The sequence below is a fragment of the Canis lupus genome, chromosome 36 (genome assembly GCF_003254725.2).
Source record: "Canis lupus dingo isolate Sandy chromosome 36, ASM325472v2, whole genome shotgun sequence".
NCBI lineage: Eukaryota > Metazoa > Chordata > Mammalia > Carnivora > Canidae > Canis > Canis lupus.
The window spans coordinates 11,758,960-11,903,138 of NC_064278.1; the positions used below are offsets into that span (position 1 = coordinate 11,758,960).

General features: G+C 35.4%; 1 long non-coding RNA gene and 2 pseudogenes across 1 annotated transcript; 2 read left to right on the forward strand and 1 right to left on the reverse strand.

Annotated features, from left to right (window-relative positions):
* The first annotated feature begins 9,317 nt into the window (after positions 1-9,317).
* On the forward strand, positions 9,318-59,872 carry LOC125754452 (uncharacterized). The gene is made up of 4 exons (XR_007408709.1): positions 9,318-9,457; positions 23,700-23,770; positions 46,513-46,585; positions 57,700-59,872. It is a non-coding gene; the product is annotated as an uncharacterized LOC125754452 (long non-coding RNA).
* LOC112668277 (tetraspanin-6-like) lies at positions 25,971-26,989 on the reverse strand (annotated as a pseudogene).
* Positions 37,841-38,621, forward strand: LOC112668276 (MICOS complex subunit MIC26-like; annotated as a pseudogene).
* Positions 59,873-144,179: the final 84,307 nt, after the last annotated feature.

A 144,179-nucleotide genomic window follows, 5' to 3' on the forward strand; every position in this document is an offset into this window, starting at 1 on the left:
ATAGCTTCAAAGATGAAAGAAAAGGTCATGCACCCAAGAATCCAGGAGGCCTCCAGATGCTGGAAAAGACATGGAAACAGATTTTTCTCTAGTCTCCAAAAAGAATGCAGTCCTCTGACACCTTGATTTTAGGACTTCTGACCTCCATACACTAAGATAGTGAATTTGTGTTGTTTTAAGCCACTATGTTTGTGATATTTGTTACAATAACAATAGGAATTTAATACCTCCATGGTATGACTATAACGTTGTGTTTTTAAGATTGGCAAAGGAACAAAGAACTAGTATTGTTTCACCTTACAGCGTTAATTATTTTACTATTGCTGAGGACAGAGAAAAAAAGCAATTTTTGGAATATTCCAAAGAAATACAGTCTTGTTTTGTTTTGAGAATGCTTTACGTGGCTTCAATACATCTTAGCTTTTCAAAATTAGATTACCCGTGGAGGAGGAAAAGATTGATAATGGGAGAAGGGTGAAGGGCAAAAAGGCAATGTAAATGTAAATACCTGTAGACATTGATTTAGATATGTGCTTAATTTATGAAGTACCAAATATTTTATGCTGTTGTTTTGATTAGAGGAAAAAAAAAAAACACAATAGCTCCTGAGAGTTAATGATATAAATCCAAGCATGTAACAGTTTGATATACAAATTTCACTACCTAAAAGGCATTCTGGAATTATATTGTTCAAACTTTTCTAGCAAATTAGAAGCAATGTTTACATTTTCTCTCTGTTAATTACTTCCTTTTAATCCATACTCTAAACTACAATTCACATATCAAATTGTATACTTTCTACCAGAATACACTCTTCTATTAATTTACTCATAATCTAAAATTTAATTTCACTTCTGTATCTAATTAATAGATATTTATCTTTTTTTATTTGTTGTACATCTAATCTAATGTGGGGAACAAAATCAAAAGAAAAAAAGTTAAATTTCTTTAGAACCTACAGCCCATTGACACGGCCTTGAAACAGGCCGACTGATCTTCCTTTACGAACTCAACTGTTCCCATGTTAATACTTTGCTAAGGGTGGGGTGCATAGGTAGCTCAGTGGGGTAAGCATTAGCTCAGATTATGACCTTGGAGTCCTGGGGTGAAGACTCATTTCCAGCTCCCGGCTGGGTGGGAGTCTACTTCTCAGTCTGTCTCTGCCCTTCCCCTCCTTCGTGCTTTCTATCTCCTGTGCTTTCTACAAGCTAGCTCTCTCTCAAAAATAAATAAAATCTTAAAAAAGAAAAATACCTTGGTAAGGGCAAAAGGCAACCTTGGTTTAACATTAGTCTGATCTCCAGGATCCTGTGAGTCTCTTTTAACATATAAAAATTCCTTTGGAAACTTCCTTTATCTCTACCCCGCCAAGATACGTGTTAGCAATCATCCTCCAAGTATATGACCCACTGATATACATCTGTAGGGTCTCATAAATTAGGTCTTCCTAGACAGTAGTAAATGACCTTTTCCTAACAACAGCTTGCTTCCAAATTCCTCAGACTTACAGTATCCCTAACTCACTCCCAACTTGAAAGTATATAATCAGCCACTCCTTACAACCCCGGTGCAGCTCTTTCTGTCCACAGATCTTGTCCCCAGGCTTTAAAAAAAAACCCACCCTTTTGGTACCAAAGACACCCTAAGAATTCTTTCTTGATCGTTTGCTCTGAACCCCAACATTTTTACATCATAATCTATCTACTGGTTAGAACTTTTCCAAGGATGATTAAATATATATTTAAATAATAGTGGAAAGGATTCATGTCTTGGTTTAATTTAATTTAATTTATTTTTGGTACAATTTTATATTCAAATACAAGGTTTTTTTTCCCTTAAAAAACCCTTTCTTTATATGTTATTACTGAACCTATGTAGATCAACCAGGAATAATTCCAAACTATCTTCTGACTGTGCTTGTTAAATGCTGTGTGATTAACAAGTTTTAATCCTCAAACTTAAGAAAAAAATCCTTTTATGTGACAGACATTCCTCTCACCTCTCTTACAATTACCCAGGGAGAATTCTCACATCCCAAAGTTTTGCTTTCCTAGTAGCTGCAGAGTGCAAGCTGACAGGCTGTGATCTCACTAAATGATGCCAAGAGAATCTGTATTTCTGCCTGATTGCGTGAAAGTAAAGTTCTGATGACTGTCCCAAGCCACAGACTTCAGCAAGATTTCTAGAATCTAGAATCTAAAAGGAGCTACTTAAAATGTTGTAAACAAATAAGGTTTTTCCTCAGTAATTTATTGGCCTGGCTCACTATTTTTCAGTTAAAGAATGTATCTTTGTGCCTGAATTACATTCTTCTTACAGAAAGACAAACATTTGAATTCCATGAATACAGAAGAATTGGTAACTACTCTTTCCTTAAAGTCCTTAACCATCACATCATAGTTGAACTTCATCATACCAAACAGTTCACTTAAGTGGTGACTACCATTGACCCTTCTAATTCATTCCAGTCTTCTGCAATTTCATCTTGTCTCATTAGATTCAGTTCCAGCCCATTTCATGATCAGACTGTAATTTGTTAGTCTTCCATTAACTTCATGATAGGCAACTGTTAAATAAATTCTCTTAAAGAGTTGTCAAATGGAGGGGAATTCAACAGTTTTTAGAGTTACTCTGCCTTTGGGTATACTCTAGGCAGATAATAACATTCCAGAAACAATGTGGACTCTAAAGCAACCTCAGGCATTTATTATAATTTCTATGGTTCCCATAGTCATGAGGTTTGAGTGAGCCTAATTATTCACTCTTCCCATCCTAGGGAACTTAATCAATTAAAGTCAGACAAGGACCCAGTAAGTACTAAAACAGGCTCAGAATTTTTCCTAGTAAAGCTGGATTGAAGAATTTGGCAGGGTATTTCTATTTTATTTTGAGCCTAGAAATTTATTTTGAACCTCAAGTCTTTGATCTGTCCATCACATTGCAGGTAGACAAGCTGAACCTAAAAGAAGCTCTGCTTCTTCAGCTTATTCCATGGAATTTATAGAAGCAAGCACTTGCTGTGCTTGGACACAACTCACTCCAAAAGGACAAGAGAGAGTGGATCCATGCTGCCTAATTTATAAGCCTTTGATCCTAACCTGATGATTGTGTGACTCAGGGAATGGCTAATTAATTGGAATGCTCAGTTCTTCCACCATTAGGGAGAACTCAATGCTAGAACAAGGTCAGAAGGGAGGTTGGGATGAAGTATTGCTTCTTGGGAAATGGAGTGGAAGTGCCTACAGAAATATATGGACATGTACATAGCAATAGCTTCCTGAACCCAGGAAAGACACCTTCATGTGCTGGGTATATGGCACCATGATTCCAAGTATTGCTGTGGAGCTGTTTAGAACTTGGACTCAGCAGACATGACTTTAAATCTCAAACTGCCACCTTTCACTTAGAGCACTGGGCAGATATCTTAAGTGGCAAAACCTCAGTTTCTCCATCTGTAAAAGGACAGTGATACCAATATCTACTTCATAGGGTTGATGTGGATATTTAAGTGAGAAATTACACTTCATTAAAAAAATGAAACACTGTATAACATGCTTAATCTGTAGAAAAACCCCACCAAAGTGAGAGTTATAATAGTAATTGTAATCATTATTATTTTATTATTGTCTTTATTATCATTCTCAAATGGATATGCTTTTCTATTTTTTTCAAAGATTTTATTTACTTATTTGAGAGAGAGAAAGAGAGAGCATGCACAAGAAGATGGAGGGGCAGAGGGAGAGGGAAACAGACTGACTCCTGAGCAGGGAGCCCGACACAGGGCTCTATCCCAAGACCTTGTGATCATGACCTGACCCGAAGGCAGCCACTTACCTGACTAAAGGCAGCTACTTACCTGACTGAGCCACCTAGGTGTCCCTATTTTTTGTTTTGAAGTGAACTTGCTTATATAGTCATATATAGATCAGTAGTGCCTAATCACTCTCACCAACGTAGGGTCAGCAAACACAGTCCATAGACCAAATTCATCCCCAAATCTCCTTACAAATAAATTTGTATTGGAGCACAGCCATATTTATTCATCCAAATGTTTTTTTAAGGCTGGTTTTGAGCAACAATGGCAAAGTTAAGTAGTTGGGATAGATACCAGACATAATCCAGCTCACAAAACCTAAAGTATTTACTTCTGGGCCCTACAGAGAAAAAACTGGGCAATTACTCCTAACTTCTGTGCAGGAATATGTGAAATATTAAATGGGCCCAAGTTGGATGGCCAGAAGCTCTTATGGCAATTCAAAATGAGATGGAGTATTGATACACTTTGAAAAAGGTATTGATTAACAATGTTAAATTGCCTCTGATTTGGGTTTATGGGGCAGACTTTGAAAACTCTGCTGGGATGACTGAAATAATGCTGCATTTGGCTTCTTTGACCAGACACAAATAGGCATATTTTTATTTTATATTACTGTTTCTAAATAAAACATTTTTAAGCAAATTGATTCCTTATATCCTAATTCTCTTTTCTCATTTGAGATTGTTATTCTTTTTCTAATAGCTCAGATAAATACTAATACCTTTATTTTTCATCTTTGTTCATGAATAATGGAGTATTTTGAGGGTAAAATTTTTCCCAATCTTGCTTTTTCTAGATCCCATAGGTTTTTTTATAAACCTTTTCATTGTTTTTTAGTTTATAATTTTATTTTTTTGTTCCCTTTGTTGAGAAGAGTTGGGTATGCCTCTTAATTCCTAAAAACTAGGAAACACTTTAAATTATTTTTCTACTTTTATTTTATTATGAGAATATGATCCATAAACACATTACTTTTTGGATTTAAGATATTCGTTTTAGCCAAATGCATGATTAACTTTTAGAAATGTTCTATAGGTACACAATAAAGATTATTCTCTATTTAGTGAATTTAAACTCTCTCCTCTCCCAAATATAGCCAGAGTTATGTAATCAAATATATTTATTTTATTATACATAGCCTCTGCATTTAATTTTTCTCTGTTACCTAGATCCAGTTTTATTTTTTTTGAATGTATTCATAGAGACACAGAGAGAGAGAGAGAGAGAGAGAGAGAAAGAGAGAGAGGCAGAGACACAGGCAGAGGGAGAAACAGGCTCCACACAACAAGCCTGATGTGGGACTCGATCCAGGGTCTCCAGGATCACACCCCGGGCTTCAGGGGGCGCTAAACCGCTGCGCCACCGGGGCTACCCTAGATCCAGTTTTAAAATGGTTATATTAAAACATACTTGCACTAAAAGGGAAGAAAAGCACAAAATGACTTTATTCATGCATATGCAAAATTGTCCTTATGTGTCTTGTGAACTTGTTATTTCCAGGTGTTACTGCCACCCTGAATTCCATCACCATCTCACTGTTACTTTCAGCAAATCAAGGTTTCTATCATCTTAAACCGTCTTATTTTTAAAGTTGATATATGAAAGAGCATTTGTACTGATTGGCCCTGTAAATTTCTGGCAAATTCCTTAGATCTAAGAATTTTTCTCGTGCGTGGCTGTTTTTCAGTACAGCAACTAAGAAACTCAAAGCAACATGCCTTTGACTGTAGCTGCTTTGAGTTAGTGCCCAGCCTTGTACTAGCCACCTAATCCATCAGGCAAGATGGATTGATTAGTTTTCATTTCCAAGATCTGATCTTACCACAGGACACTAGGTGGAGCTAAAATCTCACTTAATGCTTCTCATAAGGCACACTGGTTTCTCCCAAATCAACTCTGATTCAGGTTGTTTTTTTACTGTGCCATTTTCATGATGCTCACATATACACCACAATCAACAGTAGTATCTTTGCACTTTACACTGGTGAGAATGACTAAAATTAAAAAGACAGGAAACAACAAATGTTGGCGAGGATGTGGAGAAGGGGGAACCCTCTTGTGCTGTTGGTGGGACTGCAAGCTGGTGCAGCCAATTTGGAAAACGGTGTGGAGATTCCTCAAGAAGCTAAAAATAGAGCTACCCTATGAAGCCAGAAATTGCATTACTGGGTATTTACCCCAAAGATACAGATAGGACAAATGACAGGACGCCTGCACCCCAATGATCAGAGCAGCAATGTCCACGATCGCCAAACTGTGGAAGGAGCCACGATGTCCTTCAACAGATGACTGGATAAAGATGTGGTCTATATATAGATGGAATATTCCTCAGCCATCAGAAAGGATGAATACCTACCATTTACATCGATGTGGACAGAAGTGGAAGGTATTGTGCTGAGTCAAATAAGTCAATCGGAGAAAGACAATGATCATATGGTTTCACTCATATGTGGAATGTAAGAAATACTGAAAGGGACCATAAGAGAAAGGAGGGAAACCAAGTGGGGAAAAATTAGAGAGAAAGACAAACTATGAGAGACTCCTAACTCTGGGAAACAACAAAGGGTTGCAGAAGGGTAGGTCGGGGGGGATAGGGTAACTGGGTGATGGTCATTAAGGGGGGCATGTGATGAGATGAGCCCTGGGTGTTATACTATATATGTTGGCAAATTGAATTTAAACAAAATTTTAAGTGGTATTTTTTTTTCACAATTATAATACTTCTCTAAAAAAATGGCAGAGAAAGAAATCCAGGGCATTTTAGTGTGTTGCCTGCATTAGTTTGTTCTATGTAACCAAAAGATAAAAGAAAAAAAAAAAGACTGTGTAACTATAGAGAAAACAATGTTAAAGGAAATGCAAAGGAAGGGCAATTTTCTGAAGTCATGGAAAGCACTAGCTCTATAGTTTGCTTCTCAATGTTTCTCAGAAAAAAAGAATGTAAAACAGAACATTTGTTTTGTTTAGACTGGCTATAAAACCAGGCAAAAGAGATTGGTTACTTCAAAATCTATTGTACAGGGTGGCTCTGGTTGCTCAGTGGTTAGCGCCGCCTTCAGCCCAGGGCATGATCCTGGAGTCCTAGGATCAAGTCCACATCAGGCTCCCTGCATGGAGCCTGCTTCTCCCTCTGCCTGTGTCTCTGCGCTCTCTCTCTCTCTCTCATGAATGAATAAACTCTTTAAAAAAAATCTATTGCACAAAATCAAACATGAAAGAAACAAAACCTTTAAAATTAAAGTACCTAGATATAGAAAGTCCAAGTGTTTTGACAAACACAACAGTTTTATGTTGGTGAAGTCAGCTACTTTTTTCTAAGCTGTTTCTTTAAAGGGATCAATCCAGTTGTTTCTGAGGGAAGAAGTTGGGAGCTACAATTGCAATAGTTGTAAAAGACAGTCTAGTAGGTTCTAATATTTTAATATAGTAACTCATATCTTTTGAATTGAAGTTTTCCTAAATTTAGATGCCCAGTTTAAAATGATTTTTAGAAGTGTAGCCTGACTAATAAATATATTAGTTAAGCAAAATTAGGAAGTAACTGTATACACACTTTAGGTATAATTCTCAAAGACCTAAGGACAAAGTCCTCATTCACCTAGAATATTCGTTCCAGAAATATGAAGGTATCTGTTGGGGTTAGATTAAAATCTCAGGCATATTACTGCTCACTTACCTCTACCTATAGCAACTGGTAGAGTTGAGTGTTCATTTCAGAAATCGTAGAGTTATCACTGTAAAATATGAAATTTTACAAATTTATCTGCAATCCACTTATCCGTTCCATTATTGCTCCTTCCAGGAATCTTGACACTCTCCTTTGGTTGTCTCAGGAGTATTTTCAACATAATTATTTCTCAAAAAAAGGAAATTTTTCTTTGAGCATTGAGTTGTATACATGGTCCTGCCATATTTATCAAATGGCTTTTGAAATATTCGATTTAGATTGATGTATTTGATTTTAGATTGAAGATACCCACATTGGTTTGGGGGAAACTGTTATCTTTAGAAGTCTTTTTGTAAGTTTTTTAAAAAATATTTTATTTTTTTATTCATGAGAGACACACAGAGAGAGGCAGAGACACAGGCAGAGGGAGAAGCAGGCTCCATGCAGGGCGCCCGACGTGGGACTCAATCCCAGGTCTTCAGGGTCACACCCTGGACTGAAGGCGGCGCTAAATGGCTGAGCCACCCAGACTGCCTTTTTGTAAATTATCCTTCTTTAGGACTTAACCTTTTCAGGACTTGCCCAGATTTTCAAGAAACTGAAAACTTCCACTTAGGGAGCTAGAAAGGTCATAACCTCTGATTTTATCTTTGATATCAGATTCAGCTTCATTCTCCTTCCTTCTTCTTCAGTGGAAATGTTATCCAATGCATGACAGATCGGAGATTTTTAAAGCAGCAAATGGATCAAACTGATCTACTTCCTGTAAACCAACAGGCACAGAAATGCAACCTGTTTTAGTATGAATATTAACAGAGCTCTTCGGTAAATCACAGATTCCTTTACTAACACTGACATCCGGCCATGGAAAGCAGTGTAGGAGCCCGATCTCCCACTCAAACCGGGGTTCACATTTGTCGTTTTTTAATGTTATTCTGACATCTGCTGGTTACTGTCTTGCAATGCTCCCAACGCTGAAGCGAACGGCGATGATTTCGGAAGATTTGTTGAAGCTCTTCATGAACGGTCTCTGAGGCAAGTGATAAAATCTTACCCCACCTTTATTTTCGAGAATACATTGACCAACCAAGGCACATTTTTCAAAGTATTTTAGAATTACGTGTGTAGATTTTTCTGACCGAAGGTGAATTCTTTCACTCAGGTGAACCCCGCTTCCAACGTCTTCACCGCCCTTTGCAAGGCTCAAGGGTCGAGCATCCCAGGGCGTACTGCGGTGGGAAACCTTCCGACGGACGGATCACAGACCCAACGAGGAGCACTTCTGCTTCCAGAACACGCCCAGGGACGATGCCTGAACCCAAAGTCCTCCTTCGATGCTCAGTCGATGACGCACGTGGCCGTCTTCAGGAAGGTCCAGGACTTAGAACGTACGTCTCCAGAACCAGAGCGTCCAGCGCACCGTCCTGGGCTGTGACGTCAGCGCCAAACACGAGTCTTCCCGAGCCCGGACGCTCTCGCCTTCCCTGTATTCCGGTCCGCGGAGTTTGCCGCGCCCTCCTGCATCCCCTTTGCCACATCACTTTGGGTGTCGGGGAACTGGTAGCAAACCTAAATGTCATCTTCTAGCGTGAACGAAAACCCCCGTGCGAAAGCAATCTTTTACCCCAGCGACCGTACTTGGCGGAGGGAAAGAACGCCAGGTAAGAAGGCTGAAGCACCTACCTGCAGCGGCGCAGGTGCTCAGACGTCTGCGTCTGCGCCTGCGTCTGCGCATAAAGCAGGTCTCCACGCCCGCCACGTGATTGGCGGGAATAGCACGACCGAGGTTGAGCCCCAGCTCGGCGCAGGCTGGCGCCCTCTGCAGGGGCCGCTGGGAATTGTAGTTCCCGCTTGGGGCTTGGTCTGGGCACCGCGGTGGCTCCTGCGATCTCGAGCCTTCTTCTTTGGGTTCACTGCTCCGCTAGAGGCGAGGAGGCCGCGCAACTTCCAGAAAGAGGAGCTTCTCTGGAAAGGTGAGCTTTTGAGCCGTTTGAGAACGCACAACCAGAGGAAGAGTTACAAAGCACCAGCGCAAAAGAACGGGAGGAGAGCTCCCGCGCGCTCTGCAGGCGCACAGCTCGGCCCCAGGCTCCACGTGTTGACCAGCTTGGAAGCTCCCAGACCGACTTTTAATTCCCTGCAAATTGCGCGCTGCAAAACCCTGTGTATGCCCGAGGACAGGAAGGAGGCTGGAAACAGGGGGGGGGGGGGGGGGGGGAGTTTCAAGCTTATTTGCCTCGCTGCTTAGGTGTAACTGCTGCCAGAGTCTGAGCCCCAGGGAGTATGAATGACCTTTAGATGGAGTTCAAAACTTGCTCATTAGTCTACAAATCTTAAGGGCCAAATGGTTCAGAAATTTGCCAAAATAAGACGTGATTTCTCCCTGAGTAAAACTTCATTTGAAGTTTTCAGGACTAGGAATCTACATTTCAAAATAGAAAAAGAAGCCAGTCGTTTGGTACTTGACCTATTTGTTCTTTGCCTGTTTGGCACAACGCAAAAAGTTAGCATTACTCGCATTTTTTTTTTTTTTTTTTTTTGCAGAGGATCTGTTTTAAGAATATTTTTCCCTATCCTAAGATCAAAAAACATTTTATATCTTCTTTAAAAATTAAAGTTTATTTTTTTTCTTTATTAGATTGGAATGCATTTTTTTTTTTTTTAAGTCTTGTGAAGAAAAGAACTTGCTGGGGGAGAAAGCCATGGAAGGCCTTAGGGACCCCAGGAAGGATAGGATGTATTAAATATCTGCCATGTCTTTCAGGAAGATAGAAGTATTGTTAAATTAAAAAAAAAGAAAAAGAAAAAGAAAAAGAAAGAAAAAATAATAAAGGGTAAGGTAGTGACCAGACCAAAAAAAAAAAAAAAAATTGAAGAATGAATGAATCTAAAAGCATCAAAAGAAATTGGATCTGTCAAGTGCAAGGCAGGAAAGAAAAATGAAAAACAAAAGTTATCATAAATAAAAAATACAAAGAAACTTGGAAAAAATATTTGTATTAATCAGCTCTGGTTGTCAAAACAGAATACCAAAGCCTGGGTGCCTTAAACAATGGAGATTTATTTTTCACATTTCTGGAGGTTGGTAAGTCCAAGATCAAGATTCATTTTTCTGGTAAGGGCTCTCTCTTCCTGGCTTGCAGAAGGGTTTTCAGTGTATTCTCACATTCTCACATGGTGAAGAGGAAGCATACTCTCTGGTGCCTCCTCCTACAAGATTACTAATTCAGTCTTGAGGGTCTCACTTTCATGATCTCATTATCTCCAGGTGCCATCACATTGGGCGGTAGGACTTCAACATATGAATCTGGAGGGACATAATTTAATACCATTCCACTTCTGGCTATACAACATTCATGTTGTTCTCCTATACGAAATATATGCATGCCATTCCAGCAGCCCCTAAAGCCTTAACTCTTTCCAGCATCAGTTCTAAAGTCAGAGTCCAAAGTCTCATAAAAAAATCAGATATGAGTGAGGCTCAAGGTATGATTGATTCATCTGAGACAAAATTTCTTTCTAGCTGTGAACCTGTATGAAGTCATATTTAAGGACAAAGATCGAGCACATTAGCAATGGGATGAGGGGAGTAAGAATAGAGATCATGAAAGAAAGGCAAAAATATAAGAAGAAAGAGGACAGATAATGATATATGATGACACTGTGCTTTTTAATTTAAAAGTGTAATTAAAAATCCTTTCAAACTGAGGTCCAGTAGAAAAACAAAACAATAAAAGGGAAAGAAAGGAAGAAAAAAAAACCCTTATTATTTGATGCTTACTATTAGGAGTTCTGAATATCTTACTTAAGACTTTATTTTAAAAATGAACATATTGAACGTTTTAATTTATTGGGTCTCCTAGGGAGAAGGGAGCCTCCCTTCCTATATATTTCTAAATGTGAAATTCTTTTTCATTACTTATTCATGTACTGTTTATCGTTAATATTATTTATTACTGTACTATTACCATTATATCACTACAATGCATTGATATAGTGGTTCTTGTTTATTTTGCTTGTTCTCCCAAGTGCGCTTTCCAACTGAAGATTCATGTCTTCCAATTGTACTAGAATATTTTCAGCCTTACCTCTTTGGGTATTGTTTCTCCAGTGCTTCCTGAATGTCTTTCTCATGCATTCCTATTAAAGATAAATTAGATCCCCTCATTAAGTCTGTCATTTGACATCTATTTCTGAACTCCTTTTTTTTGTGTGTTTTCACTCTTTATCTTACTAGCTCTTCTATGTTTGCTGTGCATTTCTTTAAGATAAAAAGAAAATAATCCTGTGTTCCTTTTCAACCTAAAGAATCTGTTAAATTCTAAATTTCATTAATTACATGTTAAATACCGGGTATTTGGAACTGGTTGTTTTTCATATTGTGCTACTCTTTCTTTCATGATTACCTTTCTCATATGCCTTTGAGAATCTACAACATACTTATTTTAAGGTCATCTTAGATACATTATTTTGTACCATATCTGAAATGACAATCTCATGAATTTTGATTTTTTAATCAATTGCTATTATCATTTTTTCCTCACTGGTGTTGGAATTTTGGTTTGTAGGCCAGCTTTGATGGCATTTGTCTCCCCTTCATTCCCTTTCTGTGCTCCTATTATATAGTTTTTTGGTGTCTCAATTTGGTCTTTATAATCCTGTTTATATAACCAGATCTTACATTGTCAGCTTAGCACTTATATCTTCTGGGGTTAGTGGGTCAGAATGAGTCATGCTAGCAGGTGGCTTGGTATCTGTCCTTAATGGGAAGATTTTTCTTCCATTGAATTATTGAATTATTCAATTCAAAAATTATTGAATTGAAATTATAAAAATGTAGGTCTTATAATTTTTAATGAATATTTTGGTCACAGAGAGATAAATCTATTTTAAATTAATAAGAAATATCTACTCAATATGTGTAGTAGCTACTTGGAGTGTAGTTTTTATAGCAATGCTGTAAGATTAATTCATTTCTATGAATCATCTTTTTCAGATGCTTGTCATAAGGGTATTTATTTATTCATTCCTGTTTAACATGTTTAGAGAATACTAAGTACATAATTTTTTCAATAAAAAAATACTAACTTTATCTTCATAAAAGGTAATAATGTTGGAATTAAAGACAGCAAAAAGGTATCATTTTGCTTCCTAAAAGGCACAATCAAAATAAATTCCTATATTAGATTAACTGCATTTAGGTTATTTTAGTCTTCTTTTGGTCGTAATTAGCTACCTCTGATTTCATGTCCTTTAGTTTTCTAATTCATTCACTTAATTAATTTGACACAGTAAGTAACGAAAAATATAATTACAGATCTTCTAAGCCATTTTTAGTAGTCTTTAGCTTAGTGTTTTAATCTGCGATTATACTTAAAGAATAATCTAGTTATAAACTAGATACATAGAAACAAAGCTGACCAAGTTTACATGGATTATATATAAAAGGAACACAGATTCAGAGTCAGAGACCTGAATTTATATTCTGGCTTCACCACTTAATGTCTCTGTGACCTTAGGAAAGTTAAAGTTTCAGTTTCATCATCTGTGAAATGCCAGAAATAGCACATAACTCCTAGGTTTGTTGGAGGATAAAATGAGATAATGTAAAATCATCAGCCCAATGCTTATCCCATATCAAGGACTCTCTCAGTGATGATTACGTCAGGTATGTGAGTTCTAGATTATCTGTTTGATTTCTTGGAATCAAAGTATCCAAACAAACTGTCTTTGTATGTACTTTAATAAATAACCGTTTTTGTTGTTGTTGGTGGTGGTGGTGGTGTTTTGTTTTGTTTTGTTTTGTTTTGTTTTGTTTTGTTTTGTTTGGACTACCTGCTATGAGACCTCTATAGGCCTAGTTTGGAAGTGCAAACATTAGCTTGAATTCCATGCTGGTGAAGAAAAAACATTTGTAATTAGAAAACTTTCCTAATTTCTAGTTAAGGGCAGACAGGATTTAGTCATGGGAATAAAAACCAAGAACTATAAGATTATTAGACATTAAGAAAGTTATTATCTGTTTCTTGCTCTCTGTCTCTCTTTCTGGGTTCACATTTTTCTCTTATCTCTACTTCTCCTTGTAGGTTCAGCTTCTTTCATCTTTCTCCTGGCACATCAAATTTCTTTGTTCAAGTTGCTCATGTCAGCCCAGTGACAGCCACATTAGACTCTTTCAAAGCAGAGACTACATCTCTAATCTCTCTAGGTAGCAACTCTGCAGTCCTTGGAGATAAATTCCCATTGACCCTGTTTTGGTTGACTGTCCACCCACTTCAATTGGCTGTGGCAGGTGGCAGGGTAATGGAGTTGGCTGTTTATTCAGAAGAAACTGAGAGCATCCAAGGATCTAAGGAGGTGGTCTGTACAGGTAGGAATAGAGTTAGTTTCTAACTACTAATAATTATTCCAAAGAAGGGGAAATGTATTATTCAGATAAAAGGGACCTTTAAAAAAAGCTCGAGTATAGGCTGATTGAAATAAGATCAACCATGCCATTTTTTACTTCATCTAAGTCTTCCCACATCAAAATATCTTATTATTATGCAGTGACAGAAAGAGAAATATTTATGAATGTTGAAGAAACTGTTTCATGAATCTAACAATTCCTTGGCAGAGTTTTGGTGTCTTAATAGAATGTTATAATTATTCAAAACCTTTGGACACCTTTATAAATGATTTTTTTAAGATTTTATTTATTTATTCACGAGAGAGAAGCAGAGACACAGGCAGAAGGAGAAAAATAGGCTCCTCACAGGGAGCCTGATGTAGGACTTGATCCCCAGGCCCCAGGATCACCCCCTGAGCCAAAGGCAGATGCTCAACCACTGAGTCACACAGGCATCCCTATAAATGATTTTTTTGTGTGAAATTATTTGCTTCAATCATTTTTCTGAAATGAACAAAGACGCAAAACATTTAGCTTCACTCTACTCCAGTAATAACAAATTGTTCCTGGAACCATGACCAAATAGAAACTATTGGTTCGAAAGATGAACAGGTAAGAGTCTGTGTGTATTTTTAAGTTCATGTATATGTTTATACAACAATATTTGAGGAAGGATTTATGGTAGCTCATTCAATATTGCATCAGAAAATATTACTTTACTAGAAAAGTATTTCAAACAGCATGTCCTCCTGAAAATGAATAAAGGACATCACTCTACATTACACACAAAGAATCAATAGTATTATCTGGAATTTAGATCTAGGAAAAAAGAAGTGACATCCAATGACAAAAGGATAGGTCAGACAGAAGTAGAAACATAATTTGGATTCTTAACACCAACTAATTCTGTAGTGAGAATGGTGAAATTTAAAATATGGCAACCAATTCAATGAGGGAAGCTTACCTAAATTAAAAGAAAAAAAAAACATTTCTCAGACTGTGTGCCAATCAGATGAATTCATATATAACTTACAAGCTGAAAATTACTTCTTTTCTTGAACAAAATTACCTCTAGTAAACTTTCAGATCAGCTAATACTGAATGTCTACCATCTATTAGGTTCCATACTAAGTTTTGAGGATAAAGAATTAATAAAAGTTACAAGGCCTTCCTTTAAGGATTTTAAATGAGAATATTAGATGAGGAAGACAGGAATACACATAATTATTAGTTCACTCTTACTTTCAGAATGATGGGAGCATGTATACAGTACCCCCAAAAAAATATATAAAGAAAGTTATGTTGAAACTACCAGCATGTAAACCACAGTGTGATTCACTAATCCTATAAGTTCCAGGCTTATGAAAACTGGAGGAGATTCATCATAAATCCTAATGTTGTCTTGCTGAGGTGAGAAGAATTGACAACAGATTTCTTTTCTTTATAGGATCAAAACTTTAGGCCAAATGCTTGAGGTGTTAAATATTAAAAAACAGAGAGAGTCAATGGTTAAAGGAGGTTTTTTTTTGTTTTATATAGTAGGGCTTTCCCATGCATCTGAAATCAAGCTTGATAGTCTATTACCTACTTTATGCCTTGTGCATGGAACGTGTTCCCTTTCAGCTTGACCCCACTTGGGACTCCTGTTTGTGACAGACCTCAGACAATATTCCTGGCTTTCTTGGGTCTATTTTTCATTCCATTGCCGCAGTTTATTCATGCCTATGATGTTGTATGGTTTTCTTCTTATGACCTTATACTGTAGATACATTTGGAGGCTGTCCCTCATTTGAGTTCTCAAACTTGAGATTGATGATACTCCTTTTATTTTGACCTAAGCTCTCACTAAATTTTTTCCAGTAGGTTCATGTCTGTCTACTTTATTATATATCAGTAGTGACATACAGTTTTTCATGCCTTGATTACCTGGCCCAGATTTTGTTCCTTCCTCCTTGACGCTTCCTATAAATTTTTTTGAGATTATATTAGGCATATATAATAGTTCTCCTGTATTGTTCAAAATCTGATTTATATTTGGTTATTATATCAAGGTTTTATAAGCATTCAGCAAAGGCTATATTTATTTTTACTCTCACTTATCCATAGATCCCATCAAACCCACCCCCTTCATTCTTCTAGTGCCAGTGTGAAACATGTTGGGTAAGTCTGTGATTAGAAGCTTAACTCGGAAAATACTTCCAAGAGTAGTGCAAGTGAGTGGTTTGGTAGAAGATGGAAGCCATAGAGTAGGTTCCTTAGTACCAGTGTCTCCTCTCACTGCAATATTTTGTGCTCAGATATTTGACTTTAACTAATGTCATTAAAAATACAAGTATTATTTAGGAGAATGATTCCTTAAGAATTATTTGACAACTTCAGTTATGATTACATACATTAGTAATACTTTATTGACATTTCCATTGACAGCACATGTAGAACACAGGACAAAGATATGGATAGATGGGAGGCTGTGTTAGAGGGAAGTGAGTGGGAGGATTTTTATGATACCACATATACTAATTACTGAGATTAGGCAATGAGGAGATCTCTGTCCTGAACTTAGATTTGCTTCTGACTATAATTGACAAACCATCGAATCCATGTTTTCTAAATTTTCTTTTAAAGAAATTAGGTTTGATACTTGAAGTGCCTTTGCCACCCTATGCAAATTTTGGCATGGGTATTAGAGCTTCATTCTTTGCTTTAGGTTATTTTTTATTAAAAATAAAAAAATTAAAATATTTTTATTGCTTTAATTATTCCACTGAAATGAGAGCATTTTATAAATTATAAAATGTAAAAGTAAAATATAGAACATCAAATGTTGTAAATACTTTTGGGGTATGTGGGTTACTTGCATTTAAGTATCCTTTTTAATATGGGATATTAGTAAATATAGAGTGCAAAAATACAGAATTGGCAATTGTATACATTAGTGGCATTGAACATCTTGAATTCTTGCATTTCATATTCTATCCATATTCTATTTTTTATTTATTCAACTCTCTCACATTCTGAACTCTCCTGGTTAAAGATTTATAAACCATATATAATAAGGCATAAATATATGATAGAAGTTGAATTTCTTACTCCTCTCAAGAACACATGCATTTCAGCAGGGTCAACGGTTTAAGCAAAATAACTAATATCAATTAAATGTGGAAATTTCAAGAATCAACCCATGATTAGAAGGTTTCCTTTTCTTTATTTTTTTTTTAAACAACAGAACCTTCCAATGCACCAGAAATCAAGCATTGGCAATTAATTATTACATGCTAAAACAACACATTATTTGTTCTTATATTTCAGAAAAATTTATATGTGAATTATCCATAATATAAAATTTGCTTAATATTGTATTTTTCATGTCATAGTTATAAAAACATTTGGAAAAATAGGATAAAACAGAGAATGCATAAAAATTGAAGTAAATTGAATTTGACTTTACCTATGCTGTCTAAACCCAAGACATAATAGACAAATAAAAAAATAAAAAAATTATTTTTACTTTTATGCATTTGTATGCTAAAGAAGGGGAAAAGAAACGTTAAATCTAGAGAGTTTAGGTATATTATACAATGGAGTTTAGAGTGTTGGACTGCTTTGAGGACCGTGTCATGCCTGCAATTTTCAAAAATGGAATAGAAATCTGGGCCTGAGGAAATGTCTTGTGGAAATTAGTGTAAACACTGCCCAGAAAGGCAGAAACTGATGGAGGATAATAGAGCAATGGATACTAACCATTTTTAATTCCTTCATTGTAGATTTATTGGTCTTAGTTTCTACAGATTGAGAGAATTAATTCTATTGTTATTCTGTTAATATTTTTCCTTTTATTTCTAGTATATTATTTATACACAGTATCAGAAGATAACAGTTTGCAAATAGGGTGTTAAAAAGCATAGAGAAAAAAATAAAAATAAAAAGCATAGAGAACTTAATTTGATTTACCTTTGAGATTTAATACCTTGAAAAAAAGAGGCAGAGGAGAGAAATTCAAGAACTTCATTTTACAACAAATTGCATAAGGCTGAAAGCTAAGATGTTAGAATATAAATTAATTGATTAATAAGTAATCTGGTTGTAAACAAACATGATACCTATCTATGTTCCATCTCCATTAACAATAGATAATTTCTGCTTGAGAACTATGCCTACAAATTAAAAATATAGTATAAGCATTGTTCTGTCTTTTCACAAATTTGAATATATGTTGTTCCTACTATTTAATAGGACACTTCACGTATAAAGCCTGAGCTGTGACTCTGGTGGGCAGTTGAATTAAACTTGCATCACCAGACAAAATGACCTTCCTATCCATTCATAACTGTAATGCTCAGTATCGTTACTCACTATATATAGAGTGGACTTCTAAGTTAGCTTTCTATAAGGTTGAATTTAACAACATTTGTGTTGGTTTATATGTGACTTTATATATTTCATTAAAAATGCATAATTTGCCATTATCTCATAGTCAAAATCTTAGGCATAATTCACAAGAGTTAAAACTTAAAATGATGTGTGCAAAGAGCAGTGCAAAATAATTTTAAGTTATTTTTCAGATTTAAGCTAAAGCTTTGATCACACTTTGGTGTTCAGTTGTTATTTTTAAAGCATCACAGGAATTTATTCCATTTGAAAATGAAAGACTTTCTGCTAAAAGTTGAAGCCATTGAAAGTAGCAAAGGCTATCCAGAAAACTGTCCAGAAACTTTACTGGTGGACTGCTACCTTACTTAGGGACTATAAATTTGAAATGATTATAACACAGTGTGAAAACTATTACATTTATAAAACATCAAGCCTGATTCCTTTGTAAAAAGTCTCACTAGTCTGGGATTTTAAATATAAATTATTCAATAGCTAGTTCTTTTTTGTACTTTTAAAGTGGTTATGCACTGTAAATATGGGCTGGTTTCAAAATACAAAATTCACAGGGGACTTCAGCTTCTAACTAAGAGTGGGATAACACACTTTACACTTTCACATGAAAATAAAACAACTTTCCTATATATATTTCAGTTACTGGAAACCAGGTAACAGAGGACAGAGACCTCATCCTAATCCCTCCTGCCTACCTCTAGTTCTGGTTTTATCCTAAATTTTGAAATGGAAAACTAATTCCACAAACACCTATTTCATCTGCCAGTCTTCCGTGGCTGACAGGATCCCTAAGATATATAAAGGGCACAAGAGTAAGGAATTATGGAGAAAATAACATTATTATTTGAAATAATTCAGACTATTAAGATGAAGATGTCAGGCACAGATTTGGGTGCTGTTTGGGGACTCTGAGCTTTAAACAGATCAAATAGTCAAATGGTTGTTTGGTAGATTTTTCTGCTCTTTTTCCCCATTTGATATCTGTTCTAACTTATTCTTTGTTCTAAATCTATCATCTCTTGCTATTCTCCTTGAAAGTGTCATCAGAAAGCAAAATTTACTTATGGTTTGATAGCAGTATTTTATTTTGTTAACTTTGACTGGGATACCCAAGCAGCAAAACAGTAGAGGTGAATGAAATATTTTTAGTATAGTTGGCCAAAGTTGGAATGAACTAGTATAGTTGCCTAAGGGAAACTGTACTTAATAAAGAGCTGTTACAAATTGGAGCTAATAACCATTATTTACAGTTTCATAGATAATAATCAAGGACAAAAAAGAATACAGTTAATGATATTTTCATCTCTTTTATGGAGGTAAAACTCCTAGAAGATTAAATAAATATATGTTACCCAAAAATAGGATTTGACTTTCAAAACCTTGCCCTACGATTCAAAAATTATTTGATCCTAAAAAAGATAGTGAATGTATTTAGTAGGAGAATCAATAACTTGATAAAATTCAATTTGATTGATAACCTGATTAAATTTAATGGGGATAGATAAGATCATATGGTCATTTCCAAATGTTAATACAATTCAAATCAATAGTACATTTTAAAAATAAAATTTATCAAATTTTAAATTTAATTTACCTAAAAATAAAGTTGATTTAAAGATAAATTTAGGGCAGCCCCCGTGGTGCAGCGGTTTAGCGCCGCCTGTAGCCCAGGGCCTGATCCTGGAGACCCTGGATCGACTCCCACGTCAGGCTCTCTGTATGATGCCTGCTTCTCCCTCTGCATGTGTCTCTGCCTCTCTCTCTCTCTCTGTCTCTATGAATAAATAAATTAAAAAAATAAAGATAAATTTATTTAAAAATAAAATTTAGAAAGATAACAAAAGAGTTAGGTGTTTCAAATCCAAACGATTTCACCTAATAGGAAAACTATCTGTGGTTACAAGCAAGGCTTTCTGATGTTATCAGATTTTACATATGAATTTACAAATGTTGTGAAAATCTTACATAACCATAATAAATAAAAGTATCCCATAAGAGTAGAGTTAAAAGCTATATATCTTAAAGAAAATGTTAATGAATGCTTTTAAGGCTATTTTCATAACAGGAACAAGAAAGATTCCTATTTGGAATAAATGATACAAATATTAAGAAGAAGGAGAGAAAGAAAGAGACCACAAAATTACTACTTTTATTTATTGGGTTTTTTTTTTTTTTTTTTTTTTTTGGCTATTTGCTTACATAGTAGGAAATGTGTATAGATTATTAGGGTAATTATGTTGGAGAAAACCGAGAAATATCAGATACTGAAGACAGGAATGTAACATTGCCCTTAGTAATCTCTTAGGTAAAATAGACATTGGACAATATACTAGAAGATTGAATATTCATAGATATTGACATTGTTTTAAAAAGAAAAAGGGAAAAGGAAACAAGATTAAGAGTTCAGTCCTTGGCAGTACCTGTGAATAAGCTATTAAAATTAATTACTTTTAAGTTATGTAAAAGAAAAGTTAATCTCTGGCTTTATTAAGAACATTTCTCTGAAAGATGTATTTCTCTTTTTAAAAATATTTTAATGTGGTTAATATCCCTATAACTGTAAATCAAAACATGGTTTCTTGGTCTCTGCTGCTGTAAACTCACTTTATCAAAATAAAAATGGTTAAGTGCAAGTTTAATATGAGCCAAGATAGTATGACTTAAAAGTTCCATAACGATGTCCAGCAGCTCAATTATAGCGCAGCAAAGAATCAATTAGAGGAACAAAGATAACAAAAGAAAAACTTCATGGATTACAACTTCATTAGAGCCAGGTGCCAGGGGATTTCACTTTTGGTTAGGACATGAAAAGATATGCACAGCCTTCACTCCTGTAGTAACCCAAAGGGAAACCTAGGTAAAATAGAAAACCATACTTTTCCATAAGACTCATGAAGAGCAGTGGATACAAGAAAAGTCTTGATGAACTGATTCCCAGAAAGAGGACCAATTTATATGTGAGTAGTGAGCCCCAGAGCAGTCCTGGGGAAACTGCTGGCTCTGGTTCAGGAAGCAGTAGGAGGAAGTCTGGCAAAAAAAAAAAAAAAATACAAGAAATACACCCCTGGGGTGAGGCCAGGTAAGCTATTGCTTAAAATAGGAGCAAGCAGGAATGATGATAGTCTTGAATACAGTTAAGATGAGAGAACAGTTTGCTTTGTCCAACAATTGTCTCTACTAAAGTCCAACACCACTACCAGTTTTGCTGAGAAAAGTACAAAGAAGGTCGGGCTGAAAAGCAAGAGAACAAAGCAAAACACAACAAATCAATCAATCAGTCTAATGTCAAGCACTTTGATTTTGGAGCCCCCTAGGAGAGAAACAACAAACCAGGACAGAATGTGTTTAAAGAAATGGTAGTTAGACGGTTTCTAAATTTCATAAGAGACATTAATCCACAAATTTAAGATACTCAGCAAATTCCAAACAGGGTAATGCAAGAAAATCACACTAAGGCACATCATAGCAATGCTACTGAAAATCCATGATAAATTCCAAAGGCATCCAGATAAAGAAGTCACATTATGTGCAGAGAAACAAAGTTAAATATGGTGGCTGAGTTCCCATTGTGAACAAAGCATATAGAAAGTATGGAATGATAGCTTTAAAGTTGTTTAGAAGAAACAAAACCAGTCAACAAAACTCATCCAGAAAACAAAACTAAAAAGGCAAATATAAATATAGGTTTATATGCAGTAAAAATAACCTTTTAAAGTAAAGGTTAAATTTTTTTCAGAGAAAGAAAAGCCAATAGAACTTGTGGTGGCCAAAAGTCCTGCTCCCAGGACATCTGGATGACTCAGTTAAGCATCTGCCTTCCACTTAGTTCATGATCCAGGGTCCTGAGATGGAGCCCCCATTCGGGCTCCCTGCTCAGCAGGGAGTCTACTTCTCCTTCTCCCTCTGCACCCTCCACCCCGCTCATGCATATTATCTCTCTCTCTCTCAAATAAATAATCTTAAAAAAAAAGAGAGAAATGCTAAAGGCCAGTCTTCAATCTAAAAAAAAAAAAAAAGAAGTTAGAAAGGTAAATCTACAGTAAGCACTGAAGAGCACTATAAATGGTAAGCACATATAAAATACCTTTTCTTAACTAATTTCTTTAAAATATAAATTGTATCTTTAAAGCACAACAGTAACATTTGTTGTGTGATTTATATCACAAATAGTGATAAATGCATCATTAGGATAGCATAGAAGATAGCAAGAGAGTAACATGGAACGTTACTTTTGTAATAAGCATCTTGCATTATACCTAAACTGAAATATTTTTACATTTTAATTCCAGTATAGTTAATATACAGTGTTATATTAGTTTCAGGTGTACAGTATAGTGATTCAGCAATTCTATATGTTACTCAGTGCTCATCATGATAAGTGTACTTTTAATCCCCATCACCTGTTTCACCCATCCTGCTACTCACCTCCCCTCTGGTAACCACGTTTTCACTCTGTAGTTGGAGGTCTCTCCATACTTTTCTGGCTTGTCTTTTTTTCCTCCATTCTTTTGTTTTGTTTTGTAAATTCCTCATATGAGTGAAATAATAAGGTATTTGTCTTTCTCCACTGACTTATTTCACTTTACATTTTACTCACTGGCTCCATCCATGCTGTTGCAAATGGCAAGATTTCATTCCTTTTTATGGTTGAGTAATATTCCATTGTTTATGTCATTTCTTCCTTAGCCATTCATCTATCAGTAGATACTTCCATAATTCGGCTATTGTAAATAATGCTGCAGTAGTCAAAGGAGTGCATATGTCCTTTCAAATTTGTATTTTCATATTCTTTGGGTAAATAACCAGTAATGGAATTGTTGGATCATATGATAATTCTATTTTTAATTTTTTTGAGGAGCCTCCATACTGTTTTCTGTAGTGGCTGCACCAGTTTGCTTTCCCATCGACACTGCATGAGGATTACTTTTTCTCCACATCCTTGTGAATATTTTTTTTCCTGTGTTTTTTATTTTAGCCATTCTGACAAGTGTGAGGTGATATCTCATTGTGGTTTTGATTTGCATTTCCCTGATGATGAGAATGTTGAACATCTCTTCCTATGTCTGCTGGCCATTTCTATGTCTTCTTGGAGAAATATCTATTCAAGTCTTCTGCCTGTTTTTTAATTGGGTATTTGGGGTCTTTGTGCATTGAGTAGCCTAAGTTCTTTATTTTGGAAACAAACCTTTACAAATATGTCATTTGCAAATATCTTCTCTCATTCAATAGGCTGTTTAAGTTTTGTTCATTGTTTTCTTTGCTATTCAGAAGCTTTTCATTTTGATGTAGTCCCAATAGTTTGTTTTTGTTTCTCTTCCTTCAAATGTTTCTATGCCTGATGTCAGAGAAATTATGGCTTATGCTCTCTTCTTGGATTTTTGTAGTTTCAAGCCTTCCATTTAGGTATTTAATACATTTTGAATTTATTTTTGTGTCTGGTTTAGGAAAGCGGTCCAGTTTTTCTTTTGCATGCTGTCCAGTTTTCCCAACACCACTTTTTAAAGAGACAGCCCAGGTAAGTGTGGGTTTATTTTCAGACTCTTTATTCTGTTTCATAGATCTAAACGTCCGTTTTTGTGCTAGTACTATACTGTTTTGATTACTGCAGCTTTGTGGCATATCTTGAAATCTGGGATTCTGATACCTCCAGTGTTGTTCTTCTTTTTCAATTGGCTATTCAGAGTCCTTTGTAGCTCCAAACAAATTTTAGGATTTTTGTTCTAGTTCTATGAAAAATGTTACTGGTATTTTGATAGGGATTGCATTCAAACTATAGATTGCTTTGGGTAGTACAAACATTTTAAAAATATTTGTTTTTCTAGTCCATGTACATGATATATCTTTCCATTTGTTTTTGTTGTCCTCAATTTCTTTCATCTGTTTTATATTTTCAGGGTACAGGTTTTTCACCTTCTTGATTAAGTTTATTTCTAGTTATTTTATTATTTTTGGTTCAGTTGTAAGTGGGATTTTTTCTTCCTTTCTCTTGCTGCTACTTCATTATTAGTGTATAGAAAAGCAACAGATTTCTGCAAATTGATTTTGTATCCTGTGACATTATGGAATTCATTAATCAGTTCTAGTATATTTTTGGTGCAGTCTTTAGGGTTTTCTCTGAATATCATGTTATCTGCAAATAGTGAATGTTTACTTCTTTCTTACCAATTCGGATGCCCTTTGTGTCTTTTTCTGGCTTAATTGCTATCGCTAGGACTTCCAGTACTTTATTGAATAAAAATGGTGAGAATAGGGATGCCTGGGTGGCTAAGTGGTTGAGTGTCTACCTTCAGCTCAGGGCATGCTCCTGGAGTCCTGGGATGGAGTACCGCATTGGGCTCCCTGCATGGAGCCTGCTTCTCCCTCTGTCTGTGTCTCTGCTTCTCTGTGTGTGTGTGTGTCTTTCATGAATAAATAAATAAAATCTTTTAAAAAATGTTGAAAGTGGACATCATTGTATTGTTCCTGATCTGAGGGGTAAAGTTCTCAGTTTTTCACCATTGTGTATGATGTTAGCTGTGGGTGTTTCACATATGGCCTTTATTATGTTGAGGTATGTACTTTCTAAATCTGCCTTTGCAGATGGTTTTTATCATAAATGGATGTTGTGCTTTGTCAAAGGCTTTTTCTGCATCTATTAAAATAATCAAATGGCTTCAATCCTTTCTCTTGTTGAGATGATGTATCACACTTGCAGATTCATTGATTTGCAAGTATTGAACCAACCTGGCAACCTAGGAATACATCCCCCTTGATTGTGGTGAATGGTTTTTTTACAATGTGTTATTGGATTTGGTGCTAATATTTTGTTGAATATTTTTGCATCTATATACATTAGAGATATTAACCTGTAGTTTTCTTTGTTTCTTTCATTCATTCATTCATTCATTCATTCATTCTTTGTAGTGTCTGGTTTCGGTATCAGGGCGATGTTAGCCTCATCAAATGAATTTGAAAGTTTTCCCTCTTCTATTTTTTAGAATAGTTTGAGAAAAATAGGTATTAATTCTTCTTTAAATGTTTGGTAGAATTCATCTGTGAAGCTGTCTGGTCCTGAACTTTTGTTTTTTATGAGTTTTATTACTGATTCAATTTCATTGCTGGTAATTGGTCTGTTCAAATTTTCTATTTCTTCATGATTCAGTTTTCAGAGGAAGTTTCTAGGTTTCTAGTTTCATGTTTCTAGGAAGTTTTCTATTCCTTCCAGGTTGTCTAATTTGTTGCATGTAATTTTTCATATTCTCTTATAATCCTTTGTGTTTCTGTGGTTTGGTTATTATTTCTCCTCTTTCATTTCTGATTTTATTTATTTGTGTCCTTTCTTTTTTTCTCTTTCTTGATTTTCTTTCTTTTTTTTAAAATGACTCTTGCTAAAGGTCCATCAATATGTTGATCTTTTCAAAGAACCAGTTCAGCTCTGGATTTCAGTGATCTATTTTATTCTTGTTTTGTTTTTTCATTTCTGTGTTTATTTCTGCTCTAATTGTTATTATTTCCTTTCTCTTACTGGTTTTAGATTTTGTTCATTCTTCTTCTAGCTTCTTTAGGTGTAAGTTTAAGTTGTTTATTTGAAGTTTCTCTTTTTGAATTATGCCTGCATTGCTGTAAACTTCCTTCTTAGAAAGTTTTTGCTGAATCTCAAAGATTTTGGACCATTGTGTTTTCATTTTTATCTTTCCATGTATTTTTTGATTTCCTCTTTGATTTCTTTTTTTTTTTTGCTTCATTTATAATTTATTAGCTCTTCCAGTGTTTCACAGTGATACAGGGGTTTCAATGATTAACACCAGTGGGACAAAAGGTGGACCTACACAAATGTCTTGATTCAATCAGACTATTATTGATGGAAATTTTTGGCCTATTGTAAGTAGTATTAGGCAATCTTCCATCCAGGCACTCTCCTAGCTCACAGGGGGGAATGTAAATGTCCTTAAAGCTGAACAATAGTAAGCCCGTGGTTTGATGATTACACTATCTCATACTGGTTATTTGTTATGGTGCGAGAGAGGCAGTAGGCTAGAAAGACTCCAACCAGCTGAAAGCAAGCAACTCCAAAAAAAATTCCCGCAACCACTCCCATTTCTGACTCTATTATGGTCATCACCTTTATAAAACAACCTTCATTGTTTACTTTATCTGCATCTCTCTGTGGAGAACAATTTTCAAGTTTACAGCAACTTTTGGGAAATCCTTTTTCTGAGTAATAGTATCCCTCCAATCTCTATAGTCAGTGACCCCACAACAATGAAACTTATTTTGAATCTAATCTTGTCTACTGCATCGCTTCTATAATCTCCCATAGAGTTATACTGCTTTAAAATTTTCTCATAATTATTCTTAAAGCTATTCCTAATCTCATGCATGAAAACAAATTCTATGATGGCAGCAACCAATTCAACCAAAAAAATGAGAGTCAGAAACATTGCGTAAGTTTTAGCATCCATGCAGAAGCTCGGCAGGTAGCAAAACAGCCAAAGGTGCCCAAAAGAATGATGACAGTGCCAGTGCCAATGAGCATGAAGGGGACATTGGTGGCCTTCTCATTTAAAAGGGAAAAATAATTCTCCAGGCTCACCTTGCCCCAAATGCCAATGGCAAGAAGGATTACGCCAGTGATCCAGAAGATGAAAGTGTAGATCAAGAGGCGCTCTTGAAACAAGTAATGACTGGTTTGGTCTGCAGTCTCTGAGACGGGGACGCCATGAGTAGCCCACGACCCTGCACCAACCGCACCAGGCGCCTCCTCTTTGATTTCTTAATTGGCCTATTCATTGTTTAGTAGCATGTTGTTTAACCTTCGTATATTTGTGATTTTTCCAGTTGTTTGTTTTGTGGTTGATTTCTAGTTTCATAGAATTGTGGTTGGAAAGATGCATGGTATGATTTAAATCGTTTTAATTTGTTGAGAGTTCTTTTGTGGCCTATAGGTGATCTGTCTGGAGAATGTTTCATGTGCACTTGAAAAGAATGTGTATTCTCTTGTTTTAGAATGGAATGTTTTGAAAATACCTATGAAATCCATCTGGTTCAAGTGTCATTCAAAGCCACTATCTCCTTGTTGATTTCCTAAACTCGTGTAATATTAATCCAAGAAAGATTGTGATAAATTATGGATACTATTTTAGTTTTTGGAACAACCACTAAAACATTAAAACAGAGGTATTCATAAAAACAACAGAGGAAGTAAAATGAAATGCCAAAAGGATCATTTTGAAAATAGTTAATCCAAACAGGCAGAAAAAGATATAAAAAGAACAAAGAACAGAGAAGAAAATAGAAAACATATAGTAATAAGTTATTTAATTATATTAAACTTAAATGGATTAAATACTCCAGTGAACAGGTATAAGATGGACAGAATAGTCTGACACAAAATAAAAAAAAAATGAACTATTTGATGTTCACAAGAGCTGCATTTAAATATTTATATTTGCTTTATTTTTTTATTTTGAAATGATTTCTAGCATTTAGAATTTATGAGAATTGTACAAAGAATTCCCAAATATCCTTTATCCATCACTGATTGCCTATTCCTTGCCACATAACAACTCTATGAAGAAATAAATCCTCTTGAAGTATCAAGGTTCAGAGAGGTTAAATAACTTTCTTCAGGCTTCACAGCTAGTAAGCTTATATTGGTGCTGGAATATAAACTTAGGCAGTCTTAAGTCCAGAAGATATGTTCTTAAATATTGTTTTTTATTTCTAGCAATGTATTTAATGCATTTGGTAACTATTGGTGTCAATATTCAAATGTAAGTCAATTGACTTCATAATACCATTTTGCATCTCACTATAAAACAATTAGTTATCCATAAATAGTTAGTTAAAAGTCCAATGTGATGTTTTCTAGAGTTGTAGTCTTCTTACAGGCATTGCTCAGGGTTACAGCTAAATGGCAGTATTTCAGGAATAGTATATAGAAGGGTCCTTCCTTGGGTAAAACATCAAATAAAATGGAAGAAAAGGCCCCTTCAGATTCTAAGAATCTATTATGTGCTATTTTATTGGAATACTCACAATTTCATTTTCCTGATTGCCTCTCCAGCCCCCAAAACATAGTGAATCCTTTAGAGATCATCTTTATTTATCAATAGATTTTTATTGTATTCATAATTGCCCTAGGTGTTAAGGTGCTTTCCAGATATAAAGAAAAATATTCGTAATCTTAAATAGGAGGGGATTCTTATGTCTTACTAAAACTTAAACTTCATTAAAATTTTCAAGCTCCATTAAATGTAGTTAAGCCTCATTAAATAAGGCTTAGTGTCTTTAGCCTTCTTAAACCAAGCTGGGAATAACTAAACTTTTTGAAATCCTTATTATGTTTTTAGGCTCAAAAGACTAGATCAGACTGGTTAAGCATCAAAAGCTAATTAACCTGGGATCATTTAACATCTCTTCTTCATGGTTGATAGAACATTTAAATTGTTAAATCAATTTAAATTCCATTAAATAGTTTTAAATATTGTTAAAATTTGTTAAGCATCATTAATCCAATTAATCATCATAAAGACAGTAAACACAAACTTTTGTTCAATTTTTAAGAAAAATTCTTATTTAGTTGGGACAAAATTCATTAATTTTATGAGTAACTTACATTAATATTTTTGTCTTCCTTTAGAATTATTAAGCTACCCTATTTAGAAACGAAGACACTGAATCTGTGTCTTCACCGAAATAAGCATTTCCTTTACCAACCTGTAAATCCAATGTCCTAGAGATTCATTTAAAATCTACTGCATTGTTTATGATTCATACTTTCTCTATCTCTATCGTTTCTATCTCTAGATGTCTATTCATTACCTAAATGAATAATGAATGAGTGGATAAATATTACCAGATACAGTAATTCCATATATATAATGATTTGTTATTAAAGGGAAGGAAATGAATAGCAAAGGGCACTTTAAGGAACCCACAGTAATTTTTTGGATCACCATTTGCCCTCTGATGGGCCATTAGATTACTTCTTTGTTTTAGAACTGTGTGAATTGGTTTTTGAGAATGTCTCTACACTCTTTGGAAAGTTAAATATTCTTAATGATTTCCTTCTAATTTCCTTTCAGTTAAAGAAACGTACCAGTCATATTAGGGTAATTAGGGTAATGTAAAAGGGAAATGAAATATTTGAAAAATGTTTTTAAAAAGTAACATTTGTTCATTCTTTTAACAAATAGTTTCATTTAAGCATAGGATACTGCTGCTCGTATAACTTTATCATTCATTGATCGGATAATACACAGGTCATGAAGGACAAAAAGGATCGTCTCTCACTTTAGAAAGGGCATTTCAGCATACCTTTTTTTCCTAGATACTACACAGATATGTGGGCTCCTTAACTTTTTCAAGGTTCATCCCATTTCCTTTTGTATGCCTGTGCTTTACTAAGGCAGCTAGAAAGTTTGTCACATCCTGTAGCCAGGTCCAATTAGCATAATGTCATCAATATGATGAACCAACCTGATAGTTGAGGAATAACAGGACAATCAAAATCCCTCTGGACAATGCGATGACCAGGAACAGATGAACTGACATATCTTATGATAAGACAGTCAGAGTGTTCTACTGTTTCTTTCTTTTTTTTTTTTTAAGATTTATTAATTTATTCACGAGAGACATAGAGAGAGAGAGAGGTAGAGACATAGGCAGAGGGAGAAGCAGACTCCCCGAGGGGAGCCGGATTTGGGACTCAATCCCAGGACTGTGGGATTGGGCCCCGAGCTGAAGGCACATGCCCAACCACTGAGCCACCCAGGCATCCCTGTTATACTATTTCTGATCATGCTTATGTCTGTTGATGGGAATCTAAAGAAAGCAAAATCGGTGTGTCAGGATATATTGGTTTTATCCACTGATATCTCTGTTTTCCCATCAGAGTTGTGTTGGTAAAATGATCTGATTAACTTTGCAGTAATATCTGATCATTAATTTTGCAAAGCCTGTTTGGCTTTTGTTTCAGCCAAAAAGTAAATTAATGGGGAGAAGCAGTATGAATCATCACCACTCAGTTTTCTAGGTATTTGAAAATCGCATTGATTTCTGCCCATCTTTTGGGATTGGCTATTGCTTTTCACTTACTGTCTTGGTACAGGTGTGACATAATGGCTTCCATGTGATGCACTTACCATAATGACCCCCAGTTCACAGGAACAAATCTAAGGATTCTTTTAGTTACTAAGTATATGTTCTAGGACCAAAGAAAGAACCACAGCATATGGCCATGACTGCAGTGGGTGTCTCATGAGAATCCCCAGACCACAACTTCATCTTTTAACTGAACTCCAATGCCACTCAGTCTGGCCATGAATCATAGCAGGGTTTTGGGTCCTTGAGAATTAGCTTCAGTTTAGAACCAACATCTAATATTTCTGGAAGGTCTGGATATTTGCTTTTCCCCAGCATGCTCATCTTGAGAATATTTACATTAGCATGTTTCTGCAATTCTTTTGAATAAAGGCTTTTTCCGGAGTAGGTTTTTTAATTTCTCCATCGGGGGTATAGTAGGATAAAAATCTCTTGCTTAGGACCAGAGGCAATGAAAGGTGGTGAGGTTGAGTCTTGATGCAAAAAAGGCATACTTGGGGCAACTGCCTGAAGTGAAAGAGTTTTACAACAGTAATGCTGGTTCTTTCATATAAGGACTGATTACTTCTACAATTAAGGAAGGTTTAGGATAATTTAGGGATTCAAACTTCTTGGTCTTTTTTGTTTTTACCCCAAATGGCCCACTATCCTAGTTTCCAATGTCTTCCACACCATGCCTTAATGTTAATTGAAGAGACCTGATAGAGTGCTACATTTAATTGGTACTGCAACTCTGTAACCAGTCAAGTTCACTGTTACCTGTTTAGGAAGATAAGGAATCTTTTAAAACTTTCATAGAGATTTTCTAATTCCTTTTCTTTTTTCCCATGTTCTGAGCTGAGCATTCAAGAATTTACACTTCTCATTTTCCCTATGTAACATCTAAGGTTTTCAGAAGCAACCGTTCCATGCCACAATCATTGTAATCCCTGTGACATAAGCACTAATGGAACAGCCACTTGATATTCAAATATCAATATAAACACACCAAATATATATATATAGCATTTTCCCTCAATTTATATAATAAGTCAATCTTTCAGAATTGTTTTTATAAAGTAGAAGGATAATTAAGGCCCACAAAAATCTATGCTAAATCATTATGGTTAGATCGCAAAGATCTTTCTCTTATGAGAGCTACCTTTGAGATAAACTCTCCTCACTAATTAGGCCTAAGTCTAAATGTGAACTTCACTTAGTCAGAAGAGCTAAGTCTAAAATACAGGTAATAGGCATCTAGTCAACTTCTTGATATATAATCTGAGGAATTTGTGACATCATGAACATATTAAAATGGATCTCATATAATCATGTGAAGTGGGCATAAAATGACATGTTAATTCATCACTGATCTAATATGGTGATGGTTACCTGAGCCACAAATTCTGTTTTAATTCCAGCATTTGAGGCGTGAATTCTCTGCATTATTCTCAATAACCATCACTAGTTTTGACTCCTTGAGAACTCATTACAAAATTAGAATGTCTGAAGGTTTCTCTTCTGTACATTTTTGTAACAGATTCAGCCAGATTCCCTGTATCTCCTAAATCCTGTTGAGTAATATTAGACATACACATCTTCAGTTACCCTCATTGTGCTAAAAGAATGCAAACTTGTACAATTACCTGATTCTTAATAACAGTGAAACTATATTTGGTTCTATAATGTATAAGAGAATTCCTTGGTGTCCATCTTTCACTCATTTATAGAAACCATCAATCTTTAATTTTAACACACATTTTGCTTTCTATCTCAGAATATGAACAAATTAGCGATCAGGAATAAAATCTAATATAAGAAACATGTTCTAAGTTATTTCATCTAAAAAAGGGTGGGTCTATTTGCATAAATAAAATTATGTATTAAAAAGCTTTTTCTTATACAGAAATGCCTTTTATAACACTCTCTACTGTGCTATATTCTGCTTTGAATTAGTCTCCTCTGGAAGTGGAACTTAGAAAACTTGATTTAACTAACAGCTGAAATGGCCACGATAGCCAAACTGTGGAAGGAGCCTCGGTGTCCAACGAAAGATGAATGGATAAAGAAGATGTGGTTTATGTATACAATGGAATATTACTCAGCTATTAGAAATGACAAATACCCACCATTTGCTTCAACGTGGATGGAACTGGAGGGTATTATGCTGAGTGAAGTAAGTCAGTCGGAGAAGGACAAACATTATATGTTCTCATTCATTTGGGGAATATAAATAATAGTGAAAGGGAAAAGAAGGGAAGGGGGAAGAAATGTGTGGGAAATATCAGAAAGGGAGACAGAACGTAAAGACTGCTAACTCTGGGAAACGAACTAGGGGTGGTAGAAGGGGAGGAGGGCGGGGGGTGGGAGTGAATGGGTGACGGGCACTGGGTGTTATTCTGTATGTTAGTAAATTGAACACCAATAAAAAAAAAAAAAAAATAACTAACAGCTGAGAATGATTTATAATTAGTGTATCAATTATTCATATGTAAATGTTTCCAAGCTACAAGAAATATGTATACAATTTGTCACATAAACAGGGCAATTTCTTCATAAGATAAATATGCTTTGCAAATTATTTTTTCATAAAGCAAAGGTAAAATTAAGATGAACCATTACTGAAATATCAAAAATGTGAATTAGTCAGGCCCAAATTAGCTTTTCCTCTAGCCTTAAAAACAGTCTTTAATAGCTTTACAACCATGTGATATTTAATATCCATATATTTGCATATAATTTACTTTTAAAGATATCTTTAATATGTATATGGCAACACTGCTGGAAATGTAGTGAATGTTAAAAGCAGCAATAAAATGCAACTATTGTTTGAAAAAGTGTCTCTCCCAAGACTACATCAATGACTTCCATATTAAATTTTCTTAGTTTATGCTTCTCAACAATATTTTTTCTACTGCTGTAATGTCACAAACGTAGCAAGCTGACTGCAAATCAAACCATGTTTATTCTACTTCCAGTCACTAGCACTAAAACAAAAATTTTGAAGTCCGAATTTACCTGACAGTTTTGCAGATGATGCATGAGGCAGATTAGCATACTTCCCTTAATTTTCCTTCACTATCATGGCTTTAATATTGAGAGCAGAAACCAAGCATAGCTGCATTCAAACAAAAAGAAGTACAGTTGATAAACAATTTAAATTGCACGTCTCCTGATGTTTGGGGCTAGAGCACATTTAACCATCGGGGAAGAATTGGAACGTTGTGGTGCAAGACCTGGGATTGTTGTGTTGAACTGTGTTTTCCCCCAAAAAAGATATGTTGAAATCCTAACCCCTGATACATGTGAATGTGATTTTATTTGGAAATGGGATGGTTCAGATACAATCAAGTTGAGATAGCATAACATTGAATTAGGCTGGGCCTTAGTCTTGTATGACTAGTGTCCTTATAAGAAGAAGAGAAATGACACAGAAGACACACAGGGGGAATGCCATGGGATGAAGGAAACAGAGTTTAGAATGATAGGTGAATAAGTCAAGGAGCACCAAAAATTGCTCGTAGCACCAGACACTAAAGAAAGTCATTGAACATCTTCCTCAGAGCCTTTATAGTATGGCTCTGCCAACACCGCCTAGCTTCCAGAACTGTGAGAGAATGAATTTCTGTTGTTTTAAGCCATTCAATCTGGGACAATTTGTTATAGCAGCCCTGAAACTAGTAAGACTGAGGTTTTTTTTTTTTTTAATTTTTAAAAATGAAAGAATTTAAAAAATTATTGAAATATAGTTGGCATGCAATATTGTATTAGTTTCAATGTACAACATAGTGATTCAGTTTATACACATAATAAGTGATCACCATGTTACCGTACATCACCATACAAAGTTATTACAGTGTTATTGACTATATTCCCTAAGCTGTTCTTTGCATCCAGCCCCATGGCTTATTTATTTTAAAATTGGAAGTTTTTACTTTTTAATTCCCTTCACTTTCACCCATACTTCCACCACTTCCGTTCTGGTAACCACTGGTTACCACTGGTTCTTGTATTAATGAGTCTGTTTATTTTGTTTGCTTGTCTGCTTTGCTTATTAGAATCCATATATGAGTAATATCATGTGATATTTGTCTTTCTCTGATTTAGTCCAGTTAACACAATAACCTCTAGGTCTATCTGTGTTGTTGCAAGATTTCATTTTTTATGACTAAAAAATATTCCATTGTTTACATACACCACAGCTTCTTTACCTATTCATCTGTTGGTGGACACTTAAGTTCCTCTCATATCTTCACTATTGTAACCAATGATGGAATGAACATAGAGTGAGTATATCTTTTTTGAGCTAGCGTTTTTTTCTTCAGATAAATACCCAGGAGTGAAATCGTTGGATTGTATGTTATTTCTATTTTTAATTTTGAGCAGTGTCCATACTGTTTTCCATAGTGACTGCACCAGTTTACATTTCCACCGACAGTGTGTGAGGGTTCCCTTTCTTCACATCCTCTCCAACACTTGTTATTTCTTTCTTTATTTTGATACTAGTCCTTCTGACAGGTGTGAGATGATATCTCAATTGCAGTTTTGATTTGCATTTCCCTGATGAAGAGTGATGTTGAACATTTTTTCATGTATCTGTTGGCCACCTGTATGTCTTCTTTGCAAAATGCCTATCAGGTCATCTACCCATTTTTAAACCACATTGTGGTGATTTGGTGTTGAGTTGCATGAATTCTTTATTTTGGATATTAACCTCTTATTGGATGTATTACTTGCAAATATGTCCTCCCAGTAAATTATCTTTTAATTTTGTTGGTTTCTTTAGCTGTGCAAATGTTGTTTAGTTTGATGCAGTCTTAGTTTATTTTTGCTTTTGTTGCCTTTGCCTGAGAAGACAGGTCTAAAAAATATTGCTAAAAGAGTTTATTGCCTATGTTTTTTTTCCCCTAGAGTTTTTATAGTTTCAAGTCTTACATTTAGGTCTTTAATCCATTTTGCATTTGTTCTTATGTTGGTGTAAGAAAGTGGTCCAGTTTCATTCTTTTGCATGTAGCTGCACAGTTTTCCTGACATCATTTGTTCAAGAGAATGTCTTGTCCCCTTTGTCATGTATTAATTGACCATATAGGTATGGATGTATTTCTGGGCTCTCAGTTCTCTTCTGTTGAATTATGTGTCTGTTTTTGTCCACTACCATACTGTTTTGATTACTGTAGCTTTGTAGTATATAGTTAACCCTTGAACAACACAAGTTTAAACTGCACAGGTCCACTTATAGGCAGATTACTTTTTCAATAAGTACAGTACTACACGTGTATTTTCTTAATAACATTTTCTTTTCTTTAGCTTATTTTATTGTAGAAATAGAGTATATAATACATATGACATACAAAGTATATGTAATTGACTGTTTATGTTACCAGTAAGGCTTCTAGTCAACAGTTAGTTATCAGTAGTTAAGTTTTCAGGTATCAAAAGTTATACATGGAGCCCTGGATTGGGCCACCCGCTTAGCGGGGAGTCTCCCTTTCCCTTTAACCCTCCCTCCTGCTTGTGTTCTCACTCCCTCTCTCTGTCTCTCTCAAATGAATAAATAAAAAGTCTTTAAAAAATTATACATGGATTTTTCCCATACTAGGAGGGTGGCATCCCTAACCCCCATGTTGTTCAAGAGTGAACTGTAGTTTGAAATCTAAGAATGTGATACCTCCAGTTTACTTCTTTTTCAAGGTTGCTTTTGGTTTTCGGGGTCTTTTGTGGTTCCATACAATGTTTAGGATTATTTATTTTAGTTGTGAAAAATGTCATTGATTTGACTATTTTGACAGGCATTGATTTGAATCTGCAGATTGTTTTGGGTGGTATGGACATTTTAATATTAAATTTTTACAATCTAAGAGCATAGTATATCTTTCTATTTGTTTGTGTTTTCAGTTTCTTTCATTGATGTCTTACAGTTGTCAGAGTACAGGTCTTTTACCTCTTTGGTTACATTTATTCCTAGGCATTTTATTCTTTTTGATGCAGTTGTAAATGGAATTTTCTTAAATTTTCTTACTAATAGTTCATTAGTAGTGAAACTTGAATTTCCATAGAGATACCTCTTTCCATTGAGGCAAAGGAGGCCTTCATTAAAGTAAGTGTTTTAAAAAGAGACATTGAGTTAATATATCAGCAACCATTAACATATCCTCTGGAAAACAGCTTCTTTGAAGAACTGCAGCAAAACCAAATTCCTTTTTTACAAGGATAAGGAAAGTTACAAAGTTTGGAAATCTGTCCAGAAAGGAGTGGTATAGCTGGGGCCTGACTCGTATTCTCTACTTATTTACCAAGGAGAGCAAGAGCCTATTAATCGGAAAGAGAGAGAAAAAAAAAAAAGCATTCGGGGGCAAATGGGGGTGTTGGAAATACCTATATAATTTCACACTGATTTGAGGATGAGGGCAGAAGACATCTAAATACCCTATGATGTTCATATTAAGACCAAGGGATAAAGAAATTCATTTCATGGAATAGAAGGAGAAGTTTTTAGGCATTATAGTGTTCAGTATTTGCTAGTGTTAGAAAAAATGTTGGCCCTGAACATTAATAGAAATAAAGTAGTCTAACAGATTGAATTAAATTATTAGTTAACAGGTGATATAGTGGTACTATATATAGTAGTGGTACTACTATATAGTAGTGGTACTACTATAGGTAGAAGCCACTCTAGAAATGAAACTTTATAATTTGAATAAAACAGAACTCATAACTATCATTTTAATCTGTCTAGTGAAGCAAGTTTTTAGGACATTTATTTGTCTTGTTATCCAAGTGATAAAAAGGCCATGTAATCCATACAAACTATTAAAGCTTTCTAAATACAAATTTACCTGGCTTTGGAATGGAATTCTTTTTTTATGGTTTAACAAAGTAACCATATTATTAAAAATATCAATTTATTCCACAACCATAGAGTTTCAAATATGCCTTAACTCTTATGAAACTTATTTTTCTTGTATATACGGTCTTGGAATTCAAGTACTAAACAGGAGCTAAAGCTCAGTGAAAGACAACACATATACACATAATAGTTGAGACCATTGGAAGTAAATTGAAGTCTGATAAAACCTAGAGATTTATTATATGTAACAGCCAGAAAATTATTTTAAACTTGAAATAGCCAAGAAAGATTATTGGCTTTCTTTCACTGCAGTGCTGGCTTGACTATCTATTGACTAGTCAGTTTTCAACTCTGGGCAAAAGGTTAACTTGTAGATTTTTGTCTGGAAGAGAAGAAAATAATGTCTGTCCAGTAGAACAAATAAAACAAGATTTTTTCTGTGATCATGTTGAATATAAGTAGTTTCATGTCTAACACAGAAATCTTACCCTAACATTTGTTTTATTCCTGTATGTTTTATTCCTGTTTTATTCTTAAAGAATCTATGAGCCAGTCATAATCCTTACTGGTTTCCTTATTAATTAATGATTTAATTTGAATATGATTTGACATGTTCATTTTATATTGTATAAGAATCATGTTTTTCGGTAGTGGGCGGGACCAGGGCTGGGGTGACCCCGCCAGAGCCACCTCTGCCAGCGACATGTTCAAGGTAATTCGGAGGTCTGTGGGGCCAGCCAGCCTGAGTCTGCTCACCTTTAAAGTCTATGCATCACCTAAAAGGGACGCACCTCACAAAACTTCTGTGAAGGTTAATGAGCTTTCACTCTACTCGGTTCCTGAGGGTCAATCTAAATATGTGGAGGAGCCAAGGACCCAGCTTGAAGAAAGCATTTCACATCTCCGACATTATTGCGAGCCATATACAAGTTGGTGTCAGGAGATGTACTCACAAACAAAGCCCAAGATGCAGAGCTTGGTTCAGTGGGGGTTAGACAGCTATGAATATCTCCAAAATGCACCTCCTGGATTTTTTCCAACACTTGGTGTTAATTGGTTTCGCTGGCATTGTTGGACTTCTTTTGGCTAGAGGATCAAAAATAAAGAAGCTGGTGTATCCACCTGGGTTCATGGGACTAGCTACCTCTCTTTATTATCCACAACAAGCCATCGTATTTGTCCAGGTCAGTGGGGAGAAATTGTATGACTGGGGTTTACGAGGATACATAGTCGTAGAAGATTTGTGGAAGGAGAACTTTCAAAAGTTATAGGTAAACATTGGAAACTCCATTTTCTACAGAAAAATGGCAGAGAAGTCAGTACTGAATGTAGTAAATTGGCTTTCTTCTTCAGGAAAAACTATACCAGGCTTCTTTGTTATCTTGGGTGATGCCATACTACCAGTGGACTAATCGGAAATCCTTTCACCTAGAGATAATGTCCAGCATTTGAACTCCTGGTTCTCATGTTGCTATTTATGTACATAATTAAAATTCTGAATTAAAAAAAAAGAATCATGTTTTTCAACTAATGAAAATTGTACTTCGTTTTGGCAATCATTCACTGAGATGCCCAAGTGAACTCATGATAGAGCCAAGTAAGTGGTATTGAAGGGGACATTCACCCCATGGTTATTTAAATTCAGTTATGTTATTTCTTGCTCAAATGGCAATCTTTTTTAACTTCTTTGATTCTTTTTTCTTTCTTCCTAGTGTTATTTTTTTTTCTGGTTCATGCATAATTGAAAATTGATTCCCATTTATGGTGGCAATGATTAGGAATTTGGTTTTGTGGTTTGACCATTTGATGAGATCTCTATTCTATGAATGATGAGCTATCCTCTAGTAAGTGAATCTGACAGAAAATTTGGTTTGCCATTTTTTTTATTTGTTTCTTTATCTGTTTGTGAGCTCAAAACAATTAAAATTTTGTGCCTCTTGGGAAGCACAACAATTCCTTGATTTCTGAACTAATGGGTTTTGTGCTTTCTTTTTACTTTTGATCTATGGCTCAAATTGTAGAACTGAAGCAATAAGTTCTCTTTATATTTATGTTTATGTTTGTGTGTCTACAATTCAGAAAAGTATTTACATCTCTTTGACAAATGTGAAATATTTTTCTATCTCTGACAGATGTAAAAAGGTTGCATTCTTAAATAGATGAAGTTCTGTTTTATTCAGGAATAAGTACTTACATAAATTATATATTTTTAAATTCACAGAAAATAAACTTGTTTTTCAATATTTTAAAAGTTTAAAAGTTCTAATCCTCTCTTCCACAAAAATAATAATCCTCCATACAGATAGCTAGTTCAGAAACATTTAAAGAATCTAAGTCACAAAATCAAAATGAAACTTTAGCAAATCACACTGATTTATACTTTTTTTGGCAACGACACTAGGCCCTTTAAAAAAATTGTTTAAGTATAATTAAAATTACAGTGTTATATTAGTCATCTGTGTATAATATAATAATGCAATAATTCTATACATTTGTCACTGCTCATCCTAATAAGTGCACTCTTAATCACCTTTAACAATTTTACGCATTCTTAACCCATTTGCCTAATGGAAACCACCAGTTTCTCTTCTATACTTAAGAGTCATTTTTTTCTTTGTTCATTTGTTTTGTTTCTTAAATTCCACTTATGAGTGAAATCATATGGTATTTGTCTTTCTCTGACTTACTTATTTTACGTAGTGTTATATACCCTGTAGATGCATGTTGTTGCAAATGGATATTCCATTGTGTATGTATGTGTGTATACATATACATCACATCTTCTTTATTCTGTCATCTATTGATGGACACTTAAGCAGCTTCCATATCTTGGCTATTATAAATAATGCCAGTTAATAGAGGGGTGCGTATATCTTTCTGAATTAGTGTTTTCATTTTCCTTGGTTAAATTTCCAGTAGTAAAATTACTGTATCATGTGGCAATTCTAGTTTTAAAACTAGAATGGAAAACATTTGTGGAAAACAGTACAGATGTAGCTGCACTAATTTCCATTCCCACCAATAAAATATGAGGGTTCCTTTTTCTCTACATCCTTTCCAATGCATGTTTCTTGTGTTTTTGATTTTAGCCATTCTGATAGGTGTGAGATGATATCTCCTTGTGATTTTGATTTGTGTTTCTCTGATGATTAGTGATGTTGAACATTTTTTCATGTGTCTGCTGGGAATCTGTATGTTTTCCTTAGAAAAATGTCCATTCAGGTCCTCTGCCCATTTTTTAATTGGATTATCTGAGTTTCTTGTGTTGAGTTGTAGAAGTATTTATACATGTTAACCCCTGATTGGATCCATCATTTGCAATATATCTTCTCCCATTCAGAAGTTTATCTTTTTGTTTTGATGATGGTTTCCTTTGCTATGTAAGAGCTTTTCATTTAGGGGACACGTATACTGTATTGCTTTGATTACTACAGCTTTGTAATATATCTCAAAGTCTACATGATGTTTAAACTTATGAAACATGTAAATTTGTGTTCATGTAAATTGAATCATAATAATGACGTATGCTTTTATATAACAGAAATTATGCTTGGCATTTCCTAGCTTAAGCACAATGTCCAGATTCTTTGGTAAATCAAAATCTTTATCTAATATTCAGAAGAGTTAGTGTATAATCTTTACATACATAAATAATAGTTACTTACCATTGAATCCTGAAACACGGAGTATTAAAGATAAATTTAAGATTATATACTTTTGCGTCTTGGTTTTATATGCTAAGAGTACAAGGAATATAAGAAATAGTGAAAGGGATTATAAGGGAAAGGAGGGGAACTGAGTGGGAAAAATTAGAGAGAGACTGACCAACCATGAGAGACTCCTAACTCTGCAGAAGGAGAGATGGGTGGGGGGTTGGGGTGACTGGGTGACGGGCACTGAGGAAGGCACTTGATGGGATGAGCACTGGGTGTTATACTATATATTGGGAAATCGAACTTCAATAAAAACAAATGAAAAAAAACCCAAAATATATGCTATGAGTGGCAGTACTATTGAATAATTTTATGAACGTGTTTATCATTTTTGCTACCTTAAGGTGAATAAAAAAGTAAGGCTATAGGAAGTTGTGTTATGTGGAGTTTTAAGCTTTGCTAGTCTGCCAGCATACTTGCATATGACAGTTTTTACTTTTTTGCCTTACAGTGTTTTCTATGAATAGAAGTTATTACTTTGGTGAAAAATCATAGTTAATATGGATGGGTGAAATTATAGTAGGAAAAATAATGAGAAACATCTTTTTTTAAAAAAAAGGGGGTTTACAATTTTTACTGTAAATTATTGTGTTACTTTAATACTGTAAATATCATATTAATGCTTTTTCTCTGTTAAAATGTTAAATTTGTCTTAGAGTCTTAACAAAGGATTGTAAAAAGTCATTCTGTATCTTCTATATAGTGTATCCATTATCAGAGGTTTTGTATATTTTCAACACAATTGTTTTTTGTGTTGACTTTAGCACGTCCTCAGTTGTTAAAGAAAACTTTTTATTTGTGAATGTGCAGTTTCCTTAAAATCATGTTATCCTCTAGGTTTATCCTAAAGTATTTTATTGTCCCTTTGGTTACACAGGGAACAGAATATTGTTTTTCTTTAACCATGATCAGTATTAATCCAATTATAAATCTTTGAATACCCCTGATTTTTTACTTTCAAGTTTCAACCCTAAATTTAGAAAATAAAAAATAAAACTTTCACAATATTTTTCACAACTGAAATTATCTTTGAAATTTTTTTCTTTGAAATTTTCTATAGAGCTCCTGGAAAATAAATAAATTTCTTTTATCTTATAAAAAGGAAGATGTTAGAAAAATGAGATTTGATTGTTATGCTTATATTTCTAGTTAGTTTAAATGATTACTGAATCCAATGAAATAAACATTCTGTGTTTAATATAGGAGAAATGTCAAATAGAAGAATTGTTAAGCCTTTTTTAAGTTTATATAGGTGAAGTACAGTTGACATAAATGATGTATGTATGTATGTATTTATTTATTTAGATTTGCCATTACTTAATTTTTTAGTTTTTACTTAAATTCTAGGTAGTTAACATGACATAGATGTTTCAGATAGTGTGAACTTCATAGGATGTATCCTGAGTTGTCAATAGCCTTGCTGTCTGGACCATATTCATCTCTATAGGAGTAGAGGTTAACTTACAGATTTTCTTTCTACAAAGATACAAATAATTTCTAACTAATTTAAGAGGTAATGTAAAAGATTATGATTTTTTAGATTCTATTGGATGTGAAATAACTTGTATTTTTAAAAAAGATTTTATTTATTTATTCATGAGAGACACACAGAGTGAGAGAGAGGCAGAGACACAGGCAGAGGGAGAAGCAGGCTCCATGCAGGGAGCCCGATGTTGGACTCAGTCCCGGGACTCCTGGATCACACCCTGGGCAGAAGGCAGGCGCTAAACCACTGAGCCACCCAGGGATCCCCCTAAATAACTTGTATTTTATCTAGAAATATTTGTCTAACATTTCTTTTTAAATTTTATATTTCTTTCTCAAATGCTCTTTGAACCAATCATAACTTTTATACTTTCTCTCACTAATGAGTTAAATAAAATTTTTAATATAGTTTATCTTATATTTGTATGATACTCGTGGTCCTTTTTTAAAAAAATTTTTTTTATTTCTTTATGATAGCCACACAGAGAGAGAGAGAGGCAGAGACACAGGCAGAGGGAGAAGCAGGCTCCATGAACCAGGAGCCCGACGTGGGACTCGATCCCAGGTCCCCAGGATTGCGCTCTGGGCCAAAGGCAGGCGCTAAACCGCTGCACCACCCAGGGATCCCTCGTGGTCCTTTTTGTTAACATACATTTTGATTATTGTGGTAAAATAGAGATAACATTTACCATTTTAACCAATCTATAATGTACAATTAAATAATGTTAAATGTATTGAAAATGTTGTATAACCATTGCCAGTATCTAGTTCCAGAACTTTTTCATTACCCCAAATGGAAATATTTTGAAAATCATACCTTAATATAAAAATATTTATTGAGCATTTGTCTTGTTTTATTTTATTTATTTTTATTCTTTTGGCCTGGCTTTATTCTAGGCGCTTGGTTATAGAAGCGAATTAAACAAACCCCTCTACTCCTAACTGTAATGTGGTTTATGTTTTAACAGAGAAAAGGAAAATGCAACAAAAAAATTAAGTAAAATTTGTAGTATTTTAGATAATGATAAATGTGAAAGAGCAATAATACATGGAAAAGGAACACAAAATGACAGTGTGGGAGGTTGCAATGAAAAAGCTTCACTGAGAAAGTGCCATTTGAGGAAATATAGAAAAACAAGGTATGGGGATAAGCCATGTGAATATTGGGGGTGGAGGAAGCATTCTAGGCAAAGGGAATGAGGTATAAAGACCTGGCACATTTGAAGAATGTCAATAGCTTGGTATGAGAGGAATTATTGAGAAGTGTAGTAAGAGAAAATTTCAGAATAGAAACAGGATACTTGATTATAAACATAAATCAATAAGGTTATTTGTTTTTAATTTGAATTAGATGGGAAGCCATTGGGAGGCTTTAAACTGAGAAATGGTATGATGTGACTCATGTTTTGAAATAATTGTCCTGGCAGCTGTGTTGAGAAGGGACCAAGTGAAGCAAGGACAGAACCATAGATCAAATAGAAGAATATTTCAGTAATTTGGATGAGAGATAATGGTGTCACAAGTAGAGTGGTGGATAGAAGGTAGAAGATATTGGTTTCTTCTGGGTACAGTTTTAGGGTACATTTACAGAGGGCTTGCTGGGAGATCACTGTATATTCATATGAGAAATAAAGTATGTGACAATATATCTGTGTTTGAAAGATTGAGAAAATGGAGTGCTATACTGAAATGAAGATTGTAAGAGGAGTGGGTTTGAGGGGAAAAGCAGGAGCTCAGATTGGAAATGTTAAGGTTGAGATGTTTGTTAGGCATCCACCTAAAGTTATCAAGTGGGAATATGAATATATGAGTTGAGAGTTCAGAGAAGCAATTCATGCTGGAGAAAGGTATTTGGTAGCTGTCAAAGTGTGGACACTGTTTAGTTTCATGAAATTTTATTAGGTTTTTAAGACACAGAATATAGATAGGATTAAGAACTAAAGACAGGGGATCCTTGAGTGGCTCAGCAGTTTAGCACCTGCCTTCAGCTCAAGGAGTAATCCTGGAGTCCCGGGATCAAGTCCCACATCAGGCTCCCTGTATGGGGCCTGCTTCTCCCTCTGCCTGTGTCTCTGCCCCCCTCTCTCTCTCTCTCTCGAATAAATAAATAAAATCTTAAAAAAAAAAAAGAACTAAAGACAGAACTCTAGGATGATTAAATATTTAAAAGCTAGGGACATGAAGAGGAACTCCTAAAAAAGGCTTGAAAAACCAGAGAGGAAAGAGCAAAACTAGGCAAATAATGAAAGACTGTAACTTCTATGGAGTCAGAGGCTGAAAAAAGACCAAGATATGGAACCAAATCTCATTGTTGGAAAACAATGCATAATGAGCTTTCAAACAAAAATAACAAAGCAAACAAAAAATCCATTGCCATGAAAGAGTCAGCATACTCATGAGTGGAAAAATCATACCTGAAAAAAAACATTCAGATCACTAAAGTAATTTGAAGAAATTTTAAAACATGCTTGTTTAAAATCTCCAAAGGACATCATTGATGAATATGAAAAAAATTAGGAATTATTTTTTGTTTTATGTTTTGTTTTTATTTTTTAAAAAGATTGTATTTATTTATTTATTCATGAGAGACACAGAGAGAGAGGCAGAGCCTTAGGCAGAGGGAGAAGCAGGCTCCCTGTGGGGAGCCTGGTGTGGAACTGGATCCCAGGACCCTGGGGATCACGACCTGAGCTAAAGGCAGATGTTCAACCACTGGGCCACCCAGGCATCCAAACTAGAAATTATTTTCAGAAATTAACCATTAACTTTAAAAATAGAAAAAAATAACTTTTAACATTAATTGATCATTAGCTTTAAAAATTAATCCTTAAATTCAGTAGTAAATTGGACATAACTGAAGAATAAGTGAATTTGGTAATAAATTAGGTAGATTTCTATAATTCAATCAAAGATAGGGCCTAGAGAGGAGAAACTAGCTATAATAAGCTATAATAGGTATTTAATAAACTTTAAAGAACGAGGTAAAAAAATGATTGCATACCATTGAGAACAACGAAAAATATTTAAAACATTTTAAAGTAAAAATACAGATTTCCTATGCAAAAAAGTATTCAATTATTAGTAACAATCTTAGTAGCAATTTATGTCGTAAGATAATGGAGTATCTTTAAAGTGCTGAAGGAAAATATCTCTGAACCTGAGTTTCTGCATCCAAACTATTTTTAGTTTTTTAGTTATTGCATACACTCAAACACAGGCACACACACACACACACACACACACACACACAAAACAGCTTGTTACTGGGAAGCCTGGGTGGCTCAGTGATTGAGCATCTGCCTTCAGCTCAGGTCATGATTCCGGAGTCCCGGGATCAAGTCCTACGTCGGGCTCCCTGGGAGGAGCCTGCTTCTCCTTCTGCCTGTGTCTCTGCCTCTCTCTCTCTGTGTCTCTCATGAATAAATAAATGAAATATTTTTTAAAAACCCGCTTGTTGCTATCAAGATAGAATAAAATAAGACCTCTCAAAAATGAAACAAAAGTGACAACAAAGTATCCCTTTGTACACAGAATCACCTTTAAGTGAAAAGAAAGCTATGATGGAAATCACTAGGATCTAAAGCATTTCTGTTTATCTAGGCACCCATGCTGTGAATTATTTCTCTTCATTACTAAAAGAAACTAGTCATTCAGAATATTTACAACACAGGTGTTAAGCGGAATCCTGTCTTCCCACTAATCAAGTTAAAACGAGCCTTAAGACAAAGAAATTTTTCTGCATGATTGAAAGTAATTTTTCTATGTTTTCTTGCCATTTAGTGTCCATGAGAAGTACTCTCTGCATTTATAAATGTATACTTTTAAGTTTGTTAATATCGTGAAACACTTAGAAAAGTATGAGTCAGAATGTGTGTCTAGTTTTAAAGATTACATAGGTTCATTAATTAGATTTATTGTAGATATTTCAGATTTAACTGAATTTCAAATTAAAACCAAAATACAAGAATTTAAAATATGTGTATTGAAATTGTTATCAGAATTATCCTTTTCACTTCATATTATGAAGACTCCAATATGATTTCTATTATTTACAGCAATATCTCAGAATTTTTTATTCTCTTGCAGAAGTTTAAAAACAAGCTGAAATGAACATATTTCTGAAGTGTTTGTTCTTTAATCACTCCACAGACTGTCATCGATAACATATTATACCAAGAAGAAAAATAACCCAAGCAGAAGAAGTGGGATTCTATAAAGAAAGGTGAGAAACATATAAAACACATTGAAGAAATTAGAGGTGTCTAAAATAAAATAACAAATACATTCATATTTCACATGGTTTGGGATGGGAAGTGGGAGTTCAAGGAAAGGTTAAAGCTTGTTCAGATCCTTTTCTTCGGGAGCTGATATATTTATTTACTTTAGAATGTTTTACTGGGGATCCCAAGGTGGCTCGGCGGTTTAGCGCCTGCCTTTGGCCCAGGGCGCGATCCTGGAGTCCCAGGATTGAGTCCCACGTCGGGCTCCCGGTGCATGGAGTCTGCTTCTCCCTCTGCCTGTGTCTCTGCCTCTCTCTCTCTCTCTCTCTCTCTATCATGAATAAATAAAAAATAAAAAAAAATCTTTAGAATGTTTTACTAAACTATTAATGTAAGCATGTCTATTCATCGTAATTTGTAGCCATTAAAAGAACAGAAAAAGGACATCTCACTCCTATACCTTTGTGTATTTTTAATAAAAAAGTTTTAGATTCTTATATGCAAAAATTTAGTATATTGTTCATGTATATATGTATATACTATTTATGTGTTATATGTAAAGTATAAAATGTTATTATGAAACATCTACACCAAAATCATGATGGTAGTTGTCTCTGATGGAGGGTACTATCAGAAGGGGATGGGAACATAGCTTAATGAGAATGCTTTCTGAGGTTATGCAGCAGAGCCCTGAGGAAACCTATCATTTCAGAAGCATAGGGTAACTTGCAATGACATAGCTCTTTTCCCATCTGAGTGGTTTGAGGAAAGGAAAGAGGAGAGAGAGACGGGAACAAGAAGTCCTCAGCTTGTGTCTCCTGAATTTTCATGTCCAGGTTTCATTGTTTGTTGAGGTGCAGCATCAAGGAAGGTTAGATAAGTTGAGGGTAGGGTATTCCACTATTTCAGATTGAGCTTTCAGTTCCTGGGTAGAAGTCTCTCTCAAAAGTTGCCTAGCACCAACTTGAAGCATGATTATGAAAAAATGAACTTTTTAAATCTTCTCAGCTGGGCTGAAGCTGACCTTGGTGTTTCTCTTTCTTAAGTGTCTCAATTCCTGTATGGTGTGAACTGTGACTTATGTGCAGTGGAGCTGCCTGTCACAAGTTAAGGTGACTCCAGAGCTGAGGCTGGGGTAGAGAATAAGAATGCTGATGAGAATGTACAGTGAGGCAACCAATTTGAAAAATATTTTGGGTGTTTTTAAAAAACTTAAACACATACCTACACCACCCAACAATGAGATACTGACTTTGTATAACTGAAAAATACAACCACAAAAATATTTGTACTTGAATGTTCATCACAACTTTGTAATAATGGCCAAAGCTGAAAACAATGCAAATGTCCATTAATCAATGAATGGATAAGCAAATTTTATTAAATTTATATTTAACACAGAAACAAATTATTGGTACATTCAACCACTTGAATAAATCCCAAAATAATTGTGAGGAATGAAAGAAACTAGGCCAAAAAAAGTGGATAATATTATTCAGTGTATATAAAATTCTAGAAATTGAAAATAAACCTAGGATGACAGAAAGCAAATAAACGTTTTTCTGGGAAGTGTGTAAGGATATATGATGAGACTTAGATTATGAAAGGGCCAAAAGAAACTTTGAGAATAATAGAAATGTTAATTATTTTGATTGTGGTGATAATTCCTTGGGTTTGTACAAATGTCTGAACTTATCAAATTGTACAGCATATGCACAGTGTAGTATACGCCAATTATATCTCAGTAAAGCTGTTAAAAATATTTAAAATGTGTCAAACCCTCTGCAAAGGGTAACTGAGGTTTGTGTTCCACATGTACTGTTGATATATGGCAGTGTCCTACTATTATAACCTACTGTGAGAAAATATATTCCCTCTGTCCTTTAAAATAGTTCTTTTAGTTGGATGAATGTAGATTCCATCGCAAAATGCATACTATCTATATTTTAAAGACAATGTAGCATGATTATGCTAATGACAAAAACTAAAAAAAGATAAATCAGCTTCGTCATATATTGATGAATGGTGATAACCAATGTTAATGAGTATTTCAAGAAGTGGTTTCCCCCATCCAATGCCCATGATAATAACTTACTAGAAAAAATTATGGCAGTGTTGATCACAATTCTAATTTTTAATTGTTGACTGACATTTGAAATTAGACTCATGAAATAATTATGGATAATCATTGTAATTAAAGTATGATATTAACACAGACTATCTATCCCTGAGTCATAAAATTTAAAAAATATTTCAGTTTTTCATTTTGTTCATATTTATAGTTAAAATTTCCCACCATTAGCATGCATTAATCTTGGGGCAAGGCAATTTCCCTGAGTACCCCAATGAAGATAATAACTCTCCATGTACATCTCACTCATCATCCCCTTGACCCCTTCTTTATTTCTCTTCTTAGTACTTATAGCTTCTGACATCCTTTTTGGTTATTTGTTTCACTATTTGTTTATTCCTGTATCTTTTTAGCGAGAATTCAAGCTGCATGAGTGTGAAATTTTTTCTGCCTTTCTTTTTAGTTGCTCTAGTGAGAATAGTTGCTGGCATGTAACAGACATCCAATAAATATTTCTGAATAAAAGAAAAATAGCAATAAGTGACATTTAAAAATTGATATAATCAGTAGGAAGGCAAACTCTTTTGTATCTGGATTGATTCAAGGCAGAGAATGATTGTAAAATAAATAAAACTGTTTTTTTCTCTTCCAATTTGCATTTCAAAGTACAGAAGTCTCCCTTTTCCATAGTTTTGCTTTCTGCAGTTTCAGTTTCCTATGGTCAAACGAGATCCAGAAGCTGGGAGGTGATCTTCCTCCTAACATACTGTCTGAAGGTCAATGGTAGCCTAATGCTGCATCACAATACTTGCATCATTGTAATTAAATGATTACATCTCATTATGTAGAAATTTTATCTTCTGGCATCATTACAGGAAGAAGAACGGTGAGTAAATTCAAGAGGATATTTTGAGGGAGAGAGACCACATTCACATAACTTTTATTACAGTATATTGTTAATAATTTTTAAATTTCACTATTAGTGTTGTTAATCTTACTGTGCCTAATTTATAAATGAAAATTTATCATAGGTATGTATGTAAAGGAGAAACATAGAATATATATAGGGTCCAGTATTATGCATGGTTTCAGGCTTCCATGGGGGCCTTTAATGTATCCCTGGTGAATAAGGGGGGTGGCTAGGGTACAAAGCAAGCTTCCTCAATACAATTCCCCCCTCCTTCTGGTTACACAGAGGATTACTCTTCTCTTATAGTCAGTTGCTGACTGACAGTCCTCTGCAAGCTTTTGTCCTATCTCCCATTCCTTTTCCTCCTCTTGCTTCATTTGTTTGCTTTCCTTTGCACTTAGGTGAGTCAGGGAAGAGCATCCAGAGTAGCTTTCCTTTGGAGGTTACCCCCAAAGGAAAGAGAGTCATAAGCACCTCCATCACTCAGTCTAATCATCCTCATTTCCTGGGAAGTCTGTAAAATAGTCCTGAAGGAACCCGGGGGAAAAGTTTTGAGAAAAAGTTCATACAAAAATAATTGTCTTTTAAAACCAATTAAGCTGGGCAGCCCTGGTGGCTTAGAGGTTTAGCGCCGCCTTCGGCCCAGGGTGTGATCTGGAGACCTGGAATCGAGTCCCACGTCGGGCTTCTTGCATGGAGCCTGCTTCTCCCTCTGCCTGTGTCTCTGCCTCTCTCTCTCTCTCTCTCTCTCTCTCTCTCTGTCTCTCATGAATAAATAAATAAAATCATTTAAAAAAATAAATAATAAATAAATAAAACCAATTAAGCTTAAGTATGCAACACCTGTTTTTGTTGGACTATGTGAAAAATAAGCCCAGAGGATAAGCCCAGAGGATAAGAAGACACCTAGGACACCCATGGGTTCTGTACTGGGGCTGTACTGGACTAATTTAAGGTAAGTCATCCTAGGAAAGCCAGTGGTTCTGAGCTACACTGAAAACAAGTACTGAAGGAAAACCCACAAGAAGATAATGAAAGCTAAGAAATAATTCAGCAGAACGTCAGGGTACAAGATCAACACACGGATGTCAGTTGTTTCTATATACCAGAATTGGAATGATCTGAAAAGGTTAATTAAGAAAGTAATTCCTCTTCTAAAACCATACAAATGAATAAAATGCATAGGAATAAATAACCAAGGAAATAAAAGACTTGTACCCGGAAAACTATAAAATATTGTTGAGTGAAATTAAAGATGACCTAAATAAATGTCTGTCACTTCACCAGTGTACCTACCTATATAATGCCTTGAAATTAGGTACAAAGATTCCTTCTCACTTTATTTTTCTTTACAAAATTGTTTTTACCTCTTCTAGTGCTCATACCTTATTATATAGATTTTAGAATTACATTCTGTATAATTTTTAGAATAGTCTTGCCAATATTTTCCAAAAAACCTTCCTCAGATTTTGATAGGCATGGCATCAAACCTGCATATCACTTTAAACAGAATTATATATTTACTGTGTTGAATCAATTCATGAACTCAGTATGTGCTCCATTTATTTAGATTTTCTTTGATTTCTTTCATTAGTGGTTTATAGTTTTCAGTCTACAGGTTCTATGTTTTGCTAGATTTACACCAAAGGATTTTTGAGCAGATAAAGAATATCATATATTTAGTTTCAGTATCTGAGTGTTACTGTTAGTATGTGGAAATACAATATATTTTTTTTAACATTTATCTTGCATTCTCTAATGTGCCTGAACTCACTTTTTAGTTTCTGGATTTTTGTGTATATGTGCACTCCTTAGAATCTTCTGCATAAATAATCATGACATCTGCAAATAGGGATGTTTTTATTTCTTTATTTCTGATCTCTGTCTCTCCCACTCCTTTTCCCTCTCCCCCACTTCCCTGTATATAACAATCTTGCCTTATTTCATTGGCTAGAACTAGTACCATGTTGAATAAAAGTCTTAAGAATAAACATCTTTGCACTATTATTAATCTTAAAGAGATAGCATTCAGTTTTTTAACACTAAGAATAATATTCTATGAAAGTTTTTTGTAGATTTTTTTTGTCAGGGGAAGATCCCTTTTATTTCTAGTTTCCTGGGGGTTTATCATTAATTGCTATTGAATTTTATCAAATTATATAAAAATGATGAATTGCATTGAATTATTTTTGAATATTGAACCAGCCTTTCATCCCCAGATTAAACTCCATTTGGCCATAATATATAATTCTTTTCCTGGATGCTTAATTTCATTTGCTAATATTTCATTCAGAATTGTGCATCTGTATTCATTACAGATACTGGTCTGTAGTTTTATCTTTTTAAAAAATGTTATTTATTTATTTGAGAGAGAGAAAAAGAGAATGGGTGAGGGGAGAGGCAGAGGGAGAGAGGTAGGCAGACTCTCGGCTGAGCAGGGAGCCAGCCCGGAGCTCAATCCCAGGACCCTAAGATCATGACCTGAGCTGAAGGTAGACACTTAATTGACAGGCGCCCCTCGTCTGTATTTTTAAATTTTTGTACCGTATTGTCTGGTTTTGCTATTAGGATGATACCAGCATCATAACATTGAGAGGTGCTCTCTTCTCTTGTGTATCCTGGAAGAACCTATGCAGAATTGAGGTCAATTCTTCTTGAAACATTTGGCAAAATTCTCTAGTGAATTCATCTTGACCTGGATATTTCTTTTTTGGCAGTATTTTAAAATTATGAATAGAATTTTCTTAATAGTTATTGGCCTATTGAAATGATTAGTTTCATCTTGGATGCATTCAGTAATAGTTTGTGGTTTTTGAGGAATTGGTCTATTTCTTCTGATTCGTATAATTTATGTAGGTAGAGTTTTTCACAGTATTTCCTTTATTGTGCTTTGTCTGCAGCCTCTGTAAGGATAGCCTCTCTTTCACTGCTAATACTGGTAATTTGTGTCCTTTTTTTTTCTTTGTCGTTCTTGCTAGAGGCTTGTCAGTTTTATTAATCTTTTTAAAGTGACAGCTTTTGGTTCTATTAATTTTCTCTAATGTTTTTCTGTATTCAATGCATTAAAGTTCTTATCTTCATGATTTACTTTCTCCTACTTTATTTGGTTCTTCTTTTTCTGGTTTCTTGAGGTAAGAGCTTAGACTGTCGATTTGATGTGTTCTTTCTTTTCTAATTATAAATGGTGATGTTATAACTTCCCCTGTCAGCTCTGCTTTACTTACATCTTATATATTTGATATGTTGCATTTTTATTTTCATTAAACTCAACATAGTTTTATTTCTCTTGAGATACCCTATTTGATCCATTGATTATTTAAAAGTATATTGTTTAGTTTCCAATGCTTGGATATTTTTACGTTATCTATTATTTGTGTCTAATTTTACCCATTATAATTGGAGGACACACTATGTATGATTGGATTTTCAGAAGATTAACTATGATATTTCTTGGCCTGAATTTCATTGGATTTATCCTTTCTGAGGTTAGCTCAGCCTCTTCAATCTGTAGGTGTAGGTCATTGACAAATTTGAGAAGTTTTTGGTCATGATCTCTTTGAATATTTTTTAAGTTTTACTCTCTCCTCTCCTGGGACTATGATGATAAAGATGTTAGCTCTCCTGCTACAGTCCCACAGATCAGTGAGGCTTTTTTTCATTTATTTTCTTTCTGTAATAAATTTTTTGTAATTACTACTGTTCTGTTTTCAAGTTTACTGTTTCTTTCCTGTGTTCCATTTTCCTTTTTAGCTCATCAGCTGAGCTTTTGTTTTGGTGTTTATATTTTTCAGTCTAAAATTTGATTTCGTTCTTCTTTACATCTTTTATTTCTTTCTTGAGATTTTCTACTTCTTTTCAGAGATTCCTTATTTTTTGTTTCAAATGTATTTGTAACTACTCATTATGGCTATTTTATCATGGCTACTTGAAAATCTTTATCAATTATATCTAACATTCTATAATCTCAGTGTTGGTGGCTGTTGACTATCACTCTTCATTCAATTTGAGGCTTTCCTGCTTCTTGGTTTGACACGTGATTTTTGGTTCAAAATTGGACATTTTGAGTATTATCTTATGAGAAACTATATCTTACCTAAACATTCTGTTTTACCTTGTTTCTTCTGACACTGCTGCAGCAGGAAAATGAAGACACTAACCACTGCCAGGCAGGGGTAAAAGTCCAGCTGGAGGATAAGAGAGGTACCTCCTTACTGCTTGGTGAAATGAGTTTCAGCACCCTACTGGGCCTCTGCTGATCCCATTCTGCCTGGAAGGGGAAGATGTACCTCCTTACTGTTCTACATCTGGCCTCTGATGATATGGCATAGGGGATGGGGGGCTTTATTAATGCTGGGTGGCAAAAGTTCTGTGTCTCTACTAGGCCTCCTTTTATACCTTATCATGGGAAAAGGAGACAATCTCTTTAATGCTGGATGGGGTGGACTCAGGTTCTCTATAAGGTCTTCATTGATATCACAGAAGTTTGGGGGGCTCATTAGTGCCCATTGGGGATCTAAGTCTCAACCTTCTTTGACATGACCCTTGTAATGAGATTGGGGTATATCGTTAACAGTCTGATGAGGGTGGAAATCTAGGCATCTAGCTTGGCTTTTGTTGGCATGACCACAGCTGAATCCTTTTCTATTGTGTTTGCTGAAAAAGTTATTATCTCAAATTTTTCAGTCTTGCTGTATTGCCCCTTTCCTGTTATGTTTGATTTTTTATTTTGTTTTGTTTTTTGGTTGCTCATGTTTTCATTTTTAGGTTTCTGGCTTCTCCAATGCCGTGTCTTGGGTATAAGAGGCAAAAAGAAACCCAAGAATCTTATTATCCTGTCATTACTTAGGTTCCAGGGCCCCTAACCAGTCTACCTTATCCTCACCTTGCAGTGTCTTCCTATGTTTATTTTATATATAATTACAGCGTTTTAGTTGTATATAGAAAGAATAGCAGGCAAAATACTTTCACTCTGCCTTCTTAGAAGCAGAAGTAAAAATGCAATCCTACTTGAATATAACGACTCTATACAATTTAATATTTCCCTGCCTTTATCTTTGCTGTTTTCTCTGCTTGCAGTACCTGCCCAGCCATGGCTCTCTGGCAAAGGGGCAAACTCATTCTTCATGATAGAGCTCAAGAATTTCTATTTTTGTTAAATGTTTCCTAACCTCTGTTTTTCTGACTGCTGTCACTCATGCTATTGCTACACTATATATATCACTATGTGAGCACACTTACCCCGGTTTATTTTAACTTTGTGTTGAAATAGCTGTCTTTCTTCCCTTATAGAAAGGATCATGCCTTGTTTGTAATGTATGTGTAAAAGGCACAGTGTCTGACAACCCTATAGAAATTTGAATGTATTTTAAATAGGTGAATGGATATAGGGATAGAAAGAATATCAGGTTTTTATTTTATTTTTTATTTTTTATTTTTATTTATTTATGATAGCCACAGAGAGAGAGAGAGAGAGAGAGAGAGAGAGAGAGAGGCAGAGACACAGCTGAGGGAGAAGCAGGCTCCACGCACTGGGAGCCTGACGTGGGATTTGATCCCGGGTCTCCAGGATCACGCTCTGGGCCAAAGGCAGGCGCTAAACCGCTGCGCCACCCAGGGATCCCGAATATCAGGTTTTTAACTAGACATAAAGACTGGATATTTCTTTTTTTTTTTTTTTTATAGTTCACAGTATTTTTTTTGTATTGGTGTTCAATTTACCAACATACAGAATAACCCCCAGTGCCCGTCACCCATTCACTCCCACCCCCCGCCCTCCTCCCCTTCTACCACCCCTAGTTCGTTCCCCAGAGTTAGCAGTCTTTACGTTCTGTCTCCCTTTCTGATATTTCCCACACATTTCTTCTCCCTTCCCTTATATTCCCTTTCACTATTATTTATATTCCCCAAATGAATGAGAACATATAATGTTTGTCCTTCTCCGACTGACTTACTTCACTCAGCATAATACCCTCCAGTTCCCTCCACGTTGAAGCAAATGGTGGGTATTTGTCATTTCTAATAGCTGAGTAATATTCCATTGTATACATAAACCACATCTTCTTTATCCACTCATCTTTCGATGGACACCGAGGCTCCTTCCAGTTTGGCTATTGTGGACACTGCTGCTATAAACATCGGGGTGCAGGTGTCCCGGCGTTTCATTGCATCTGTATCTTTGGGGTAAATCCCCAACAGTGCAATTGCTGGGTCGTAGGGCAGGTCTATTTTTAACTCTTTGAGGAACCTCCACACAGTTTTCCAGAGTGGCTGCACCAGTTCACATTCCCACCAACAGTGCAAGAGGGTTCCCTTTTCTCCGCATCCTCTCCAACATTTGTTGTTTCCTGCCTTGTTAATTTTCCCCATTCTCACTGGTGTGAGGTGGTATCTCATTGTGGTTTTGATTTGTATTTCCCTGATGGCAAGTGATGCAGAGCATTTTCTCATGTGCATGTTGGCCATGTCTATGTCTTCCTCTGTGAGATTTCTGTTCATGTCTTTTGCCCATTTCATGATTGGATTGTTTGTTTCTTTGGTGTTGAGTTTAATAAGTTCTTTATAGATCTTGGAAACTAGCCCTTTATCTGATATGTCATTTGCAAATATCTTCTCCCATTCTGTAGGTTGTCTTTTAGTTTTGTTGACTGTATCCTTTGCTGTGCAAAAGCTTCTTATCTTGATGAAGTCCCAATAGTTCATTTTTGCTTTTGTTTCTTTTGCCTTCGTGGATGGATATTTCTTGAGGAATATATAGTTGAAACAATGGAAACAACACCTTAATAAGTATGGAAAGAAGAGACATAAGTAATCAATTTTATTGTATTGTAAATAGGTAACTTCCTGGAGGGTACAAAATGAGAGATACAAAATGAAAAAGGAGATACCTTTTATGTGAAATAAAATGTAATAATTCTGGTTTTCCCACCTCTGTATTAGTGTTATTACAAAATGATCCATTTGCATGGCATATCCTCTTGAAGGTCTTACTATCTCAGTTAAACTGAAAACTTCAGTTGGAAATACTAATAAGAAAAGTTGATGTAACAGGACATTAACTGCCATGTACCTCAATGAATTTTCAGTTGTTTAATAATTTTTTAAAATACATATCTATATTAATCGTATATTGCTCTATTGTGCATCTAGCAGAGTATCAATAGCAATAGTAAAATATTAGACTACTATTAATTTAATTAGCTGTTGGTAAATGGCAATTTATGCTGATTTTAGGGGAAAAGGGAGGTTTGTTAGATAATAAATTTCTTTCAAGTCAGCCTAAATATCATTAATGAAATTAAAACCTCGGGGCTCTGTGTTTTTATGAGTCTCCCAAGTGATACATCCATGTTTACAAACTATTGAGTTAGACCACATTGTTTATGTTAATACATTGAATAGGATAACCCTGAGATCATTCCAATGAACACTTCCTTTAGTAAAGTCTTTAAAAAATTTTTAATAAAAGCTTTATTGAGATAAAATTCACATACCATGCAATTGCTGATTTAAATAAATAATTCAGAGGGCTTTAGTATACTTACAGAGTTGTGCAACTATAAACACAGTCTAAGTTTAAAACATTTTAATGCTGTCTCAGAGAAACCCCATTGGCAATAATTCCCCATTCCATCTCCACCCAGCCCTCGGTACACACAAATCTACTTTCTATCTCTCTCTCTATTTGCTTGTTTGGGACAGTCATATACATGGAATCTTACAATATATAGTCTTTTGTGACTGGCTGCTTCTGCGTGTCATAATGTTTTCAAAATTTATGCATGTTATAGCATGCATCAGTACTTCATTACATATACTGCTGAATAATATCTCATTGTATGGATATACCACATTTTGTCCATCAGTTGCTGGACATTTGGGTTGTTTTACCTTTTTGACTATATGAAAGCTGTATGAACATTCGTGTACAGGTTTTTTTGTGGACAAAGATTTTAGTTTTTCTAAAGAATAAAACCTAGGAGTGAAATGTTGGGTCAATGGGAGGTTTTGAGGAACTGCCAAATCATAGACTAAAAGGCCTGCAGCATTCTACATACTCACCAACAGTGTATTAAGGTTCTAATTTCAGTATATACTGTCAACATTGTTATTGTCTGTTTTTTTTTTTTTAATTACAGGCGTTCTAATGTATAAGAAGACTTCTCTCACTATGGTTTGGATTTGCATTTTCTTGATGGCTAATTACGGAGAGCACAAGCAGACAAGGGGAGGGGCAGAAGCAGAGAGAGAATTCTGAGCTTGGAGCCCAGCGCAGGGCTCTGTCCCAGGACCCAGAGATCATGATCTGAGCTGAAAGCAAGAACTGGCCGTTAACCAACTGTGCTCCTGAGGTACCCATGCCTTGTGAATTTTTTAAACGACATTTAAATATCATAATGTAGTGATACTTGAAATCAGATTCTCCACTTTCCCTAGGGGTTATCGCTTTTTTGACTGTTGAAAGCTGAGTAGTCCATTTGTTTACTGACACTGTTTTCACAGAGATTTTATTCTTTGTATTGTGGTCACTGAAGTCTGTTCTTAGCTTGTTTTCAGCTTGTGTTTTGACAGAGATTTTGTTGAGTACCAACACCTAAAACAAATGAACCCTCTTCTGCATCTTCCCTAGTCTTTGCAGACTGGTCTATGCTAAGGCACTTCATTAATAGCTAGGTAAAAGCTTAGTGTTATCTCAGATATTTCTGAGCATGCATCTTGCACTGGACATGCACATGGCTTTCTGAACTCCCCTGTATTAGTGTGTGATTTTGAATGCCCTAATTTCCCAAAGATACTCTCCCTTGCTTTTTCTCCCTGGCCTCAGGCAGTCTGGGAAGACTATAACCTTTTGCTGCAGATCATATCCATTTTAGGATTTTTTTAAGCAATTATCCCATTTTCCAGGCCTTGGCAAATTTCTAGGTGAAACAGAGACTAGTGCCTTATGTCACTCCTTCAGAGAGTCTGTTCACTGGTTAGAACAGGTGTACACAAAAACTTATGAGTCAGGTCTGCTCACTCCTGCCACAACCAGGGACAAGGATCCCACACTGGAAATAAAAGTCATCTTTCTGACTCTTGCGGAACCAGGGAGGAGGTGGGGCAAGGGCACATTGTTCCTTCATTTCAGAGTTGCTTTGTCTTGATTTAGCATTTTCTTGGCTACTGCAAACCTTTGTTTTCCAGAGTTCTAACAAAGTTGGCTCTAATAAATTCTGCTTTTTTGATCTGTTGGGGGACAGGAGCTTGGAGCTTCTATACCACTGTTTTGCTAACATCATTTCACATTTTAGTTTAGAGTATGAGACCCTGATGATTAAAGATGTTCTTCTAGAAGTTTTTTTCTTTTATGTATTACATTTATGTCTTATGATTCATTTGACTTAAGTTTGGTTTTGGTTTTTGATCCATACTTTTGTATATGGGTTGTTCCTATTGTTCCAGCATCATTTGTTGAAAAACCTGTCCTTTTCTACTGTGTTTCCCCTACCCTTTTGTCAAAAATAAGGTGTTCATATCTATTTACATGCATGTTTCTTTGTTCTGTACATGTATGTTTCTTTATTGTCCCATGTGTCTGTTTTTACATTTATTGTCTGTTACATGTATGTTTCTTTATTGACCCATGTGTCTGTTTTTACATTAATGTCACATAGTCTTGTTTACTATAACTTTATCATACTTGAAAACAAGTAGTTTGGTTAATCAAAATTTCTTCTTTTTTTTTTAATAGACCTTATTTTTTAGAGCAGTTTTAGGTTCACAGCAAAGTTGAGTACAAAGTATAGAGATGTCCCATATGTCCCTCATCCTAATACATGTCTAACCTTCCCACCTTATTAACATCCCCCACAAGGATGGTACATTTATTATAATTGACGAGCCTACATTGACACATCATTATGACCTTGAGTGCATAGTTTACATTAGGATTCATGCTTAGTATTGTAAATTCTATGGGTTTAGACAAATTTATAATGACAAGCATATATACTGTTAGAGAGTCATTTCACTGCCCTAAAAATCCTCTTCTTTTTCAAGGTTCTAGTGTCTAGGGTATTTGCATTTCCACTTTAATTTTAAAATTGGTTTTTAAAAATTTCTACCAAAATACCTTCTGGGATTATCATTAGGATTTTTTAATTTGTAGGTAAATTTGGACAGAATTGATATCTTAATATTGAGTCTTTTCGCTTATAGATATGGCATATCTTAATGTACTTAGTCCTTAACTTCTCTTAGCAATGTTTGGCAGATTTTAGTGTATAGTCTATCAGATTGATTCTGGTGTTTCATACTTCTGATGCTATTATAAGTGGTATTGATTTTATAATTTCAATTTTCAGTTAATTGCTATTATATAAAAATACAAATAACTTGTATGTTTCAATCTTGTATCCTAAAATTTTGCTAAATTCACTTATTAATTCTACTTTCTTATAGATTCCATATGTTTTGCTACAAAAATGGTGAATTCATCTATAAATAAAGGCATTTTTATTTCTTCATTTCAAATCAATCTATTTTTTCTTCCTTCCTTGCTCCCTTGCTTCCTTCCTTCCTTCTTTTGTTTTTTGATCTTATTTCACTAGATGTATATTTTCTTTTAACTAAATGGACAAATTTAACTATATTCCTATGAGAACCAAACATGGATAAGTATCTTTATTGGGGTTCCAAAAGAAAAATAAAATAGGATAAATATAGTACATCTTCTAAGAATATCAAAATTGGTAGGATGAGGGGATTTGAATTGTTATTTTTAAAAACATTTGTAAACTGCATATATAATCAAAATAGGAAAATCTTATTTTTTAAGGTTAATCAATCTTGGGAGCAAGGAATTCTTGTCTTTACTTTCAGAACATTTCCAGATTTGGATTACTCTCCACTCTCCATCATTTCTCACAATTTTCTCCTACTTGTACTATTTCATTAGTCTCCTAACCAGTCTCCTTGTTTCCATTCATCACTATTTATGCTTAGTCTCTACAACAGCATCCAGAGAAATCCTTTCAGAACATCATTAAGACCATGTTATCCTCATTAAAATACTTTAATAGCTGCCCTTTTTAGTTACAGTAAAACCCAGTGGCCTTACGATGGTCATTAAAAGGACATATATAATCTGGTTCCCAGTTATGATTCTGACTATGTCTCCTACCACTGCCTTTTATTTATTACTCTGGTTCAGTTACAATAGCCTTATTTTTTTCTTGAATACAACACTAACACTCTTATTTCAGAGTCTGCATTTGCTATTCCTTCTCTGTGGAATGCTTTTAATTTGGATATTTACATAACTTGATCTATTATATTTATGTTTGTTCAAATACCACTTGAGAGGTTATATGTAACTATCCAGGATGAAACATACCACTCTCTATGTGATTTAACCCTGTCTGCTTGTTTCTTTATTTCTGTTTTCTGCTCTGTACCATTTACTTCTTGTCTTGATTTATTTCAATTCATTTATTTATTGTTTTCCTCCCCGCCACCAGGTTGCAGGTTGTGTGGTAGTAGGGATGGTGTTTTGTTTACTGCTATATCCGGATGCTTAGAATAATGTCTGGCATGGAGAGGCTGTCCAATATGTATTGCTAAATAAGGATTATTTTTGAATGAATAAATTATTTTTACCAATCATACTAGCCTACAGATACTGAAGTGATAAGCTAGCCATTGTGATTTTCTAAGGAATGAGTAGGTCTTTTTGATACTGCATTTATGAACCAGTCAACATAAGAATCAAAATCTAATCTAACATACCAGATTTTCATGCTCCCCAAAGTTACACTAAATTTAATGTTTGGCCTAAAATCATAAGACTGCCCTTAGTTTTAGTCTTTGTCACAGTGAATTATTTAAGTAATTTTTGTGTGAGTTTCTTCATTTCTTCATTTATGCTTTCAACTATAAACATGAATCACTGATCAAAATGAGAATCATGGGGATCCCTGGGTGGCGCAGCGGTTTAGCGCCTGCCTTTGGCCCAGGGCGCGATCCTGGAGACCCGGGATCGAATCCCACATCGGGCTCTCGGTGCATGGAGCCTGCTTCTCCCTCTGCCTATGTCTCTGCCTTTCTCTCTCTCTCTCTGTGTGTGACTATCATAAATAAAAAAAAAAAATGAGAATCATTAAACTGGTGAATATAATCAAGATAATAAACCACAAACCTCCCAGGTATATGAAAAGATTTGGCCTCATCTTGAGACTACTTTGACACAAAAAAGGCAGAATTTTTCTAACTATAAATAATAAATCAGTAAGAGTAATTGTGGAATCTAAGTATATCCAGTATATATAGTAATCTATATATTAGTTTTGTTCTTGTGAAATTACAAACAGGTCTAAATATTTCTGCCTTTTCTTTGATAAAAACCAAAGCAGTAATTTTTTTTAATTTTTATTTATTTATGATAGTCACACAGAGAGAGAGAGGCAGAGACACAGGCAGAGGGAGAAGCAGGCTCCATGCACCAGGAGCCTGACGTGGGATTCGATCCCGGGTCTCCAGGATCACGCCCTGGGCCAAAGGCAGGCGCTAAACTGCTGCGCCACCCAGGGATCCCCCAAAGCAGTAATTTTATGTAAACATTGCATTTGCAACATGAAACATTTCTGAAAGAAAAATCTCAAAAATTCCTTGCAAATGGAAAGAGAAAATTCTTGGTTAGGAGCAATATAATTTAAAATAAAAAGAAACAAGTGAAATTTTGCTTGATTCTTCCTTCAAAATAAGTTTCAAGAATCACCTTCAAAAGTTGAAGTTCTTTAAGAGAAAATTAATGAAACCCTTTTCTGTCATTATAGTTAAATCTCTTCAAAAGCAAAAAATGTTAACACAGCTAATAAAAGTCTCCCCAATTTTCTGTGTTTTTCCACAGTTAATTCTGAAGCTTAGAAGTATTTATATATCAAAACCAGGAGAACACTCCATTATTAAACATTTCAATCTGCTATTAATTAAAATGGACATAATATATACTATTTTTTCTATTCAAAACATTGAATCTAGCTGCTTCTATACTAAGCCAGCCAAAAGTAAACACAAAATGAAATTAAACACAAACAAAAATAGAAAAAAAAGCAAGCATGCTTTTTTCTCTTACTTTGAATTATTTTTATGCACATGTCCTCTTCATTTTTACTAATCTATTATGTCTTTTGTTGGCAAGCAGTGTGTCTTATTTTTATTTATGCATACCATGTCCCTACATATCAACTTCTTTATTTCCCAGGACATAGAAGAGAATTTTGCATTTTAATGTTTCAATAGATAGATACTTTATTTTTAAATCCACAGTCCACAAATAGATTTCTGTGGTGCATGATTTTGATGTATGATGAAGCCAATAAAGGACTGTCTCAGAATGAACAATATATCAATGGTCTCATGACAGCTAGATAGATTAATTCAAATTAATACCAAAATAGACCATGATGTATTAGTTTTCCAGTAGTACTTCATCTTTTCACTTTTCACATAGTAGAAATAGGAATTCCCACTATGCAGTACAGATAACATTTAGAAACCTTTGCATTCTCAAATCTGAATGACTTGTATAAATAAAATCCATGACAACACCTGTAAAACAGAATTATATTACCTTTGTGTGTGTATGTGTAAAGAAAGGACCTATTTGGGAGACATCAACCTAAGTGGCAAAAAGCAATCAGAAATTTTCTTAAGCTGAAGTGGTAAACTTTCTACTTTCAAGTTTTGAGATATAGAAGTTCAAAGTTCAGTTTTCAGGAGAAATTGATTTTTCACATGTTGGCATCAAGAATATACATAGTCTTAATATCTGTCGGTGATTATAGGGAAAGCCACAAGACAAAGGCAAGTTCTAGAATAACTTACAGACCCAGTCTCTGATCTCCCAAATACTTGATAGAAAAAAAATGGAGAAAAATATGTATACGGAAAATCTTGTCATATTTATAACAATTACTTTTAATTAATCATTTAGATGCCTTAAGGAAAAATTAATATAAAGCTGTTTTAAACAGTAAACTGGATATTAATTGCTAGCTAATATAACTAACAGTAAATTCAGTGTCTCTCACTGTTTTTCCCTGTGAACTTTTGGCTCTGCCTCTTTCCATGAGCTGGTTTCAAATCAGTGAGGCTATTCTTAAGATCATGGAATCAGTTCCAGGCTTTGGATCAATATATAACAGTAACAGATAATGGGCAAACAGTTATTTAAATACTTAATTCCAGGGGACCCTGGGTGGCTCAGTGATTGAGAGCCTGCTTTTGGCTGAGGTCATGATTCTCCAGTCCTGGGATTGAGTCCTGCATCAGGCACCCTACAGGGAGCCTACTTCTCCCTCTGCCTATGTCTTTCATGAATAAATAAATAAAATCTTAAAAAATATATATATATATATTAAATAATTAATTCCAGAAGATGAAAGAATGATTGTATCATGGTTTCCAAAAAACTTCTCACATTCCATTGGTCCAAATTGGCTCACATGTCCATTCTTCAAACAATCACTTATAAGGAAGGATAGGGTTACTCTCTGTTCCGTTGGTCCCAAGTTAGCATTTGGAGGTGAGGTAGGCTTCATTTGGTACACAGGGAATATACAGACTGATACCTATACCAAACAAAAAAGGAATGCTTCTAAAAGTGAGATGAAAGGACAGAATGAGTAAAATTTTTGTTTTTGAGTTTTGAGATATAAAACTCAAACACATGATGATAAATGCTATAATCGTGTATATATTATTAATGACTATAAAATACATCATATTATTGATGCAAATAGATTAATATGGTGGGGTTTTTTTGAGAACTGAATCTTAACAGATAAAATTTCAGTTTCTGTATAATATTGAGTTGTTGTGGTAAAATTTTTTGTTCCTCGTACAGAATCAGATTGCTATAAAGGTAATAAATTTCCTGTTTTTTCAAACAAAAAGAAAAGAGGACTAAGACATACTTAATCTAGCCTGTGAGATAATTAACTGAAATACTATTCCTTGTTTTATTTGTTCTTCATGTATAATGAGATTCAACCCAGCCCACCAAAGATTAGATGTATATCCATTTGGGCCCATTTCTAATTCAGCTCCATTTAGCACTGAAGATTAAAGGCCTTAAAGGCCTTTGACCTGCAGATTCTACTTTTCTCAGATCCAAATACATTAATAAATTGGAATCCCATCTTTTCTTAACAAGTGGGTTTTGGATTATTAGATGAATGCTCCATGTAAAGTACATGTTGTATTTGGACTCCCATGCTGTAGTGATTAGAGACGTGTTTAGGCCCCTAAACTCATACTTTCTCACCTCCATTTCAGCCACTATACCCTTTGGCATTTGTTGAAAGAAAACACTGGCCTTCTGGCCACATGTTTCCAGTTAAGAATAAAAAAAAATAAAGGCATATGTGTTGTAATCTTGCCTTCTAGTACTTTCTTTGCCCAGCTAACAATTCCATGCTCTACTATAACAAAGAGAAAAAAAAAAGAAGAAGAAGAAGAAGAAGAAGAAGAAGAAGAAGAAGAAGAAGAAGAAGAAGAAGAGGAGGAGGAGGAGGAAGAAGGGATTGTAATTAGTTGCCCTTTTTTTTTTTTTTTTTTTTTTTTAGTTTTTTTTTAACTGCTTCTTTGATTAATAAAAAAAAGTTTTTCTGGTGCTAATTCTACCAGAGTTTTGGAAGTCAGGTGATCTCAGACTTCCATCTTTCTTGATGCTACTTGCAACACATTTCTTGCTGATATGTTCCTACACTTCACGGATGAGGTGCAGCAGTCATTTTTGAATGTTCAAACATTTGGCACCTATTTTTAGGGCTAAATTCACATTTCCATTATTGCTATTCTAGTTGCATTCTTATTTATAAGAAAAAATTAGACCTGTGAATGCCCACACAACAATGGCAAAGAAAGAGTACTTATGGAGGGAAACTGAGAAGGAGTGCCATGCTTACAGCTGATATATTTTTATTTTTCAGCATCACATTATTAAAGTTAATTACAAATTTCAATTTTTTTTAGAGGACAAGTAAGTTGGGACTATTACTTTTCATACTCTTAGATTCTGGGCATTGTACATATCAAGTGATGCCAGATCTAAAACAGAGTAATTCATATACTCCTAATTCTACTCCTCTCTTTTTTGGTCCAGAACTTAAGTCAAAGAATATCTGTGGTCTAGGTTATAATATTTCAAACAATCCCACATATGTTCAGGGTATTTAAATGTAGGTTCTAGGTCTAACTTATCTAAGTAAGAAACTGGATAAAGTCACATTCAATTCTAAAAATACTAAATATTTTTTGGTTCAAACACAAATGTGATCTTATTAGTATCTTAATGTCATATAGGAGCTTATAGGAGCTTAAATATTACTTTCAATTTGGTGTATTGATTAGGATGTTGCCAGTAGCTATTCAAATAAACCCTAAAATTTAGTAGTTCATCACTCAAGACGTTTTTTACTCATGCTATATCCCAAAACATGTGTTCGGTGGGCAGGCTTCCATGAGGCAATTCAAAGATCCAGGCTCCTTCCACGTTATGTACTTTCATCATGTATGGTTATGGATACTTCCTCTTCCAGCTGGAGAAGAAAAGAATTCATAACATCTTCCTGTTTCAATCACATATTAGCCTAGATGTGAACACAAGTCACCTTTGCTTACATTCTTTGGGTCCCAGGAGACTTCAAAAGGGTGATAAATCAGTTTTCTACAAGAGGGGACATAAACTGTCAGAGGGCCAATAGCTACTGGTCAAAACCAGTGATTATTACTAACCAGAAAGGTTGTCTTAATAATCATTCTAGAGGAAAACTCAAACACACGCTCATCTTGGAGAATATTTCATAACCTCGATGAAGTGAGATTTGGAGCTTTAAGCACTTGGACACTTCAGCTTCTACTCTGAACCGAAACACAAAAACATGCCATGAAACTCTGTTTTACTTGAAAATCTACGTTTTAATGAAAACCCAGACTTCCAGTCATGCTGGCAATGCAAAGTAGTCGAGTGAAATCCACAAATAATGATTATAAAAATTGAAAACAAAAATTTAAACAAACTCAGTGCTTGGAAATAGTGAGACATTAAACAAAGCAAGGAAAAAACAGGAGGGACTGCATTTGAAAGATAATCGTGATAAGAATTACAAGTATGTGACTTTTCTTTTTCATTTGAGAATATTCTCTCTCCTTCCCCTCACTGCTCAGGTCTAGTGGCAGAAAAGCATAGTCTTACTTCCTCAAGGTAAGAGTGTACAAAATTTGAGGTTAATTGAATATCTGAAGTCACAGAGCCACAGATGGGGTAGCTTCTCAGATCTTAATTTAATTTAAACTACGTATGCACAAGAAAGTGTGCCAGTTATACATTTATGGCTTCTCAATTCCAAAATCATGTTTTATTGTCTACTGTACAACAATGGCTGTAGGCCCTATGAATAAATATTTTGTTTTCCAGTTGATGGTACCTTTATTAGTAGAAGGTACTGGACAGGCATTGGAGGAAGGAGGAGCTGTGCTCCCTGGTCCTGGTGTGTTGCTAGTCAGCCTCTTGCACAGCTTCCCAGGCTCACTCTAGCTCCTACAACGTGAGTGGCATCTCTGATACTTTGCTCCTGCAATGTACAGCACTGGAAGGCAGCGTTTACCTTAACATCTCTCTCAGGCAGATACCTTACAGTGAAACACATTCCCTTGAGAAGCTTTCCCTGGCATTCTGGAGGGTGGATTTCTGGCGAGTTCTGCCTACACAGTACCACAGTGACTTCTGTATCACCCACTGTACCAAAGCTAGGCCTCTCCAGCAAGATCTTCATTTCAGCTCTGGGACCTCTGCCTTGGACTTAAGGTGTTAAGATATGATTTCTTGTTGAAGTTTGCCTTTTCCTGCACAAAAACCCTGTAACTTTTTTACACACAGTTATCTGTAGGAAGGAGACAAGGGCTGGACAAATTCACACAAAGCTGCTATGGAGGAGTTTGTAAGTGTGTTTCCAGGAGATCTTTGAAAAGTCACACTGCTATGAGATTTTTGAAAAGAAGACATGTAGGTCAAGCTGCAGACTTTTAGTTAAAATTGAAAATTTTTAGAACAAGCCATCTGAAAGGGGGCAGGGGTTATGTCATAATTTTCCTCTTTTTTAATTATGTTTTATGGGAAGCATCTAAAATGAAATTTTAGAATTTAATACTTTATGAAATGACTTAAAAGAAATGGTGTATTCTCTGTTTCAACTAATAAAATTATGATGATACTTGATTAGTTGTTCAATATGATTAGATCAACTGCCTTTAGTCAAATCCATTAAGAAGTGCTCACTTCATCTTGGACAGGATGAGTCAGTGTCACTGAAGTTCAGCTATTGTTGAGGGTAGGAATGGAATGGAAGTAGGGTACAGCTGGGTATTCTCAAATCCAGTTTTACTTAATAGGTGAGATTCCTATTTTGTGGTGTTTAAGTCTGTAGAGATCCTGAGAAAATTTGCCTGTGCAGCAGAGAAACCCAGAGGGAAGAAGCCTGATTGTTCACACTTACGACTGGTAAGTGTCTTGGGAGTGTTTTCAGGAGGTGGAATAAAATCCATTATATCTTATTTGACTCAAATGTGCCTTTTTTCTTTTTATTTTCATCACAGCCAAGATGTGTAGAAAGCCTTGGGATAGGAGGTTGGCCATTCTGAATGGAATTTGTCTTTTTAACTTAGAGCTATTAAAGTCACCTACTGGAAAACTGTATATATATAAAGAAAGGAATACTGTGTGAGGATCCTTAAACAGTTTTAAGAGCAAACTATAACTACAGTTTTATATTTATTTAACTTTAAAAGTTCTAATTTTTTATTGATTTAGCAATTACCTTGTTTTTTTAAATACTATCTTAAATTCTAAGAGGTTTTGTAATAGTAAGGTAAGTTCTATTTCAAAAGGAAAATGATTTGTATACTGAAATTAAAGAAGTGAATGTGAGGTGGATGATTAGAGCCAAGTTTCCCACTCTTGGAAAGCTAGATTGAGCTGTGCATAACTGGACTAGAGGTAGAGACATGAGTATAAATTCATGTTTAACCTAATATAGATGAATGTATACAGAAATAATTAGAGATACATATGTAAGCATTTCTTAGCCCAGTCTGCTCAGAGGGCCAAGAAACAGTGACAGCAGAATAGTATAGTGAGCATACCACATACCTAGATCATGGTTTCCTTTGACAAAAAGAATCAGGGCTCCTTCGAAAAGTGACCAATTCTAGAGATGAAGTAGGTAAAACACAAGATAAAGCTGGAGCATTTTACAGTACCGGAAATTAAGGAAGTGCCAAAAAATGGGGGCATGTCAAGGGGACTCAGGAGCCAACCTGAAATAGCTCCTACTAGCCAGAGTTGGAAAAACTTGAGCCACAAAATAAATACTATAGTGTCACATTACAGTCCAACATATAAAATAAGTATCTATGGATATATAGTTATAAAACTAAATGATTGGATAAATAAATGAGTGGAGAAGAGACAAATCTTCCTTATAGGATAATTTAAAGAATGTATGTAAGTAAACTCTCCCTATAGGACACAGAGCTTAGTCACCTCCTATGACCCTCCATTTGCACTTAGTGACTTGTTATCAGAGAGTAGACTATGAAAGAGTACCAAAGTAACTTTACTTTACAAAAACATGACATACTCTATCTTGGCCAAGTGTAAGGTCATCAGTGATAAGTCATGTTGATGTATCTTTCATATGATATGATGAGAATGGTATTTCACCTCTGTGATCTTCCCTCCAAACACCAGTATTCCCAGACTAACCACGAAGAAAGCATTTGCCAGATTCACTTGAGGAACTTTATATAAAATTCTTAGCTTCAAAACTGTAGAGGATTTATAAAACAAGGAAAGTCTGAAAAATAGTCACAGATCAGATGAGATGAAGGAGACATGATAACTAAACTTGATCTGGCACAAAGGACAGGATCTTGGAACAGAAAAAGGACAATAAAGTACAGAGTTAATTAATAGTAATGTACCAACATTGGCTTCTTAGTTGTGACAAATGGTAATGTAAGATTTTGATAATAGAGTCAACTGGATGAGGGGCATCTGGGAACTCTCTACATTATTATTACAATTTTTCTATAAAGCTAATACTATCCTAAAAAAGAGCTTCTTTATACATATATTTTTTAAAAAAATTAAATCCGTATGATCTCAATCTGTCATTTTACCTCACAATACAGTAAAAATTACATAATCTGCAAGTAATTCCAAAAACTAAATCCATGATGCCTTAAACAGGCATTTAGTTGACATGGTCAACAATTATAGACAACATGAAGAAGATGAGGGGAAAAAACAAATTATGCATATAATTCTTTTAAAATTAATATTAAATTATTTTTTAAGAGAAAAGTTTTAATTTATAAAATTTATTGTATGGAGCCAAGAGTTTAGAGTCTTTCAATTACCCTGATCAGCAGATGTAGAGGATACAAGGGATACAGCAATATGTTATGAAGTAATATTTTAGAACTTCAAGGGCATTCAACCCCCCACAATTTGATTTGATTTCTATAATATATATGAATCTAATAGTACTTTGAGTACCTTAAGATAAGTTGCACTATTAAATTTGATATTAAAGAGATTGGATTGTTTCCCAATTCCTCAATGTCTTCATTCATGGTAGTCTTTTTATATCCTATATAACTGCCATGATTTAGCTAGGATATCTTCATAGAAGAGCCATTGAACAATTTTTGCAATGTAAGTGTTTTCTGGAAAAAGAACTCTTAAAATAAGTTTATAAGATTTACAATGTTTCTTCTAAACTTTCTGGATAAGAATACATTAGAATGAAAAGAATTTAAAACAGAGCATTCTAAGCCTTTGGAAGGTGGCTGATCTAATTTAAGACCAATTAAACTCATATTTCAAAAAGAACATAGGAAGAACTCTTCTGATGTCAAAGTCATAGGAAAGTTTTTTTCACAAAAGCCTCAATTTCTACCATTAGTGGGTTTGAAAGGCAGATTGTTTAGCCAACATATATTAAAGTCAGAGCTAGGATTAAATGCATCTTCATGCACCATCTATGTGATCTTTTGGCAAATAAGCTTTCTTTCAATCTCTACTTTTTCATATAAAATGAGAAACAAGGGTGCCTGCATGGCACAAACATCTGACTCTTGGTTTCAGCTCAGGTTATAATCTCAGGGTCATAAGATCAAGACCCATGTGGACTCCATGCTCAGTGCAGAGTCTGCTTAAGACTCTCTCTCTTTCTCTCCCTCTGCCCCTATCTGCCCCCACCCCCGGCTCTCTCTCTCTGCACCCCTCTCTGTCAATAAATCTTTAAAAATAAAATAAAATGAAATGGGAAAATAAAAGTAATTGTCATACCAGGCTAATGAATGAATCAAAGGAAATAATGTGTCAGCACAATGCTTAGCACATGATAAACAATTCAGAATATAAAGCCTGTAATTACGAAATGTCCATGATTCCTTTTCCCCAAACTCCAACACTTAGCCTGTTTGTTTTGCATATTAGTAAGTGGTCTTATATGCCGGTACACACCATCATTCATTGCCTATGGAGGAACAGAGGAACAGAGGGACATAAACTGATGAACTTCTCTATGGCTGATGGCAAAGCTGGATCAGTACCATGAGGGTGTTCTCTGAAAAAAGTGTACAGGATGCTGAATCTTTGAACTGTGATATTCAAAGGCATTTCTTAGACTTTTTTTCTCCTTTTAACTCAGAAGGCTAGAGCCATATGGAGTTGTCAAACTTAATTGCCTTCTTTCAAATCTGATAAGGCCCTGGTAAAGTAGTTTCCCTTGAGTCGAGTCTCCTTGACTGGGCCTATTTCAAAATGGCTACTTTGCCTTTTTTCTGTATGAAGCCCTAGACAGGTTTTCTCTCAGCTTCATCATGAGAACTGGGAGTTTCTTGAGGTTAAGCCTGTGAAAGTGTAGGAGCTTTCCGGGAGTGGGCCCCCAGGCATTTTAATGCTCAAGCCAGTCCCTATTCAGCCTCTGAGAATTGGCCAATTACTACCTATGTGTTCTTGCAAGTTATGCTCCAGCTGGCAAACTGACCTCAGCTGTTGTTCTTTATATTCACCTGTCTCTCTGGTGATTAAGGGCAATTTGCCCTGTGACCTCAGTTCCTAGATGGATCTAAGAAGAGCTGTTGGCTTTCAGGTTGTACAGTGGTGACTTCCAAGCTTTTTATGTGTCAGAACTAAAACTGTAAGTCCAGGAATTTTTTATTAGTTATTTTGCTCCACAGCTTTCCTGACAACGCTACCACTATACATTCACAATATGAAAGTAGCTTGTTCTTAGAAATTCTTGAGATTGTTTTCTCTGTGTCTCAAAATAGGTAGATTTGTTTGTTTTTAGTCTCTCTCTCTTGGCCATAACATATTTTCTAGTTCCTTTTGTTTTCATGAGTGTATTTTGTTTTTTACAATCATGATTGTCTTTAGAACTCTCAATTCCAGCAGTTTCAGCTGTTCTGGTCCAAGGCCTTGTCTTTGTCCTCTAAAAGTAATTTAGAGAAGCAAAAACCCTTATTTTTTTTTTTTAAAGATTTTATTTATTTATTCATGATAGTCACAGAGAGAGAGAGAGGCAGAGACACAGGCAGAGGGAGAAGCAGGCTCCATGCACCGGAAGCCCGACGTGAGATTCGATCCTGGGTCTCCAGGATCGCGCCCTGGGCCAAAGGCAGGCGCCAAACCGCTGCGCCACCCAGGGATCCCGCAAAAACCCTTAGGCACAGACTCTGAACTATTCTGGTTTCCTGACCCTGTTTCCTTCTGGCCCCTTAATACTATTGCAAGTTCTGATGGGAATTTAAAAGTTGTTCAGTTATTTTTAATCCAGAACATCCATGTTTTGTTTTGTTTTGAGTATTTTCAGTTTCTTTTTATTCATTGACTTGTTTTGGATATCTAGTCTGAAATGGCTTCGCAACTATATTGTGGAAAGTTCAAATCACAAAATAGCAATCCTTAGATCATGGAATGTTGTCGCTATTATTCATCAGTAGAAGGAGTTATTAGCCCTATATGTGTCAGGCATGTAGGATGCAATGAACAAGATACCATGAGGTAAGTTCCACTTCCCCTCTGGTATTTCTATCCAAAAAAATACGTTGAAAAAAGTGTTCCCTTCTTCCATTCTACATTCTTTAGCTGGCCTCATAATTAAGTTGACATAGATAGATTAATAAAAGAAAAACAAAAATGAGTCTGAAAGAAGTGACCAAAGTAGGAAGATTTTATACCTTTTGAACAAAGAATAAGTTTGTGAAGAGTTGATGAGATGAAGAGGTTTGGGCTTGGGGTTGTAAATTAGTGAAATAACAAGGCTGTTTATATAGCTTTCCTAGCCCTAAGTTTTCTATTTCTAGTGATAAGGATGCCTTCTACCTTCCTGCTGCAGGGAGGGTACCTTGCATATGGAAGATTTATTTCTTGCCTTCAGGGAGGCGAAGGAAGGTCAGAGTGTCCTTGCACTTGCTGCTTCTCAAGTGACTTTAATTTAAAATAATAGGCCAAGATGGCATATTTTGGGGTGGTAAAAGAAAGACAAGTAACTCTCCTCTTCAACAGAAAGAGATAAATTTAAAAACTTATCTTGAAAAGCAAAGGGTTAGAGGTACCTGTGTAGAATGATAAGAGAACACAGTGAAGAAAAAATGCCTAGATATGCTTTAAGGGACAGCTGGGGAGAAACTGGAGGAGGGAAAACATGATGATTATCTAGAAATGTTCTGGATAAAAGAGGACATGCAGGGTTTTCCGGTGGTCAGAAGCAACATAAGCATAGGTAACAGGGGAAGTAAATAAATTTCTGTGTGGCTGGTCTGGTATATTGATGGAAGATGAGGGTAGAAGAGAAATGTATGAATCAGACCACAATAGTTTTTATGTTAAAAGGAGGCTGGAATGTGTTGTGTAGATGAGATAGGAAATGCTGCAGTATTTTAGGCAGAAGAATAGGAACATGGAGAAAAGTGTGCTGTAGAAAAACTGTACCAGGGCCGCCCCGGTGGTGCAGCGGTTTAGCACCACCTGCAGCCCAGGGCGTGATCCTGGAGACCCTGGATCAAGTCCCAGGTCCGGCTCCCTGCATGGAGCCTGCTTCTCCCTCTGCCTGTGTCTCTGCCTCTCTCTCTCTCTCTCTCTCTCTCTCTCTGTGTCTCTATGAATAAATAAAAAATATTTTTTTTAAAAAGAAAGAAAAACCATGCCACTAGATATATAGAGCAGTGGTTCTCAAAAGTCAGCATATGTCTGAACCTCCTGTAGAGTTTGTTAAAACCCAGTCTCTGGGTGTTGCAGGAACTCTCTGCCTTTTGTGTCCATGGTTCTTGGCCAGGCTGCTCCTTCAAAGAATGAAGAGGTAGGCCAAAAAGTGGTGGGCAGCAAAGTTTATTGAGCAATGGTATAGCGCTCCTGGAGGAGGGCCCAAGCGGGTTGCCCTTGGAGTTTCTAAATGTAGAGGTTTTTATGAGCAATTTTGCAGAACTATCTTAAGTAATCAGGGTGTGCTGAGTCACGCCAATCAAGGCTTTGGTCACATATCTGTCTACCTTTTAGATTAATGTCCACATGCCAATGGTCTTTTTTTTGCTGACTGGGAACTTATGTCTTAACTGCCCTTTGCCCCTGATATTGACAAATGCTTTGTGGTTAATTGCCTTATTTTAGGACATTTTGCAGAAGTCATTTTTGCAAAGGCTGCAAAACAGAATACTAGTGTGGTCCTGTCTCAGCTGTAAAACAGGATGCCAGTGCTGTTTTATCTTAGCTGTCCTGACTCCATATTTTCTTATGGGGGCAGGGTCCCCAACTCTCCAACTAATTTCTAACATGGTTACACACCCCCTGTCCTTTCTGTTTCTAAATCTAGGTGGGGCCTGAGGATTTGCATTTTTTTAAATTTTATTTATTTATTCATGAGAGACCAGAGAGAGGCAGAGAGAGAAGCAGGCTCCATGCAGGGAGCCCGATGTGGGACTCGATCCTGGGACTCCGGGATCACGCCCTGAGCTGAAGGCAGATGCTCAACTGCTGAGCCACCCAGGTGTCCCTGGATTTGCAGTTTTAACAAGTTCTCAAGTGATAGCGATCCTGCTCATCTGAGGATGCACTGAAAATCACTGGTATGGAAGTTGAGTGAAATAAATGAAGGACAGGCATGATAACAAGGCCAGTTAGCGAATTGTGAAAGCAATGAAATCCTCCAACCAGGCACAAACAAAATGAAACAAAAGTGGCAACACCAGAATTAGTGACTTAGTATACTTATATTTTAGTAAATAGACAAATTTAAAATCTCTTGCTGTAGTATATATTCTTGATTGATCACTTTGACCCCCTTCTCTCCTTATTCTCCTTTCCCTTTACCCATTCTCTTCTTCCTTCCCTAACGAGTCTATCATGCTGTAAAGTAAAATACCGCGACAGAGATGCAGGTAGGAGTTAAAATATACAAAAATAAATGGAAGAAACCAGGGGAATAGGGTTACTAAATGTCCTCCAATTTTCATGATTTGGTATTATATGGTACAATGTTTACATTCACATGGGGCATCATAATTTTAGGTCCTAAGTCCTTCTAACATCTTAATGTGGCTTTGAATAAATGATTAGAGAAAAGACAAAACAACAAATCAAAGAAATTGAGAGGAGATAAAGCATGCCAGGTCATGGAACATAAACATGAAAAAGGTAAAAACCAAAACGAAAAACTAAAAACAAAAATTTTTAGGTACAATAATTTATCATTAGTTCAGCAAGTACGAATGAGGATGAGGTTAAGGAATTTATGCTGTGTATTCCCTCACTCCTCAGCCCTCCAAATGAGTGGGGGTAGCTTTGCTCCTGTAGTTAGGTTTTGTTTTATTTAATAGAGTTTCAGAGAAGCAAATGTACAAACTGAAAACTTCTTCTATATAAAATCACTTGTACTAGTAATCAAGTGAAAATTGCACATGGTTTTATTTTCAGTTAAAGTGGAAGGTCAAACTAAAGAGGATAAAAATCAGGTATTCCAGAGTCTACCATTCAGGTCAATAAGATATAGGTTTCTGTTGATAAGGTTTGAGGCATTATTGCTCTTAAAAAGGTGGTTTGGTCCTATATATTAGTATGTTTTTTGGATATAAAATATCTATATTTGAGGACACCTGGGTGGGTCAGCAGTTGAGTGTCTGCCTTTGGCTCAGGGCATGATCCCAGAGTCCTGGAATCGAGTTCCATGTCAGATTCCCTGCAGGGAGCCTGCTTCTCCCTCTGCCTCTCTCTCTGCCTCTGTGTGTGTGTGTGTCTCTCATGAATAAATAAATAAAATCTTTAAATAAACAATAAATAAATAAATAAGCTAAAATATCTATATTTGATCCCAGGGGTAGATATACAGTGTCTATTCTTTTTCAGGTATGGACTCATTTGAGTGGCAGTTTCCTGCTTTTACATTGGTGGGTGCGGGTTTCCTTGGTAACTATCATCCTGCACAGCATTGGCACAATGTTATCAAACACTGGGCCCAGTAGAATAGACCAGTTTTTGAGAATGTATCTTTGGTTTGCTGCACCTTCTGGGATGAGGCAAGAAGGTACTTCATCTCTGTGAAATTACCCTTTATAAAAATCTTAATGAGGCATAGCTCTTCCTTGGTTACTCAGCACTCCTTATGGGACTATTGGTGCAATTGCTTTTTAATTTTGAAAATCTTGTCACCCTATCCCAGGTGACCTATGTGCAGCCTTAAACTGTCTGAAACATTCTTAACCTCCCCAACTTTCCACAAAGATTTTTTTTTTCCTCACTGAAGTCTGTAAATTGCTTGATAGCCACTTTCCCATGTAGTTATATTTTGGTGCTTTTTTCCTTTCTATTCCCATAGCACCTTATAGATTTTATCAATAAAAGCATTATAAATTCTTCAAAGGTTAAGAACTGTTGTATACTTACTTCTGTATCTCTGTGAATCTTGAATGCATTTATTCACTTGGATTATTGCCAGCCTCCTTCAGAAGCCCCTAGTTCTCCTTCTTCTTTTTTTTAAAGATTTTATTTACTTATTCATGAGAGACACAGAGAGAGATTGGCAGAGACATAGAGGGAGAAGCAGGCTCCATGCAGGAAGCCTGATGTGGGACTTGATCCAGGAACTCTAGGACCACGCCCTGAGCCATACCCCAACGCTTAACCACTGAGCCACCCAGGCATCCCCCCTATTTCTTCTCTTAATGTGAAACCTCCTTTTATCATCCCACTGAGAGATATGTGCTATATATTCTTAAACGGTCTTAGAATTATCTCATAGAATTCTGATCTGTAAATCATGTATCCAAAATAAAATGGCCACCATGAGAAAGTGATAGAATTTGAGATAACTGCCGACATCGAGTTGGTGAGATAGAAATCACCATTTCTTCTCATTAATACTAAAAATATAGAACTGTTTTTCTTATAAAACATTTCTGTAACAAACTGAACAATAAAGGTTCAATGTTCTTATAATACTTGGCTAAACACAAAATGTTTAGAGAGGCATTTGTTTAAAACCACATTTTATATCAGAACCTGAAATACATCTTTTTACCACTTATTCTATTTTCAAAAATTGCCATTAAAATAACTTTGTTTTTTTTCCTCTTCTCTGCACATTAAGAATCACAAGAAATGATTCAGAGTGTTTTATGCACGGTACAATCTACAGTGTCTTACTGACGCATTAGCCTATTCTAATGTACTCATTATTGGCTTGTTAGTTGAAATGCAAAGTTTCTTAAAGATCTTTGTATCTGTATTGAGGGTCTTAGCCTCTGGACTGCACAGCTTGTCTTCCAGATTTATAATGTAATCTATTTCCAGGTCTTGAATAATGTAAAATGCAGGCAAGTTACTTTAAAAAGAGTCTTGCCTTTTTGCAGCAGCTGCTGTTACTGCTGGCATCATTGTTATTCATGTACAAGGATATAGCTGAAAAGAGCAATTCATGATCAAGCAAGAATAACTGTGAATCAAAAAGGTGTTATGGAGAAATCAGAAAATGTAAAAATAATTCTTCGGAAAATCAGTGAAATCTTTCAACATTTATTCTAAAATGTAAAATAACTGTGCTGCATATTAAAATACTGTTCCCACCCCTCTTGGCATTTTTCTCTTTTCTTGGCTATTACTTGTGATTTTGCTAAAATTAACAGTGAAAATCCTATAGCCTATGAGTTAAATTCTAAGACAACAAGAAATCTACACCTTTCTTCTTGATAGCATAGCAGTGAACTGACATTCCCCCATTAGTGAGATTCTGGATAATGTGGTAAACTACAGACCTACTGCTGTGAAGAACAGATGTTGGCAGATGTTTAACCTTTTGTGAAATCAAGCAGGTTTTACAAATGTTATGTGTCTGCATTAAAATTGTGGGGGTATTTTGCCCAGTTCCTAAGGTTTCTCAATGCTTTTACTGAACAGATTAGTATCAGTTAAATTGATTATAGAAGAAAGTGGCCAACATGAAGAGTGGTTCTCAAGCATCATGTCTATGCAGAAGGCAAAGTAAAAATTACAATTTTTATAACAAATTTAGGTAGGGTGCATCATTAATATATGACATAGAGTCTGTCTCATTTATTTTATAGGGTCACCAGATGTTTTTTAGCTTGTAGTAGATCATTACCAATAACATCCATTTACCGTAAAGTGTTTCAGAGAATTTTACTAATTATGCTATCAGTTGCATCCAGTAAAACCAAGTCATAAGAAAATTAAGATGTACTTCATAAAGAAATCATTTTACTATTTCACAACAGAATGTTTGTGGATTTCAGAAATAAGGTGTGTAAGAAATATATATGTGGCTATTAGTAATAAAAATAAAAGACAAGATTACAGTATTTCAGTAGGTAAATTTGACACATTATGTAGTATACAGTTTATATTCTGGTCCAGTCATCTACAGGTAAAAAGATAGCCAATACTTTAAATGACATTTTATGCAATTCTATCATGTGTTTTGAAATAAGAAATGACATTTTAGGTCTCATTTCACAAAATTCTAAGTGGATACTAGGAGACATTTAAGGGCATTTAATGAAATACTTTCTATGTCTTTGGAAGCACGGAGGTATGGGGAAATTAATAAACATAGTTTCCATTTAAGGTTGAAATTAGTCACTTTTTAATTTATTTTTACTTTATTTTTTTGGGAAAGTCACATGTTATATCTCAGGAGTTTTCATTTATTTTCTATCTATTTCTGAATATGTGGCCATTATTCACATCCTTAACTACTGACAGTTATAGGACTGTATATATGTACCTGTTTATGCAATCTTGTAAGAGTGGTGATCAGGGTTCCACAATTTGAGCATTGTCTATATTCTTGGAGTGCATGCTGTCATTCTCATTTTGCATATGAGATGGCAGAGCTGTGTTTTAACCCAGAGCACAGACCTTGCTATGGATAATAATAATTACAATAAACTGCCTTTTATTGAGCATGGTTTATATTTTGGTTGCTTTATATTCAATTTTCTGATTTTTTTTCAGATGAGGAAACTAAAAAAGTTTAGTGACTTGTTCAAATTCATATAGCCATTTAGTATCTGAGCTGTATATTTGAACCCAGGCACATGACACTCACATCAGTTTAGCTCACTCTACCACACAATCCTGACTCTTCTCATGGTATCTTTATAATGAAACAAGAGTGGTCAGTGATTTGTCCACTGAGATGCCAGTGTATCTAAAGAAGAATTTGAAAGAAAGGAAAATTGGGAGGTAGGCAAACTTTCATTTTGTATTTTGACATTTATATGTCAATATCACACCACTTTTTTTTTTTTTTTTTTTTTTTTTTTTTTTTTCTGTCTCTAGACCTCCTGGGCCTATGTGGGGATTCTGGTGACCCAACTCCTTGACTTCAGGGAACAATCATGGTGCCCTCTCTTGGCAATTCTCATTTAGTACTTCTCTGTTAGCTCTTCAGAGACTTTGCTGTCTTGTTATGCTTTACCTCTTCTATGACAAGAGACACTGGGAATTGCACTTCAATTTCTAAGATGACAGTAATCCTCATATAAGAGCTAATAACTGCTATAGCTTAAGGCCTATATCCTTTTCACAGGCATATATGCATTGTAACGGTAATTTAAAAATGGTATTTAGTGATGGGCTTTGTGAGACTAGCAAGAATTTGAGGGAGAAGTTTGGAGGAAAAGGACACTTGTCAGACACCTCAAAAATTACTAACTTTAGTTTAAATGTTTTTAAGAAAATTGGTGACAAATACATGTAAAATGCAATACTGTTTCCAAAGCAAATGATGGGGAAAAAATCATTAGGATCATAGTATCTTAAAATAACAAATGTAAGGTTAAACTACCCATTTAAATATGTATTTGAAATAACAGTACACCGAAAGATAAAATCAGTAAGAACTTTAACCTGTAGGTATACCTGACATATGAGCCAAGGGAAGATAAGTGATTGGAAATAAATGGAACTATAGTTTAAGAAAATGGCTTTATAGAATAAAAATGAAAATTCCTTTTCTTTTTAAATTAATGTCTTTTAATTGCATAAAGTAGGTCTATTGCTTTGTTTAATAACCTATGGTTAATGAGTCACATCTAATAGGAATAAAATATGGTCCCTATAAACCAAGAGACTAGAATTATGCTATAAACATTGTTTATATCCACCTTGATGAAAAAATTTAAGAGTGTTCTACAAGAAAGTAATTCCCAGTTATAGGTGTTCTATTCAAGAAAAATTAAACCCAAATCCCTAGGCATGGGTCCATACAGTAGTTTTTTTGAGGTCTCCAAAGTTGATTTTCTTACATGATGTCAGAATTGACAAACTCTGGCCTAGGAAAAGTAGGTAATAGGATATGTTAGGACTAAGTGAAAACTAGAACTTACTGTTTGGTAGATATTGCATGTGCTTGCAATATTTCTAAAACCCTTTGTGTTCCTGGACATATGGAAGGGTTATTTGTTAAACTTAAAGCTGACGTTCTTCAGTCAATAAAATGGAAGTTGTGTCATTTAAAATTGATTCTCCATATGCTTTGCCCCTGCTTCTGTGAATCCTGAAGTATTGTGTTAAAAGGTGCCATAAGAATGCTTAGAATTCTGAATTACCTCATGAAGGTTAGTTGTCTTTCCACCTTTGCAAGGTTAGTTGTCTTTCCACTTTGCATGTATTAAACCCCTGAGATTTTGATACTGTTCATTAATTAATGTAACATAACTCAGTCTTCTGACTGACACACACAGCTCCAGGTGCTCATAATTCTCTCCTCCAAACTTTTCATTTACTACCATTAGAATAGAGAGTGCTCTTATTTCCAGGTGCAATCCATCAATTTTCATGATCTAAGTTACATGAGAAAAGGAACTTTTCTTATTTTCTTTGCTTTTTGTTTTGTTCCACCCATATATCCCAAGTTTGGGGGCAGATTGGTATCTCAGTAAACACTTTTTGAATAAATAAATGATTGAATGTGCTTTGTATCTCATTGTCTTCATATTCTCAGAAATTTCTCTTCCATTAGTATTTGAAATTGATGTCTTTGACTCAAGGTATTGTATCATCTCTCCCCTCAATTCATAGCCAAAAGCTTATGTCATGTCCTTAACTTTTCACTGCCTTTAAAACCCACCGAAAACCCACCCCTATCATTTTATTAAACTTTTAGAAAATCTATCAATAATGACCTATCTCTCAGTACCACATACATTTTTGTTCAGTTCTCCTCTCACTTGGTCTTAGTCAGCAGCAGCCAACGTGAATGATCACTCTCTTTTGAGACATTCTTTTTTTTTACTGCCAAAGCATTACCCTAGTTATCCACTTCACCCTCTGGAGACAACTCTCCTTTTCAGGTTTCTCCTCTGCCCATTGACCAAATGTTAGAATTCCTGAAGATTCAGCCCTTTGCTTTCTTCTCTTTCAAGGCTATCTTCTCTCTAGAGGCAATTTACTTAGAGACAATTACTCCAAAAATATTTTTCTAGCTCATATCTCTTTATGGAACTCAATACTTATATATATTCATTCATAAGATATTTACTGAACTTTGATTATCTGACAGACACTGTTATGAGCACTAGAGGCACATGGAATTATAAAACTGGCCACAATGTCTTGTTGTTATGCTGCTTTTGAGTATAAGGGAGAAACTGAAGCTTATTTCAACTGTGAATATTACATTTTATGATGTCATTACTTATAGCTTCTCCACCATTGGAGTATAAAAGCCTCAAAAGCAGAGAGTATATCTGACCTTTTTTTTTTTTTTTTTCAATATATGTTCACTTCCTAATACAGTGCTGGGTAGGAACTCAATGACTATTGAGTGAATGAATGAGTGCATAAATAGTTGATATCCATTTTTTATGTAAGAGAATAATTCTGCTTTGTTTACTTGCCTCTGAATAAATCTATTGTACTCTTTTATATTTGCTATTGAAGTACATAGAACCTAAACTAAGAAACGCAAGGAGTTTCATATCTTGCCTTAGTTCCAACTAGAGTAACATGTTAAAAATATCAGCCAAATCATCTTCAGATATTTTGAAAATCGGATATATAGATAAGCATTCATATTTAAGGTGAAAGTTGTAGAAGTCCCTTAATCTTTTTATTTGAGAATTCCAAATAGCTTTATGAATATTTTTAGTTGTCTTTATTTTTCTAAGTGAAAACTCAGATTTGGAAAAGACTAATAAAGTTCAGGCTGAAATTTATGTGCTTTAACCACAATGCAGCATTCCTTTGATGTATGTAAACTTATTTTCTAAATGTTAGTTCCACACAGATACTAAAGGCCAGATTCTGAATGTAGAAATGTATTTTAGTGGAGGTAGTATTTTCAGATTAAAATGATGTTGCTAATGTTTAAAGGAACTATTGTCCTACTGTGTTCCATTTCTGTGACCACAAAGTCAGTGCCACCACATAGGGCTATGTAGGTTGTGTGCCCCCCTGAGCCATTGCTGGAGAGAGCAAGAGTGGGTTGAAATTAGTTTATGGGATATGTGGAAAAGTGTCTAGTTTCCACATGTCTCTAAATTTTAAGATCTCCTAAAGAATTTTTAGTCTCTGACACTACAATTGACTTAAATATCCCTGAAAGGAATAATAATAATTTAAAAAAAATCCTGCCTAACCCATTGTGTTAGGGCTCCCAAGGATCTAGGAAAGCCGATAACCAGAGTGCTACTGTACACCAGAACACAACCAATGTAGCATAACCTGGTCTAATTAATATCTCTGAATGGATTTTAAGAGTTCAGGAGACTTCTGAACATGAGAGAAGGCTCTCTAGTGCTTGAAAATGGGATTTGACATTTTAGTCACTGTTGCCCATCTATCCTGGGAATTCTTGGCACATAACCTGGGAAATTTTTATATCCCTTGTGGGTTGCATGCATAGAAATTAAAAAACAGACCCATGGCTTTTTAAAGTTTTTTTTTAAATTTAAATTCCATTTAGTTGACATACAATATTAGTTTCAGGTGTACAGTGTAGCAAGTAAGTACTTTCATACATCCTAGGCGCTCATTATAAGTGCACTTCTTAATCCCCATCACCTAGTTGACCCATTCCCCCCACCAACCTCCCTTCTGTAACTATCAGTTCTCTATATAGTTAAGGGTTTCTTCAAAAGCAAAATGAATTATTGGGACTTCATCAAGATTCAAAGCTTCTGCACAGCAAAGGAAGCAGTCAACAAAACTAAAAGCAACATACAGAATGAGAGAAGAGATTTGCAAATGATGTATCAGATAAAGGGCTAGTATCTAAGATCTATAAAGAACTTATCAAACTCAATACCCAAAAAACAAATAATCCAGTCAAGAAATGGGCAGAAGACATGAACAGACATTTCTCCAAAGATGACATACAAATGACCAACAAATACATGAAAAAAAATGTTCCATGTCACTTGGCATCAGGGAATACAAATCAAAACCATGAGATACCACCTGACACTAGTCAGAATGGCTAAAATTAACTAGACAGGAAACAACAAATGTTGGCAAGATTGTGAAGGAAGGGGAACGCTCTTACACTGTTGGTGGGAATGTAAGCTGGTACAGCTATTCTGGAAAACAGTAAGGAGTTTCCTCCAGAAGTTAAAAATAGAGCTACCCTACAACCTGGCAATTGCACTACTATATATTTACCCCAAAGATACAAATATAGTGATCAAAGGGACACCTGCACCCCAATGTTTATAGCAGCAATGCCCACAGTAACCAAATTGTGGAAAGAGCCCAGATGTCCATCAAAAGATGAAAGGATAAAGACACACAAACACAATGGAATATTAGCCATAGAAAGGATGAATACTTACCATTTACATTGAAGTGGATGGAACTGGAGGGTTTATGCTGAGCAAAATAAGTCAATCAGAGAAAGAGTTCTATGGTTTTACTCATATGTAGGATATAAGAAACTGTGCAGAGGATCATAGGGGAAGGGAGGGCAAACAATGGGAAGTCATCAGAGAGGGAGACAAACCATGTGAGTCTCTCTTAACAATAGGAAACAAACCAGCTTGCTGGAGGGGAGGTAGGTGGGGAGTTGGGGTAATTGAGTGCTGGGCATTAAAGAGAGCATGTGATGCGATGCGTACTGGGTGTTAATATGCAACTGATGAATTGTTGAACACTACATCTGAAACTATTGATGTATGTTGGATAGTTGATAAAAAGAGTCTGTTTCTTGGTTTGCTTTTTTTTCCTGCCTTTGCTCATTTGTTTTTTAAATTCCACATGAGGAGCAGCCCCGGTGGCTCGGTGGTTTAGAGCCGCCTTCGGCCCAGGGTGTGATCCCGGAGACCTGGGATCGAGTCCCATGTCTGGCTCCCTGCATGGAGCCTGCTTCTCCCTCTCTGCCTGTGTCTCAGCCTCTCTCTCTCTCTGTGTTTCTATGAATAAATAAATAAAATCTTAAAAAATAAATAAATTCCACATGAGTAAAATCATATGATATTTGGTTTTCTCTGGCTTATTTCACTTACTATACATACTCTCTAGATCCATCCATGTCTTGCAAATGGCAGGATTTCATTTTTTATTAAGTTATATTTCAATGTATGTGTATATGTGTGTGCATATATAACACTTTCTTTATCCATTTGTTCAGTTGATGAACACTTGAGCTATTGCCACAATTTGGCTATCATAGATAATGCTGCTATAAACATCAGGAGGCAGGTATCCTTTTGAGTTAGTATTTTTGTTTTTTGGGGGGGTAAATACCTAGTATTGCAATTGCTGGATGATAGGGTAGTTGTATTTTTAACTTTGGAGGAACCTCTGTACTGTTTGTTTTCCAGAGTAGCTTCACCCAGTTTGCAATCCCACCAACAATGCAAGAAGGTTCCCCTTCCTCCACATCCTTGCCAACACCTGTTGTTTCTTGTGTTATTGATTAGCCATTCTGACAGTTGTGAGGTGATAGCTCATTGTAGCTTTGATTGGCATTTCCCTGATAATATGTGATGTTGAGCATCTTTTCATGTGTCTGTTGGTCATATGTATGTCATTCTTCTTTGGAAAAATGTCTATTCATGTCTTCTGTCCATTTTTTAAATTGAATTACTTACTTTTTAGGTGTTGAGTTTGATAAATTCTTCATATATTTTGGATACTAACCCTTTATCAGATATGTCATTTGCAAATATCTTCTCCCATTCCATAGGTTGCCTCTAATCTTTGTTGTTTTCTTAGCTATGCAGAAGATTATTTTGATGTAGTCCCAATAGTTTATTTTTGTTTTTGTTTCCTTTGCCTCAGGAGACCTATCTAGAAAGAAGTTGCTATAGCAAATTGTCAAAGAGGCTACTGCCTGTGTTCTCTTCTAGGATTTTTATGGTTTCACTTCTCACATTTAAGTCTTTAATTCATTTTGAATTTATTTTTTGTGTATGCTATGAGAAAATGGTCCCATTTCATGCTTTTGCATCTTGTGTCTAGTTTTCCTAACAACATTTGTTGAAGAGATTTTTTCCCAGTGGCTTGCTTTCTTTCCTACTTTGTCACAGATTGACCATATAGTTGTGGGTTCATTTCTGGGTTTTCTTTCCCATTACTCTGTGTTGTCTGTTTCTGTGCCAGTGACATACTGTTTTGATTGCTGCAGCTTTATAATATAACCCAAAGTCTGAAATTGTGATGCCTTCAGCCTTATTTTTTCTTTTTCAGGGTTGTTTTTGACAATTTGGGGTCTTCTGTGGTTCCATACAAATTTTAAGAGTGTTTGTTCTAGTTCTGTGAAAGATACTAGTGGTATTTTGATGAGGGTTGCATTAAATGTGCAGACTGATTTGGGTAGTGTAGATATTTTAACAATATTTGTTTTTCCAATCCATGAGCATGGGATGTCTTTCCATTTTTCTGTGGCATCTTCACTTCTTTCATCAATGTTTTATAGTTTTCAGAGTACAGGTCTTTCACCTCTTTGGTTAGGTTTATTCCTAGGTATGATTTTTGGTGCAATTGTAAATGGGGTTGATTCCTTAATTTCTCTTCCTGCTGTTTCATTACTGGTATATAGAAATACAGTGGATTTCTATACATTGATTTTTGTATCCTGTGATTTTACTGAATTCATGTTAACAGTTCTAGCAGTTTTTTTTTTTTTTAGATTTTATTTATTTACTCGAGAGAGAGAGAGAGAGAGAGAGAGGCAGAGACACACGCAGAGGGAGAAGCAGGCTCTATGCAGGGAGCCCGACGTGGGACTCGATCCTGAGTCTCCAGAATCAGGCCCTGGGCTGAAGGCGGACACTCAACCACTGAGCCCCCTGGCGTCCCTAGTTCTAGCAGTTGGAGAGTCTCTTCATTTTCTGTATAGCATATAGTGTCATCTGCAAATAGTGAAAGTTTGACTTCTTCCTTGCCGATTTGGATGCCTTTTCTTTTTGGACTGATTGCTGTGGTTAGGACTTTCAGGACTATGTTGAATAATGGTGGTGAACCTGGACATTCCTGTCTTGTTCCTGACTGTAGAGGAAAAGCTTTCAGTTTTTCCCCATTTAGGGTGATAATAGCTGTGGGTTTTCCATATATGACCTCTATTATGTTGAGGTATATTCCTTCTGAACCTACTTTGTTGAGGAGTTTTATCATGAATGAATGTTATACTTTGTCAACGGCTTTTTCTGCATCTATTGAAAGGATCATAGGCTTCTTATCCTTTCTTTTATTGATGTATCACATTGCTTGATTTGCAGTACCAAACCACCTCTGCAACCCAGGAATAAATCCCACTTGATTGTGGTAAATGATTTTTTTCCTGTTGGATTCAGTTTTCTAGTGTTTTATTGAGAATTTTTGCATCTATGTTCATCATGGATATTGTCCTATAGTTCTCTTTTTTAGTGGTGTCTTTATCTGGTTTTGGTATCTGGGTAATTTTACAAATTTAATTAAAATATGTCTTGTTTTTGGCTTGCTTTTGTTGATTTTGATGTCTCCTAGATCTGGAGGTCTATTTTCTTTCACGGATTAGGGAAGTTTCCAGCTATTACTTCTTCAAATACATTTTCTGTCCTCTTTCTCTTTTTTCTGAGACTTCTATAACATGAATATTAATCCTTTTTTGTAGTTTATTTAAGTAATCTCTACACCCAGTGTGTGGCTTGAACTTATGACCCTACGATCAAGAGTCTCATGCTCTTCTGACTGAATGAGCCAGGTGCCCCTGAATATTATTACATTTGATGGAATCACTGATTGCTGTAAGCCTATTCTCATTTTGCATAATTCTTTCTCTTTTTTGTTCAGCTTCATTGTTTTCCATTATTTTGCTTTCTCAGTCATTAATTCATTCCTCTGCTTCTTCTAGCCTGCTGTTCATTGCATCAAGCCTGTTTCCAGTCTCACTTATTACATTCTTCATCTCTTATTCTTTTTAACTCTTTTATCTCTGTGATAAGGGTCTCACTGATGTCTTCTTTTCTCAAGCCCAGTGAGTATCCTTATGATTGTTGCTTTAAATTCTCCATCAGGCATGTTATTTATATCTGTTGGTCTTAGATCTCTGGCTGTGGCCCTACTTTGTTCTTTCATTTGGGATGAATTCCTCCTTCTTTGCATTTTTGTCTAAGTCTCTACCATCTCTGTGTTAGACAAGCCAATTATGTCTCATGCTTCTGAAAGTGATGGCCTTTTGAAGAGAAGAGGTCATGTAGTGCCCAGGTCCTGGCACTTAAGGGAGTGCCTCTGACACGTGCAGTGTATGCTCTGCCATTGTGTTCTGGCTGCTTTATCCTTCAGGCTAGTCATCTGCAGGGGCTCTCCTTGCCTGCTGCAGACATGTTTGGTCCCTGTCCTGAATGTGGTGAGTTTTTAACTAGGTGTGTTCTGGTCCACACCACCCCTACCAGAGACCCTGCAAAACTGGCCAGGAGATGTGGTGTGGGCAAGGGTTTGTCCTGGTCTTCTGGAAGAGAGGCCTGCTATGCTAGGACTGAGGCAAGCTTGACTGAGAAGGAGTCCCACCAGAGCACAGCAGGGTGGGGCTTGGTGTAAACTAGTTAGGCAGCCAGTGTGCTTTCCACGTGCTTCCCCTATTTATGCTGAGGGGCAGGTGAGGGAAATGGTGCCAGCCAGCTTCTCTGTTCCCAGAGAGGGGTCTCCATGAATCCTGCCTCTCAGGGACAAGCTCTGAGAACAGCAAAAATCTCCTCACCACTGTGTGACCTGGCAAGTCTTAAGATTGCTGTTTCCATACTGCCTGCCGCCCCCCTCCCCAGTTGTTTGCCTGTTCTCTCCAAGAGCCATGCATTGCCTTCTGGGATCTATCTTAGCCAAGTCTGCTGACCTTTAAGACACAAGGCTTTAAGTCCCATTGGTTGCAAGAATTCCTGAACTTCAACCTCTCTCATTTTCCAAGCTTGGGACAAACATTCTCCTGTGTATTCCCCTGTGTGCTCCTCTTTTTAGCCCTTCTCTGTAACTAGAGCTCCCTCTCCTCTTTGGTACCTTTGGTCTGTGTCTCTCCCAAACTATATCTCCATACTTTCTACTTCTTTGATGTGGCCTCTTCTCTTCCTTCAGTTGTGAAGTTTGTTCTGTCAGTCTTCAGATCGATTTTTCCGGGGTTTTTTAGGATGATTTGATAGATAGTTGTGCTTGTAGGATGAGGTGAGCCTAGTGTCCTCTCACTCTACTGCCGTCTTCTTCTCTCCAAAAAACCCATGGCTTTTTTTTTTTTAAATATTTTATTTATTTATTCATGAGAAACAGAGAAAGGCAGAGACACAGGCAGAGGGAGAAGCAGGCCCCATGCAGGGAGCCCGACACTGGACTCAATCCCAGGTCTCCAGGATCACGCCCTGGGCTGAAGGCAGCACTAAATTGCTGAGCCACCAGGGCTGCCCAAACCCATGGCTTTTAATGGTAAGACATGCTGTTGTAGCTACCATAAAAATGGTTTTGTATTTCAAATACAGTATTTAAATCTAGATTTACATTTAAACTATATTTGTCAATCTGGCTCATCTTGTCACTTGTAGGTGACAGGCAGAGGTTTATAATTGTCGCTTGGGGAATGTGAAAAACAGTAAAGGAATCATTTAACAAAGTCAGTCTAGAATTTCTCTTAATATCACTTAGCCTTACACTCAAACTGGGAGATTTTTTTCAGATAATCATCATTATGTTTATGTACTGCCATTTTCTTTTTGAAGTGCAGGAAATCAATTCAGTTACATTAGGGGGAAACTACAGAGGGGAAAAATAAAGACTAATAATAAACTGAAAATGCTGATATTTGAAGAATTGCACAGTTCAGCCTAATCAGTCTTGAAATGTTAACATTTGCCAGTGATGATTATCATCATTATTTAGAAAGTGAGCAACACTTTCTATGAAATTGCACCTTCATATATAGTTCTAAAAACATAGGCTTATATTTAAATAGATTATATGATCTACTTTGTCCATAAACTTTTAACCAAAATTTCTTTTTTTTTCTTAAGTGTTTTTTTAACATTCACAATGTCGTGCAATGGTCACCACATCAATCTGAGAAAATTTTCATCACTTCAAAAAAATTCCACACCCATCAGCAGTTATTTCTTATTTGACCCCAAATCCTGAAGCCATAAGCAAGTATTAGTCTATTTTCTGTATCTGTAGCTTTTTCTATTTTGTATATTTTAATAAATAGAATATGCAATATGCGGTCTTCTGTGATTGGCTTCTTTCACGTAGCATACTGTTTTCAAGATTCCTCTACTGCATCATGTGTGACTACTTCACTTTTGGTAATTATTAAATAATATCTATTGTATGGATACACTGTGCATTCATCAGTTGATGGGCATTTGGGTTGTTTGTACTTTTTAACAATTATGAATCATACTGCTATGAACATCAACATATAAGTTTTTGTGTGTATTTGTTTTAATTTTCTTGGGTAGTATCTATGTTTGAATCCTTATAGAGTTGCAGGGTAATATGGTAACCCTGTTTAAAATTTTAGAAAGTGCCAGACTATTTTTCCAAGAAGCTATACCATTAGTGTTTGAAGCTTCCAATTTCTCCATATGCTTATGAACACTAATTCTTATCTTTTTTTATTACAACCATACTGCTGGCCTGTGTAATGGTATCTAATAATTTTGATATACTTTCTCTGATGGCTAATGATGTTGAACATCTCATGTATTTATTGGTCATTTATATCTTCTGGTTTCTTGGAGTAATGGTTTATAGTTTTCAGAGCATAAGTTTTATAGTTCTTTTGTTAAATTCTTAATTTAATTTTGATGCTATCATAAATGTAAGTTTTATTTTCAAATTGCTCATTGGTAATATATAGAAATATATATATATATATATATTTGGACACCTGGGTGGTTCAGGGGCTAAGCATCTGACTTCAGCTTAGGTCATAATCTTGGGGTTCTGGGATCAAGCCCCATGTATGGCTCCCTGCTCAGCAGGGAGTCTGCTTGTCCCTCTCCCTCTGCCCCTTTCCCTACATATGCTCTCTTTCTCTCTCCCTCTCTTTCTCAAATAATCTTTAAAAAATAGAAATAGTTTATTTTCACATATTGACTTTGTACAGTTTTTTTGAACTCATTTGAATTCTGTTTTTGTTTAGTGGATTTCTCAGGATTTTCTGTATTCAAGATGTCACAAATATAGTTTTATTTCTTCCCAAAATGTATTCATCTTATTTTCTTGTCTATTTGAACTGGCTAGCATCTCTAGTGTAGTGTCAAAAAAAAAAAAAAAAAGAAAGAAAGAAAGAAAAAGTGGGAGAGATGATGGCCTGTTTCTTTTCTGCTCCCTGATTTAGAGAGTAAGCATTCAGTCTTTCACCATTAAGTTTGGTTTCATTTTTTTTCTCTTTAATCCTAGACAACCCATCAGGTGTTTTTCCTGTAGAAGTATCTTGTTTTTGATTGAATGCTGTTTAAATATATACTGAAATGATCATGTGTTTTTTGTGCTTTATTCATAAGGTATATTATGCTAATTGATATATACTTTTTAAGATACTCAACTTCCTCAGACAAATCCCATTTATTCATGATGTATAATTCTTTTGATATGTTTGGATTCATAGTATCTTGTTGAGAATTTTGAGTTTGTATTAATAAAAATATATTTATCTGTATTTTCTTGTGATGGCTTTGTCTGGGTTTGGTATCAAAGTAATAACTGACCTTATGAATTAGGAAGCTTTTCCTTCCTCTTCTGTTTTGTGATCATCTTTGGGGAGAACAGATATTGTTTCTTTAAATGTTTGGTAGAATTCCATTGGTGAAATAATGTAGGAATGTGCTTGTCTTTGTGGAGTTTTAAAATTACTAATATTACATATGTTCTAATTGGTGTAGGCCCATTCAGATATTTTTGTTTCTTGTTTTAGTTTTGGAAGCTTGCGTCTGTCTAGGAATTTGCCAGTTACATCTAGGATATACAATTTCTTTGCATAGAACTGTACTGTATCCGCTTTAAATCATTTTATTTACTTTTTAAGTAAGTACTAATGTACCTTATTTCACTCTTGGCCTGAGTAATTTTTTCCTTTTCTTCTTTTCTTTTTTCTTTTCTTTTCTTTTCTTTTCTTTTCTTTTCTTTTCTTTTCTTTTCTTTCCTTTCCTTTCCTTTCCTTTCCTTTCCTTTCCTTTCCTTTCCTTTCCTTTCCTTTCCTTTCCTTTCCTTTTCTTTCTTTCTCTTTCTCTTTCTCTTTCTCTTTCTCTTTCTCTTTCTCTTTCTCTTTCTCTTTCTTTTCTTTTCTTTTTCTTCTTTTGCTAGTCTACCTAAAGGTTTGTGATTAAAAGAAAAAATTCTTTCAGAAACCAACTTTCAATTTTTCTTTTCTTTGTTTTTTCTAATCTCTCTGATTTATACTTTTTTTAAAAAAAGATTTATTTATTCATGAGATAGAGAGAGAGAGAGAGGCAGAGACACAGGAGGAGGGAGAAGCAGGTTCCATGCTGGGAGCCCGAAATGGGACTCAGTCCCGGGACTCAGGATCATGCCCTGGGCAAAGGCAGGTGCCAAACTGCTGATCCACCCTGATATCTTTTGATTTATACTTCAATATTTATTTATTTTGTTCTTTTGTTTAGTTTGCTTTCCTTTATACAGTGCCTTAAGGTAGCAAACCAGGTTATTGCTTTGAGATGTGTGTTTTTTTTTTAATGTTTGCATTTATAGCCATAAATATCCCATAAGCACTTCTCTAGCTGTATTCTGATATACTGTATTTTTGTTTTAATTTGCCTCAAATATTTACTAATTCCTCAATTTTTTATTTGATCTATTTGCTATATAGATAGGTTGTAAAATTTTCACTCCAATGTTTTTTGTTATTGATTTCTAGTTTTACTCTGTCTAGTTTCACTCTGTACTTTGTATAATCCCAGTCCTTTTAAATTCTTTGAGGGTTTATTGCCTTTCATGTACTATATCCTGGATAATGTTCCATATACACTAAGAAGAATGTATATTCTGCTATTAGTGTGTGGAGTATTGATAGATAGCTGTTAGGTCTAATTGATACTGTTTTTCATTTCTTTTTTTTTTTTCATTTCTTTATTGATCTTTGTGTAGTTCAAACATCGGAAGTAGATTCTTGAACTTTCATTATTATTGGAAGAGTTTAGTAATTCTGTCAGTAGATTTTGTTGATGAATTGGCCTATATTTTCTTTTTTAAAAATATTTTATTTATTTATTTATGAGAGACACAGTAGAGGCAGTGACATAGGCAGAGGGAGAAGCAGGCTCCACGCAGGAAGCCTGATGTGGGACTCGATCCCGAGACCTGAGGATCACCTGAGTCAAAGGCAGATGCTCAACCTCTGACCACCCAGGTAGTCCTGGCCTGCATTCTTATAAAATATTTGTCTCCAGTAATATTTTTTGATATAAAGTCTATTTTGCCTGATAATATTATAGCTACTCCATCTTTCTTATGGTTGGTTGTTTTTTGCATGACTTAGGCCTTTCTATGTATTTACTTTCAATATATTTGTATCTTTGAATCCAAAGAGTCTCCTATAAACAGCAGCATTTGAATCATGCTTTTTTTATCTAGTCTTAAAATCTCTGCCTTTTGAATAGATTATTCATTTCCTTACTAATCACCATTGATAAAATTGGATTTAATTTGTCCTTTTACTGTTTAATATGTCTCATGTCCTTTTCTTTCTCTACTCCTCCTTTACTGCTTTTTTTTTAATGGAATTTTTTTAGTGTAACACTTAAATTTCTTTAATGATTTTTTTCTTTACTATATTTGAAAAGTATCTTAGTAGTTAAATGAGGGCTTATGATATAAGAATCCATTTCATTTTTTTAAGGGCGGGTGGCAAAAGGAGAGGGGGAGAGAGAATCTCAGGCAGACTTCACACCCAGCATGGAGCCTGATGGGGGGCATGATCGCACAACCCTGAGATCATGACTGGAGCTGAAATCAAGAGTCAGATGCTTAATTGACTGAACCACTCAGGAACCCTTCCACTTCACCTTTATAATAACTTAATCCTAGTGAAACATAGAAATTCTTCATAGCTCTATTCTCTCTTCCCCCTTGTGTTGCTATTAGTTCTGTATATTACATCTTTATATATTACCTAAAAATACATTCTTTTAATTACTTCTTTGTATAATATCATGTCCATTTAAGAAAGCTGAGAAAAGGGAAGGAAAGTACATATTTAATTTGTTGTATTAAACTTCTTTTTTGCCATTTTCAGTTTCCTTCATTTGTTCCTGTAGATTGCTATTACTATCTGGTATCATTTACTTCAATACAGCTTTCCTCCTCCCTCCCTCCTTGGTGCTGCTATTGTAAGATTCATTATATTTCTATTTGGTATGGTTCCAACAATGGAATTATGAACCTATTTGTTTAAAAAAAAACAGAAGAAAGGAGAAGTATTCATTTATATTGTCTCTTATAATTATATAATTACCTTTATAGGTGCTCTGTTTTTGTGTGTGTGTAGATTTGAATTACTGTATCACTTGCTTTCACTCTTAAGATCTTTTTTTTTTTTTAATTTTTATTTTTTTATGATAGTCACAGAGAGAGAGAGAGAGAGAGGCAGAGACACAGGCAGAGGGAGAAGCAGGCTCCATGCACCGGGAGCCTGATGTGGGATTCAATCCCGGGTCTCCAGGATCGCGCCCTGGGCCAAAGGCAGGCGCTAAACCGCTGCGCCACCCAGGGATCCCCTACTCTTAAGATCTTTATTTCAGTTTTTTGTTTTGTAAATGTCTTTGTATCCTTTTAATATTTGAAGATAGTTTTATTGGCTATAAGATTCTTGGTTGACAGCTTTTCTTCTTTCAGAAGTCTGAATATGTGATCCCAATGTCTTCCAATCTCTACTATGTCTGACTATAAGTCAATGATTAATCATATTTAGGTTTCTTTGAATGTGACAAGTGATTTTTCTCTTGTACTATCAAAAATTTCTTTGTCTTTGTTCTTCAGAATATATTCTGTGAGGTGTCTGGTTGTAGCTCTTTGTGTTTATGTTGCTGTAGTGTAGATGCCTGACATTTAGCTTTTTTTTTTTTTTTTTTTTTTTACTGTAACATAAATGCTTGACATTAAGCTTTTGATCATTGAGACATCCATTTCAAAGACCTACATCTTAAATGAACATTTTGCTAGCTATACAACCAGATAAAAGATCCAAGCTACCTCTACTACTAAAGTTCTGCTTTTAGAAAGCCCTCGGTGACCTAGATAATGGACTAATTAAATGATCCTATGCTTCCCTTTCTGCACTTTAATTTTCCTTCTTATTTTAAATATGAAGAGTAAGCATGTGAAGGCCTAGGCACTCCTCTGTCAACCTCAGTAAAACCCCAATTCCTTTCTCTATCTGTGTGTCTGTTCTGTCTGCCTCTTTACTCACAACCTCACTGTATGGGTACCAGTGTGCCATGTATCCTCTAAGACTTGTGAATAATAAACATTTTTTCCCTCAAAGTTTCCTGATGTTTGTTGTTAGGGTGCAATTATATGAACCACAATGGCCTGTACAGCCCCAACATTTGGCTCCGGTTGGGAAATGTCTGTATGGGCTTGCCACAGGCTCATTTAAGTGCTCCAGGCGTTCCTAACTAATACCATCCCTGTCAAAAGGCTGGAACAAACACAAAACAGCTACTTGGAGTTCATTGAGTTTCTTGGAGGATTTAGATTAATGTTTGTTTGTTTCTTTTGTTATTTTAGGGGGACATTTTTAGTCACTTTTCTTATTTTTGTTTGTTTCCTTCTTTTTCTCTATCTCTACTCTCCTTCTGGTGCTTTGATTATGTAAATAGTATATTTAATGGTGTCCCACATTTCTTTGAGGCTCTGTCCTTTTATTTTATTTTTTTTTTGTGCTCTTTTTTCCCTCTGTTCTTCAGATTGTATAATCTCTATTGATCTGTCTTCAAGTACTTTGATTCTTTCTTATGCCAGTTCAAATACACTATTGATCCCTCTAGTGATTTTATTTTTTCCTTTGTGTCACTATAATTTTCAACTGCAGTATTTCCATTTGGTTCTTTACTCTCTTTGTGACATTGTGTCCACATCTTCCTTTTTTCTCTCTCTCTCTCTAATTCTGGTTTCTTTGAGTTCTTAAACATGTTCATAGTGGCTTCTTTGAAGGTTGTGTCAATTAAATGTGACATCTGGGCCCTCTCACACTTTCTGTTGCCTTATGCTTTTCCTGTGTATGGGTCACATTTTTCTGTTTCTTTGTATGTGTAATTTTTTTGGGGGTAATGTAGACATTTTGTTATAATTTGGAAACTGATTTCCCTCTTCCATTTTGATATTATGTTGTTGTTTGTTTAATGACTTGGTGCAATTTTTTTCTTTTGCTCTATAATAAATCATCACAAACTTGACAGATTAAAACAAAATAAATTTATTATCATATTGTTTGGAGGTCACAAGTCCAGAATGATTTTTTATGGGCTAAAATCAGGGTAACAGTTTGTCTGCTTTCCTTCTGGAGGCTCAAGAGGAGCATCCAGTTCCTTGCTTTTTTCCAGATTCTAGAGTTAATCCACAGTTTTTGACTTGTGGTCCTCTTCTCTTTTTCAAAGCTGGTGCTAGCTACTCAAGATTCCTCATGCTGTATCACTCTAACAGTAATGTAACTACCTCCCTCTTCCATATTATAAGAACTTTTATTATATTTGGCCCACCCTGATAATCTAGGAAAATTTGCCACTCCCAGAATCCATTGATCAGCCGCCTTAAATCTACCTAAAAATTTAATGCTTTTTTTGCAGTGTAACCTACCACTTTTTACTTTTTAGCGTTAGGATATGACCACTTTGAAAAGCCATTATTCTGCCTACTACAATTGGGTAGAATATGTTCATGAAGTACATTTCTCCAATGTGAGTCCCTAACCCACTTCCTGTAGGAATCAGCCTTGGACATGAGCACAGTCACCCTGGATGACATTATTTTGCATACTGGAAAACAGTGGTTCTTTAATATTAAGAATCCTATCAAATGAAATATATGCATTTATCAACAGAGCTCAGAATAAAAACTAGTTATTTTACATACCATTTAAGCACGTATTTTTCCTCATCAATCTACCTTCCAAATATTTCCAAGTGAGAATTGCAATGATGGTGGCTACATAGATTCATCTTCATGAAAGGAATGGTGTTATTAATAACCTAAAGTAGACACATACATTCATTACACAAGAGACTGTCATAATTATTTTGTAAATGCTAAAATTTTATTTTATTTTTTAAAAGATTTAAAAAATTTAATTATTCGTGAGAGACAGAGAGAGAGAGAGAGAGAGAGAGAGAGAGGCAGAGACACAACACAGGCAGAGGGAGAAGCAGGCTCCATGCAGGGAGCCTGATGCAGGACTCGATCTTGGGACTCCAGGATCACACTCTTAGCCAAAGTCAGGTGCTAAACCACTGAGTCACCTAGGCTTCCTTAAAATATTTATTTTAAAGGAAGCTTTTCCATTTTGTTGGGAAAAATTGGTTGACAAATGAATTTAGACCTGATTTACAAAGCTAAAATATTAAATTTATAGCTGTTTGCCTTGGTCAGTGTGTTCTGAATATATTCCAAGACTTGTGATATGATCTGAGTTAATTTGTACTAAGGTAATAAATTTAATTATTACATGTGCTATCAGAAAATGACTGTCTCGGGCAGCCCTGGTGGGCTAGCCACCTTAGCGCCACCTTCGGCCCAGGGCATGATCCTGGAGACGCGGGATCAGGTCCCACGTCGGGCTCCCTGCATGGAGCCTGTTTCTCCCTCTGCCTGTGTCTCTGCCTCTCTCTCTCTCTCTGTGTCTCTCACGAATAAATAAATAAAATTTTTAAAAAATGTCTCCCTGAGTGCTCAAGTGGTGCAGTAGGTTGAGCATCTGATTCTTGGTTTCAGCTCAGGTCTGATCTCAGGATATTGCAATCGATCCCCATGTTGGGCTCTGTACTCTGTAGGGAGTCAGCTTGAGTTTCTTTCTCCCTCTTCCTCTGCCAGTCCCCACTGCTTGCTTAGTCTCTCTAAAATAGATAATAATAAAAAGAAAATAACTGTCTCTCTAGAGAATTATGAGAAAAGAGGTCAAGTTGCAAGACAGTATATACTTTGTAGGTACAGATTTTTGTCATAAGTGCAAAGTCTACTAATAGTTCAATAGTCATGAGGGTTTTTTGTGAGAAATTAGATGTTATTGGCACCTTTTAGAAATTTTTGTACTGTTTTTTATTGCAATTCATCTGTAAAATGTTATAATATTATGAAAATTAGAACTTTGCCTGAAATATTAAATGCCAGAATGTGTTGTCCAGATCCGAATTAATAGTTATATATTCATGTTTGCCAATTCTATAAAAATGGATTCTTGAATACTTTTTCATATTAAATGAAAGAACTTTCCAAGTGCTGAAAGTCTATGGACAAGCCTCACAGTAACTGAATGAGTTCTTAAGAAACAAAAAACACGTGTAGATGAAACAGCATGTAAAGATAACATAGTGAATAAATCAGGATTATCAATAGCAAGATCTGATATACAAAGTGAAAGAAGGAAAATAAGAGGTAGTACTAAGGGGGATAAATCTACTTGGAAAATTGTAAATGAGATGAAGAGTCTAAAAGGAGAGGTGAAAGAGTCCAAGTCAATTGTTCCAGATAAATGATGTTACAAAGAGTAACCACCCAATAGTCACATGAATTTATGAGAAGGCAGAGAAAAGACTAGTGTTATATAAGCTTTAGCTTAACTGGAAACTGTTTAATGTATTAACTGTGAAAATTGTTCATTGGCGGTATTAGCACCTAGTTCTTGAAGTGGATGTTTCATAACCAAAAAAGCTACTGAATTAGGGAAGGCTCATCATTGTTTTGATTTTTATTGGAAGAGTCAAGACTTTTCAAGGGGAACTTGAAGGATGCACAGAAATTCTAATGATTTTGCCATGTGTCTGGAACTTAAATAAAATGTAAATTTTTCTACAGGCTTGCTGCCTCCTGAGTGGAAAATATCTGCCTAACAAATAGTGAATGGTTGCTATAAAGGAAACTGAGCAAAAAGATAATATACTTAATCATTGTAACTTCAAAACTTGTTTTTTTCTGGAGATCTTGAACACAAGAAAATGAAGGTTGTATTTTCAGTATATTTGGTTAGAATGAGTGTAGGAAAATTAGATAATATCTGTCTTATCTTATGCAAGATCTTACCACTCATATTGCACACATAGTTGAGATAATGGGTAGGTGTGGTTGTTCAGCATGAAAGCAAAGGGTAATAAAATACCTCCATGGTTTCTACTAGAGGAACCTTGTATGTCAATGGTTTTTCCTTGTGGGAACCTAAAAGAGGTCACTTTATTTGATTTGTTTCTTTCAATTTGCACTATGCTGCAAACTTCTCAAAGATGAAAAGATGTTTTTGTATGAGCTTTATTTGTACAGGATCTGGGTAAATAAAGATCTTGATTAAGACAGCACCACTTACTTTTTATGTATTATTTAAATAAGGTAACTAGTTTAACAGCTTACGCCTAAACAATCTTCAAAAACAGCTATTTCCTATCATTGTGGCTAGGGTTCATGTGTGTTATACAGTGTAATACTTTTAATAGCATTTAATAATCACAATAATTTTAATGATGCTGAATTTGTCAATTTAGTTTTATTAAATTATAGCTAATTTAAGATTAAGCTAGTGATAATCAGATTCTCACTATTTTGTATATATTTGTTTGGATTACTTAAAAAGGGGGGAGTTATGGTTAACATAGCAGTTGAGTGGATATCATTCATAAGAAAGCAAATAACACCTGTTGTGGTGGGAAACCATTTGAGACCTGCTGATTTAGAACAATATATCCAGGGAAGTTCCTCAATAAGAAAATAAACACTAGCAGAATTTGAAAACTGATTTTTTTATGCCACATTAGTTTCCTTTGTATCTCTGTGTCTTTGGGATTCAGAAAATAAATGTTGGGAGGTAGGAAACATTTTAATATTCTTTTTTAAAAATAGCCATTTCTTTCAGTTGAACAGTCAAATGCAGTGGGAGTAGCAAAACCAAGATATAGCAAAACACTGAGTGATTTGAAGCTATCACAAGCCAAGAGAGCAGAAGAAATAGCCTATGACTTTGCCATAAATAATACTGAGGAAGAAAATAGTGATCTGTAGATTAAAGGATCAAGGGTGACTACAGTGTTTTCAACTTTAGTAACTAGAGGAATGCTATTATTTTCTTTGATAAATATTTAGTTATTTTTTTAAAGATTTCTTTATGAGAATGAGAGAGAGAGAGAGAGAGAGAGAGAGAGTAGGGAGGGGAGGAAGGAGAGAAAGAATCTTAAGCAGTCTCCACACTGAGCATGGAGCCTGACACAGGGCTTGATCCCATGACCCTGAGGTCATAACCTGAGCCAAAACCAAGAGTTGGATGTTTTACTGGCTGCACCACCCAGGTGCTCCAGGATTTATTTATTTATATGAGGTGGGGGGAAGAGGGCAGAGAAGGGTAAAAGGAGAGGGAGAGAATCTTCAAGCAGACTCCCCACTGAGTACCAAGCCTGATGTAGGGCTCTATCACATGACTCATGAGATCATGACCAGAGCTGAAATTAATAGGATGCTCAACTGGCTGAGCTACCCAGGTGCCCCTGGGAGAATGTTATTACTGAGATAGAGAGATGGCTAGGAGTAGAGGGCATAAAGAAATTAAGAATTCTGTTGGAGCCATACTAAGGTTGATATATCTAGTAGATACCCAAGTGGAGATGTTGGTTGGAAGTTGGGAAGTGGTCACCACTAAAATAAACTGGGTTTCATATAGGAATTAAGAGATGGAGAGAAGATGCTTATTGTAATCAATATATGTTTGGATATAATTGTCCATATTTCTGAAAGAAAAGTTGAAAAATACTATAGTTAGGAAGTCACTATTGCACAATTTAAACAAAACTAACATTTTTAAGTGCTTAATATGTGCCAGGCACATTTTTAAATACTTTATATTTGTGAAAATAATATTCTCACAAGTATTATCAACACTGAGCATAAAATGGCCAAGACAGGGTCTTCCTAATAGAGGCTAAGGAATTGGATGTACAAGGAGCCTAAGAACAGCATAAGTGCTTCTGCCAAACTCCAAGGGAGTTCTCAGGCTTCATCTTAATAGTCCTTAGATCCTGGAGTTAGGGGCACTTTTTATTCATAAGTGGTGAGTCTAAAAGCATCTTTCCCAATTTGAGACTAGTCACCTTGCAAAAGCACCTGCAGGACTGGGCAGTACATGCATCTGAGCTGATGATGAGATTGCCTTGCTTTTGTTAGACCACTGTTATATCACAAAATTTCTTATTTGATTCCCTTATGTGTCCAAGAAAGATTTTTTTTTTATTTTTTATTTTTATTTTTTTTTAATTTTTATTTATTTATGATAGTCACAGAGAGAGAGAGAGAGAGGCAGAGACACAGGCAGAGGGAGAAGCAGGCTCCATGCACCGAGAGCCCGACGTGGGATTCGATCCCGGGTCTCCAGGATCGCGCCCTGGGCCAAAGGCAGGAGCTAAACCGCTGCGCCACCCAGGGATCCCAGATTTTTTTTTTTAAATTAAAGGATTTGAAAGTTCATATTGAGTCGGTCCTTATTTTTTTTTTTATCTAATATTTGAGAAAACCACTCTTGTACTGATTAACAAAGGCTAAATCCTGGGCTGCATATATCACAGTTCTGACTCAGATTAGCAATTTTTAGGAAACTGTGCTAATGCAGAGCAGATGAAACTTGTTTGTCTTGTGTCAAAATGACCTTTATGTAAATTAACCTAATAGGCATTGGCTAGATATCACCTCAGTTACAAAATTTTTGCAGAAATTAAATTGACATGTTAAAATACATTCAGTCTAATTCTATAGTGGAAAATATGAGCAAAAACTAGCCATCAAAAACACATACACACACAAACTAACATTTGAATTTGATACTCTCTACATACACACAAATCTTTTGCAGAGTTCAGGCTGATATTCCTTGACAGTGCTGGCAATTTCCATGCATAAATCATGGAATAGGAGATTCATGAACCACATTGACTGAAGTGAATAATGATTCTGTAAAGTTTAAATCAGACTTTTTGTGAAAGCCAGACTTTGTAGAATGAGGAATAACTTTAAAGACTCTATGGGATATATCATATTAGAGACCATTATATTTGTAAAAAGGAAAAAAAATTACAGAATGAGAAAAGATTGTGTTTCAGTTTGTTTCTACTCATAGATTTTTCTCCTAACTCATTTCTATTGTGGGTACCTAGAGAGTCCTATTTAGCTCTGCAATTTCACCTGTTTTGTGATGCTTGCATGGAGTTGCTAATATTTCTCCTTAACACTGTATGAAATATAGCGCAAACAAGCAATTTGTAAGGGATTTTTTTTTTTGAAAAGCTTTAAGGGATAAGGCTATGGCCACAGAGCTTGATTAGCTAAAAATGGATTCTCTAATGAGGATATGATTACTAGCTTCAAGCTTTATGATTCTTTGCTGGAAATACCACTGATTTTCTGAATGCATTTTCAGGAGTGGATTTCTGAATGGAAGAGCAAGTACTGCCCCAGAGGTCATATATATATCTTCTACTCCTGGCTTGTTCTCTTATTTATTAAATAATATAATCTCTTCTCACTTCATTTTTCCTATGTATGAAATAGGGATATGGTGACTGTCCTTTCTGATGTAGTATGATTATAAGCATCAAATGAGAAAATACACGGATAACATAGAAACATGCATATAGTATAGTTATACAAATATTATAATGTATTTTTAATCACCCAGATTCACACAATCACAATTAAAATTTTTTTAAATCAAGTATAGTTGATAATGTTATATTAATATAATACAATGTATATTAAAATATGTTTTTTATGATACAGTGTTATATTAATTTCAGATAATAGTGATTTGAGAATTTGACACATAGTTCTTGGGGTGAGCAACCTATAGTTACATTTGTCACCATAGTAGCTTATTCTAATATTATTGGCTATATCCCCTATGCTATACTTTTCATCTGTGACTTATTTTATAACTAGAAATTGATACTCCTTCACCTATTTTGCCCCTCCCCACATTCCTTCCTCTCTGGCAATTACTGGTTTGTTCTCAGCATTTGAGTATGTTTGTTTTTTAAAGATTTTATTTATTCATGAGAGACACAGAGAGAGATTGGCAGAGACATAAGCAGAGGGAGAAGCAGTCTCCATGCAGGGAGCCCGATGAGGCGGCTCATCCTGGGATTCTGGGATCATGCCCTGAGCGGAAGGCAGACGCTTAACTGCTCAGCCACCCAGGTTTCCCTAGTATGTTTGTTTTTTCCCCCACACACACACAATTGAAATTTTATGGTACTTCTCTTTCTCAGTCTGATTTATTTCACTTAGCATAATACCCTGTAGATCAATCCATGTTGTCACAAATAGCAAGATTTCACTTTTCTTATGACTAATATTCCATTGTATATATGTGTATGTGCATATATATACAAATATATCCCATGTGTTCTTCCATTTTTTCATCTATCAATGAACACTTAGACTTGTTTCCAAATCTTGGCTATTGTAAATAATGCTGTGATAAACATAGGTATCTTTCAAATTAGTGTTGTCTTTTTCTTTGAGTAAATATCCTACAGGGATCCCTGGGTGGTGCAGTGGTTTGGCGCCTGCCTTTGGCCCAGGGTGCGATCCTGGAGACCTGGGATCAAATCCCACGTCAGGCTCCTGGTGCTCCATGCCTCTGCCTCTCTCTCTCTCTGTGTGACTATCATAAATAAATTAAAACAAAACAAAACAAAAAAAATGCTTTAAAAAAATCCTACAGTAGAATTACTAGATCACTGGTATTTGTTTTTAATTTTGTGAGAATCTCCATACTGTTTTCCATAGTACTGCATCAATTTACATGCCCACTAACAGTGCAAGGGGTACCCTTTTCTCCACTTGGTATGTTTAGTCTTTATAATGGCTGTTCTGACTGGTGTTAGGTAATAACCTCAGTGTGGTTTTGATTAGTGATGAACATCAGGTATTTCCCTGATGATTAGTGATGAACATCTTTTCATGTGTCTGTTGACCTCAAATGAAATATTTAGTATTCATGTGTCTTTTTATTTAAAGGATTTTATTTATTTATTCATGAGAGACATAGAGAGAGAGAGGCAGAGACATAGGCAGAGGGAGAAGCAGGCTTCATGCAGAGAGCCCGATGTGGGACTGGATCCTGGACTCCAGGATCATGCCTTGAGCCTAAGGCAGACGCTTAACTGCTGAGCCACCCAGGCATCCCTTCATGTGTCTTTTTGAGCAGCATCTTAAAAAGTGATAGGTTTTCAGAAGATAAAAATTTAATCTTAAAAAATTGGCCTATTTAAAAACACAGGCAATTATTGGTTTCTCTGTAAGTTAACTTTGCAAAGAATGTATCAAAAGCAATTCTTATTAGAGAATTTTTTGAAAAACATTCCTCATAGGAAAATAGAAAAATATTTCTGAATGGTATTATTTCAGAGGTTTGTACATTTGTAAAACTCCTTGATTACTTATTCAAATTTACTCACATCTTCCCATCTATTCTAAAGCACCGTTATTCAAGGTGGTGTGGGTAGTATGGTTGCCTTCAAGAAAAACTAAACAAAACCAAAACAAAACCCAACAAAACAAAAGCAAAACAAATAAACGCTAATATGTAAAAGCAAACTTTTCATATCATACCCTTCTTGGGCTGTGACAGTTCTTTTGCTTAATATGTCTATAAGCAGACATGTCATTTGGTCATTTGTTTAACATCAACTATTGAGTATCTACTGTGTGCTAGGGTCGTGGGGATAGAGCATTTTTTTTAATTTATTTTTTATAGGTGTTCAATTTACTAACATACAGAATAACCCCCAGTGCCCGTCACCCATTCACTCACACCCCCCACCCTCCTCCCCTTCTACCACCCCTAGTTCATTTCCCAGAGTTAGCAGTCTTTACGTTCTGTCTCCCTTTCTGATATTTCCCACACATTTCTTCTCCCTTCCCTTATATTCCCTTTCAGTATTATTTATATTCCCCAAATGAATGAGAACATACAATGTTTGTCCTTCTCCGACTGACTTACTTCACTCAGCATAATACCCTCCAGTTCCATCCACGTTGAAGCAAATGGTGGGTATTTGTCATTTCTAATAGCTGAGTAATATTCCATTGTATACAAAAACCACATCTTCTTTATCCATTCATCTTTCGTTGGACACCGAGGCTCCTTCCACAGTTTGGCTATCGTGGCCATTGCTGCTATAAACATCGGGGTGCAGGTGTCCCGGCGTTTCATTGCATTTGTATCTTTGGGGTAAATCCCCAACAGTGCAATTGCTGGGTCGTAGGGCAGGTCTATTTTTAACTGTTTGAGGAACCTCCACACAGTTTTCCAGAGTGGCTGCACCAGTTCACATTCCCACCAACAGTGTATGAGGGTTCCCTTTTCTCCGCATCCTCTCCAACATTTGTTGTTTCCTGCCTTGTTAATTTTCCCCATTCTCACTGGTGTGAGGTGGTATCTCATTGTGGTTTTGATTTGTATTTCCCTGATGGCAAGTGATGCAGAGCATTTTCTCATATGCATGTTGGCCATGTCTATGTCTTCCTCTGTGAGATTTCTCTTCATGTCTTTTGCCCATTTCATGATTGGATTGTTTGTTTCTTTGGTGTTGAGTTTAATAAGTTCTTTATAGATCTTGGAAACTAGCCCTTTATCTGATATGTCATTTGCAAATATCTTCTCCCATTCTGTAGGTTGTCTTTGAGTTTTGTTGACTGTATCCTGTGCTGTGCAAAAGCTTCTTATCTTGATGAAGTCCCAATAGTTCATTTTTGCTTTTGTTTCTTTTGCCTTCGTGGATGTATCTTGCAAGAAGTTACTGTGGCCGAGTTCAAAAAGGGTGTTGCCTGTGTTCTTCTCTAGGATTTTGATGGAATCTTGTCTCACATTTAGATCTTTCATCCATTTTGAGTTTATCTTTGTGTATGGTGCAAGAGAGTGGTCTAGTTTCATTCTTCTGCATGTGGATGTCCAATTTTCCCAGCACCATTTATTGAAGAGACTGTCTTCCAATGGATAGTCTTTCCTCCTTTATCGAATATTAGTTGCCCATAAAGTTCAGGGTCCACTTCTGGATTCTCTATTCTGTTCCACTGATCTATGTGTCTGTTTTTGTGCCAGTACCACACTGTCTTGATGACCACAGCTATGGATAGAGCATTGATAAAAGCAGACAAAATCTTTGTCTTCAGAGAGCTTGCATTCTATGAGACATGTGAAGTAAAGAGCATTTTCAGCAGAGATAACAGCCATTGTAAAGACCTTGAGACAAGAAAGGTTGGCATATGGGAAGATCAAAAAGGAAATCAAAGTGTTTGGGGTAGAATGAGTAAGACAAGAGTGATACAAAAAAGAGTGGAAGTAGGCAGGACCAGATAACATATAGGTGCTGAGACCAACATAAAGACATCAAACTTTATAGACTCCATGTGCATAAAACTGTTAATGACTTTTTGTATATTTAACATAATGACTTTTTCTCAAAATACTGTACCTAATGAATGTGACATGAAATGTGATATTTTTATTAGTTTCAGCACACACTCATCAATTTGGCATTTAGTTTTTATTCAGAATAATATATGGATGAATTTGAATTATGCACAAATTTTGGGATAAACCTACCATGTTTGGGTTTTCAGAATTGCACAAAGGACGAGGGGTGGAAGGATATAATCTTCTACCATTTATTTGTTGAATATACATGCCCTATTATGTGTTTTAAGCACCATCTAATTGAGCCTTAATCTGGTCCAAATGTTTTTTTGTGCTATACATCAATTTTTAAGTGAACATTGAGTACATAGGTATCATGAGCCCTAAAACAGTTAAATATTTATGAAGAATATGACACAGAATGATTCATGCACAAAAGGAGACTCACTTGCAAACTCCTCCATCACCCACCCTCATGATCAAGACTTTCTTCCTCTTTTAGCAAGTACATCTTTAAAAAATATGTAGTATCAAATTGTATGTATTTATTTACTTGTAATTATTTATTGTTTATATGGATTTGTTTTCAGTATTCAATTAATTTTTCTAAATGTGGGGCACCGGGGTGGCTCAGTGGTTAAGCATCTGCTTTTGGCTCAGGCTGTGACCCAGGGGTCCTGGGACCAGTCCCATATCAGGCTCCCTGCAGCGAACCTGCTTCTTCCTCTGCCTGTGTCTCTGCCTCTCTCTCTCTCTCTCTCTCTCTGTCTCTCATGAATAAATAAATTTAAAAATATTTTAAAAATTGTTTTCTGAAAGTGAAAACTGGGTATTTTGGGTTGAGGGTAGAAGGTATCAATATTTTTTATTAAAATTAACGAATTTTAAAAATTAAGTACTTTTATGGCAGTGTGTTGAGGGATAAGTGAAGCTCATTAGATGAGAGAGAACTGTGTTTTGATGTGGAAGCACCATGAAGAATGTAGAAAATTGAATAAAGATTGTTTTAAATTTAAGACTGTCTCTGGAACTCTAGATGCAGTATCAAACTTTAGATAGCAATTTCTTTTGCTAATAAGAACCAGTGACTACTACAAAAAATAACAAACTTTCTGCCTTTAAGGGCATACCATTATGCTTACTTAGCTAGACATAATCGCAAAAAAAAAAATCTTTATCACAGCCAAGGGTAGAGGTAGAATGCCAACTTTAATAATTTGTTTCTGATTAAAGCTGATTTCTAATTTTTTTTGAATTTCAGATTCTTCGAATAAAAGCTGCTTTTATATTGCAAAATATTTTTATAGATTCTGTTTCCCACTTTATTTTCTCCTCTTTGAATAGGTCCCAGGTATACAGGTTAGGTATTTCTTAATATTTAGGGTGCAAGGAATATTCTTATTCTCTATTTTCTTTTCAGATCTAAATTTGGAAAACCCCGATGTGATTCCTAACAGATATTAATCTAAAACATAGCTACTGGACGGTTTTGTTTGCCTTTTACTCTTCTGTCAATGGAGGCCTGCAATTTTTCTTCAGACAATATAGCTCATCCAGATATATGCTCCTCATGGAGTTAGAATGAGTTGAAGGTACAAGCAACTCTAATGACCAGTAGTCTTACTGACTTTTAGCAACATGGAACTTTTTCTCCCCTATCTATCACTGTACACTCTACCAAGAAAATGCTTCCTATCATTAATTTGCCTTTTCCTGACACTACCAAATAGAACTTTCTTTTTCTATCTCTTTTCTATCCCCTCATCCCTTACCTTTGTCTCTTATCTCTGTGTTTATGTCTCTTTCTTATCTCTACCATTATCTCTTACAATCCAGGTCCCTAAGAGATTATCTTTCTGAGTTAACTGTAGACAGAGCTTTTATACCAGGATCTCAGGAGTCACTGGTCATCCCATAAATAACTGATTTACTTCATGTACCCTGTCCTGATCTAATTTGTTATGCCAAGGGAACAGGAAAGAAAGATATAAAGCATTATAACATAAGTATACAAAATCAGTTCCAGACTCTCTTCAAGAGCAGTTTGTTGGCAGAGCAAGAACTTAATGATTTTATTCCAGAATAATCTCTCCCTCTCCCCTTCTTTGCCTCTCCCCCTTGCCTTCCCCCTCACCCGCTTTGCCTCTCACCCCCCCCACTTTGCCTCTCATCCCCCTACCTCCTTCCCTCACTCTATTGAGCTGCTCATAGAATACTTCTTATTTGTGCCATTTCTCAATAACTAGATTTCTGTGGAAACCATCTAGCACTGTTCACCCTTATTCACTTCCTACTCTTTTGTGTCCTGGGGGCCTAATCTCTAATTGGAGGCAGAAATTATTATGATTTTAGGATTGGGCAAAGTGAGGAGCATGACTCTTTCTCAGCATGATTCAGGGAATAATTCCCATGTAGTTGGGTTGTGGACATGTGGTTTTAGATTTGTCTTATTTTCAAATGCCAGAATGTTAAGATAGTATGATGGTTCAAATATATTTTATTCATTGAGGAAAAACAATGTTATTTTGGCTACAGGGATGTATTACATAAAATAATCCATTCCTAGTAATGATGAAGGTAAATTTTCTAAATCTTATGTGTAATTTCTTTATTATCATACACTGCTATTGCCAGATATTTTGTTTTATTTGGAAATACTTACAGGTAGTATAATGAACATGCTAGTCACTTTCCAAAAGGCCCTCTTAATTCTATCAGAAATACTTAAAAGCATATGTCCAAATTTACAAGGTCAAATGATTGAGACCAAATAGGTAACACAAATGAATGGAAAAGGCATACTATAATATGATTGGGTGTGGGGGAAGCCATGGCCAAGTAGAAAATGTGTGCCATGTCTAAAATAGTCCAAAATAAAATTTTAAATTTCTCAGAAGACTGTTGTAGCATATAAGTATGTATCTGAGCCATGTTGGGGTAATATGTGCTTGTTCTTTTTTTTTCATATAACTCACCTGGTAAGAGAAGAAATAACCAGATGTAGTCCAGGGTAAGAGGAGATTTCTTAATCTCATGTATAGGTAAATCAGACTAGTTTATGGGAAGAAAAATACAAATTTCAGAGGAGAAAAAGAATGAATTGAACAGATGCCAGACCTGTAAGAGACTTGTAGAGATGGAGAATTAAACCTTATATAAGATAAATTGTTTTCTTCTGAGCCTGAAGCCTAACTCTGAGATTCATTGAACTTCTCATTTTATAAGCCTTTGCTGAAAACTAATCTCAATGAGGCCTCCTGTGACCAGCCAATTTAATATTGTGAGCACCCTGACACTTCTAATCCTGTTAACCTTGTACAACTTTTGCTTTTACCCACAGCACTGACCCATAACACTGATGTTATGTAACAATAAGCAATATATATGGATCATGGTAACATACTAACATGTTATATATCATGGTCATTGCTTACTGTCTATTTTCCTTGCTAGGATATAAACTAGATGAAGGTAGATATCTTCATTACTTTTATCCTACATTATCCTGATGTATCCCACGTCCTAGAATAAATCTTGAAACATGATAGGCTCTCACTAAGTATTTGTTGAGTGAAAAATATAAGTGAACACCAGAATGGATGACTGTAACTAATAAATTTGCTGTTAAATGACCTAATATTCTTGCAAAACAGGAAGAAAGAAACAGGAAGATATCCTGTTTAGGGATATGGATTTGAAGGAGTAGCATATCCATATGCAAAGGGTCTTTGCATATTATGGTAAATACTTTAAACTAAAACCATAAAGAGAAAATCATCTGTCCTACTGAAACCCAACTAAAGGTGGATGCTTTAATTTTACTATGGTAGGCTTAGTTCTGTGATTTTTTTTTTTTCCTCTAGCAGGCACTGAAGCCTGTGGCAAAGGAATCATGTACTTAAATTAAAGTAGTAGGTTAGTGGATTGGAAGTGACCCAAGAACAGAGAACACTGATAAGATAACAAGACAATGATTAAAGCATTGATACAATAGAGTCTACAGAGGAAGTAAAGCCATGGTGAAGCATTACTCTGGAAGAAAATTTAGGCTTTATTAAGTATGCAGAGCTATCAGAGAGAACAGCAAGCAAGAATACATAGAAAAGAGCATGAGAATGTCGTGATTAGAATAATCCTCTGTGAAAGCAAGTTACAGGAGAGCAGGAATTAGTCTCTATTTACGTCATTGCTTTATGATCAGAAGTGCTTAGCACATAGTAGGTCCTTAATGCATGCTTGTTGGATGAAGAGTGAGGTCCAGAATGTGACCCTGAGCATAGGTTCCTATGGTACAGGACAAGAAAAGACTTTTGAGATAAGAAGAATATCAATGATCAGATTGCTGAATGATTTGCACCTGCTTCCTGGTTCTTCTGTGAAGAACAAAAAAAAAAAAAAAAAAAAGCAATTGGAGGCCTTGTGCCAAAGACCTTAAATAGTAGGTCCACATGGTTAGTAGGTCTGCACATGGCAGGTGGATGGAGGGTAGATGTCATGAATGTTGAAAAAGGAGAGATTTTCTGTATCAGAGTAGAAGAATAATAATTTTGAAGTGAAAAAAGGTTAATTTGATCCATACTAATTTTTGCCTCCAATGCCTGAAATATACGAGAATGGCTGACAGAACGAATTCTCTAAAAAAGTGATAGCAGGAAAAAACCAAGTTTCATTTAAAGCAAAGAGGTAGAAGTAGCATTCTGTGAACATTCAGAAGTATAAGAGGGATTGATTTACGATGGGATAGTTCTTCCAAAAGGTGCATGGTTAGGAGGAAAAAGGTTGGGGAAGAGGCAAAGGATAATTATGGGGGAAGAAATTCTTCGCATGATAAATTATAAAGTAGAACCTACCAGTACCCCTGGAGAAGGATTGATAAACATCCTCAAAGGGTAATACCCAGTGTTTTGAGAGAGTCAAAGTATATTTCAGTGACATTAGCACTTATTATTTATAACTAAAACAAGGCTATTATGTATGCTTTGAGAGTATCACTATAATATTGAGCATTTTGATAAGCACTACATTGAATTATCTCATTTAATTCTTTTCATATGAGGTGACCACTATCCTTCTTCATAAACTGGGGCTCAGGGAGGAAAGGTACAGACAGTAAGTAGAAGATTTGAGATTTAACCACAGAAAGTTTGGTTATTTATTTATTTAGATTTTATTTAGATTTAATTTATTGAGCAAGCGAGAAAGAGAGAGAGAGAGCATGAACCAGGGTTAGGGAGAGAGGTAGAAGGAAAGGGAAAAGCAGGTTCCCTGCTAAGCAGGGAGCCAGAGGCAGAGGTCAACCGCAGAACCCTGAGGTCATGACCTGAGCCAAAGGCAGAGGCTTAACCAACTGAGCCATCCACACACCCCGAAAGTTTGATTTTTTTTTTCTTTTTTTTTTTTATTAGTGTTCAATTTACTAACATACAGAATAACACCCAGTGCCCGTCACCCATTCACTCCCACCCCCCGCCCTCCTCCCCTTCTACCACCCCTAGTTCGTTTCCCAGAGTTAGCAGTCTTTACGTTCTGTCTCCCCGAAAGTTTGATTTTTAAATCCTTCATTCTTAACCACTGGTACATCTGCCACACTTTAAATCTCTAAGTTCTTCATATCCTAATATAAAATAGGCTTCCCTTCTTGATTTACATTTCAGGTTGTCAATGTTCCAAGTGCATCTGACTCTGCCAGCCTCACACAGACACAACGCTCAGTGACATAAACATGAAACTGTAAGATAACACTCAATTTTGAAGATGTGTGTTGAGAGTACAAAATAGTGTTGTTTTAAAATAGAAACTCTAAATCATTTGAAGTTTTGGTATGAATATATATGGAAATTTCGCTGAAAACCGTGAACAAATTCTAATTTACTGGCTTGTATTGGAGATTGGGAAAGGGAACTTTAAAGATAAAGAGAACAGATCTTTATATGCCTACTGTATATTTTAAACACATGATTTATATGCATAATCTAATTAAATTCACCTAACAATTGTGTGAGGTTTGTATATAAATGAGGAAACACTTTCAGAAAGGTTAATGAGGTCTTAACAACTATCAAATGGCAGATCTGGGATTTTTGAAGTCAAGTACAAAATACTTTGAAATATTCCAAAAATTTCCTTCACTATCCTGTGGTTCCTGATAGGAATATGATCCAATTAGTAGAATTTAACTCTGTGCACACATTCTATGGGAAAATCTATGTAAATGAAAGGCATCTGGTTAAATACAGGGGTACCAGATAGTTTGGTCTGCTATATGTACTAAAACAGACTGAAATTTGCCTGCCCACACATGGAAAAAATGATATTCTATATGAGAAATTTGATAAAATTCAATATATTCCATTTCTCTTCATAGGGGGTTAATTAAAATATAAATATTGATCCTAAATGAAAACAGCAACAACAACAAAAAACAGCAACAATAATGAACATTTACTGAGCACTTATTGTATGCAAGGCGCTGTGCTAAGCATTTTACATATATATATTAAATTAATCATTACAAGTCTACTGGGTCCTTCATATCTTGGGTTCTGTCTCTTTATCCTTGATAAGCATGTTTTATATCAGTGGTTCCCAGTGCTGATCCACAGATTGACTTCAAAGGATACATCCCAGATAAAAGAAACAAGCTAGGAGAAGGACCTAAATATATTTATTTTAAATAAGTTTCCCTAACAAAAGCTTCCCCTAATGTGACAAAATACATATCTTATTGATTTAATATTCACTATGTTGCATTATTCAGTCCATGGATTACTCATGGCTCTAATAATTAATTCCATACTGATATATGACATATGAGTTGTATCAAAACATTGAACATGTTTAATAAATCTGTAGATTCTAATTTTCCAAAATAATGATCCAGTCTCAGAAATGAAGACTGTATCTGGGGCACTCAACCATCCTAAAACATAGAGCTCTTTTTTCCCCCACAAATGACAACATCCAATCCGATTTGTTCTATCAAATGAAGAATTACCATACATAGTCAAATACAGTACATGCAGATCATGAGCGGTGAATTTATAGAAGAACCCCACTTCTCCAGTATATCCCACTGGAATACTAGAATGTTCTGGCATACACAGTAGGACTACAGTAGTATATTTATGAAGTATAGAAATTGAAGTATATGCTGAAGGTGATGTTGCTTTGGCAATTAGGCTCATTCTATTGTATCTTTAGATTAATTTCAGATATTATCCCAAAATTATAGGTCTACCAAGTGAGTGTGTGTACTAAAATACAAGGTCACATTATAATACTTTTTTTCTACAAGACTGACATTTTTTGTGTTATTTGGATATTTCTATTAAGTATTGGATGAACTTGGTGAACTCAAGAGAAATAGCATGTGAACTTCAGTGATATTTATGAACAGAATTGGCCTAATCAGAGCAGGCCTACAGAGTGTGATTTGAAGGGTACATAATGATACATCCTTTCTTCAGAATGTCTCTCCTGTTGGCCCTACCTTAAGGCATAAAATTAATTTTTTCTTAAGGCCTTGAAAGCTACAGCTAAAAGACAAATGTTATATGTGAAAAATCAAGCACTACTTTCACATTGGAATTCAACTATTTTGTGATAACTTTTTGGTCACTACTATCTGCCTTACTGTAGACCCTATTTGATCTTATTTACAGGGCTCAAAAAATTGCAGTAATTGATATTTATAGAGTAAGCAAAAATGGGTCATTACCTCTCTTTAAGATTTATATATGTGCTTTATTTTCCAGAAAATATCTTAAAAGTAATTCCTTCCATATCACTTTAAATTCAATAAAGTATTTTGTTAAGTATAAGAGTAAAGTGACTACTTACTTAGACTAACTACATTGAAATGATTATTAGTTTTCCTTGTAAAGAAATGGTCAGATTGTGTCTTCCATGGTAGACAGAACTACTGAAGAGGCCACACATGGTGAGTGTTCACAATAAATGCCTCATTTGAACACTTCAGTTTGGTGTTATAGAATATTGTGGCAGATTACAGGAAGAGTTGACTATAATCCTTTTGTTTTCTGCATGGACTTTGCAAATGAGGTTTTACTTGCCTTTCTTCCCTTATAATATGTGACCTTATTAATAGATAAATATTCCATGCATTTTATAATGAAGCTATTTAATAAACAAAATATTGTCAAAATTTATGTGGTTCTATATAATGGGAAGAGCTTATTGTATGTACTGTTGCAGGAATATTTTATAGATAAAAAAGAAAATACAGTAATTACATATTATGTGTCAGACAAGGCTGTGTTTAATTTTAATCTGTTTAGTCATATATCAGAATTGTTCAGAAGTATTTTGTGTTCAGGGAGGTACCATTTTAGAGAGGGATAAGGTAAGAATTCTTTAGAATATTCCTTTCCATTTAGTTGCCATTCTCATTTAAATACTTCTTCCTTTTAAGATGTCCTTCCTAAAATCTCATCAACCAAATGAGTTTTGTTCTTAGCCTAAGTAGGAAAATAAAGAAAACGCTTCATGCATTTATTCATTCTTTCATCCAGATGGTATTTGTTGAATATCTGCCATGTGTGAAATGCTGAGGACACTACAATTAACAAGGCATGTGTTTGCACTCAGGAGCTCTCAGTTGGGTGCAGAGAAACAAGACAACCAAAGATGACAATCCAGTGTGATAAGAACCATAATAGAGAAATGCACAATCTTGGCTTTTCTAATCACCTGCAGAGATGAGATGGTGAAACTGGAGTGGTGGTAGATGTATTTCTAGGAAAGCTTCCAAGAGAAACTAAAGCTTGAGTAGTCTTAAAGAATAAAGTATAAGATCAGCAGGGCAGAGGATAGAAGTTCCAAATATAGGAGGGATCAGTAAGTTTAAAATTTGGAATCATAAAAAAACAAAAACAAAATCTAGGGAACTACAGTAGTTTAGGATGGCTGAATACAAGATGTTTTAGGGAACATGGATAGATACTGATGAAAGACATGGTATAGATCAGGTAATGAAGGGGCTTATAGATCATATCAAGGACTTTAATTATCACCTAAAAGGCTGTGACCAGGCACTAAAGAATCTTGAGCAGAAAGGGTGGGAGTTGGATTTTAGAAAGCTTATTCTAGTATAAGAGTGGTGGAAAATGGTGAGGTGGCCAGATCAGAGACAGTGTTATTAGTCATAAGACTTTCATGTATGGTGAGATTCTGTTCTAGGGCAGTCGGAGTGGGCATGTTGAAAAGGAGACATAAGAGCTAAGATGCTTAAGTGTCAAACAGGACCTTCTTATTAACTCATGTGCAGGAAAGTAGGGTAAGAAAGTTTCCTAGGATATGGCCTTATTTTTATTTCAAAATTTTACTGGTAAAATGAAAAATTATAATTGGAAAAATAGGTTTGTTGAAGACTGGAGAGAAGATAGAACTCAGCCACGTTATACATTGTTGACTTTGAACTATCCTCAGGACATGCTTGCTGATCAATGGTTATGAGTGTAAGGGGGAGAAAACCTCTGGGATAAGAACAGTGTGGAATTAAATCTCCTGTGTCTGAGTCCTAGATCTATTACTAACTGGGGGACACTTGGAGAAATACTCAACCTATAAGCCTCAATTTCCCCATATGTAAAAAATTTTACAGACTTGAAAAGAAATATTTCATAGTAAATGCATACCAGTGCATGGCATATAATATACTCAGCAGATTTTGCTGCTGTTTTTATTAACACTATAAAAATAGGCAGTATTAGAGTTATGTTCAAAAGAAATAAGTAGGCTAGAGACATGGATTTATAGCTGTGGATTTGAGAGTCATCAGCATTGAACTTTTTCATCCAGTTATCTGCTATTGCAGTCTTACTACTCTAATCACTGTTTAACAAACAAACTCAAAATTTTTGTCTTCAAATTAGCTCTGCATCTCTTCTGGTCTTAGCCGGGTTCTTTCATATTTTTGTAGTCAGCTGTGGGTTGCTGATTTGGTATGGATTGTCTCATATATTGGAAGGTTGGCCAGCTGTTTAGTAGTTTAGAATGGCCTCAGTTATTTTTTATATATGTCACAAATTTCCCCAGCAGATTTCAGTATGTTCGCATGGAGAGGCAGATGTACAAGAGTAGATGAGACCAATTATACATAAAAATACATATATATTCTTATCAAGCCTTTGCTTGAATGATGATTAATAACATCCCTTTGCCTAGGCTATAAAAAATCGCATGGTTCATCTCAGTCACACTGAGAGGACTACAATGTTAGAGGACAAAGGGGAATTGATAGGGGAGTATGAAACATTGGAACTATTAATTCAATCAATCGATCATTCTATTTATTGACCTAGAGCCATGAAATCGCATAACGACTATACAGTAAAACTAGACTTCTTCCTCTCATATTGGACTCCTTCTATTCCATGATTTCTCCTCCCTCCCCACAGCTGCTCTGTGTGAGTTGTTACTTTTTCATATACTAGTATGGAAGATTTCTATATCAGATTTCTGAAGTGGAGCCACTTTAAGACTTCCTGTGTTAAAAGCAACACACAAAATAAGTGTTTTGATAAAAATGATTACTAGTCTTGAATCATTCATTCAATAAATATTAATTGAGCATTTTTTTAATCTTTTAGATTATGTTTTGGGTGCTAGGAATAGTGGTAAATAAGTTAGACATGTTCTTTTATCTTATGAACTTCTATTCTACTAGGGAAAACAGACAATATAAGAGATTTTTTGAGCATAGTACAACATAGGAAAAAGATAAGGAAGAAGGCAGAATGAGTTTATCAAGAATGATTTAGAGTGGTAGGAACACCAGATAGGATATTTAAAAAGGTATTTTCCAGAGGGATGGGTTTTGAGATGAAACCCCTGGGAGGAAGTCTCAGTCATGCAAGATCTGGGGAGAGTATTCTAGGTGGAGGGAGTAAAAAGTTCTGAAGGCCTGATGTAGAAACAAGCTTAGTTCATTGGAATATCAAGAAAATGAGACTGCTGAGGAAAGATGAATGAATATAAATTTGAAAGAGTTTAGACATTTGTGTGCCATGATAGCATTTGGAGTTCATTGCAAATGCAAAGGGAAGCCATTGCAGAGCTTTAAGCAGGAGAGTGATAAGCTCTAATTTTTGAGCACTGAATATCACTGGGACAGTTTAATTGCTATACTTAGGTCTCCTGATCCAGAGCCCTCGTCTACCTGGAATATATGATTCATGTAAGTTAATCCTGTTGGTACAGTGATTTTTCCAGTCATTGCCAGTTTAAAATCTAGTTTGTCCTGATAAACTATTGAGACAAATGAAGGTGTAATTGCTATCTTAGTTACTATACATACTTTAATACTTTTTCTCCAAATCTCTTTCTTATCAGAACACTCCAAGGAGTTTGCATTTCTCCTATCGCCTAAAGAGTAACAATTGCTCATGTGGAGCATAGGAAGGTAGGAGGAAATTGGAAAGTTTTCTAGTTGTTGAGTAACCAGTTCATAGCCAGTCCTGTCCCCTGATTCTATTCTTTTTTTTTTTAATCTTTTTTTTCTATTTCTTTTTATTGGTGTTCAATTTACCAACATACAGAATAACCCCCAGTGCCCGTCACCCAATCACTCCCACCCCTCGCCCTCCTCCCCTTCTACCACCCCTAGTTCGTTTACCAGAGTTAGCAGTCTTTACGTTCTGTCTCCCTTTCTGATATTTCCCACACATTTCTTCCCCCTTCCCTTATATTCCCTTTCACTATTATTTATATTCCCCACATGAATGAGAACATATAATGTTTGTCCTTCTCCGACTGACTTACTTCACTCAGCATAATACCCTCCAGTTCCATCCACGTTGAAGCAAATGGTGGGTATTTGTCGTTCCTAATGGCTGAGTAATATTCCATTGTATACATAAACCACATCTTCTTTATCCATTCATCTTTCGATGGACACTGAGGCTCCTTCCACAGTTTGGCTATCGTGGCCATTGCTGCTATAAACATCGGGGTGCAGGTGTCCCGGCGTTTCATTGCATCTGTATCTTTGGGGTAAATCCCCAGCAGTGCAATTGCTGGGTCGTAGGGCAGGTCTATTTTTAACCCTTTGAGGAACCTCCACACAGTTTTCCAGAGTGGCTGCACCAGTTCACATTCCCACCAACAGTGTAAGAGGGTTCCCTTTTCTCCGCATCCTCTCCAACATTTGTTGTTTCCTGCCTTGTTAATTTTCCCCATTCTCACTGGTGTGAGGTGGTATCTCATTGTGGTTTTGATTTGTATTTCCCTGATGGCAAGTGATGCAGAGCATTTTCTCATATGCATGTTGGCCATGTCTATGATTCTGTTCTGTCTCCCCTGTGGACCCCCTCCATAATTCCCTGCTGTTAGGAAAATCACACCCTTTCTTCAATTACTCATTCTCCACCAATAGGTCTATTCTCAATTTTCAACTGTTATGACCCATTGGCTCCTCTGAGGGGTTTCTTGTAGACAGAGTGAGGGGAAAGGGATAGTGGAAAAGAGGGACTTGCAAACTTACTATCATCCATGGCCTACTCTATCTTACTGAATAGTAGGAATTACTATAAAACAGCTACTTTATAAGAAATTGAGTTAGCTTTAATATTTTGCCTTCCTTCTATGCTTGTCTCCTATGATTCAGCAGCCTATCCTGTGCTTAGCGATATACAATGGCAGACTAGTCCTAGTCCCTATGTTTAGAACCATTCCCTGACCCCAATTCAAGACAAAATATTTAGTGGTTGGGAAAATATCTTCAAGAAAAGATCCATTTACAAACCAGACCGCCCTATGAAAAGGGCAATGCATCAAGGAAAAATATGTTGCCAACAATGATCCTCCCCCAGGGGAAAAGGCAAAAAATTCTAATGTTCCAGAAAGACTCTTTCCTTCTAGAAAAACCTTTTCCATTCAGAGGCTTTTAATCATATTTTTCTTTCAGGTAGAAAAGGACCAGTATTTTTTTTTTTCTGTTTTTATCAATGGGCCCTAATTCCAGGTGATATCTAAATTCAATTTAGCCATATTAATTTTCTGTTCATTGAAGACTAGGCTAGGGATTGTCATGAGGAAGGAGTGCACAAATACTCCATGTGTTATTTCATTACATATGGTTTTTAAAGCATAGCTTTTTATGCTATATAAAGAACAGATTGAGGCACCTGGGTGGCTGGTCATGATGCCAAGGTCATGATCCCAGTGTCTTGAGATAGACAGGCCCACCTTGTGCTTTCTGGTGAGGAGGCTGCCTCTCCTCTGCCCTTTCTCACCCCCACTCCTAACCCCAGGTCTTGCTTGCTTTCCTGTGCTCTCTCTTGAATAAATAAAACCTTGAAAAAAATCAGATTGTTGAGTGGTGACATGAGTGGGTGGAGGGAGTAAGGCACATGTAGAAGCAAGAAGAGGTGTTAGGAAGCCATTTTGGATAATTCAGTAAAATAATAAACTGAATGAATCAAAACCATGTTGTATAGGGTGTCCGGCTGGCTCAGTTGGTAGAGTGTGCAACTCTTGATCTTGGGATTGTGGATTCTAGCCCTACATTGGGTGTAGAGATTACTTAAAAATAAAATCTTAAACAATACCATGTTGTATTTTCTTCTATAGAGTGCCTAGCAGAGAAGTGGGCATAGAACATTTCTTCTTTGTTAGCTTATCACTTTTGAGGGAACAGTCTGACACTTATCTAAGCTTTGGCTATACCTTGAGGAAGAACAAGGAATCCTGTGCTGGAAAAAGTTGCAGCATTTTAGAGGTATGTGGAACATTAAGTTTATTGCAGAGTTCTATGATCTAGTAAAATATTAACATGAAATCGTTTTAAGTAAGGCATTTCTCCATGGGCCTTTGAAATTTCTGACGAGGCATTTAATGATTGACTTTTATTATTGGTTTAAATAGGATATAAGGTCTGAAAGAAAGAAAAGTGCATGAATCTAGAATCTGAGGTATAAATAATCAATAACTAGTTAGCAACTTGAAATAGATGGAATTAGCAAACTTTGATAGTTTTTGAACAGTTTAAATTTGATGATGTCCTTTAGGACAAATTATATGGATATTTTAAAGACAATCTCAGTTGATTTTTCATTATTAAAAGATAATATTATCCAAGATAAATGGATAGTCATATTGTCTCTATTAACCTCCTAAGATATGTCATATAATTTTAGGAGGTAAAAATCTGAGAATAATAAAATAGAAATGCTTTACTTTTATAAAAAATGGTAGAAAAATGTGATTATTTTAACCCAAAGTGATGCCTTATGTCAGTGTTCTAATAGTATTGCCACCAAATTTGCCTAACAGAGGTTGGTGTCAAATTCATAGTTTTAGTATACATGTTCAGTGAGCAATGAATTTAAGGTTAAACTTCATTAACAATGAATACTGGTATCTGTGTCATTTCTCTTTCTCTTTTTCTCTCTCTTATTCCTTTCCCCTTCTCTCTTTTTTTCCTTCTCTATCTCTCTATCCTATAAGCCCTGGCAGTGTCCCTTAGAAACAGAACTTTATTGACCTGACGTGTATCTTTGTACGACATATAATTCAGTTTGACAAATTTTCTTCATTCTCCAATCTCACTTACATTGATATCTTAGTCTCTTCTTATAAGTAAAAATATCTAACAAGTTAGAATGACACAGTGTAGAGAGTAGGGCCAAATGGTATGACTGATCAAACTGAGTTGGATTAAGAAGGTAATTGTCCAGAGATTTCCTTTGGTTAAAGTGGAGGTAGAGATCTTAGTACTTTATGCGCTTGACCTCTTGCTCAGATTCTTTTGGAAGGCTGAATTAGTAAGTTTATACCTTTCCTGCAGGTCACAAATGGTAGTGGAGGTAAAAGCATGGCAGTCAGCAATAACATAGATGTGTTGAATGGGTGGATAAATAAGTCTGTGTTTGTTGTACCTTCACCAATTTTTAAGCACTACTACGTTCTCCCTCCCATCAGTATGCAATAAGTATGGATAAGTTTACTATATATATGCCTTAGAAAGTGAATTTAGTTGGCTGTTGTTTATATTTGTTTGCAAAAACAGTTCCTTCCAGAGTTTTGCAACTCAAAGTATGGTCCATGGAAGGCAACATCAGCCTTCCATGACCTATGAACTTATAAGAAATGGAGAATCTCAGGCACTGCCTCAAACCTACTGAATTTAATAGGATTTTACTGTATGTTAACATTTTAAGATCTCTAGAATAGCAGCTCTCAACAGTAGTTACACCCTAGAATCTTCTTTCAAAAACCTATATAAATTAGTGTTTTCCCTCAGATCAATTAAGTCAGAATCTACAGGGTAGACTGCAGGCATTGGCATTAATTAAATAAATAAATAAGTCCCCTTCCCCAGTTAATTTTGAAGTTTTCTGGGGCTAGGAGTCACTAGCTGGCTTCAACATGGAAAGAAACAATTCCAGAGATGGTACATTCCATCTTTCCCACTGATAAAATATGGGAACAGGGACAAAGGAATTCTACAGGGTAACTCAACTGAATTCATTAGGTCAGCCTCCTTCCTGGAAGTATGGCTGGCTCAGTCACTTGTGCCAGTCAAGGTACTCTGAATGAAAGCCAAAAGTTGGATTGGCCCTCCTAGGTTGGATTCCCATCTTTAAAAGACTCAGTGGTTCCAGATGATATGACATGGAGTGTCCCAATATCACATGTTTCTACTTTTCTGTCACATGGCTCTACTTTGGCTAGAGGAGATAGTATAGAAAGAATTTGAAGCTCAGAAGTACAGCAACCATACTAGAAGCTTAACTAAACTTTTGTAATTATAATTCTAAGAGGTCCAAGCTCCCACTCTAAAATACCTAACTTTTTTCACTATACTCATGAGATCCACTCTCCTGTATTTACTTAAACTGTCAATTTTCCTTGCTGAATATGAACCAGCAGAATTTTCATTCCTCATCTAGACAATCTACTTCAGAAAACAGGAAATGGAAAATTAACCTTACCCGTGCATCTTATTTATTACCAGCCTGAGTATCTGTAATATACTGAACCTGAGTTGACTTTCAGAAGGCTGGGCAGTCTCACTTTCAGACTGATCTTTCTGCTAGAAATTTAGAATGAGGCCTTGTTTTTCTTTTTGTTGTTCCACTTTGGTAGTCTTTATTTAAGAACCCTTTGGTCAGTCTTGTGGCTGCCTTACTGATGCTATATTCCAGTTTTTAAAAAATTTAACTTTATTATTATTATTTAGAAAATCCTTGTAGAGGAAGAATGAAACTGGGCTGTTGGGGGGAGAAGGAGACTTGAAATTATTGAAATTTAAGGGATTAATTGATATTTGCCACAATGTTTTATGTTAGACCAAAAGCTTTGGGAGAAACAGTGTTTTGAATCAATTTGTTTAGGAAAAATAAGTTACATCAGAGGATATGGAAGAAGGCAGAGTAGGAAGCAGTAGGAATCTGTCATCCCACCAAAATATTCATCAAACCAGAAGAATCTGATGTACATATTTTGGACTCCATAGTTTATTGAAGGTTTAAAACTTCCAGGGGAAATAGAAAAGTAAGGTACATTGAAAGGGGGAAAAATCAACAAACTATTAATGAAAAACACCCAATGGCAGATCTACTAGACAAAGGCTTTAAAACCATTGTCTTAAATATGCTTAAAGCAACTAAGGTAGGTGTGGAGAAAGTCAAGAAAACACTTGTATTCCATGAGTATATCTCAGAGTTCATTCAGCCTCTTGGATGATTGCATTTATGTCTTTCATCAAATTTGGGAGATTTTCCACCATTATTTCTTCAAATAGGTTTCCATGCTAATTTGCAGTTAATTTTCGTCAATTTTAGCTACCTATCTCTCACCCTCAGCCCCATGCCAAGAAGCTGAGTTCATGGAGCAACCTGTATACAGGTTGTAGAAACCAGGATGGATAAATAGGACTCATCTTCCAAATATTGGGGATCTGTGCTGTGACCCTTAAGGTCTGCTTCTGTTCACACAGAACTACAAAGAGTGTGATGGCTATTGATGTTGGACCTCCTGCCATTGTTGGAAGCCTGTTCCCTCAAGCAGAAGTGATCTCTAGGGTATTTAAAGGGCTAACACCCTTTTTTTTTCCTCCTCCTCCTTCATTTTTCTCTTTGTCCCCTTTTAGGAACCAGATATTAAGACAAAGGTGTTAGAAGGCAACTGCATATACATGGAAAATTAGAAAATGACCATACATGCCCAGGGAAAGATAAAGGCTTAAAAAAGTCCTGGAATGACTTTAAGTTTACACCTCAGGCTGATTCTTAGGCAGTCTATAACAAAACAGTAAATACTGGGCAATGGAGAGAACCAGAATTCCAGAGTTACCACATTATTAGAGTCAAATATCCAGTTTTCAATAAAATTAAAAAACAAGGCCTTGAAAGAAATGCTCCAAAGAGTACTGCAAGATGAAATTACAAAAGGACACCAGATAATATGTCTGTGTCCATACTACTCAGAGCCATATGAAGAAGTTATGTGGACAGCTATAAAAACTACTATTGTAACAATGAATTGTAACTCTTTGTTTTCTATATGATTTAAGATAATACATCTTAAAGTAGTCTAAAAGCTACTGTCATTGTAACTTGAGTTTGTAGCTCTACGTTTTTTTTTGTACGTAATTTAAGTGACCTTTAAAAATTATTAGCTTCTGTTTTAGGACATAAGCTGTATAAAAATGTAATTTTGTGACAACAACCATTAAGGATGTGTGGAAAGAACTGTTAATAAAAAAATAATAATAAAAAAAAGAACTGTTAAAGGAGGAGTTTTTATATATTATTTAAGTTAAGCTGGCATAAATTCAAATTTGCGTGTTCTAACTTCAGGATGTTACATGTAATCTCCATGGTAACCATAAAGAAAATAGCTAGGAATATATACAAAAGGACATGAGAAAAGAATTTAAACATTACAGTGTAAAAAACAAAAAATCTAAACCCAAAAGATAGTAATGCAAGAAATGAAGGACAAAAAAGCTAAAAGGCATATAGAAAACAAGTAGCAAAATGACAGAAGTTAGTTCTTCCTTATCAGTAATTACATTTTTATTGAAGTAAAATTAACATGCAGTATTATATTAGTTTCAGGTATATATCAGCAATTACTCAAATGTCAGTATATTAAAGTCTCCAAACCAAAAGACAAATATTTAAAGAATAGATTAAAAAAAATAAGGCCCAACTACATACTTGTTCACAAGAGACATTCAGCCCAAAGACACAAATATATAAAAGGTGACATGACAGCAAAAATAATCCATGTAAATAGTAAACAAAAGAAATCAGGCATGTTTCATTCTTCTGCATGTGGATGTCCAATTTTCCCAGCACCATTTATTGAAGAGACTGTCTTTCTTCCAATGGATAGTCTTTCCTCCTTTATCGAATATTAGTTGACCATAAAGTTCAGGGTCCACTTCTGGATTTTCTATTCTGTTCCACTGATCTATGCGTCTGTTTTTGTACCAGTACCACACTGTCTTGATGACCACAGCTTTGTAGTACAACCTGAAATCTGGCATTGTGATGCCCCCAGATATGGTTTTCTTTTTTAAGAGTCCCCTGGCTATTCGGGGTCTTTTCTGATTCCACACAAATCTTAAAATAATTTGTTCTAACTCTCTGAAGAAAGTCCATGGTATTTTGATAGGGATTGCATTAAACGTGTATATTGCCCTGGGTAACATTGACATTTTCACAATATTAATTCTGCCAATCCATGAGCATGGAATATTTTTCCATCTCTTTGTGTCTTCCTCAATTTCTTTCAGAAGTGTTCTATAGTTTTGAGGGTATAGATCCTTTACATCTTTGGTTAGGTTTATTCCTAGGTATCTTATGCTTTTGGGTGCAATTGTAAATGGGATTGACTCCTTAATTTCTCTTTCTTCAGTCTCATTGTTAGTGTATAGAAATGCCACTGATTTCTGGGCATTGATTTTGTGTCCTGCCACGCTACTGAATTGCTGTATGAGTTCTAGCAATCTTGGGGTGGAGACTTTTGGGTTTTCTATGTAGAGTATCATGTCATCGGAGAAGAGGGAGAGTTTGACTTCTTCTTTGCCAATTTGAATGCCTTTAATGTCTTTTTGTTGTCTGATTGCTGAGGCTAGGACTTCCAGTACTATGTTGAATAGCAGTGGTGAGAGTGGACATCCCTGTCTTGTTCCTGATCTTAGGGGAAAGGCTCCCAGTGCTTCCCCATTGAGAATGATATTTGCTGTGGGCTTTTCATAGATGGCTTTTAAGATGTCGAGGAATGTTCCCTCTATCCCTACACTCTGAAGAGTTTTGATCAGGAATGGATGCTGTATTTTGTCAAATGCTTTCTCTGCATCCAATGAGAGGATCATATGGTTCTTGGTTTTTCTCTTGCTGATATGATGAATCACACTGATTGTTTTACGGGTGTTGAACCAGCCTTGTGTCCCAGGGATAAATCCTACTTGGTCATGGTGAATAATTTTCTTAATGTACTGTTGGATCCTATTGGCCAGTATCTTGTTGAGAATTTTTGCATCCATGTTCATCAGGGATATTGGTCTGTAATTCTCCTTTTTGGTGGGGTCTTTGTCTGGTTTTGGAATTAAGGTGATGCTGGCCTCATAGAACGAATTTGGAAGTACTCCATCTCTTTCTATCTTTCCAAACAGCTTTAGGAGAATAGGTATGGTTTCTTCTTTAAACGTTTGATAAAATTCCCCTGGGAAGCCATCTGGCCCTGGACTCTTGTGTCTTGGGAGGTTTTTGATGACTGCTTCAATTTCCTCCCTGGTTATTGGCCTGTTCAGGTTTTCTATTTCTTCCTGTTCCAGTTTTGGTAGCTTGTGCCTTTCCAGGAATGCGTCCATTTCTTCTAGATTGCCTAATTTATTGGCGTATAGCTGTTCATAATATGTTTGGCTATTCTTATATCAGACAAGATAGACTTTAAGTTAAAAAAATGTTAGAAGAGATAAAGGTCATTGTATAAATAAGTTTCAATGCAGCAAGAAAACAACAATTAAAACATAACAATTAAAACATTTATGTACCTAATAGTGACCATCAAAATATATAGCAAAAACAGAATTGAAAGGAGAAATAGACAGTTCTACAGTGTTAATAGGAGACTTCAGTACTTCATACTCAATAGATAGAACCACCAGACAGAAGATAAAGAAATAGGGGACTTAACACAACAAACAGATCTAACAAGGAAAAACATTCTTCCCGACAGAAGTATATCCTTTCAGGTGCACATAAGAGAGTTTTCAGGAAAGAACGTGTGTTAAGCCACAAATTAAATCTATATACTAGATTATAAAAGATACTATACAAAATATCTTCTCTGATCACAATGGCTGGAGTTTTAGAAATCATTAACTGAAATAAAACTAAACTCTGCCAATTTGTGGAAATTACACACACCCTTATGCAACCAGTGATTCAATGAAATCACAACTGAGGTTAAAAACATACATACAGGTGAAAAATCATAGTATGCCGAAACATGGAATGCATGGAAGTAGTGTTAAGGGGAAAATTATAGCTATAAATTTTTGTTAAAAAAAAAAACCAAAACAAGGAATAACCTAATTTTACACAATAAACAACTAGAAAAAGAACAAACTAAACCCAAAGCTGGCAAAAAGACAATAAGATGAGAGCAGAGATAGTAAGTATAAAAAAGGAAAGAAAATTAATGAAACCAAAAGTTAGTTCTTTAAAAAGATTAGCAAAATTGACAAACCTTTAGCTTGATTGACTGATTAAAAAAGACATCACTAAAAACAGAAATGAGAAGGAAACATTACAATTCTAAGGAAATAGAAAAGATATTAAGAGTATTGTGAACAATTGGATGACTTCGATGAAGTGGATAAATTCCTGGAAGCACAGAACTTACTAAGAGTAAATCATGAAGAAATAGAAAAGCTAAATAGATCTGTAACAAGTAAAGATATTGATTCAGTAAACAAAAATCTCCCAGCAAAGGGAGCCCATCCAGGTTCACTGGTGAATATTATCAATCATTTAAGAGGAATTACCACAATTCTTCACAAACTTTTCCAAAAAATTGAGGAAGAAATATCTTCTAACTCACTGTGAGACTAGCATTACTCTGATGCCAAAGCCAGACAAAGACATTATAGGAAAAGAAAACTACAGATCAATATCCCTCATGAACATTGATGCAAAACTCCTCAAAAAATGCTAGCAAACTGAATTAAGCAGCATGTTAAAATGACCATGACCAAGTAGAGTTTATTCCTGGTTTGCAAGGATCATTTAACATGTGAAAATCAATTGATGAAATACATTAACAGAATGAAGGGAGGAGGGAAACAAATGGTCATGATTTTGATGCACAAAAATCATTTGAAAAAATTAAACATCATATGATAAAAGTACTTGACTAGGAAGAGGAGGAATCTATCCAACATGATGAAAGCCATAGATGGAACACCCACAGCAAATATACTCAGAAAAGACTGAAAGCTTTTACTCCAATATCAGAACAAGGCAGATACCCACTTTCGTTCACTACATTTGAAATTCTAGTCAGAGCAGTTAGGCAAGAAAAATAAAAGGTATACAAATTAGAAAGGAAGAAATAAAATTTTCTTTCCACAGATGACAAGATCTTCTATGTAAAAAACCTTAAAGATTCCACGAAAAACCTATTAGAACTGATAATTCAGCAAAGTAGCAGATTACAAAATCAACATGCAAAAGTTGCATATCTCTGTATTAACAATAACCTGCAAAGGAAATTGCAAAAACAATACAACTTAAAATAGCATCAAAAGAATAAAATAGTAAGGAATTAACCAAATAAGTGAAGGAGTTAGTTGTACACTGAAAACTACAAAACATTGCTGAATGAAATTAAGACATAAATGAAAACATATTCCATGTTTATACTTAATATTATTAAGATATTAAAACTACCCAAACTGTTCTACAGATTTAATACAATCCCTATCAAAAGTCAAACTTTTTTTTTTTTTTTGCAGAAATAGAAAAACCCACCCTAAAACACATATAGAATCTCAAAAGATTCTATAACCATCTTAAAGAAAAAAAAAACTAGGGGACTCATACTTTATGATTTCAAAACTTCAAAGCTACAATAATCAAAACAAGATGATACTGGCACAAAAAAAAGATGTAAACTAATGAATAATAGAGAGTTTAGAAATAAACCCTTTCATACATAGCCAAATCATTTTTGACAAGGATGCCACAATTGTTCAAAGGCAATCTTTTCAACAATGATACTGGCAAAACTGGATATAAGAGAGTGAAATTAGATTCTTACCAAATACCACATACAAAAATTAACTCAAAATAGATCAAAGACAGGTGTAAGTCCTAAAAGTATAAAACTCAGAAGAAAACATAGGGCAAAAATTTCATAGCATTGGATTTGGCAGTGATTTCTTGGATGTGACATCAAAGACACAAGTAACAAAAGAAAAGTAGATGAGTTTTACTAATGAAAATTAAAAATTGCCTCAAAAGACAATATCAGTAGAACAAAAGCTGACCTACAGAGTAATAGAAAAGATCTGCAAATCATATTTTGGGGGGTTGATATCCAGAATACAGAACCAGATCTCAGGAACAGTAAAATAGCCATATTCAAAAATGGACAAAGAACGTGAATAGCTATTTCTCCAAAGATCTAAAAATGGCCAATAAGCACATGAAAAGATGTTCAACATCACTAATCATTAGGAAAGTGCAAATCAAGAGTATGATATGCTATCTCACATTCATTAAAATGGCTACTATCAAAAAAAGAGAAAATAAGTGTGGAAAAGAAGAGAGAAATGTGGAGATTGGCACCTTTGGGCACTATTGATGGCAATGTAAAATGGTACAGTTCCTGAGGAAAACAGTATGATGGTTCCTCAAAAAACTAAACATAGAATTGTCATATAATCCAACAATTCCACTTCTGGGTATATAACCAAAATAATTTACAGTAGAGCCTCAAAAAGATTATTTGTACTCTTGTTCACAGAGCATTATGCACAATAGCTAAAATGTAGAAGCAATCCAGGTGTCCATCTGTGAATAGGTAAGTGAAATACACCCTATACATAAATTGGTATATTATCCAGACTTAAAAAGGAAGGAAATTCTAACATACACTAAAGTATGTAAGGACAAATGCTGAGCAAAATAAGCCAGTTACAAAAAGAAAAATACTGTGTATGATTTTGTGCATATGAGGTATTTTGAGTGTTCAAAACTAGAAAGACAAAGTAGAATGACAATTTCCAGGGGCTGGGGCAAGAAGAGCACAGGACTTATAATTTAGTGGGTATAGATTTTGTTTTGCAAGGTGAAAAAGTTATGAAGATGGGTGGTGGTGATAGTTGTACACTTTTATATATAATGTTACTGAACTGTACATTTAAATGGTTAAGGTATTGATTTTTACTTCGAGTATTTTACCACAATAAAAAAATTAGAAAAATACAAATAAATCAGTCTTTGAATAGTGGTTAATAACCAGCTCTTTTAACTTAAACCCAATAAATTATTGCATTATTTTTATGTAAACAGTGGTTTTCCTACTCTTCATAAGACACAACTGGTTAAAAAAATGCATAAAATGATTCAGAAATGAAAAGAATGAAAGAAAAACTTAAATTGAAAATTATATAAGGTATAAAAGTTGCAAAAGAGATGCTATTTGGAAATTTTGAATCAAAATTACTACTTTATGAAAACCTAGATGGCTAGCAATCTTTTATTTCTGGAAAAAATTGTTCAATTTGATTTTGAGTAATATTTTATGCTTTAGCCCTTACCAAGAAAATAATTCTAAAAGATGTACTTGGGAGCATGCAAAAATGACTAATTTTAGCTTCCAAATTTTGCTTAAGAGAAGCTCATGTGCTGAAAAAACTTTTCTCTACCTAAGAACTAAAAAATTTCATAGATCTCATAGATTGGAAAACTCATTCTAAACCAATTCTGTATAAAAATGTTATTTTGATCTCAAATTCCCTACTTCCCCATGGCATTAAGAATGGGTAAAAAGCAGCTTAGAGGCTTGCAAAATACCTCATTGCTAGTACTTGCCATTACGTCACATGATTCACAAATCAATTTTCTGGCTTTATATCTGTGAGAGACAGTGGGCCTTTTTAACACTATAATTTTTCATAAGCTGATGAATACGGGGATGATGAATGAGCTTTCATCCCACAGTCTCCTCCAAGTAGACTTTTTAAAGGAAGGTTGTTGTTTTGAAGTTATCTTTATTTTAATTTTACTTTCCTTTGCTTTGTAGAGCTTTCTGGAAATAACATTATTTCCTTATCAGTTATTAAACCCTACAGATTCCCTTTGTTCCTTTCACGTATAGAGGTTATTTTTAATACATGGAGTTGGAGAATGAGACATATGGGTACTTTGTGCAGGCCCACGTCCGGTGATAAGACCTTCAGGTAGTATTAACTTCTGACTGTGGCTACAAATTATTGATTAGGAAAGAGGTTCTAAATATGTATGAGATGAGGCAGGAATGATATCCTCAAAAAGAAGGCCAGCATAGAGGAGATAAAAAGTAATGATACCTCAACTTCCTTCTCTCCATCCCCAGGGTGCAGCATCATGCAGGCGCTTCTGTTGGCTATACAAGACAAGTTTTCAGAGCATTGCAGTGCAACCATGTGTGTCTTGAATGTTTCTCCTGTCTGCAGCTTCTCCATTTATTGAAGGCGATTCCATCTGACACCCTCAGATATCATAGCTCATAAATTCTTTTTATTCTCCTAGAGCTTTCTACTCTCAGGAAGCAGTAGGTTCACTGCTTTTTTGCTTAGAATTACTTCTCTTGGGCAGCCCCGATGGCCCAGCGGTTTGGCGCCACCCTCAGCCCGGGGTATGATCCTAGAGACCCGGGATCGAATCCCACGTCAGGCTCCCTGCATGGATCCTGCCTCTCCCTCTGCCTGTCTCTCTCTCTCTCTCTCTCTCTCTCTCTCTCAATCTGTCTGTCATGTATAAATAAGTAAAATCTTTATTAAAAAAAAAAAAGAAGTACTTCTCTTTTGCCCGGAGGTGAATGCAATTAGCAATACAGGGACATAGGGATAAGCTGATTGCATTTATTCATGTCTTTTACAAATATGGACACAGGACGTGTAAGGATACAGGATATGTGAGAAAAGTAAGTATAGAAAACTCTCCTTTATCTTTCCATCATCCATTCATTAAATTTAACTGTGCTATTTTATATTATCTCTCCCTCTTTCCCACTCTCCCCTTTCTGTATATATATATATTCATCTACATTTTTATAAAGTATAGCTTACATATAGTAAAATTTCTTAGTATAAAATTCTGAGTTTTGGCACAGTTATGTAACTACTACCACAATCAAGATAGGAAACAGTCTTGTCACAAAATATTTCTCTTCTACTCTGTTCTACATAATCACAGCCCCTAATCCTAGTCACTGACAAACATTGATACATTTTGTTTTCCCTTAACTTTGCCTTTTCAAGAATGCCATGTAAATGAAAACGTACAGTCTTTGGGGTCTGACTACTTTTACTCTCAATAGTGTGTTTCACAAAGTTCATCCATTTTGAGTTGAGTATTAGTAGTTTCATTTTATGACTGAATGATATATATTAATGCACTACTGTTTTTGTATCTGTTCATTTATTGAAGGATATTTGGACTCTTCCTAGTTTCTGGTGATCATACATGAGCAAGATCACTATAGACATTGTATTAAGGTAACTTTCAAGTTTCTTGGGCAAATACTTAGGAGTGGGATTCCCCCTCACTTTAAATAAAAGATTAATACTGTGGTATTATATCTTCTTTTTTTGTGACTATATCTCAAGTGTGTTGAGGCAAAACTCCCATTACATCTGAATGTACTGAAAAAATTGAGCTTCTGTACTTGCAAAGATCAAACACTGGGATAAAATCTACTCGGTTAAGGAATATTGACCTTTCATATATACTTTTTAATTCTATTTGTCAATACATCTTTCAGAACAGCTTTAGTGAGACAAAATTCATATATCATTCTGTTCATGTCTTTTGCCCATTTCATGATTGGATTGTTTGTTTCTTTGGTGTTGAGTTTAATAAGTTCTTTATAGATCTTGGAAACTAGCCCTTTATCTGATACGTCATTTGCAAATATCTTCTCCCATGCTGTAGGTTGTCTTTGAGTTTTGTTGACTGTATCCTTTGCTGTGCAAAAGCTCTTATCTTGATGAAGTCCCAATAGTTCATTTTGCTTTTGTTTCTTTTGCCTTCGTGGATGTATCTTGCAAGAAGTTACTATGGCCGAGTTCAAAAAGGGTGTTGCCTGTGTTCTTCTCTAGGATTTTGATGGAATCTTGTCTCACATTTAGATCTTTCATCCATTTTGAGTTTATCTTTGTGTATGGTGCAAGAGAGTGGTCTAGTTTCATTCTTCTGCATGTGGATGTCCAATTTTCCCAGCACCATTTATTGAAAAGACTATCTTTCTTCCAATGGATAGTCTTTCCTCCTTTATCGAATATTAGTTGCCCATAAAGTTCAGGGTCCACTTCTGGATTCTCTATTCTGTTCCACTGATCTATATGTCTGTTTTTGTGCCAGTACCACACTGTCTTGATGACCACAGCTTTGTAGTACAACCTGAAATCTGGCATTGTGATGCCCCCAGATATGGTTTTCTTTTTTAAAATTCCCCTGGCTATTCAGGGTCTTTTCTGATTCCACACAAATCTTAAAATAATTTGTTCTAACTCTCTGAAGAAAGTCCATGGTATTTTGATAGGGATTGCATTAAACGTGTAAACGTGTGGAGGTTCCTCAAAGAGTTAAAAATAGACCTGCCCTACGACCCAGCAATTGCACTGTTGGGGATTTACCCCAAAGAGACAAATGCAATGAAACGCCGGGACACCTGCACCCCGATGTTTATAGCAGCAATGGCCACGATAGCCAAACTGTGGAAGGAGCCTCGGTGTCCAACGAAAGATGAATGGATAAAGAAGATGTGGTTTATGTATACAATGGAATATTACTCAGCTATTAGAAATGACAAATACCCACCATTTGCTTCAACGTGGATGGAACTGGAGGGTATCATGCTGAGTGAAGTAAGTCAGTCAGAGAAGGACAAACATTATATGTTCTCATTCATTTGGGGAATATAAATAATAGTGAAAGGGAATATAAGGGAAGGGGGAAGAAATGTGTGGGAAATATCAGAAAGGGAGACAGAACGTAAAGACTCCTAACTCTGGGAAACGAACTAGGGGTGGTGGAAGGGGAGGAGGGCGGGGGGTGGGAGTGAATGGGTGACGGGCACTGGGGGTTATTCTGTATGTTAGTAAATTGAACACCAATAAAAAATAAATTAAAAAAAATAAAAAAAATTCATATATCATAAAATTTACTCTTTTAAATCGCACAATTCAATTAGTCATTTTGTGTATTCACAGAATTTTGCACCATTGCAACTGATTTCATTTTTTTTAAAGATTTTATTTATTTATTCATGAGAGACACAGAGAGAGAGAGAGAGAGGCAGAGACACAGGAAGAGGGAGAAGCAGGCCCAATGTAGGAAGCCCAACATGGGACTCGATCCTGGGCCTCCAGGATCACGCCCTGAGCTGACAGTGGCACTAAACCGCTGAGCCACCTGGGCTGCCCAACTATCTGATTTTAGAACATTTTCATCACCCTAAAAGAAGTCACACATTCTGGGCATCTGGGTGGCTCAGTGGTTAAGCATCTGCCTTTGGCTCAGATCATGATCCTAGGGTCCTGGGGTCGAGTCCCGCATCAGGCTTCCCACAGGGAGCCTGCTTCTCCCTCTGCCTATGTCTCTACCTCTCTCTGTGTGTCTGTCATGAATAAAGAAATAAAATCTCAAAAAAATAAAATAAAAAGCTACACATTCACCACCTGCCTATTCTTATGCCAGATAATTCCCATTTCCTTCTCCTCCCGGTGCCAGAAAACCACTAATCCACTTTCCGTCTCCAAGAATTTACCTATTCTGGACACTCCATATGAATAGATTCATACAACATGTGTTGTGTGACCAATTCTCACACTTAATGTGTTTTCAAGATTAATCATTATTATAGTGTATATTAATACTTCACTCCTTTTTATTATAATATAGTCATATTTTATAATATAAATATAGTCATATTTATTTGTATCATACAAGTATATCCATCTTTTTATTTGAACCATTTTTTTCTTTGCATGTGAAGTTTACTGGTCAAATGCAACACATATCTGGATCATATTTTTATCCATTTCGCTAACCTATGGTTTTGATTGGAGATTTTTAAAAATCTATTTATTGAAATAAAAATTTATATTAAAATCTAAAAATCTGTTCAGATCTATCAGAAGGCAAAAATGAATAATACAGTTCTGAGTGGGGTTTATTTTTGTTTGTTTTGTTAACTCAAATTTTATTTTTTGAAGATTTTATTAGAGAAAGAGAGAGAAAGAACATGAGCAGAGGAGAGTAGCAGAGGGAAAGAGAGAAGGAGACTCCACCCTGAGCAGAGAGCTGGACAAGAGGCTTGATCCCTGGACCATGGGATCATGACGTGAGCAGGGGATCATGACCTGAGCAGAGGGGATCGTGACCTGAACTGAAAGCAGAGGCTTAATCCACTGAGCCACCCAGGCTGCCCCTACAGTTCTGAGTGTTGATGAGAATGTGGAGCAACTAGAACTCTATAGATTGCTGGTAGGAATATAAATGCTAAATAGTTTGAATGTTTTTGATAATACAGTTTCTAAACAGTTAAGTGGGTATTATGCTATAGTATTGAGCAGTCCTACTCTTGGGTATCTAGAGAATTAAAATTGTATGTTCGTATAAAACCCATACACAGGGGATCCCTGGGTGGCGCAGCGGTTTAGTGCCTGCCTTTGGCCCAGGGCGCGATCCTGGAGACCCGGGATCGAATCCCATGTCGGGCTCCCGGTGCATGGAGCCTGCTTCTCCCTCTGCCTGTGTCTCTGCCTCTCTCTCTCTCTCTGTGTGACTATCATAAATAAATTAAAAAATTAAAAAACAAAAAACAAAAAAAAACCCATACACAAATGTTTTTCATACTGTTCATAATTGCCTGGGACTGTTGACAACCCAAACATCATTTAATTAAGAAATGAATAAAGAAACTGCAGAACGTCTATGCAATGGAATACTCTGCCAGCAATATAGAGAAATAAGTGATTGCTAAACTACAACTTAGATGAATTTCAAACACATTGTATTGAATGAAAGGTTACATACTGTGTAATTCTAGTTATAGGACATTCTTGAAAAACATAGGGATTGAAGAACAAATCCGTGGTTGCTGAAAATAATGTGGGAAGGGCGTGACTATAAAAGAATAGCAGAAAAGAGTTTTAGGGTGTATATTTATTGTTATAAGTACACATGAATCTACATATGTTTTAAAATTCATTCATGCTCCTCTCCAAAAAAAAAAAAAAAAAAGTCTATTCTTAATGTAATTAATAATGTAGGCTTTATGTCTGCCAGTTTGGTCTTTGTTTTCTATATATTTTTATCTTTTTTCCCCACTTTTTAACTTCATTAATACTATTGTGTACATTTATTTCCCTTGTTTCTTTAAAAATATATTTTATTGATTTATTTCAATTTAATAGTTGCAGTGGAGATTAAAATTAACATCTTAAGACAATCAAATTTGAATTATACCAACTTAATTTCTGAATTATAAGAAACTTTGCTCTAATGTAGCTCCATTCTCCCTCTTCTCTTTTGGGTTGTTGTAATCATGCAAATTATATTTTTAAACATCTTAAGCCTTTCAACAGAAATTTAAAATTATTGCTCCACACAGTTATGTTTCAAATCAGAAGAAGAAATGAGTTATAAATAAATAAATAAATAAACAAACAAACAAATTAAAATATATATATAATCTTTTTATTTATGGAGTTATCTTTAGTTATATTCTTTTTTTTTTAATTTTTATTTATTTATGATAGTCACACAGAGAGAGAGAGAGAGGCAGAGACATAGGCAGAGGGAGAAGCAGGCTCCATGCAACGGGAGCCCGACGTGGGATTCGATCCCGGGTCTCCAGGATCGCGCCCTGGGCCAAAGGCAGGCGCTAAACCACTGCGCCACCCAGGGATCCCTCTTTAGTTATATTCTTTAGTCTTTATGTGGATTCTAGTGTCCTTTTCTTTTACCTTGAAGTACTCCCTTTATTATTCCTTATAAGACAGTTTTGCTAACATCAACATTTTTTTTAATTTAGGAATGTCTGGATTTTTCTTGTAATTTTTAAAGTACATTACTGATTTGAAATAAATGCTAACAGTTCTTTTCTTTCAAACTCTTTCAATATGCCATCCCACTACATTCTGAATCTACATCATTTCTGATGAGAAGTTAGTTATTAATCTTACTGGGAATCATTTATATGTGATGTACTGCTTTTCTCTTCCTACTTTTAAGAGTCTCTCTTTGTTTTTATTTTTGACAGTTTAACTATGTGTGTGTAGATTTGCAGGTCTCTGAGTTTATCTTATTAAGAGGCCATTGAGCTTTTATTCATGTAGAATCAAATTTAGGAAGTTTTCAACCATTTCCTCAGATCTTCTTTCTACTCCTTTTCTCTCCAGTTCTGGGACTCTCATGAGTATTTGGTACATTTGATAATATCTTATAGATAATAGGCTCTGTTTATTTTTCTTAATTGTTTTTTCTTAGTTGCCTCTAAGAAATTATTCTCAAGTTTGCTAATTCCTTTTGCCAACTCAAATTTACTGTTAACTTCTTGAATTTTTTATTCCGGTTATTGTTCTTCTCCACTATAGAATTTCTACTTGGTTCCTTTTTACAGTTTTTATCCCTTCTTTGATATTCACTATTCAGCAAAGCATTATTCTCGTTTCTTTAATTCTTTGGATATGCTTTTCTTTAGTTTTTGGAGTAGATTTATAAAGTTTCCAAACATTAGTCTAATCCACATCTGGGCTTCCTCAGGGACAAGTTCTTTTGACTACTTTGTTTCTTGTGTATGGCATATACTATCCCATTTCTTTGCCTATCTCATAAAATTTTGTTTAAAACTGGGTATGTTAAATAATATGGCAACTCTGAGATTTCCCCTCACTTACCTCCATTCTACCTCCTCAGGTTTTGTTATTGTTATTCTTGTTGCTTCTGTTTGTTAGGTAACTATTGGCTTTATTGGGCTGATTCTATAAGTGTGGTGTTTTGTGTGTGTGTGTGTGTGTGTGTGTGTGTGTGTGTGTGTCATGTTTAGCCACTGAAATCTCTGCTCAGTTAACTTATTAGTCAGCCAATGATTAGAAAGAGATTTATGTAAAAGCTTGAACCATCCTTTGTAAGGGCCTGTATATGTGTTGGCACATATCTTCAGTGCTCTTAGAAATTCTTTCTTAGCTTCACGTTCTGCTTATCCAAAGCCTCAAAGTCACCCAGAGGTGAGATTGAGGCCTTCTCAGTTCTTTTCTGAACATATTCACAACCCTACACATGTGTGTGGTTTTCTAAATTTTTAGGAATATGTCAGAGCTATATAAAATTTCCTTATGAACATCTCATTCTCCCAATTTATTCTTTATTTCCCTTCCTCTCCCTTCCCCTCCACTCCTCACTGGCTATTATTTACTCCAACTGCTAATGTTGCTTTAGGCAGCTGCATTATAAACAATTTCCACCAATTTTTTTTCCCCACATATGTCCTTAAGATAGGAATTTTTCTTCTGAGTAAGCTTTAAAGGAAGTAGAAGTTGTAAATGTCCCTGTCCTTAGGGACAACTTCTGTTGTAACTTTATTTTATTTGGTCTTTGGTATTGATATTGTAATGCTGGTCTCATGGTATCCACTGGCAGATACTCTTTTTCTATCTTCATCCTTTGTGTCTGATAGGTGTTGTTTTATCTCAAAGCCTTGATAGAATAAAGCAGTGAAGCCGTGTGGGCCTGCAGTTTGTTTATGTGAAGATTTTAAATTTTAGATTCATATTCTTTAACATACACATATACATATGGCTATTGAGATTTTTCTCTTTTGTGTCAAATTGTATAATTTGCATATCAAGAAATTGGTCTACTACATGTTAACTGTTCCACTTTTGGCATAAAGTTTTTAATATATTTCTTACCCTATAACACTTGTGGATTTTCTTTTCTTTTCCTTTCTCTTCTTTTATTTCTTTGAGAGAGCAAGAGCATGGGGGGGGGGGGGAAGGGGGGGAGGGACAGAAGGAGAGACGGACTCCCCGCTGAGCAGGAAGCCTGATGTGGAACTCAGTCCTAGGACCCTGGGATCATGACCTGAGCTGAAGGCAGCTGGTTAACTGACTGAGCCACCCAGGTGCCCCGTGGATTTTCTATTAATGTAGTTTTATTATTATGCCTTCATCTCTGATCAATCTGGCTAGTCGTTTACCAGTTTTATTAAGGTTTATAAGCCAGTCTGATTGATTTTGTTAATAATTCTCTTTCACATTTCTCTCTTCTAGTTCTTTTGTGCTATTAGAGGTTATTTCTGGACTCCATATTGTACTGGTATATGTCTGTATTTAGGCCAGTATCACACAGTTCTCAGTAGTATAACTTTATAGTAAATTTTGAAATTGAGAAATGTAAAGTTTCCAACTCTGTTCCTCCATTTTCAAAATTGTGTTCGCTATTCTGGGTCATTCAGATTTGCATATAAATTTTATAATCAGTTTACCAATTTCTGCAAAAATACCTGCTAGGATTCTGATAAGGCTTCATAGAATCTACAGATCACTTTGGGAAGAATTGTTACCTTCAAAGACCTCATTACAGGGAGTGCAGAACTTCATTTATTTGACCTTATTTGAGCATTGTATGAATATATATAAAGAGGTAACCTATAAAATCTGAGATAAAGTGCTTATAATTCAGTGGATTGATTTTTATTAATTCTCTGAGAAAGGTTGACAGAAGTAGTAAGGGAATAGAAAGTTTTGAATTCTGTGCATTTTTTTAAGAAAAAAATGAATTCTGTGCATAGAGGATAAAACAAAGGAGGAAAAAGATCACAGAAATGCAAGTCTGAGGGCTTCAAAATACCAAATATGGTACTGGGGCTGATAAGTTGTTTCTGGGAAGAAATGCAGTTTAGCATGGATAGTCTGTAATTTCATAGGATCTGTATGTTGTACAGAAATAGACACATAAGATAAACACAAGCCTTGGGGGTACTTAATTTCACTGGTTCTTACAGTTTCAGCAAGAATATCTTGGACTTTGAGAAAGGTACATATACATATGTATACTGAGGATGAGCATATGTCTCCTGGAGCACTGTTATGCTATGTCAGCCTGCTTCAGTTTTGTGGCCAAGAAGCCAGGGCTTAATGGTGGGGTGCTTTTGTTTGTTTGTTTTTGTGGTGAGAACATGGAAGATCTACTTTCAAATATGCAATACAGTGTTTTTAACTATAGTCACCGCACTGTACATTAGATCCCCAAAACTTATTTGTCTTATAACTGGAATTTTATATTCTTTGACTTTTCCAATTTCCCCCACCCTCAGTCCCTGGCAATCCCCAATCTACTCTCTTTTCATGAGTACAGCTTTATAGATGCCACATATAAATAAGATCATGCCATATTTTATTTTTCTTTATCTGGCTTATTTCACTTAGCATAATGCCCTCAAATTTCATCCATGTTGTATTTGTGAAAAATGACAGGTTTTTTTCCCCATGGCTGAATCATGTTCTACTGTGTTTACGCGTGTGTGTGTGTGTGTGTGTGTGTGTGTGTGTGTGTGTTTTGGCTATTGTAAATAATGCTGTAATAAACTTGGGAGTGCAGTATCTCTTGAGGTCCTGTTTTTATTTCCTTTGGATATATGCCTGGGAGTGGGATTGTTGGATTGTATGGTAGTTCTATTTTTAATTTTTTGAAAACTTCCATATTATTTTCTATAGTGGTTGAACCAATTTACATTCCCATCAACAGTATATAAGAGTTCCTTTTTCTCTACATTCTCACCAGCATATCCTAATTTCTTATTGTTTGGATAATTGCCATCTTAACAGATGTGAGGTGAAATCTTGTGATTTTGATTTGCATTTCCCTGATCAGTGATGTCGTGCACCTTTTCCTATACTTATTACCGTTTGCATGCTACTTTTGGGAGAATGTCTATTCAGGTTCTCATTCATTTAACTGGATTGTTTTTTGTTGTTGCTAGTGAGTTCTATGAATTCCTTATATATTTTGGATATTAACTAATTATCAGATACGTGATTTGCAAGTTTTTTTTTTCCATTCTGTAGTTTGCCTTTTCATTTTGTTGGTTGTGGGGTTTTGTGGGGTTTTGTTTTTCCTGTGCACAGGCTTCATAGTTAGTATGTAGTCTCATTTGTTGATTTTTGGTTTTGCTGCTTGTGCTTTTGGTGTCATATCCAAAAAATCATTGCCAAGATCAATGTCAAGGAGCTTTTCTCAGGCTTTCTCCTAGGAGTTTTACGGTTTCAAGTCTTATATTTCAATCTTTAATCTACTTCAAGTTAATTTTTGTAGATGGTGGAAATTTGGGGTCCAATTTCATTCCTTTGAACTTGAATAGTGAGTTTCCCCAATGCCATTTATTGAAGAGAATATCTCTTATTCATTGACTATTCAGTTGGCTCCCTTGTCAAATATTAATTACCCATATATGTGTAGATTTATTTCTGGAATCTTAATTCTGTTCCATTGGTCTGTGTGTATTTATGCCAGTACCATACTGTTTTGATTAGTATAGGATTGAATATAGTTTTGAAATCAGGAAATGTGACTGTCTTGCTTTGTTTTTTTTCTCAAGACTGCTTTGGCTGCTCAGGGTCTTTTGTGTTTCATACAAATTTGAGTATTCTATTTCTGTGAGTAATGTCATTGGAATTTTGATAAGGATTGTAATCAACCTTTAGATGTCTTTGAGTAGCCTGGGCATTTTAACAATATTAACTCTTGATCTGTGAATGTAGGATCTGTTTCCACTTATTTGTGTTATCATCAATTTTGTTCATTAATGTCTTGTAGTTTTCAGCATGCGAGTCTTTCATTTCCTTGGTTAACTTATTCTTAAATATTTTGTTGGTTTTCTTTTTTTTTTTTTTTTAAAGATTATTTATTTATTTATTCATGAGAGACACAGAGTGAAAGCCAGAGACATAGGCAGAGGGAAAAGGAGGCTCCTTGCAGGGAGCCTGATGTGGGACTCGATCTCAGGGCCCTGGGACCATGACCTGAGCTAAAGGCAGGTGCTATACCACTGAGCCACCCAGGTGTGCTATTTTGTTGGTTTTCATGCTATTGTAGATGAAATAATTTTTAAATTCTTTTTCATATAGCTCATTGTTAGTGTATAAAAGTGAAAATTTTTTTCTGTTTTTTTTTTTTGCATGCTGTGACTTTACTGAATTCATTGATTAGCTCTAACAGTTTTTGTTGGAGTCTTTAGGATTTTGTACATATAAGATCATGTCATCTGCAGAGATAATTTTACTTCTTCCTTTCCAATTTAAATTCCTTGTATTTATTTTTCTTGCCTAATTTCTCCGTGAGAAGGTTGAGAGTGGGCACCCTTGTTTTGTTCCTGCTCTAGAGGAAAACTTTTCAACCATTCACCATTAAGTAGGATGTTAGCTGTGGGCTTGTCATACATGGCTTTTATTAGATTGATTTATGATCTTTCTATACCTGATTTGTTGAAAGTTTTTATCATGAAAGGATGTTGAATTTTGGCCTAATGATTTTTACCATGTAAAATGTAAATGTTCTGTTGGGATCCAAATAGGAGTTTGAAAACCTAAAATCTAAGTATTGTATAATTTGGATTTCTTAACATAAAACATCTTTATATTTTCAGGTGCAAATTTAATCTATAAATTCCCTTTATACCTTTTATTTATCTAATTTAAATTCACTTATTATTAAACACCAATTTCGTGAAGACTCAAGCTCATTTACTGTGTATTTTGACTAGAGTTATTCATAAAATTTATAAAACTCAAAGGTAGCTAATTTCATTTTAATGATCATTGTCAATATAGCATTTCATGATGGGGAAAAATTCATTATCGTTGGTTTTTAAAGTAAGAGTAAGTATAATTCATTCTCTGTTGTGTTAATTGTAATTTGGGGCATAAATATGATTTTAATGAAAAATAATGCTAATAAAACATTTGTATTTAATATTTATTATTTTATTCTTCTCCCCTTAGGAAGAACAGAAAAAAAGGGAAAAGAATCAACTTGGATTTTAAGTTCTTTATGCTGTCTACCTCTTGGCTATAATTACTTGTAAATCAAAGAAAAAATCTGAGAATTATTAGAAGCTAATGCCTGTGGTTTATTGACTTGAAGGAGGTAGAGTCAAACTGGGATTGATCAAGTGAAGCTGTGTTTAAAGGTAAGAGAGAGTGTATATCATTCTAGAGAGATACGAGAGGCAGGGAGGAACCATTGTTCAAAAACAACTTTCAATACAAGTCAACTTTTGTGTTAGAAATGTGCTTAACTTCTGAGTATTCTTTTTTTAAAAAGTCTATGCATTAATGAGGCACCTGGGTGGGTCAGTTGGTTGTGTCTAACTCTTGATTTTGGCTCAGGCCATGATTTCAGGGTCATGAGATTGAGCCCCATGTCAGGTTCCACACTTAGTGTGGAGTCTGCTTGGGATTCTCTCTCTCCCTCTTCCTGTCTCCCCACTCACACATTCTCTCCCTCACTCTCTCTCAATAAATAAATGAATAAATCTTTAAAAACTAAAATCTAATGCATTAACTATAAGAATTATATTTACATTATAATACTGGTGATAACATTGATTGAGGAATCAAGAGCAAGAGCATTATAATCACAAGTAAAGCAGGACTTCTGGAGCCTGTGATTAAGTTGAGGTTCTTCAGAAATCTGCTCCTTCTTTGGAAGGTGTTTGCTGGTCCCAGGGAAGGAATCACTGGTGTTGGAACTTTCCTGGGCCATGTGATACTGCTAGCCCTAAGTGGTGAGCTTCCCTGACCCTCTCCCCAAAGGAGCTCGTGGATTCAAGTTTCAAGTATTCCTATGTTGTGGACTCTACAACATTCCAAGTTGCCTTGATATTTTCAGTCACTGATACTGGCCAAGTCCTTTCAATCTAAGATTAAATTCCAAGGGAATTTTGTGGATGAGTAATATGCTGTTAGGATGCAAGTGAGAGACAAAGTATGGATGGGAACCATGGACCTAAAAAGTAGGATAGCAAGAGTCTGCTAAGTTGGAATAAGTTAAAGGAGCAAGTAAGCTATTTGAGCAAAGCAGTTTACAGAAACTAAATAAATATAAAATAACAAATATTCTTGACCTTGATGAATACTTTAATGAGAGCATTTAAGACAGTTGACAATAATATAAAACCTAAGTGGAGAGGCTGAAGTTTAGAGATTTTGACATGTCAAAATATGCCTGGTATACTGCTAAGGCAGGAAAGCTAGAGGCTGTTTACTTGAGGCCATTGACCTTCAGAAGAAAAGAACTGTTAACATTAGAGTTCAGATATACCAGAGCAGGGCTGGGGTCATCTAGCTTGAATGGGCTCTCTTTAGAGCTCTGTGGAGCAAATTCTGGAAGAATTCAGCCTATGGAAAGCAGGAGCTATGGGCAGTGCTTTGTATTAAATAGAGGCTTAGTGGACAAAGGGAAGCGGTAATTCTGAGTATAGCCAAGTATCAATCATTCATATTTGTCTCCTGGTCCAGGATCCATTGGAATTATGTCTGAATCTAGGAAATGTCATAGTCAAGAAACAAAGCAGATTATTCTTCCAAGTTGCCTTTCTTTAGGTCGTGGCTTTCATTATGGTACAGAGCGTTACAGTAGATAAGGAGCATAAGACATTTCATTTAATCCTTGCTGTGAGCTTGGAATAAAATCCCTAGTATCCTTATTTTACAGAGGAGAAAA